Source organism: Pagrus major, chromosome 7 (genome assembly GCF_040436345.1).
Source record: "Pagrus major chromosome 7, Pma_NU_1.0".
NCBI lineage: Eukaryota > Metazoa > Chordata > Actinopteri > Spariformes > Sparidae > Pagrus > Pagrus major.
This window is the reverse complement of record NC_133221.1, coordinates 20,564,281-20,686,782: the sequence shown is the minus strand read 5'-3', so window position 1 is coordinate 20,686,782 and position 122,502 is coordinate 20,564,281. Positions and strand designations below refer to the sequence as shown.

Sequence of the window (122,502 nt, the reverse complement as noted above, 5' to 3'; positions counted from 1 at the left end):
AAGTGTAGAATTAACTGATGTTATAACGAGCCAAGAGCTGCACTGAGGTGTAGCGAGACATTAGCGGACAATTAACCAAATAATTCTGCAGTTTGCGTGTACTGTTAACCTACAAATACAACTCAAAAGCCATTGTTTTACATTTGTAGTGTGTAATCAGAAGACTTTGACAGTACAGCACACACAAATAGAATTTTATATTTTGAGTACAGAAATTAAGCAGAACCTGTTCAGTGTAATGCCGGTAGAAAAAAAGTCTATTAAGATTGTGTACAGTAGTTAATGAAAGCTGTAAGATGTAAGTAATTGTTGTAGATCATTGGTAAATGTACAGTATATTGAGCTTTGGTTGCTCTGAGGAGGAATGAATGTGTTCACTCTTTCTTTGAAGATTTATGGAGAATATACAGTTGTTATGTGGATGCTATGTTTGTTTTCTGGCATGAAATAAAGTTCATGACTTGTTGATGACACGAGATGGTGCATTATTTGTCCCCCTGCTTAAGAGGAGTACTGTGTTTATGAATTGTGATCTAGAAAAAAATCCTTTTGCTAAAGGTGCAATAAGTGAAATGTGTCGATGTATTGTGTTGTAGAGATATTTATAGAAATTAACATGCTAACCAACAAGCTCCAGTCTGACTTTTCATAATACCACTTCGAGCTCCCAGTCCGGACCGCTAGCTGCATGGCTAACTGAGCTAACTCACTAGCAGCCGCTACAGGTGATATGCTGCCCCCTATTGGAATAAGTGAGTATAAGAGTATAAATTTAAGAAGAGGCCAATTCTTACATATTGCACCCCTCTACATAACATCTGACATTGTCTTAAATCACTCAGTTAATGAGGCTTAAACAATAAAAACAGTTATTTGCTTTTGAAACAAGATGGAACTTTTTCCTGAAACCTCTGACTGAATGTTTTTCTATTTTTATTTTTATGTGTACTCCTGTTTATCCTGTTATCCTGTTTATATAAAAAGAATATATAAGAATATATATATATTATATATAGAATATAAGTCCAAAGCTTCACTCTACAAGGTAAAGTGAAGTGCTGTCCCATTCCTATTGTCCCATTTTGGGCCCTTGAAAACTCATTCCAACACTTATCAAATGACATCAGCAAAGTCCCTCAGGGCTCAGGGCTTTAGCCTAAGGGGCTAAATTGGGATTGGGCCTTAGTCACACTTGACAGATTTTTGGGTAGATGTGCGACGAAAATAGTCACCCCCTGGAGCCCTGCACTGTTCAGCCGCCTACTCATGTTGTATTTATGTTTATTTATGTTTTAAATTGGCCTGTCCTGCGTGTCAAGTAATTATAGTGGGAATATACTGCCAATGTTGATATTATCAACACAAGTAAATAATGGGTTTCATACTATATTTCATCTTTAAATTGCAACAGAATATAATATTTTCCTTCTCCTTGGCTGAATAAGACTGACATAATATAATATATTTGAAAATATATACTTGTGGGTCTCATCAGCTGGAACCTTTGAGAAACTCTAAACAAACAATGGAACAATTTCAAGCCCACCTTGTGCCGAATGTAGAGCAGCTGGCTGGTTTCCATTCTTCAAAGCCAATTTGCTTTTTTTCTTCAAACACGAGCTGAAACAGCTCTAACTTGGAAAGTCTATATTTTCAGTCTTAATAATAAATACACATCAGGTTATATTTGTCTTGATCGTATTCATTCCTAACTACCAAAAATAAGCAGTTTGAGCTGTGGAAATTTGGCTCTTTGTGCCTCTTAATACTTAATCTAAGTACATTATGACTCACAAATGAGGATTTAATTTAAGTACAAACATGTACTTACTCCTATTATCCATAACTGGATATTCAGTCACTTAAAATAGGCCAATGTATAATGTATTACCTCATATTCTTACAGCCTTACATATGTCACATGGTTCTCACAGTAAATGGGAAGATTTCAATATGATGGGAGCTGTAGGAAGTGAAGATGTTGAAATGCAGGAGGCCTTTTACAGCTCGCAGCCTCTCTCAGAGATAAATTCTTCTGCTGCTTCAGATCTCATATACTAATCCTTCCCTGCTGCTATTTTCTCCTCTGTGACAGCGGAGCTTCGGCAGAGATGTTGGGGCCAAAACACCAAGCCAGCTGTGTGGGCTGAAGAACATCTCATACTGTATATGTTTCACGTGAACGTATAAGCATCGTGTCAGGCCTCTCAGAATCAAAGAGGGTATATTTTCAATCCTCTTAGGAACATATTCAATACATTGATGCCATTATGTCTTTTGTGCAATTTCCTTGTGCAAATTGGTCAGAGAATAGCCTATTTCCACAGCCGAGTGAGCAGACACTAATGAATGTAAGGTCGACACAAGAGAAGGAGAGTCGGTCAATATATTTATATAAATTTGCTCTGGATAATTTGCCTGTAAATGGATGCTATTTGTGATGTTTGGCACCCATTAGCTGACAAGAGGCTTCTGTCCAGGATGTTAGTGCACTTGAGTGTCACCACACAGCTATTTGATCAATAAGGAGCTTAGGTGCATGTGTTTTTGCTTGTGTATAATTAACAATAAGTGGTTGGAGACAGGATGGTAGGGAATGAACCAGTCTAGAGAGCAGAAAGGGAAGAGAGGGAGGAGTAAATGGTGTGTGAAGAGACATTGGCAGAGCAAAATCAGGGTCAGCTGTCAGGTCACATTGATGCCAACGGGAAGCAAACTCAAGCAGAGAGCCTGAGCTCTCATTTCCCCAAGTGCAACACACAAACACACACACACAAACACAAGCACACACCCGCGGCCAGATTTGTGATACGCTATAAGGTAACAGGAGGATGGATGGAGGAGGAGGAGGAAGTGGGAGTAGAAAGATTCAGAAAATGCAGCGATGGGTACAGTTGCATGTTTTCGAGCATTTTTCCAGGCCGGATTAGTGACAGTCGATCAAGGAGGGATTACTGACGGCCCGAGGCGCAAAATATATTTCTGGAATTAGAGGGCGTTTGATCTGTCTTATCAGATGGGCTCCGCTGCCTACTTTCATTGGCCGCATATTCGCTGCGGATGACACAAACATAAGTGGAGGAGTGCGTCAGCTCAGAAGCAGAGTGACAGTGGAGCTTCTCGAGTTTAATGGTGTAGATCTGAATAAAACACAAGGGATGACATTCAGCATTAGGTTTGGTTGGTGTTCCTGCTCCTGCCAGTAAACAAGGAGAGGGATGGATGATGTGGTTTCAGTGTAAAGATTGACTTCACATCATTGTGTCAGTGCACAAGTTTCAGAGCACCTAAAAACAACCCCTGTATTGTACGTTTGTGATAATTTACTACAAAGAGGACTGGATCACAGTTTGGTAATTATACAGTATATCACTATCTGGATAGTCTGGCCGACATAAAAAAGATAACACTTGACCAACCACAGAGCGGTAGAGAGGTTCAAGAGGATGTGGAGCTAAAAGCACCAGAGTGACGAGCACACAGGAGGATCACAGGAAGAGAGACAAAGAGAGGACAATTACATGGGAAAAGGAGGTGAAAAAACACTGGAGAGGGATGTGGAAACAATGAAGAGAAGAACAGGAGGGAGGTAAAATAAACCTAATTTGGACCATCATCATCTTTTATAGGCAGAGTTGGGTTATCAGGGGGAAATGCAGGAGGTTCAGTTGGAGGAGGCCTGATGAAAAAAAAAATGAAATGGAGAGGAACATCAGTGGGTGATGAAAAGAAGGGGGAGGATGTTCTTTGAAGAGAGACGGTAAATTGGCAACATGAAATAGAAGACAAAAAGTGGGGGAGAGGAGGGGAAATTAAGGGAAATAATGAGGAGACTGAAACCGAAAGAATCAAAGGATATAGGACATTATGGACTACAGTGGCATGTGATATATATATATATATATATATATACACTACTGGCCTAAAGTGTTGTTAGTCATCTTCAGGCAGAATAGGAGCAAATCCCTGCAAGGTTTCAAATTGCTGTGGAAATTTATACAGCAGCACATTAATCTATTGATCTATTGTCAGAAATGGCATAAAATATTCATAATTATGTTTCCATTCGTGAACAATCACCTGCAACTAAGAATCCTTGTGTTTTTGTTTCCTTTTTCAAGGGAGAAGAATACTCCTTTTCTAACATGCAGAGTACACCATGTTGCATCGCCATGTTTCTACAGTAGCCTAGATGGGAAAAAACCAAACACTGACACTAGAGAGAGTTTTTGTGGTTTCAGAAGGCACCATAAGGGACCTTTAAATCCATGGTTCAAGTCACATATGGGTGTCCATATAGATATTTCTGCCATGTAGCATCAACGTGCCATCTGAATTACATACTGTGTTGAAGGAACAGTAAACCTACAGGTTTATTACATTATAGCAAACTATTTTAGGACCCAACAGCTCTGACGTTCTGCTTCACTTCAGGTCTTTGAAAACTGATCTTCAGTGATAAAACATTCATCATGAAGTTATCTGTGCCTCTCCTTTACGGACAGATACCAACAATAAAAAGAGAAATCTATAGTCAAAAAGTATGGGATAGATGAGCGCAGGCAAAAAACAAGAAAAAAAGAAAAATGGGTGGAGAGATTGGAATGAGAGTGAAATAAACTAGTAAAAAGCTGATTGAGAAAAGAAGATGATAGGATTAAGAGGTGAAAACAGAGGAGATTGAGGCAGCCTGTGAAAAGAGATTACAGATTTGAGAAGAAAGCCGGAGGGAGGAGGGGAGCAACAAGAGAACAATAGGGAGCAGTGAAAATATAAATGAAAAGCAAGAAAAACATGGAAACAACATATATGACAATAGAAACCAGATGCATACAAAGACAGGTAAAACAAAGCCTATAAGAAAAAGGAAGATGTCATAGTGAAAGATTAAGTTCAGGGCCTCTGATACATTCCAATGCACAGTATGTGGAAAGTGACCAAAACTGTCGAAATGCATGCCCATCAAACATTTTGTAGTGCTCTGGTGGCCTTGTCTTTGCTGATTTTACTAAACTTGCAACTTCTTCTTTAGTTTCTTTTGCTCAAGAACTGTAACCACTCACAGGTTAGTAAAACTTTGAGGTACTAGTACTTAATTTGTTGCAGATTAAGATGCTGCATTCAACTTGACTCATGAGGTAAGCTTTTTAAAATATTGCCGTTGTAGAAAAAAAACTTTGACCTTCAAAATGTTACATTTTTACCACCCAGAGTATTAAAAACAGTGTTGCTTTAGCTGCATGCATTTTTTCATCAATACTCTGACATGTGATTTGAAAGCACACACGCACACACACACACACACACACACACACACAGACTCGAAAGGCTCCCTGTAAGATGCTGACTGTCACAGTGCTGCTTGAAAAACATCCCCAGTGCTTACTGCTCACTTCTGTGTGGGCTGCAACACATCCTGTCTGTCGATCATCATCCGCCATCACAGTCGGCTCCAACATGTCTTATTCATACCAATGACTTCACATTCATTATCATGTCACCTCACAGAAGTGCTGGATTTAAAAATAGCTTCTCTTTGGGTTATGAAGCAACAAGAGAAATGTATTATTATGGAAAATATTAACCAGGAGGTTTTAGGTGCACTCTGGTGTGCAAGGATAAAGTTGCTGACAGTGTACTCAAGTGCAATTTTAAGGTAATATAGTGATAGTAATAGTATAGTACATTTTCCGGTGTTGTAAAAAGTACCCAAAAGTCCTACTTGAGTAAAAGTAAAGATATTTTGTTAAAATATTACCCTGGTAAAAGTGAAAGTCACCCATACAAATAGTACTGGAGTAAAAGTTTTATAGTATCTGATATTAAATTTACTTAAGTATCAAAAGTAATTTTATGGAAAATAACATACTTCAGTATAAAAAGTACAAGTAAAAATGAATTATACATATATTTACGTGTTTGTTTATGCTGTATACTATGGGTCGACTGATTATCAGCCTGGCCGATTATCAGATCTGATATTCAGCATTTTTCTGATTATCAGATCAGTGTAACTGATTTGATAAAATAAATAAAATTAAAAAAAACAGCACTTTGGTTCTGATGCAGCATGTAATCTGCAAAATAACTAGTAACTACAGTTAGCAAATAAATGTAATGGAGTAAAAGTACAATATTTGCTTCCAAAAAGTAGTCGAGTGGAAGTATAAAGTAGCAGTAAGTTGAAATACTCAGTGCTCAGAGTAAGACTTAAGTAAATGTACTTAGTTATATTCCATCACTGCCATTTTATTTTATTTTCTACGACTTCACTGTTCACCTAACTATTTGTATGTAATAACTGCAGTTATCTGTCAGTGCAAATTAAGATTCTGAACTTCCCGTTATTTCAGCCTATAAATTGGCTCCACTTGAACCAACTACAGCATTAAAATGCAGCTTACACACTGATAAATCAATAATAAAAATAATAAAATGTTGATTGTAAAACACTATCATTTTGTCGATATGCCTCTGTGATTTTACTTTGAACACAGAACATTTACTTATAATGCAGTATTTTTTATTATGATATGTTAAATTAAGTAAAAGATTTGAATTCCTCCTCCGCCTGGATACAGGTCAGTTCAAATAACAAGAAAAGAATACAAGCTGCAGGTTCAAAGTTTTATGTTTTATGAATGCTTTCTCCCACTTTAATTTTGAGCCACTATTGACAGTTTGAACCTCATACTGTTGTTGAATTTGCGCTCATCTTTTTTGTTTGGATAGGTTATTTATTGCAAGTTAAATTAAATATAGAAATTGTTTCAGTTGGGTCCTGGAGCTGTTTCTAGCTCATACATCACATTAAGTACGACATTTATCATAAATGATGAGATTTTGCACCACCTGGCTGCCTCTGCGAGAACTATTCACATTACAGTAACTCGTGATTTCTGTTTGCTCTCTCACCATCTACCTCACCATCTACCTCACCATCAGGTGCTACACTGCAATGAAAGCTATCGACAAGTGACTCAGCGCTTCTCCATTGCAAAACATGTTTATTGTACAGCTGAGAGTGTGATTTTACTGTGTTTTCTAAATTTAAATCATTACTTATAAAACAGTGGAATGGACGCTATAATGACATGCTGGGTGAGAGAGACGTTTTCATTAATCTAAATGAAACAAATGCTTTTAGCTTTTGAAGACAACTTGTTTTGTTATCTTATAAACAAACAGCTATATATGGAGACACTCTTAATGCATCACATTAAACATAATTCAGCTACTGGATAAGATTTTAAGGAGGAGAGAAAATACAGTTACTTCCTCTCAATAAAAATGAATAAAATGGAATAGTTTCTCGCATTAAAACTCTCAAAGCTTGTGTGCAGCATTACATTTTTCCTTTGTTTGCAGTTTCATTTCCTTTTTCTAGTGTTTTCACTGAAATCACATAGGCAATAACTTGCAAGAAATCCCAGGGACAGACAGTGATCGAAATAAAATCTGTACTCAAGTACAAGTATAGTTACTTTACTGAAGTAAAACTACTGGCATTAAAAATAATACTTCAGTACAAGTAAAAAGTATTCTTCTCAAATGATTCTCAGAGTATTAGTTACCTATTAACCATTGATGGTTAGCCAGAAGGTTGGATATTAATTCAAATTGTACTCAGCACTCACTTATAATTGTAAAATAAACTAAATGGATTACATGGTGTCATGCATATAAGTATGTGAAAAATTACAGACTTAAAATACTACTACTACAAAAAAAGACTTAGTTACAAAAATTTGAGTAGATGTAGTTAGTTACTCCCCCCCTCTGGTGAAAGACTAATCAATCTTCATTCAGTTATTTTTCCTTCCATATCATTTATTTTAGATAATAATACATAGGCCTAATTGACAACAATGATAAGTCTAACATGAAAATGCATGATTGGTAATGAGTGGTTTCCTTACTAATGTGTTACAAACATTATCCCGGTAGCCTAGCAGAAGGCTGAATAGATGTATAAATCCATTTCGAAGTGACAGCAGCCAGGTTCCTGTCTCCAGTTTTATGATTTGTTGCTATTTAACGCTTTTGTAATCTGCATTTTTTTTAAACTATGCCTTTAAAATTTCCCATGACGCCTTGCGGTTGTGAAAGTGTTAATTCAAGTTCTATCTACCTACAGATAACAGAGACGATCTTTGTGAGGCCAGTCTGCCTACCGTGCTTTATGAGGTTAACATTACACTGCTGAATTATATCCGATAATTGCGACACCGTGAGGGAGAATAACTTCCAAATGCCCCCGTACTTATACGTCGCTTCCTCTTTTCACATCCGGGCATTCGGAAGTCTTGCACTCTGGGCTACTCGCAGAGAATCTGATTTCTCCCCGCTGCCCAGGGGAAAGTCCCCGGACTCGAGGCAGAAAGTGCCGCTGGGTTGATCCAGTGTCCGCTAGCGCCGCACCGCCAACAAGCTAAGACGCTCGTATGAGCAGAGCTTGGTGTTCGCTGGTAGACTTTGTCAGCGTTACTAGTAATGCAAGTGAGCAGTACTCACGCTAAAACAGAACGGGGCTCATTCTCAGAATGCACTTTTATTTATCTACTTTTTTTTTTACATCTAACAAACCATTTTCATTCAGCTAGTGCTCCTACGGTAGCTTGCTTAGCTTTAAGCTAGCTCTTCCGTGTTGAGCACAGTGGTAACTTAGCAACACACGAAGTGCCGGTTTAGTTCGGACGGACTCGGCGTCCAAGGGAAGACCAGTTTGTTAGAGCTTAAACTTATAAATGCTTCTTAATTACACCATCTCCTTCTTGTGCAATTACCTTTATACTCAACCGGAATAGTTGACAGTGAAGTGCCGGAGAGAAGTTCCCCAATTTAAACGAGTTGAGGCCGCCATCTTGTGGTCGAAAACGTGACGTGCAGCGTCAAACTAGCTGTAAGTGCCTGGGATGAATTAAAATAAATTAACCTGACATCACAGGCTGTAATTTGCTAATAAAACCTGAAAACCCTCGGTAAGTAATGTCACAGCCTCATTAACATTTTCCTTATGAAGTCTTGTTAACGTTTTTCTCAATTTTGTGATGAAAATAGACTGCAATGTTTGATATTTCAACAATTTAGTATTTTTTCCAAATAGTTAAATGGCTTAGATTCCCTGTAAGCTCACATATAAATCTATATATTTTAAATAACCAAATCAGTAAAATGTTTTAACAGTCAAGAATATCAATCAACATAACTGCTACTACTAGCTAATTTTACTCTTAAGGAGAAAAAATGGTCCTGTTTGAACAATTCAAGATGATGGAAAAACCATCAGTCAATACAGGAATAATATTAGACCATTATTATTATTATTATTATTGTTATTATTATTCTGCATGGTCCCTGCTGAATATGGCCCGTGCTTCTCCATTTTCTCTATGGTGTCACCTTTCTGCATGACATGGGAAGGACAAAGGCACTTGTTTTTCCATGTTGGCACCACTGGAGGGAGCTCTAGATTCACAGCATACCTGCTAATACACTCTGACATGAGGCTCACAAAGACACACACTGACATAGTGTATGCTACAGGATTAGGTAGCACACAAAAAGATTACAGCGTCACATGGTGGCCCCTCCAAATGGTGCCTGCCTGTAACCTACTTCCCTTCCTCTGAGCTATCCCATCATTCATTTGGAGTGGGTGTAGGCTCAGGCAGCAGCAGCAGCAGCAGCATCACAAAGGTCCAGCTCCTCCCTGCCGTAGCCTGGAGAGACAAGAGGGAGGGAGGGAGAGACAGAGAGAGGATCAGGGTCAGATGAATTCAAGTCTGAGTAACGAACGCAGTGTGTGCAGGAGAGTGTGTGTATAAGAGAGGACGAATCAGGGAGGGAGATTAGAGAGAGAGAGAGTTTAGGTGGGGGGGGTGGGTTGTGTGTGTATGTGTAAGAGAGAGAGACAGAGAGGAAATCCAGGCAGAGGGAGGAAGGGAACATAAAGGGAGGAAGGAAAAGGGGGGCAGGAGGAAAAAGACAAGACAAGGGGACCCAGATTAAGAAGGAAGATGGCTGAGCCGGAGCTGAAATCACGGAGCAGCCGGGAGAGCGTTGCCAAGGCGGCGAGCCAGGAGAAGATGGAGGGTAGGTACAGTGCATGCTCACACTCCTGTAGATAACCACATGGTGCAAAGCTGCGTTATGCCGCCATGTGCCCTGATGCAACATTGCCTAATGCAAAAGTACATGTGGTTATGGAGATGCCTTGTGATGTTATGGGTACATGTATGTGTGTGGGTGTGAAAGTGAAAGGTGACCTAGGTGACAGGTGAGGAAATGTTACACAAAATTAGACCTTGTGAGCCTTTTAAACACTACCTGATGCAACGTGTGTCACGCTTACAAAAGGGGCGGTAAATTAGGGAGATAACAGCTGTTCTTCGGAAACAGGAATTAAAATTATCCTGATGAACCTGTTTAACCTGTTTGACAGTTGATACCTGCTGAACTCAGAGCCAACATTAGAAGAGATTTGTCTGTTCTGTAAATGAACTACTGCCTAAAATGTCTCGGCACAGAAAACTTCAAACAAAACTTTGCCAATTTGATGATTCTCTCTTTTTGTATGAACACTAAATGCCTCAAATGTGAAATTCTCTTGTCTGCTCTCCTTTCTCCTCCAGCAGCCGAAGCACACCCAGACCAAGATGGTCTGATTGTAGATCAGCCAGCATCTCCATCCAGCCCCATGGTCCCTGAATCCGCCGCCACAAGCCCTACAGATGGCCCGCCCGCCCAAGGGGAGAAGGTCGTACTCAAACGTAGCATCACCCTCTTCAACGGTGTGGGGATGATCATAGGCACCATCATCGGCTCGGGCATTTTTGTCACTCCGACAGGTGTGGTCAAAGAGACCGGTTCAGCTGGGCTCTCCCTGATCGTGTGGTCTGCCTGCGGAGTCATCTCAACCATGGGTGCCCTGTGCTACGCCGAGCTGGGCACTACCATCACCAAGTCTGGGGGAGACTATACTTACATCCTGGAGGTGTACGGCGAGCTGGCGGCTTTTTTAAAGCTGTGGGTTGAGATGCTCATCATCCGGCCGTCATCACAGTATGTTGTGTCTCTGGTGTTCGCCACCTACCTGCTGAAACCTCTCTACCCAAACTGCTCTGTGCCCGACAGCGCTGCCAAGCTCATCGCCTGCCTGTGTCTTAGTGAGTGGGGGTTGTTGGCCGTCTTGCAAAGACTTACTGTAGAAATATGTTGTCTTTTTACAGATGACAAAGAATTAAAATTCACAAGCAATTATCCCCCTCATTCCTGATTCTACTCTCTTGTGTGTCTCCTGTAGCCTCCCTGACGTTTGTAAACTGCATCAGCGTGAGAGCGGCCACCAAGGTCCAGGACTTGTTCACGGCCTCCAAATTGCTGGCCCTGATCATCATCATCCTCTTCGGCTTCATCCAGATTGGCACAGGTAAGTCCCACCTACTCACTGACTGACAGACAGAATGTCAAGAAAAACCCAGGTTGGTTTTATTTTTCTTCTGTTCATGGTTTGTCACAGTCAGGCTTTTTCAGGGATCTGTAGAGAGAAAAAGCAGCAATAATAACACATGAATTAAACAAACAAAGGTTATTACTCAATTTGCTTTTCAGTCTATTACACTATTGGGTGTCATTTCCAATCTTTATACTAACATCCTGATCACATCTTGGTGCTCAGAGGACAAACTGTTGTGAAATGTTGTCGCTAGATTGTCCAAATATATGGAAAACAAGCTGGTTCATCATCACTTTAATAAGAAAGGAAGACGGTTCTTTTTTGATGTGTGTGTAATGAGACATGTGCCATTATGTATATTCATAGTAAAATGATCTTAGCCTAATCCTGTTAATGTTAGTTAGATATTGAACAGTAATAAAACCGACTTAAATAGTAAATCAGTAAAACTCTACAGTGTGGCAATGGGTTTTTTGTATTACTGCCTTTGCTGCCCATGATACGTGTACAATATATTTCCCAGCATGCACCTGTGTACAGTGTTAAACCACCTCCTGCTTGTTTTCATTGTTGTGTATCACATTCATGATGCATTAAGTGTAATAAAACAAATCCCATTACCGTTTGTAGGTTTTTTACAAAGTAATGTCCTCTTCATTATTGTCCCATCCTTATGTGTGTCAGTAGTTCTGACAAGGCAGGACTATTTCTTTTGTCTCTAATGATCAACAAATTGTTGACTAACACTAACACTAATGAGCCCAACCAAGCAAACTGCCCTCCTTTCAGTTTGTTAGCACAGTTGCTGAGTCTGAACACAAGGCTTGTCTGTCTGCAGCCATGTGATTGAGTCTGAGCAAGAGTGCAACCATGTGCATCTGTGCCTGCGTGGGTGTATGAAGCTGAACGGCATAATTGGTTTCATACATGACTCGTCCACACAGTATAGGACATTAAAGAATCCGTATGTAAGGGAATTGTTCGACAATTTTAGAAACATTGATGATTGCTGCAAAAAAGAAATCTTTGCCTTATGGTCCTTACAATGAAGCCCTGGACATGGATTTAAATGTGCAATATCAACTCCATCTTTAATAACAGGCGATATTAAAAGCTGAATCGGCTCCTTCATTCAAATTAAAACAGCGCGGGAAGACATTGTGGCCCTCCTTTGCTCCATGCTACATCTGCTCCTCTTCCCCCCACTTTTTTTTTCTTTTTGCAAGGCCACGCCCACCGCCATTGTGCTCTACACTGCGTTACCATGGCAACTAGGCGGCGAAGCCTGCCGGCTGTTGTCACACTGTGGTCAGCACAGAGTGAGAAAATAATGCGTGTGTAATAGGGCCTCAAAGAAAGCAGAGTCATTACCATCTGAAAGAGACAGGTACTGTAGAGGAGAGAGTCAAACAGAACAGATACTTTAAGCACACACCCTTTTTTTGTTTACTCACACATACCTTCCTTGACAGCTAGCGTTACTAATTAAAAACTGGATTTTCTAGCTGCTGTGTGTATAAATGTGCAGATGGAGGTTTATCTATCAAAAGATGTTTCTGCTCATTTTTAAATGTCAGCAGCACAGAATCTGATTGTGTTTCAGTACATCAAAGCAGATGCTCAAACCTGGAGGCAACAAGCTCAGATGGATTCCCGACTGGCTCGAAAATGTCAAGCCTGTCAAAGGGCAGGCAGCAGCAGACTGGGCTTCATACAAGAATTAAGAAATGGCAATAGCCCTTAAATGAGAATCAATGAAATGTCTATGAAGCCACACTATTACTTCAGAGAGAGAGGAACGTTTCTCTTTCATTTTAAGATTTCATTAACTTCTTCTTGTTCTTTCTGTGTGTGCAGGCGATGTGCCGTACCTGACGCTAGAGAAGTCGTTTGAAGGCAGCAAATTCGGGGTGGACAATATCGTCTTGGCTCTGTACAGTGGTCTCTTTGCCTTTGGAGGCTGGTGAGGCATTTGTGACCTATTTTGATGTAATTACATACCAGAAATAGAAATGATTCATTCATAGCTGCTAACTATTTTCTTTTGTTTTAGAATACATAATAATTACAGTCTCTAGCCAATCCCTAAAATAGTGCTGTGCTTTATATTTTCTTCTAGGAATTACCTGAACTACGTAACCGAGGAGATGATCAATCCAGAGAGGTGACTTAAATGTCATAATGGTTGTTTTGAGGATTGTACAGACAGATGAAACCATTGCCAACCCATCCATGACTGAGCTGATTGCTTGGAGATACAGTATTAGGGCTGCAACTAGCGATTATTTTCATAATTGATTAATCTGCTAATTAGTCTATAAAATAAAAAAATGCTCATCACAGTTTTCCAGAGCTCAAAGTGACGTTTTCAAATTGCTTCTTTTGTCCATGAGACAGTCCAAAACCAAAGACTCTGCATTTATTATCATAAATGTCATAGAAAAGCAGTAGATCCAGACATATAAAAAGCTGGATTCTAAAAAATGTTCGACATTTCAGCTTAAAAAATATATGAAAAGATTAATTGATTATCAAAATAGATGCTAATCCATTTTCTTTTGATTGTTTGATCAATTAACTGACTAATCACAATATACAATGTGACATGAACCTCTTACAATGTAATGCAATCTAACACAATAGCAGCCTCAAAAACAGCTATAAAGTTGAATCAACATCTCTCTGATGACAAAAGCAAATTATTAACTTGAGTTTTGTTGCATTGGTTTTAGCTGTTACCATTGTTTTGTCCACCTTTTGTTTGATGCTTGAAATATTAACATGCTCATAAATGCATGTAATGCATATATGTTTTTAATTAATATACAATCTAGCATGACTGATGATTGGATTGTGTAAAATTGGACACAAATATAATCCCTGATCTCATAAAAGCAGTTAAAACAATCATACATAAGTAGAAAATATGTTGGATGTTCTTTCCTCAAATGACCTCTGACCTCTCCCCATCACAGGAACCTGCCGTTGTCCATCATCATATCCATGCCTATAGTGACAGTGGTGTACGTCCTCACCAACCTGGCCTACTTCACCACCATCTCTCCTGAAGTCATGGTTGAGTCCGAGGCTGTTGCCGTGGTGAGTGTCATGGGTCTGTCATAAAGTTACCACAGCTACGACTTGCAATTCAGTTGCACCTTTGGCCTGTTGTTTTTGTTTTCTGAGCAGCCTTCATACATGTTGTGCTGTTTGGCAGAGTTTTGGCGAGTACCATCTTGGTGTGATGGCCTGGCTGATTCCTGTCTTTGTGGGACTGTCCTGCTTTGGAGCCGTCAATGGATCCCTGTTCACCTCGGCACGGTATGTGTTTGCACAATAAAATGTTTTGTTGATTGCATTTTGCAGCTGAAATACAACGTTTTTTTGCAGTTCATACTATTGGAAATTAGCTAAGGGAATGCTTCAAAAGTTTTCAAAACCGCTTTGAGCATAATATTCCTTTGAAGATTAAATTGCTGTCAGAAACTGGATGTGGTAAAAACTCCCAAATGGCCAAGTATTTCATCAGTAAATACCAACTACTGAGCTTCCTCTCTTCTAGGTTGTTCTACGCCGGAGCTCGTGAAGGTCAGCTCCCTGCTGCTCTAGGATTGGTCCACACAGACCTCTTCACACCAGTGCCATCCCTCATCTTCACAGTAAGACTCAACTGTGACTAATAGCAATGATCATCATTGGACATTCTAGGATGTCAAATTAGACTCACAACCAACAAGGTGGGATCTAATCACTCTTAAAACATGTTTATGAAAACATTTGATGAGTACAACATGTGTGTTTATATGCTATTTTACTGATACAATGTTGTCTTCCTTTCCCTTGTTTCAGTGTTTGCTGTCCATGCTGTACGCCATCTCTCAGGACATCTTCTCTGTCATCAACCTCTTCAGCTTCTTCACCTGGCTGTGTGTCGGGATGGCCATCGCTGGCTTGATCTGGATGCGCATAACCAAGCCTGACCTCAGAAGGCCAATTAAGGTAGAGTACCTACATCTGAAAGGTTGTTTTACAGATTTATCTGTGAAGAGAGTGATTGAGAGTCTTAAAGAGAGTGATGCAAGACCTTTGTTTTATCTGAACCTCAGCCAGGTTCTTGGTGTGCCCAAGACATCAACACATCCTCTGATTTCATCGAGAATCCACTATTTTTTATTTTCTTTATTTATTTTTTTAATGAAAGCGCCATTGTATCACTGCTCTTGTTGTTAGCTGGAAGTGGAACCATGCTGCGTTTCCAGGACAGGAGGGAGTGGCTCTTTGTTTCTGTTTCATCATGGGAATATTACTTTGGTTGACCAGAGTCTTTCATCTTTCCTTTGAGCCTGAGTGCTCTCAGCCCAGTTGTTTTATAAAATGAACCTCTAACAAGTAAACCTTTCATCAAACGAGACAGCTCGACTATTTCTTAGATCTAAATTCAGATCCTCCGACAGGGCAACACTGTAATTCGCTTAGCTTGTGATGCAGCTGGCTGAGAGACTAAATTACTAAAACACTGTATGTACTTGTAACAATCAATAATGTTTCTCAGGATGTTTTAACAGTCAGTGTATTAAAATATAATACTACCTGTTAAAATGTTATAAATGCCCATGTAACAATATAATCACATTATTGCGATAACTGGTGATTATTACTTGGATGTAACTGTACTGTAAATATTGTTACAAAAATATGCTATTTTCTTAAGTAAAAGCACTACAAAAGTATTGGAATCAAAATACAGCCTACTCAAAATACTAAAAGCAATACAAATTATGCTGGAATAGCTAATTTTAATTACTTAATTAATTAATAAGTCTTATCTTAAAGTATAATAATACTGCGTTATTTATCTGTTTATTATATTTTGTGTTATGAATCTGAATTTGCAAAGGAACCAGTAATTACAGTTATCAAATAAATGTTGTGGAGTAAAACATATTTGTTTCCACTCAATGCGATAATATACACAAGTAACCTGGCAAGGCAAATAACTTCAACTGCTTATTATGTCATTGTCAACATTATTATCATATCATCAGTTAAAGGTTAATTATTGTTGACATCATCATGCCATCATGTGATGTTTTTACATGATGCAGTATCTGACATTCATACTGTTTGTTACATTTTCCCACTTTCCCATTTTCAACACATTTCAGACGATCAGTTTCCTAATAATGCAGTGATTCTATCCTCTTTTCTAGGATCAAACACTTACATCTATTGTTTTTTTTATCCTGCAGTTTCCTCTGTTCATCCCCGTGACTTTTGTTTTGGGGTGCGTCTTCATGATCGTCGTGTCCTTCTGGGCAGCTCCGTTTGAGTGCCTGGTAGGCAGCAGCATCATTCTCACAGGCATCCCCGCGTACCTACTGGGCTACAAGTGGAAGAAACCCCATGTGGTCAAGAAGATGCTGGGTGAGTGAGACATCTCTGTTCTTTGATAGCGTCTTTCTCTATTTGCTCAGGCGCAGCAGGAGAAGCATTCATTACAGTTTGTTATGAGATTCATGTGAGAATACCTGCTGCTGTGTGTTTATATAGTCAGTGCGAGGGACTCAAACAAGGTGTTGATCAGATGTTTAATACAAATCTGACAGCATTTGACCCGTAGCAGCCTAGTAAAAGAAAACAAACACGGCTAATGCGATGAGTTGTTTCTCCGCAGAAATCTTCACCATGTTCTGTCAGAAGATCTTCATGTCCGTTCCTGAGGAGAGGGAGCAACAGGCAGCTGAATAAGGCCGGATACACTGACCAACATGAGGGACTGAGTCAATATTTTTGTCTGAACATTCTTGACATGTTTACATTCATTCACCTGTGATTTGTTTTTTTGTTAAACTTTAAATTACAACTGAAGCACTGATAGGCAAGTGAGAAAAAATAGATCTGCTGATCCATTTTCTGAGTCTGATTGAAATATTTTTTCTCCTTTGTTTATGACTTAAGAACGTCATAAAAATTTAAGTGTTTTTTTTCATCTCGGAAAAATCATTTCATCTGTGAAATCAGAAAAAAAAGTTATAACCGATGTCTCTGATTGGCTTACCCCAATCCCTAATGCTTACTTCTAACCATGCCAACCGACAAAACAAATCCAAAGCCAAAGTTTAGACGGTTTGGTTTATAATGCTCAGACCCACGCCACAGAGCAGTGTGTATGTTCTGATTATAAACCTTATAAAGTCCCTTCGTCATGATAAATCATATCGTTATCCCTTTGTTTTCCTGAGATAATTAAATGAAATTAAACCGTTATCACAACAAAAAGTAATGCAATTATTAACTGGTGATCTCAAGATAAAGGCATTGAAAAAATAATTGCACTTGGCCTTTATGCATATTTAAGTCATAAACACAGAAAACAATCAAGATCACACTTTTTTTTTCACTTGCCTTCTGGGCTTCCATACTAAACAGGCAGGTAACTGTGAAACAAACTGGTATTCACTAGGGCGGCCTGGCAATCTTGTTGAAGGAGGGTTTACATGAAGGATTGCTCTTGTTTGCTAAGTATGAAGGGATATTTTATTCTAGATCTTTTTGACAATTATATCTCCTTTAATGCTAGATCATGCTTATATGTTGCATGCTAGTTAGTTATTAAAGGAGAGTCATGCAGTATGATTAGTTGTAAGCACAAGATCAAAAGCTGCACACAGTGTAGTTGAGTGGCCTAGAACATGCAAGTGTATTGCTCGCCTGAAGTGTACAAATGAGTAGCTTAGCGAGACAAGAACCTTTTTTTTTTTTTTTACTTTCGTTACTTTTTGATAAACACTAACAACCAAACTACATATAGTTTATCATAGTTTACAGTTTTATGGAATATGAAAGCTGTATACAGTACCTACCTGTGAGTTAAACTCTCTGCTACAATTATGACCACACATCCTCAATAGACACTCACTGGCACTGCACAGTGTATAAATAAGGTCAGGGAAGGAAGAGAAGGAGGTTAACTATCATAACACTGGTTACATTATAGTCATTAGCTACTAATATTTATGTTAAGCAATTGATTTAAATATGTGTATTTTTTTGTATTCATTTGTAAAAATGAGAGCGCAGCACTATCTTAAAGCACAAACGTGAGATAAAACAGTGTATGTAATGTTTCCTTAAGATGTGTTGCTGTGAATCAGGTCTGTTTCTTGTATCATTTTATTCTCACATCAAATCATGTCGCAGTCAGTGCTCCATGTGTGATGATGAAATGACAGCGGATACCAGCACCTGTTTGTGAGGCATTGTTATAACAAACTGAAGACCTGTATAGATGTCATTCTTTTGTAGTTGTACTCAGTAAACTCATTGTAGTGATAGTGTTTTGTATTGCGTGCATCTACTGTATAATCTGTGCCAGACATGTCAGTGCTGATATTCCAGTTGTTTTGTTTTATTGCCACTATAAGACCAGAATGAATGTTACAAAGTTATTGACATCAACTTTGCTTTGATTTTTAAAAAAAACATTAAAAACTAATAATTGAAGTTTTCCCAAAGTTACTGCAAGCACTTTCCCAGTCTACTTGAGATGGAAGAGGAAAAAAGTCTCTGAGGAAAACAAAGCTGGATGGAGGTTGTGTGGTTTGGGAAAAGAGACAGTCCCCTTAAATATCAACAGTTGGTTAGTTGATTTTCAGCTTTTACTTGCTCTGCTGACAGTCCAGGACAAATCAACTGTAAATGCATATATTGATTGAAGACACCAAACAGAAACATGAGTGCCACTCTTCCAACATAAATGAAGCTAAAGTTTTCAGAATTTCTCACAATGGTAGACTGCAGAATGGAAAAAAAAGAAAAAATACTTCCGACATGATGAAAGGTGGCCTTTCTACTTTGAGAAACACATGCACTCTTTAACCATCATTTTATATCTTAATAGAAATTGGACCATCATCAAAACACAATAGACAATGATCAACCCAGATATAAAAATGCCACCATGGATTATAATTTACATGTAAAGGGAGAGAAGCACATCTTTAATGACCACCAATGGAAATGTCCTTCTAAAGAATCTGATGTTTAAAGCAGATTTTAAGAAAAAAGAACTTGATATGAAAGTGTCTTACAAATTTTGGAAAATAACGCACCTTTTACACTTGCGATTTGATAGTTTCCACTGACAGATCGTTGCAAGCACAGCAACAAACAGCACAATGCCTGCGACCCACTTAATAAATCTGAATTCAAAAAGTGAACATGTGTCTCAAAACCAGTATATTAATAATTCGTGAATTAAGATAAATGAATTCTGAAGACCCCACCATATATTTTATCTTTTGCAAAACATACTGTGTGGAATGTATTACTGTATGTATGAATAGGCAATACCTTTCATGGTATTTGTCTGATGAAATGTTATGGAGGAAATAAAAAACAATGATAGCATATTTTTAAGCATAAAAATGGAAAATAGCTATGTCAGATGTCAGTTATTGTAACTGTTAGATGTCAGTAACCATGGCAGGTACATGTAACAATAAATATATTTTTGTTCAAAGGTTGCTTGGTTGTTTGTGTTTTGTAAAGCCATAGCCAACACAAGAAGTCTTCCTCTGGGGGTTTAAATTTAAATTCTCAATCCTGCGTAAAAAAAAGCGTCCCAATATAAATTTTTAAAAAAAGAAAAAAATGGAAATATCCTGGCAGCAGGGGGCGCCAAGAATGCTGTAAAGTAACAAAAAATAGCTTTTTAAAAACACATTTGTAATTAAAATACAGTTTTTAGCTTTCATTTTACACGAGATCTTGTTTATTTTTTGCTTTTAATGTTTGATTAAGGATATTTTCACATATATAAACACTGAAAGTACCTTTCAATATGGTCAGACACTGTTCTGGCTTAAAAATTGCAGGAAAGTTGCTGTTTTCAGTTGAGTTTTACAACAAAACTCAATGTGAACAATCTTGTATGTTTAATTAATATTTAATATAATGCATTGATACAACACTGATAACATTACATTTGAAATATAGCTGAGTGTCCAATCAATATTTGCTGATCTCCACCACATCTATAGTAATGTCTGTTTCTTTCAAGTGAGAACATTTACCTAGAAGTAACATTTGCATTTTGGAACATTACACAGCTTAACAAAACTTCAACTGCTCAGCAGAATGCATGATGGGAAAAGCGGGCTGTCTTTGACTGCAATACTCTCAGCACTGTTTCACATCACTGTCAAGTGGTGTCTTCACAGTAAAGTTTCTGACTAGTTTGTGAAAAAGATTGCTATAAAGTTGATAACAAACACATTTATTCAAAGTTTATCTTGTGAAAAGTTCAATAATTGTACAGGGCACCTGTCCTTAAACAAACAAATCTATGTAACTTCACAAGTCTTGTAAATGTATGCAGAACCAATCCCTCTTTTATTGTTAATTGTCACTAATTTTATATAATTCAATACATTGAATTTTTTTTAATTAAATTTTATGGTTACATAATTATCGTGTTATTTTGGATTACACGTGTAAATTAAAAGTCTATTTTTGTAATTTAATGGATATTTTATGTGTATTTAAAAATTACAGGGAATCTGTAAAATAAACAAATATTTCATAAAATGACAGATTGTGTGACAAAAGGCCAGGCCCAGCCACTCTGCAGATAACACTTTCAAATAGAACAAGCAATCCCCAAAACACTAGATAGCTTGTATCCAAATGAGGATGTTTCACAGGCACAGTTTTTCTCAAAATGTCGTCCAACTGTGTTATCACCTCAGCCATCAAGTGTTTGGTTAGTGATCCGTATGAAATGCTCTGTCCTTTCTTGTTTGCCTCGTCTTGTTTGCTGGCTGTCAGACAATGATGCCGTTGATGCCTGCGCTGTCAGGAGAGTTCATATCCGTCTGAAGAGGAAATGAGAGGGTCTGATGGCGACTGATGAAACCAGTATCGGAGCTGCTGGAGACAATATTAGTGATGGGAGATTGGACAGGCAAGGAGCCAATATTGCACAAGTGACGTAAAGGGTGTTTCTGCTAAAAGGGAGGGCATCAACCAGGGGCTTCACCAGTCCACTTCATTTGTAATATGATAAATCAGCACATATGGTGTAGTGAGTAAACATAAAAAAACAGATCTGAAAGGTGATTTCAGAAAGCAGCAGTTGGTCAGATAACATTAAAACATTCTGAAGTTCTGTTTATTTTGAGCAATCCTGAACATACAACAGGCATGTCATTTAAACAGATTTAAACTTGTATTGCACATGTTATTTTTCAGAGCTGCCTTGCAATCTTTCAGCTTTGTGAAATAACCCGAGGGCAGCTTCAATCATATATAACTCACTGAGGTGAGATTGATTCAACTTCACAGCAAAACGCATCATTGACATCAATCTTTACACATAATTTAGCTCTTTTGTACTGAGCCTCTTGAGATCTATTTTTCATAAAACAAGAAACATTCTGCCAGTGGGGTGAAATAAATCCACTTGTCCCATAGTATTTTGATTTGTTTCAAGAATGGCCCTGAAATAAGATATATAACAGTGTATAAAAAGTCTTCAAGGATCATTTTAAAAGGCTTTGTGTCTTTGGTTTGACTCAACGATATTTGCATTATTGGGCAGCCTTTAAATGAGAATAAACACAATAAAGACCCTACAGATGATGATATTCTTGTGCTTTCTCTTTTTCATAACTAATGTTTAACATTTCTGAAACACATGATGCAGAGAGATGTTGGGATGAGGTTAAAATGTTCTCGATAGAACCTGAATTTACCACCAGCACTAGAATTCACCAGCAGATGGAGACAGAGGAAAATGAATGGGAGATGGTAAAACAGCAGAGGAATCCAGTCCAACCATTATTTCTGTCAGTAATCAGCCAGAACAGTGCTTGTATATAAACCAACCTCTGTCTTTAGAGATGTGTGCAGTGTGACGTCTTTTATCACATCCTCATTTTGGTGACATTTAAAGGATTTTCTGCTCACAAATGTAACATCCTGAGTTTGTCATTTTATTCAACTTTTAAATACATTTTGAGGCTACTTCTGCCGAGAGTGATGTCCTCTTTTATTCCTGTTACAGACATTTGGAAACTGCTCAGTAAAACACACAATTGTGGGATAACAGCCTTGCTCAAGGGCACCTCTGTGGTGGTAATGATGGCAGTGAGAGGAACTTTGATGTCCTTCATTTATGTCATTAAAACACATTATCGTTACACCTTCACCAACACTGAGTGAAGTCATTTAATCGTAATGAACCCATTCCTCTTTGGGTAGAGGCACTGAAAAAACAATGTGGTAAGTTTTATGAATGAGCTCTAGGGGGCACTGCGTCATCATCACCATGGAGAGCGAGAGAGCGAGCGAGAGAGGGAGAGAGAGAGAGAGAGAGAGAGAGAGGGAGAGAGAGAGAGAGAGAGAGAGAGCGAGGGGAGGGATGATAGATTCCATTTCTATTCTACCTTTAATCCAACTGTGAAATTCATAAGTAAAAGGCAGTATTTTTTTTTTCTTCTCAGGTACTTCTCTGAAAGACCATGCACTGCTGCATCAACTCTGAGTTTCATCATCACACCTTGACGAGAAAAAAAACCCCATGACCGGCGGGCAGAAATATGTTGCTAGATATACTATATTGATCATGTCTTGAAAAAGAGAGAAAAAAAATTGAGAAGGTTAAAGTTCTTTAAATGAAGGTACGCCGGGAAGTCTAAACTCCTCACCTAATGAGCCATGCGACGGCGGCCACGCTGACTTTTCTACAGCATCAAAGATAATTCTCCTAATTAACCTCAGACATGTGCAGGGGAATGCAAAGTTATGTTTATCGGCTATCAGGAGCTGCTTGTCTAATTACTAATGAATGTGTTGAGACTCAGTAATGTAAAGCACAGGCAAATAAGTCGAGACATGCACGTCCGTTTCTCCACTTTAAACATTTTATTACAGACAAAAGAAAACAAAGGAAGTATTGGTGACACAAAATGAATCTAATGCTGGTACAGCAGTATTGCACCAACAACAATTTCTGAAAAAATATTTATTATTCTAATAATCATGGTGTTTGATCAATAATAATAATAATAATAATAATAATAATAATAATAATAATGCACCCTGATGAAAATAAGCCAAAATGTTACTTCATATCATTCATAAATAGATGTGAAACCTGCAACCAAATTAAATAGAATGACCATATTGTAAAACATATGATATTCAACAAAACAAAATGGGTTCTCTCATCACTGGCTTTACAAATTAAAGAAGTACATTTGGCAGGTTTATACACAAAATTAAAATATCTACCCCCATGACTGTTCCTCTGAAACGCAAATCCTGCTACAGTGAAAAAAACAAAACAAAAACAAAATATCCTCAAGAATTTTTTTTTCTTCACAAAAAATGATAAAGATGAGTTCAACACAATTCTAAAACACCTAATAAAACTAGTCAAAAACTTTAAAACCCACTGTTATGTTTTTTTTTCTTTAGTAACATTTCACATTTAGCAACTTTTTTTTTTATTCACCTGTACAAGTGGTGTCGGGACTAAAGGGGAGGTGGGCGGGGTTACAGGTGGGGTGGGGGGGCGGTCCTTACTGACCGAGAGGAGGAGGAGCTAAAAGGAGAGGTATCGACCTTTGACCTCTACAGTTCTGTAACGTCCTGAGGCCGTGTGAAGAGAGTGACACTCTCTATCAGAGCTCCGCCAGTTAAGGAGGAACTGGAGCGCTTTTCGGTCTTTTCTCTCTCTCGTTCGGAGAGAGACACGACCAGTGAACACAGTTTCAACACAACTTTTAGTGTGTGTATTCCCTCACTGAATCCGCCTGCACGAAAATCACATAACCAAACGAAAAGAATGTTTTTAAAAAAAAGGAAAGCAAGGGACTGCAGCTAAATACACACATAAGAGGGATCCATTTTGGTGATATTTACAATCACTCTGTGAGAAAGAAAGGAAATGAGGGAGTCCTTTAATATGGGCAAGGATGATTTACAAATGTCTTATGTGTTTGTGACTATCTTCATTAAAATTTTCTGCTTTGCTTTCACTCAGTCGGTCATGGAGTACATTCACCCCTGCTGAGGTGACTATAATCTAGTTTCCTGCATTAGCTTTTCTACCCAAAACCCCTTCGCTTTGAGTATGCTTAGAGCATTTCATCTCCCCGATGAGGGCAGTCCATGGCAAACACAGAGTAATGGAGTGAAGGGGAGAGAGAGCATCTTTAAAAAATTCAAAACAAAATGAGAAGACATTTTTTTTTTTTGGTCTTCATTTCCAGTATGTTGGCATGAGCTTAAAGCTCAATGCCCCCGCAAAAAAAAGGGAAAGTTCACTGATAAGAAAAAAAAAAGAAAGCAAGAGAAGTGCCTCAGGCTTCTGGCCGATTTAAGTGCTTGGCAAATAGGTGAAGTTACTGTAGCAGTCTTTGGGATTTTCGAAATCCGTCACAAAAAAAAAGAAAGAAAAACAAAATGGTGTAGAAGCTGATACATCGATGACGTTATGTTGGAAAGCTCCCTGGAGTCTGACATTTGGAGGTCTTTCAACTTCAAGTGAGGTAGAGAGGCTTGTCCCGAGCTCCCATGCCACTGCTGAGGAAGAAGAAACAGTATTAGTGTATGTCTGGATACAAGTAAATACAATGATGTTCTGACCGGGGATGCATGGTATTGGATTTTGGCAAATGTCCTAAATGCAGCTATTTTCTTTCGATACTAATATATGCACATATTTTGTCCACCTTATTACAGAAAACATCAGGACTCAATCCCATTTTCAATTTCTGTCCCTACCCCTGCTTTTCAAGTTTCCCCTTGCCCCTCAGAACAAAGTTACAAGAGTTAGTGGCTGATATCTCCTCCTTTGAAATGGGACAACCCTTCAAGACCCTCATATGTCATCACTAGTTGTCAATGGCGTGTATGTAAACAGACATGAGCACATTTCCAGTATGCTGTCATCAGCTGTGGTGATTTCTCTTGTGTTATCACAATGCAGTTTGCCGTTTATCTGATGGACAGATACAAAAGCATGGATGCTCGCCATTTGTTTGCAACTTTACGCCATCAGTCAAGTCATCAAACAAAAAAGAACACTGCTTCATTACCTCGCTAGCTGACTAGCTACCAGCTTTAGCTTTGGCTTTATATGCAAACATTAGCAACCCGTGCATCTTCGCTGCTGGACTTTCAGGTGAAGTTCAGGTGTCACATGCCATCAAAGTGGGGAATGCTGCATTGAGATATGTCAAAACATGGTACTGTCATGTTATGGACATCAGCTCCAACAATGTAGCATTAGCTAGCTAGCTAGTTAGCTACGGAGTCATCAGCAAACTAGATTGTTTTATGCTTGTTATAAAGAAAATTATCAAAAGAGAATGAAACAGCAGAGAGATCCCATCACTCCTGGTTTATTGATTGACACACCTTCATTGTTAGCCACATCATCATCATCATCATCATCATCATCATCTTGCCGTTGTCTTTTTAAATCTGTTTCTCTCTCTGCCTTGAGCTTATTCGTGCTGCTGTCATGCTCGGCCTTCACCTCTCCATCACTGCCAAGTCTTCACATATTCATTAGCTTCATTATTCCATCAGCCCATCAGTCTCAGCAGAGTCATCATCAGCCATCACCACCACCAGTTTCTGGACTCCATGAGGGGATTTATCTCGCTGCTGCTTGGGGCAGACGGCCCTCGATTACAAAATCTCCCCGTAGAGTCTAAGCTCAAGAGACTTTTCTGACAAGGCCTAATTATCACATATCATCTGTCATAATAAACAATTATCTTTACCTCATTCACTTGTCTCTCCTGATTGAAATATTACTATGATTACTCTTATCGGAATGGCAGATGCTTTTTGAAAATGTACACAATCACATTTAAATAAGAAAACTATTTAGTAAACGGTTTGCGTGGCATTAAAGCGTCATTACATCGGCCTGTCTTGTCGGCAGAAATCAATATTATCATGCATCCCTAGCTCTGACTATTCCCTCTTTATCCTACATTTTCACCAGGAAATCCTGGTGAGATTATGAAATCTTTTCAAGGAAGGCCTAGCTACAAAAAAAAAGCTTCAAAACAAACAGACATCAGTCAGTATAAAGAAAAAAAACAAAAGTCAGAATTTGTAGATCACTTGGTGCTTGAAATGTCAAATACAAAGCCAGTTCTGCAGTTATCGTTCCTGACACACTGAGAAGAATTCAGTACCCTCCAGAACTACAATGATCTGACACTGAGTGAGAAGGTTTTAAGCACACACTCAATCGACTTCAAAGAACATCAAACATGATTTGACCCAGGCGTGATCCCATTTGACATAGAGATGAATCAGCTCTAAATACAGGAGATACTGACTTCCAGCTCTGCCGCCTCTCGGAATAGCAACACCAAGTTTCAGGTGTGAGACAAAACAACGTTCCTCTTGTACCTGCTCGAATGGCTTGATTCAATAAGGCAATGTGTGCTGAGCGAAACACAGGGAAACTTAATTGGATGTCACACTTTTTGCGAGCTGGGTAATAGCATTGTTCTACTGCTGCAATGCTCATTTCAATTTCAAGGAGATGCTTTGCTTTAGCAGGGAAATCGCAGTTTATGATTAATACTGTCTGAGTCTCTGAGTGTGAAAGTGAAGTGCTTTAGTGCAGCTCATTTGGAAAAATGAGTAACTGTCAGACAACTACTTGCTATTCTCAACAACTGAATGTCCCAGAATGGATTTACAGAGGCAGACACATTTTTATTTTGGTCTTCTTGCGGTTAACTCGATGTGATTTCTTCTTGTTTATCATGTCCTTGACACAACATCCACTGCTACCATAACACAATATCAGGGTCTCATGTGATGAGCTCACCCGCAGTGGTTGGGTCCACAGTCCCTGTTGCAGTACTCGCTGTCCCAGTCAGGGTTCTGGCCGTGTACTGGGTTCGGGGCCCCTGGAGACTGCGAGCCCCCGACACTGTTCTGGTAATCAGCCTGGATATGGGAGAATCCCTGTAGATCAGAGAAGAGGAGAAAAAGCGTTGAGATGACAGTTTACAGAGCCATGAGGCCAATTGTTGTCAGTGCCTTTTATTAGTTGCTCCTGAGCTTAGGGCATGGGGAACGTGAACATCAGTTTACTCTCATGGCTTGGTTAAAAAGGAGTTTCAAAATCATAATTCCTACACAGACATGACGCCCTGCTGGACTGGAGACATTATAGACTTTGACATCTATGTCAAACTGGAACGGCCATCTTTGAACAGAGGAGGTGGCCTACGACATTACTTATCACCCACTTACAATGCAGTACTGAGTTCCCTCCCCAGACAGCTCAACAACTATTCACACCAGGGCGAACGAACCAGCGACCCACAAGTGGCCCTAACGACTCTGAAACTCAGAGCTCACACGTAATGACTCTGTAAGGACACTCCCACACAGAGTTTAAAAGGCTGCAACTCCGCTCCAGTAAGTTAGAGCTGAAGAAGCCTCTTGGATGAAAGGTGAAACGTCTTCAAGAAACTGAAACAAGTCCAGTTGCCTACGATACAGCACTTAGTATATTGACTCAGAGGGAGAGGAGAAAAATGCTTAGGTTTTCAGTAATTGGGTGCCAATAAAAAGTTGCAAAAAATGTTTTTGCCTTGTTTTTTCTTCATTTATATGCTAAACGTGTGACTGAGGCCCGTTTTATAATATAATGAGAGCAACTGACGAAAACATCCGAAGGTTTTAATTTCAATCATAGTCAGAAAAGCATTACAACAATGCATTGACGTGTAATAAATATACATCAACAATTATCAGTGATTAAATATAATATTCAATGTGATTACAGTGATTTTATGCGTCATCATATTCACATTTCACAGATTTTTAATAACGGCCACACCGACCTGTTGGCTGAGAGGAGGGGAATGCAGAGGCGCCTGGAGCCCCATTTGGTGCGAGATGATTGGCTGCGACTGCTGCATGCGGATTGGCTGGTTGAGCAGGGAGCTCTGATGCAGGGAGAGCTGGGCGTGGGGGTGCAGAGGTGGGCTGATCTGGAAGGGAGCTGGGGGAGAGGCACTCATGCTGGGCGGCAGCATCTGGGATTGGCTGAGGGTCTGGGCCAGGGTGTGGCGGGGCGGCCCGGCATAGCTCTGGAGGTCCGACAGGGGGAAGGAGCCCGGCGGGCCCAGGTAGGGTGAGGAGGGCTGGGGGGGCACGCTGTACAGGGGCTGCTTCGGGGGCAGCATGTGGGAGGGCTGGCTGGTCTGCTGGGCACTTTTTGGTTCAGGGTCGTTGTAAGTCTGTGGAGGAATAAAGCAATTTTAATAAGATCACTTTAATTAATGACCTTGAACCTGAACACATCACAATAACACATTGATCATCACTCATCAACACAGCCCCCCTCTTGTTTTTTTTTAATAGCAGCATCCATTACACTCAAAACTTCAGCCCTGACCTGCATCTTGAAGGGAAATTCTGTTAGTAGTTAACTGAATAGCAGCTGGATTGCTATGCTATCCTGTTTACTACAACAGCTGTGGGGATTTCCAGAGGACTTCCTGTCTTTACTTTTTTTTTGGACTTGCAGACAAGGTTTTAAAGGAACAGTTGTTTATTCCCCTTTTTGCAAAAGAGATAGATGAGAAGACTGAAAGAGCAAGCTGCCAGTTCCAGTTTTTTATGCTAACTAAGCTTCATTTTTAATGGACAGGCCAGTGAAGTCTTTTTAGGTTAATTTTGCTTTCGATAGCCCCATTAACAGGTTCATTTTTAACAAAAAAATGAAAAATCAAGTGAAATACAGGAGATGCTTTCCTTTTAGTCCCGTGCTCAACTGACTCAATGAGCTTTAGCGCACCACATTAGTCAGCTAGCTTTTTCTGCTAGGTTTTCTGACATGTGCTGAACCGAGAGGCTCTCCCAGATTGATGAAGTGACAGGTAGTTGGGATGTAGCTTTCGTTTGTGTGAGCTGTCCAGCAGTCAGTCCTCAAAGCTAGCTTTTTTTCAATGCGTTTAGTTACAATAGCTGTCGATGGCATGACGCACTGGCTTGCATCACATTTTCTTCCCCTGGCAAGCTATGATGGGATCTTTAGCTGTCAGCCATCTTTGAACATGGCAGCTGGGTGCTTGTTCTTAATGTGGTACAGCATGGTGCTAGTACTACTACTAAACTGTAGAGTAGCATCACACAATTTACATTTGACTTCATTGCCTTTCTAGAGGAAACCCCGAGCCTACAGACTGACACATGTAACTGGGCAGAAATATTCTCAGTGGTTCACTGTTTAGTGATAGGGATCTCATGTCTATCCGGGGGATGAATGTTACATTTAAATTTATGTTGAATTTGCTGTATTTTTTGGAAACCTGCTTGCCAAATCTCTACCCCAGACGATATGAGTAAAATCTTAACATGACTTACGGACACAATTGACAAATATTTGATAATAACGCCCAGGCTGACAAATTCTGGAGTTTCCCTTTAAACATTTCCCCACTGCCTCCTCAGAACTGGTTAATTATGTTCTGATCCTCGTCAGCTGCCTCACTGCAGAGCTGCTTGTTTCTCGTCTGCCCGGTGCAGCAGTCCAATACAGTTTTAACAGGACAGTTGACACTTAAAGCTCCTAACAGCAAATCCTTTTCAGCATATTGATGCTGACTGTGTAACGAGACTGTATATTTTAAATTTTCCGTCCACCCTTTCCTCACTTAACACACACATGTACACACACAGGCTGGGAGAAGAGTAAACAGGGTCGAGGTTAAAAATGGACACAGTGCTTTAAAGTAAAACCACCAAACTCTGTCAAGATCACCAAAACTTCACTTCACCTTTTCTCATTTTGGACAGTATCACTCCGAGCAGGTGCAGCACCCCACAAAATACACCACCTCCACCTCCACTCCCGCCCCACCCTCCCCAGGCCCCTATGATGACCTGTCAGATTGCTCATCTCCAGCCATCAGTGTTGATTAGAAGGTAATGGAGCCCATTTGTATGAATAGAGCTGGGGCCGAGGTAATGATCAATAGACACCTTGACAGATAGATGGGAAAAGGAGAGGGACACACACACGCACACATTCACACAGACACACACATATATATGCAGGAGCCCATGCAGAGAAATGAGGCTGTTTGCCTGCAGAACAAATGGAATGACAAAAGGAATCTTCCCCACACTACATTGTGTGTTGTTAATACAAGACGGCACTAAACAATGCAATCCACAGCCCTCCTCCTTGCCTTTCTTTATTCCTCGTGCTACTATGCAGGTGTGTACAAGACGCCATCATTCACTGGGCAAAAGGGATGTCATAGATCTGAATTAGCAGGAAGGTGTCAGAGGTGCAAACAGCAAGAAATCCTATGATTGCTTGCGTCGATTTGGATGTACTTCCTGTTGTAGATGATAAGATGGAGGAAATCGATGATCTAATGCATGACACAGGTGTCTGCTTGTGTAGGATAAATGTGAGGCTTCCTACAGATGCATATAAAACAGACTCAAACCTGAGATCATATGCAGCACACACGAGAGAGCAATCATTTTCTATCCTCCATCTCTAATAGATGTGTCCATATGCTCGTGCGCTCCGATTGGCTGACCCCTCCCCCAACTATATCACCACACCAACTACGATCCCCAACCCCCAACATCTGCACCCTATGGAAATCAGGTATTGTTCCAAATACGGCCTGCTCTTTTTGCATCAGATGCCCCCACCCACCACCACCACCACCACCTCATCCCAAGGAAGCCCCGCCCAGCCCATTAGCAGGGATTTTCCATCCAATCCATCATCAGTCTTAGCCAGGGCCTGTGTGTCATATGCGTTACCTTGGAAACCAGACTGGCTCGGTACGCGGCCAAAGCTTTCAGGTACTCCTTCTTAGCCGCCTCGGTTTTCCTCTTGTACGCCTGTGAAGAAGAAAAATATCAAAACAAGAGGCTTCGGGTGAGAGGAGAGGTTGACATGCTCATAAATGGGCACACACACACGTTTGTCTCTCAACACACACACACCTTTTTTATCTAACACTTTCTTAAACACACCATGCGCACACACGCACACAGACACACACACACATGTCCTTAATGTTCCCTTTTCCATCAGAGCCAATGGTACAGAACACCTCTATTTCCTCATCACAGCACTAAAACTCCCTCATCTCAATGTGTCTCCCTCTATTGTAGCAACACATCATTTCCATTCCAATCCACCTAGAGAAATGAACTGGAACTTCTCTCTCTCTCTCTCCTTTTAGCTCCGCAATAACACTCCTATCAGCATACTGACATTAGTGATACACCAGAATGGTTGTAGTCATTTGGCACATTAGGATACGATCCCTGCCTGAGTATGAGTTTTGTTTGAAACTGCCTTCCATATTGTTGCCGTGATGTACAAACTTCTGCTGTCATACAACTAACTGCTGCCGCTGCCTTGTTTGAGTAAAGTATAAAGAATGTGGCTTTATGAGTGCATATGGATGTGTGTTTCTGCAGGCAGGTATTGTCTGTGGAGGATTTAGAGTGTTTGAAAATAGGGTTATTAGCTATAGGAGCTACAGGCAAAACCATGTCTATTATGCAAAACAGAAGGAGAGAGTAGTATGTTGTATGTTGTCACAAGAAAACCAAAGTATATTTGCATTGTGCTTTTTCTGTAGGGCTGGGTATTAAATCTTTTTTTATACAAGTAACAACTGGTACTGAAAATGAATTATTTTATCAACACCTAACTCTGAGAAATATAAACTTTTCATATAGCAAAGAAGGTCAAACGTGTGCGTAAAAGCAGCCATACAGGAAGTTTTCCTAATTTATAAATCTGATCAACTATGGTTGTCAGCTGGTGTCCTGCAGGGCTCTATACTGGGCCCACTCCTGTTCAGCATGTACATTAATGATTGGCCTTCTGTGTGTGGAAAATGTGACATCTTAATGTATGCCGATGATACAGCTATTTTTGGTCATGGTAAAACTACAGAGGAAGTTGCAATCAAGCAAATAGATGCTATGTTGAGGGTCGCCAATGCTGTTTGGGGTTCAGTGTGTCAAAAGCAGATTGTATGTTGTTCTCCAAAAGCCACAGCATAGATGTATAACCTGATATCCTCATCTCTCAAGAGAGGCTACAAGTTGTAAATATAATTCTAGGATGCCCATTAACATCAGGTGAAGGGACTGCCGATGAAAACTAGCCTTTCAGCTAACTCAATTTTTGTATTTAAATCTGCAATTGTCAAAGAATAATTTATTACCTATTATACATCAAGTAGTTGCATCCATGCAATCTGATTGGTCAACTAGACATTTAGAATGTGAACAAATCAGCATGACAGCACACCGAGCTCATAGCTTAAAATATTCGGCTACTCCGCCATTTTCATGATACGGTGCTACTAGCTTAAAAATACATGTGAATTTCCCAGACGTAGAAGCTAAATCTGTTCATGGAAAAATATTTTTTCAGCAGATGTCTTAGTTCCAACAGCACTAAGCTAGCAATTGCAAGGCAGTGTTGAGTGTGTATTTATGTAGTTTGGGCAATCCAACAATCTCCATGAATCGTTAACATCAGCTCAAGTTATAGGGGAGTCTACTGACATGACTACTGTGATTACTTTGAAAGGTACAGTGATTGCAATATAATTCAAAATATATCAATGCTGTTTCCTTGTATCCAAAAATTGCAGCTTCCACTTAGCAATATTTGGATTTTGATAATCTTTCAATAACTGTGCAGCCCTACGGGAGACCCAATGTATTTCCAGGGAAGTGGAGATTACAAAATGGTTCAACAATAGGAATACATTTTGATTATATCTCTTTTGATTTTGTTTGGTAACTGTTGTATAATTCTAATATTACACTCAAAGGTGAGCTTTACCATCATTATTGGCACTTGAGGGATGCTTTTGGATCACTATTGTGTCAATAATGACACTAAAGCTCACCCTCGAGTGGAATATTGCTTAATTTGATGATGCCGGCGTTGGTTACTTGACAGTTTTCAATACTCTATGCTACAGATACATTTGGTAAGTCATATTTTTGTGTATCACAGAGTTGATGCTCCACACCAAGAAGAAACAGTTTGGAAAATGTAATGTTTTTAAATACACATTATATACTAAAATGCTGTCTCAACAGAATCTTTTCTTTGAAGCAAACCCTCCTCATCCCAGGAGAATCGCTACAGGCAAAAGAAACTAACGACTGCTCTTTCTCTTGGAGTTGAATACCCAAAACATCATGACCTCCTATAACTCCGTCATCATTAGCATTTCCTACCTATTACTGCTGAGCTGGAAATGACGTTAAAGAGCAACAAAAACAATAGACTTCCTGGATAGCTGAGATGCCCTTCAGCTAAATCCAAGGACGAGACGATCGTGAGGAGGGGGTTCACTAATTCTGTATTCTAGGCAGGATCAAAATAGCAGGCGAGAGATATAAATAAAGAGAGTGGAAATGAGAACTTCACACATCCCTGCTTGTCAGAGGGCCAATGAAGATGCATGGTGTGGAGGCATCAGCTATGGAGGCTGGAGGGAAACAGGAAGTGTGGACCATACCACAGCCTGGAGCTTTGTGGGAGCTCTATTTGGCAAAGAGGATGATTTTAACTTTTTTGAACCATATTTTTTGGGAAATTCTTTTTAGGTTTGATGGAAGTGGTGCCGCTACGAAAAGACGCTTTTGCATTGTTTCATTTTGTGTTTGTGCGCCTGCATGTGTTTATTCATATCTGACTGTTTGCTTTTGCAGGGCTGCATGAGCACAAGAGTATTTACACACTGCATAACATATATCAGTCCTTGACTCCTGAAATCTCCCCAGGTGCATTTATATTTTTCCCACATTGACCATTTCTTGCCCGTAAAATGTCCAACTTTGTTAGTTTCAGACTGTTTTACGGGCTGCTGTTGCACAGAATACTCCCCCTCTCCTCTTTCCCTTTGCTCGAATTAAATTTAGAAAGAAAATCATTTTTATGAGAGTCAGGGGAGTGGGGATAAACGGATGGATTATCTTTAGAAAGAGAAGAAGAAGCTCATTAAGGTGAGCTGTATCTCACAGCGATGTTCTGGTAATTACACAGCACATAACGCCAGGGAGAGGCTGCTCGCCTGCTGCAGCACACATGCCATCTACTGGCTGGACCAGAACGTGTGCATGCGACTGTGTGTGTGTGTGTGTGTGTGGTTGAATGTACATGTATGGGTACACTTGTTCTTTTATGTGTTAAAGTTTACATACAGTACTATGTTTGTGTCAGGAATGAACAAGGTGCTCATATCTTGTACTTAAGAGAAGTAGCAGTCTTTACATTTTTGTGTTGTTGCTGCTTTTGACAAAAGAAAACTTTTTTTTTTGTGTCATGCCGTAACACCAGACTATATAGTAGCTACTTTGTTCAGACTGTGAGACTGAAAAGCCAGATATTCCAGACAACCATATTCTGTACCTGCTTCTGTTCCTCTCCTAGGCTGTCCCACATGGAGGCCACAATCTTGGAGACGTCCCCGAAGGTGGCGTTGGGGTTCTGACCCTTGATGGCCGCCTGGGTGTCTCTGAAGAACAGCGCGTAAGCTGACACGGGTTTCTGTGGCTCATTAGGGTCCTTCTTCTTCTTCTTCTTTTGAGGTTTGGGTTTGGGCTTCATCATTTCTGCAGAGGCCCGCTTCTCGCTGCTTATCTGGAGGCAGAAAGAGGGATGGAGGGACGAGAGAAAAAGAGAGACATCTCTGGTCATAAATCAGTGGTTGAAAATAACTCTTTTGCTGCAGCTACTACAGAAAAGAAGCTTGAGAAGACTTTCAGTATGTATTTATAGGTATGAAGCATCCACTGGATAAAGGATAAGTAATCAACATTAACCACTGTGCACATGGCGCTCAGCATAAATGAAACAGAACATTGAATAAACGCTGAACAGAGGGTGAAAGCAGTGGAGTTCTGCGAAGAGCAGCAACGGCTTGTTCTGAGAAGAGAAAACAGATCAATTTATGGGCATGGCTGAATGAAGAGTAACAGGACGTCAGAGAGACAGGTTAGCCTCTGGGGTGTAAGAGGCGTGGTTCAGGAAGAATCTGGCCAAACATGGGATAGGATGGAGAGAGTCCAGCGCTAATTAAAATCTCATTGGCAGCAGTTCCACTTGGTTTCAAGTAGGTACGACATTATCAGTTGTTAAATCACTGGATTTAAATCTGGGTTTCTTTCATGTAGATCACAAAGAATTCCACTTCCAGAGGAAAACCATAAAAAAAAAGGATTGAATCTATATTTTTTTTATAGCATGCACCCAGTTGGTTTGTCAACAATAACACACTGCAATCTCGCCACATTTTCAGGAAGGCGAAAACGGCTCGCATCTGTGTGATGCACTCGATCCAACACACATGAATACATTTTCATTTTCCGTGCAGGGGCTTTGACGGGGGAGTCAAATCCAGGTCACCTGATCCTGGTTGTGATTCTATATGGAAATTGCCTTCTTTGCCGAGGAGAGAACACATCAAGCACGGGAGAGAGAGAGAGAGAGAGTGAGTGAGAGAGAGTGAGAGAGAGAGAGAGAGAGAGAGAGAGAGAGAGAGAGAGAGAGAGAGAGATTGCGAGAAGAAGTGACAGCTTGATGTTGCCATTAGTATCGCTGGAACATCAGTTAACCTGATTTCTTGGTAGGAAAAAACAATCCAATTTCCATCCATATAATAGAAGATATAATGACATACTGAATATGTAATAATATACATTGATATTACGTCAAATGAAGGTTGTTTATGTGCACCGTTTATGGTTGAGGGGTTATGGGGAGTTACTCAAATGTTGTTAGGGGCTTTGAGCAAGTGAAATGAGAGATTTTTGGCAAAAAAAGCCCATCTTCAATGCCAAGTTCCTATTTCATCAGGTTGCAGTTTAGAAATTTTCAACAGCTTTGAATGTTCTCTTTCATGATCCACTGATCCTGGGTTTCAGTGTTAAAACTCGGCAGGGGGGGAGAACAAACCATGAAAAAGATTTGTCCCCGCGCGAGTATCAAACAGCAACTTGAGGACATTTAAAGGCGTTCACATCCATCTAATGCATACTTATCACTGGATTAAGCAACAGCCACGTTTCCCCCCTTTAACTGTCAATTGGAAAACAGGAAATGACTGCCTTTGAAAAATCGCATTGTTTCAGCAAAGCATTTTGCAGCCAAACAACACGTTGTATTCCACCCAGCATGAAATTAACTAATCAAAATTCAAGGTCCAGGAGCACATTTGGCAGCTAAAGAAAAAACTTCAAAATGGCTTTACTGTTGAGCGGAAATGAATTGATGTTCTCATTCAGGGCGATGTGAAAGTATTGCTTGTCTATTTCACAGCTTACAGGTAATTTTTTTTGTGTGTGTGAGAGCAAGCCTGGTTTCATTAAAAAATAATCATCCCTCACTTTTAGGCAATGAGGCAGAAGACAGGCATTTGAAACGACATCTGTTCCAGCCGAGCCTTTGAAGTGAAAATAGAATAAACTGAAGGTAGAGCTAATGGAATGACAAAATAGGGAAAAAAGGAGGCTAAATAATCTCCAGGAAAATTCACATGTATTCACACAGTGGAGAGAGTGATGACACTCAACAGCTTGCAGCTACAAACAATCAGCCAGGAGGACAAGGGGCATATTCTTTCATTTCTTCCTTTATTTTCTTCTCTTATTGTACGAGACGCATGTTTGTGAACTTAAAGAAGGCCAACATGAAATATCAAGGTAATACTGAAAAGAATAGAGATGAAAAATTAATGAGTGCGGCTCAAAAAAAGACTACAACAAACCCAATCTCCACTCACAACAGTGTAACAGTGTTAATAATGTTTCTACAGTAACAGCGTAAGAGGACAAAACCCCCCTCCCAGAATCAATCTGGGATTTTTCATTTGCTTTCATTTCCCCTCAACCTGTCTAATCAACATCTTCCTACATTTCCCAGAATACCTTCAGAAAAAACCCAGAAGAGTGGGTGAGAACTTTACTGCTAAAAGGTCAGTTTAAAAAAATAGTCATAATAGTGTGTATTAGGATGATTATATCTGACCAGAAAACATAAAAAACAAGAGTGACAAGTAAATTGCCCGGCTGCAACACTCATTTCCCAAACATGTATTGAGAGAAATGCAAATGCGTGAAGAAGCAGACAGGCACAGCCTCCACTGTAAATACTGTAAATGTATATATCTACATTAAGAAAGCATAATAATTTTAACATTCATCACACTAAAAACACAATCTTGTTTCAAAACCTTGAATAAATAAGTTAAGGAATAATAAGTATAAAAATAATAAAATATTTTTTGACTAGCTTTTAGTCAATTTCTTCAGCTAGTTTAAATAACTCTCATCAAGTCTTTTCTGCTAACCGTATTTGCAGATTTTTGGATTGATGATACTGAATGTCTCATGATTAAAGGTGCCATATCTAAGAATTTGCTACATGCATATTCATACTCCAAATAGGGGGCAGCATATCACCAGAGTAACCACTAACTGCTGATAATTGTAGTTTCACCAGCTAGTTAGCTTAGTTAGGAGTGTTGGTGTTATTCACTATCAGGCTCTTGAGGCTAGGAGCTTGCAGGTCAGCGTGCTAAATTCATTAGACATCTCTGCAACACAAAGAAATACAGTAAAAATGTAAAATCCTTACATATTGCAACTTTAATATTTTGTTTGGTTTTGGATAAATGTGGATAAAATGATATGTTACGTTTGTTTCTTCATTTTCCCATAAACACATTCATCTGAGTGGCTTTACTCTCCGCCTTTACAAATTATCGATGGCGATAAGCAGATATCCACCACATATCCACTGTACATTATCATGCTTATTTTCCTCGGTTTTTCTCATTCAGGCGCAGAGAACAGTAATGATTATGACAGCTGTTGTTGCCAGTTGAGAAAAAGCGAGAGTCACATCCCTTATTCATAACACAACATCTTGTGGCTGCACTGCATTCTGGTCTATTTTCTGATACTGTCAGTGGAGAGATTGGTATCTGGTCCTCTTCTCCGATGGATTTCTCCCTGTGTGACTGTTGATGCAAAATGGTGAATCTGTAAAGTAGCTCTCTGATTCTGATGTGCTGACACTGGATCCTGACGTTTGCCATTCGTTTTTTTTAGACTGTTGGACATTTATCTTCTGTCCTACAACACTGTAGCTGTGCTGGAAATATTATGATGTGACATGATTTAAAATCTAAGTTTGGACAGATATCCACAGCAATAGGAATAATACATTATTCCCAAACCTATAACCCTTAAAAAGATTGATTTATTCAGCCAAAATGTTCTCAGAAATTATAATCTGAAATTCCCTTTAGCTTCCAAGAGGACTCAATCTCCTAATAAATATTCACTATTTCAATTATGATACTGAGTGCCAGATGAGTCAGCAGGGTGAGGGAGATGCTGTAAGGTCACAACGGTAACATAAACTGCAGTGAACATGTGCAGAGGTCTGCCGTCCGTCACCGTCTTCTTTGACTAGAGCCTTAGCTTTAACTTGCAGGCCAAACCACAGACATATTTTGGTGAAAAAGTGGCAATGAAGGTGCATTAACAGGCTAACATTTCCATCACATAGAAAAATTGGCTGCACAGTGGCAAGAAGAATCCATTTTTATGTGCAAGAGATGACAAAACAGGGAAAAAGTGACAAAAAGTGAATGCGTCAGTCAGAGGATCATTTATAGACCATGTACTTGCACAATTTTGATAGCTGATTAATTGGTTTGAGTAATTAAAGGAAATACAGTGACATTTCTCAGATTTCAGCTTCTTAAATGTGAATATTTTCTTGTTTCTTCCTCTATGACAGTAAACTAAATATCTCGGGGGTTGTGAACAAAACAAGACATTTGAAGATGTCATCTTGAGCTTTGCAAAACACTGATCGACATTTTAAAGAAAATAATCAACAGAACAATTTAGAATGAAAAAAAAAAATCGTTACTTGCAGCCCTAGTCAATACAATCTCTTTTTTAAGCACGGACACCAAATTAAATTCTTTTCAACTCCTTCCTTTGAAAACTATACATCATATATAGGCGATTAAATCACGAAAGAAGTCAAACTTCTCAAATGTTTAATGTTGTCCTAACACAAGCAGAACTGTGAGGAAATACAATATTGTCTAAAACTGGCAACATTTTGATTCAAACTGGCAACTTTGTGATCACAGAACAAGTAAAGAAGATTGTGATCTGAGCAAATACTGCATGCCAGCTTTCCGCACATGACAGTTTTCAATGATTTGTACATATTTTGGTCTGTACAGAGAAAGTACTGTGGTTCAATACTCTGCTTTACCATGAGAATATTTTGTTTTTGGAGTCTGCTTTTATCCTGCACAAAAGGACAAACTGCCTTTACACAAACACTGATGTTTGAAAAAAAAGAAAGAAGCACTTTTTTCACTTTAGTTATATCTTAAAGACAAGGGGGTAAAAATGGCCAAAAACAGTACATGGCTGTTGCTAGGTGAGACCACCATGTCCTGTACAGATTGGCAGGGTCTAAATACATTTTGTACACAGCTTTACAGTTTACAAGCAAAAGATTGAACCATAGTGTCGGCCTTAGCTTGCTCATCCCATCAGCGTTTCTGTTGTCTGAGAGAGAGAGATGGAAGGGGTGTTGGATGTGGGGAGGGAGATAGGGAGGAGGGGGTAGCTGTAATTCTGAATGGACAGCGCTGCACTGGCAAGACAAGATTAGAATTGACAGCCTGATAACTGCGTCACTATCAAAACAGCAGAGACAGAGAGAGAGAGAGAGATAGAAATGAAGGAGGAAGTGAGAGAGAGTGAGAGAAGAGTGTGAGATGCAAAGGAAAAGAGAGAGAGAGAGTTGATGTAGAGAGAGCAGATAAAAGGAGGAGGAGGAGTGATGTAGAAGAGGGTTGATAACAGAAAGAAGGACGGGTGCAGACACGGAGACCGACAGAGCTTAAGAGACATGAAAATTAGACAATAAAACCAGGTGATAGTATGGCAGAGTATTAAAGTGTCCAATCACAGCCTCCTGAATATATGCATCATCATCATACACACTGAGCAGCAAAGTGCAGAGTGCTGCACGCTGTATCGATTTCAGAAGGCCATAAAAACAAACAGGAACTACTCAGAGGTGATGCACAGATACCTTTTCTCTTTGGTCATTACACCAAAGCATGATGCAGATACTGAGCGCGGCACTAAATCAAATCTGGATGCGATCCACTTCCAAAGTGTAGAACGCTTCTGTGGATTTCAAGCCAAACAACAGTAAAATGGGAAAATACACACAGCAGTGGCTTTTCAGTGTGTTGTACAGTTTGTGGGACAGTTAGTGTGCGAGCACCAACAGAGAATACACAATAAAAAACATTTTAAATGGTATTTTTTTTTGCAGGAAAATATTGTCTGAATGTGCACTTGCCTGAAGAAAGAGACAAAGTACACATAGTACTACTCAGAAGGCAATGGTGATACAGAAGAGGCTCTTTAAAACCACATTTCACCAAAGACTCCGAGTGTAAAAGTCTCTGATCAAGGACCAGGTCTTGCAGGTTGGAGATCTCAGTAAATCAATGTTTAGAAAAATTATGTAGAAACTGGGTCTACAAATGACAAACAGGAAGTGACACAAGGTAAGGGAGTAGCCAAGCTTAACAATAAATGAATGGATCTAAATGCTTGTTTTAACACCAGGAACAGACAGGGATTAGAAAGTATATCATAACTCCAATACTACTACTACTACTACTACTACTACTACTACTACTACTACTAAAATATTCATAAATAAAAATATTCATGGATTGGCCCACTACTTGTTAGCTCTGGACATATCCATCTGTCAAACAACAATAGCCTATCAATCAAAACTATTAGCTTACATTAGCGACTTGATCCAACCAGACCAAGTAGAGCTGTAGCAACAAAACCCTTAACTGTCTTAAACTGAACAAACATCCATTTAGATATTTTATGACCGTTGCTTAATTCCACCTGATGAATGTAAGTGGAACATTAACTCTTTTTTTTTTTTTTAGCTCTGTTTTGGTCTCTACCAACTACTGAGGGAAATAACTGTCTCTTTAGCTGCTAAATGCTCCACTACGTTCACCAGCCAGTCTCTTTCTATGCCTCTGCTGCCGTTCGGTGCTGATTTTAGGAGCTCTTTAACTGAAGCTGCTTTCCACGGCTAAAAATGATGTTGATGAGAGCGGTGTAAGTGAACTAGACAGTAAAGTCGCTGATCGGAAAACCAGAGGAATGACTGACAGATGCTGTCAAGCTCCTTAGAAGTTAAGGGGAACTAGAGTCTGGTGATAACACTTGATGGGCTTGTCACTGCGAGAGACCACTTTGAAATAGAAGTGATCTATTGTAAATATAAGAGTATTGATTGTAGTTGCTTAAAGCGTCAACACTGCATTAACATTAGTCTCAACGTAAATGGATCTGATACAACAACTTTAAAAGAAGAGGCTTGTGAAAGGATCAATAGCTCAAACTAACCATGACACATTATGTATAAGTGGTTCAGGATATATAATACTTACTGTGTATATACCAATATTTATTTTTCTTTTTTAAAAAATATATTTTGAATAATGTGACCAAAGAAATGCGTAACAATATGTATAAACATATATGTTATTTTGTGGTACAGTGGAATAGATCTCTTCAACAGTACAGGCACGGACCTCTCTGCACCAGCATACTGAAGAGAAGCGCAGCTTAGTGCAGCTGTTACAGACTCTAAGCCTTTGTGGGTTTATAAATAGATAAATGGCCATGGTTAGAGAAGCAGCAGTGAGAATAATGTAATTCCAAGATGCCATATATAATTTTTCTGCAATTTTCACCACCAGCTGTAACTCGCAGCCTTAAGGAAAAAAGTGGGTTTCCTGATGGCTGTGTAAGTGCAACGAAAGCGCCAGAACAAAAAAGTTATTGTGCCTCACATCTTTCATGAGCGGCTACAAAGTCAGCTGGTTTTAAAATGTAAAAGCATGTTTGTCAACTGAATCATCCATCCATTTATACACCGCAGCTTGTAAGGACTCAGGCAGAGAAGAGACGTATGATAAATGATGAATGCTATCCAAAGTTTTTCCAGACAACATTATGTTTTTAAAATCAATAACGGTTATGATGTCAGTCTGCTCTACCTGACTGCATGATCAGATGATCTTTGAGCAGAGGAGAAAGAATGCTGGAGTGGCTTTTGAGAGAGAGTAAGCAAGTCTTTGTTAAGTTTCCATAATTAGGGTAGGGGGATCATGCAGGCTTACATTTTGGTTTTTATTACATGCATTTAGTTGTTATTTAGATATCGGTTTCACCCAACATTTTCAAAGTGCCCCTGTGTGTAATGCTGTCAAGATTGTGGCCTTAAGAAATGTTGGCAAGGCAAGATGAGAATGTAAACAAAGCTGTTTGAGATCTGAATGATTCAACCTCGTCTAAACTAAGACTGCCTGTAGACGGAATCCAAAATACAAGATGCTTGTTAAAATAGTTTCTTACATCCTGTTAGTCAACTACAAGTTTCTATAAATTCTTCAAATCGTACACTGTCAGTTGTTCTAAAACTCCTGTGTTGGCCTCGTCTTTGTGTATTCCCATCATCTAGTTCAGCCTTGATGGATTAAAATATGCCTTAAAATATATACTGTGCCCTCCTCATCTGGAAGCGATTACAGCTCCATGTCAGACAGCCCATCTGTAAGCAATGAACGGGACTGCATGTCAAAGCCGCCGCACAGATCTCTGAGTAGAACCAGGCACTTGTCCAGAGAGCAGCACTCATCAAATAAAAAATACAGCCCGGCCCAAACAGTAATGAACCGGAAGTGCAGAATCATGGCGGTGATCTGAGAGACATGAAAGGACATCAGTGGGAATCGCAAGAACCTGATCCATAAAAGAGCCCATTATGGAATTTGTAACCAGTTCTGATACCATGCCATTACAAATATACAAGGTCTCTGTGATGTGGAGGATTTCATTAATGTCTTCAGACATGCAGGCTTGTGCTACAGAGCTCGCAATGTGGATTTCATTTCAACCAACATTCCCATTGCATATATTTTAATTCAAACTCGAGCCCAAAGCCGTTGCTGAGCTAAGCTGCATGATTTATCTGACTCTGGAAAATGACTGACAGCTCTGAGGAGCTCCTCCCTGCGTGCTCTGCCTAACAGCGCTGGACCTACTTAATCAGCCTAAATTGCAAAGTCGAGGCCCTTGTATTTGGTAATGTGGTGAAAACAGTGGCAAGTGAGAGCTAATTAGATTAACGGTAGTTTAACGAGCTGTTGGAGGGGCCCCCGCAGATTGGATTTTAATAAATAGTGGCAAAAGCATCTGCTATGCACTTCCTGGCTCTGCTGGCATCCTAATTGGCCCCAGTGGGTTGCTGTAGCTCAGCGCAGCACAGTGCAATTTAGGAGGAGGGGGAAAAAAAGGCAAAATGCTTATCTTCAGTCCAGGTAAGTCTGGGAACCGAAATAAAAACAGTCTTTATGATTGTAAAGCTTCACAGGCGAGGCTTTATCAACATTAATACTTCACTAATACAATTTCTAAGACTTTTATCACCACAGAACATCCACAAAATGTCCACAAAGCAGGAAGAGAGAATAAAACAGCTTTGGACATATTAATCTTTTCCTATTGTTTGTTTTCAAGATGAAATGTTCCCATGATGAGGTCTTTGTAGAGGCAACAGCATAGAGAGGAAAAAACAATTAATCAAACATGAATGAGCGACCATAGCAGGGTTATTTCCATAGCAACAGCCCGAGGGGACAACTTGAACCCTTTAATGTGAGCTGGTGATGTCTCTTTGTAAACATCTGCGCAGCAGGGGGGGGGAGAAAGCCAATGAGAGAGCCTGGCAACAGAGGCATCACAGGGCAGCAACCTCTTGGTAACAATCGAAGTTTCCATTATCTGGTGCTGAAAGGACCTAAAAGTGCTCTGAAATATTGTATTCGGGAGCATTTGAAGTTGATAAGCGTCTTTGTGCCACTGCCGTTTTGTGTCCAAAAACGTTGAGGGGGTTTACAGCTGCTCAAAACAACACGCGAATGATCAGGAAAAAGTCATCAAAGACATTTGCACAAACAGTTCCTCTTACATCGACACATCAGAGTCGTAATCTCTCTCACACTCATGCCTTACGCAACCTGCAACCAGTGGGCTCGTTCAGCCTCCAGCTGTGACCAACAGAAGGTAGAATGCAAGTGTACACAAACAATAAAAACTGCTATTATCAGGGGTCGCTCGTCTGTGGCCATGAAGGCACTAGACTAATTGTCATTTCACAAGTCTCAGATAAGGGAGGGGGGATTTGATGTGAAAGCAATCTGTTGTCTGCTAATGTGATGAAAATACATAAGAGTACAAGAGTGATGCATGAGCAGAAGAGAGAAGAGCGCCTCCGGCACAAAGCTCAGAAACTAACCTGATTGCAGTCTAAAAATGACAAGAGCAGTGTAAGTATACAGTGGTAGAATGGTAAATCAGTCAACCACAATGCTCTCAGCAAGGGGAAAGAACATATAGTTTCCAGTGGTCCGCACTCGAGTCAACAATCCAGTGTACTAAACCTCGATCAGTTCTCAGTGAAGTGCACAAAAAAAAACTGAAACAACAAAGCCAGTAACAGTCTTTGAAAGTTAAAGAAATGATGTAAATAAGGATTTATTCATCCTCCCTCAGTGACTGGGCAGTACGTGGAGCCTGGCAGCACCGCCGCTGGCACAAGCAGGTATCCATATAAACCTCTTACAAACACTCTCGTCCCCCAAACCTCAGCGGTTCCTTGGGCGAGAGTAATGGCTTCTTTGCACTGGGCTGCGCTGTGCTATTGTAGAATCACAGAGCGGTTAATTGAAACAAATGACTCTAATAATGGGACATTATCCCCACAGGCTGGCTTTGTGGTGGGCCTAATTAGCGTTGCGGTGGTGGCGAAGAGGACGAGTCACCACGCTGATCCCTCAAAGGAAGCAGCCGAGGCCCCCTTTTAAGTGGGCAGTACAGGATTCTCCTGCTCGCAGCGTGTAAAGGGTACCGGGCTTTTTTCAAAAGCAGCGTGGTAAATGTAAACATGTCTAGTCACCCAGCGGGTCCCTCTGAGGGTGAGTGCCGCTCTGTCGGCCGCTGTGCTGAGGCTGCTTTTCTTTCTTGGATGAGGAAGCTCATGACTACCCTGCATCCACACTTTATACCGGACCATCAGCAGCACTGTGCCTCCTATTGATACTATGTTTAGTTACCACAGAAGTCACTAGTTAGTACTATCTATATTATTTATATTCCCTTCATTTTTTCAGAAAACACTGATATATCTTTAAAGGTGCACTGTGTAACTGAGAAAAACTTTCATTGATTGATTTTCATGACTTAATAAACTGAATAAATAAACTGTCTTCATAGGACAGCACAATTTCATCCGCTTTGCTTTGCTCATATTTGCAGGACCCTTCTTAGTAGCCCCCTTCTAGTTTCAAACAGATTTCTGGGGACTGAGGATGGCTTTTTAAGGAAATACTGTATATTTAATAAATGAATACATTTCTGAGTTTGATTGATATTATCCTCTTAATAGTGTAAATATTAAAAAAGCAGCAAAGCAGCAAAAAGCAGCAAGATCTTTCTTGAACCCAAGAATATATTTTCTGTTCATTGACTAATTGATTAATCAACTAATTGTTGTGATTATTGCCAACTCTTCACCTCGCTGTCCTCTCGCATGTCATCACGTTCTCCCTTCCAGCGTCAATGGCCCGTAGCTAATGTGACAACATGAGATATTGTTTTCCAGATGTATTTTGATCACCGCTAAAATCTGTTTTCGCCATTCCTAATTGTTTACCCTTGTACACGATGATCCCAGAAAGTCAGCTGTAATGCAGTGTTCAAATCTCTGTGACCAAGCTGTTTTAAATATTCATTAGTCGTAACAGTCGCCTAAGGTTATTTGAATTAGCGGCATGCATATTCATGAACAGCAATGAATGAGCATTTGTTTTTAATGCTCAATCCGTTAATACTCCTCTTCATTACTCCACTGCGAACCCTGCGTGATAACCTGCACAAAACAAAGCTTTACTTTTTAAAAGCAGTCTCTTTGGAAGCCTATTTGTTTCAGTTTAAATGAAACGGGAGTGCCCTCCCAATTATCTCGCTGTCATTTCTCTTGACAACTACAAGACACATTGTTCACCCCTGTTGTGGAGTGCAGCACTGAAGGGCATCTGTCTTTTTGTGAAATGAAAAGCCACAACAGAAAACATTTCTGCTCTTACAAAAAGTGATTTATCTGGGAACGTCACCGAGATGTCATATCTATCCCAGTGAAAGGCAGCAGAGCAGGCAGGTCATATGAGATATGTCTAAAACCTACACTGGAAAAAAAGAAAAAGAAAAAAAGATTGCTGTTTCAATTTAAAAAACACTAGTAATCCAGCCGCACTGAGCATGTGAAGTCAAGTCAAACTGAAATTTGCAGCAGCTTTCTTTTTAGATAAAGTTTATTTTAAGGCAGTTCTTCTCATTAGATTGTGGACGGGGCTTGGAAAATGGAAAAGGTGATCTTCAAACATGCTGTGCACCTGAGGTCACTGTGTGGATTTCACCATGTGTGCAGTATACAACAGATTATACTTCCCATTTATTCATTTGCTTTCTGTGCATTTCCTTATTTGTCTGAATACGACTTGTCTAAGATGTTTCAGTCCAGTGTCGATGGGCTTGCTCTGATCTTTTTAATGGTTTGATTGTGCCTATATCTAACTATCCCTGTGCTGTCAATAACCGCAGCTGTCAATACAGTTTTATGTTGCTGCATTAAAATAGTTGTGGCCTTTCCACCCCGCTGTCTGTGTCCTAAATGCCAAGTGATGCAAAAAAAAATTCCTTTCACCGATTAAATGAAGTCAAATTAAGTCAAGCTCACATAACCTGATAGCAATCTGCGACTCTGACAAAGACTGATCCTGGAAGTGAAGGCACACGCATACATGCAGTAAACACACTATCTGTATACTGTAGTTGAGCATGCTACTTATGCACTGTTACCTACTGCACAGATGTACTAATGCACTCAGTCACTCTGTGCTTTATACTTGGGAAAATAAAACTCATCTCATCCTTACCTTTCTTACAAAGTTAAAGCGCCACTAATCATCTACCAATTAACCAAATGACCATGGTTAATGTGAAGTGATTGCTCTCAGTGAATTATCATCTTAACTCTTTTAGCAAATTGTTTTGGTTTTACATCCTGATAATGTACCGTTTGTTACAATCTAAACCTGTTGTAAAATCATTTTTCAGCAGCAGTAGTTAAAAAAAACAAAACAACCAACTCTGTCTGTCTAAATGTATCAACTGCGCAAGTAAGCAACTAGCTGGGGAAGTCAAACATCTAGCAGCTAAAGACCGAGATAATTTCCTAAGGGGCTGTTTAAAATTGAACTAGAGCTGAAAGGAGTTAATATTACACATATTTCCATCAGCTGGCCACTAACGTGACTCTAAATGAATGCTTAAAGGGCAAATCCACTAACTTTAGGTCTTGAAGATTACTACTGCATATGTGAAAAATGTAGTATAAAGCCTTTTGTGGATCCAGAGGAAGCTGCATGTTTTCTGATTAATTGTCTCCAGTGATGTCATTCAGTGGTTAAGTTGCATTGTGGGTAATGTAACACAATGTGACACAGCAGAACCAGAAATATCCCAAATTTTATTCTGCACACTATTCTTCCTTTGCAAAAACCTGGTGCCTATATTACCCACAATACAATTTAGCCGCTGGATGACATCACTGGAGGCAGTTTATCAGATTACACGCAGCTTCCTCTTGAGCTACAAATGTAGCTTTATACTACTCTTTTACAAATGCAGTGATACTCTCCAAGACTTGTAAACACAAATTAATGTGTTAATTGGTGGAGCTACCCTTTACCTTGCCCCGATGCTGCTGGGTGTGAATGTGGACATCTATTTGCAAACACGTCAGCAATAGTGATAATATGTCAGGGCAGCGTGTCTGCCAGCCTGCTGTGGAGTTCCTCTGCTCTCGAGTGGGCGGAAAAAAACAAAAAACAAACAACCCCTGACAACAATCAATCAATCAAACGACTGTTAATGCGGCCTGAAAAATAAATAACCAAAGCGGAATCTTCAACTGACAAATTATTTATGATATCAACAATAACTTGTCAAAATAACTTGTTACTGTCTCAACACAGCACAATGTTAAACATTGACTGCTGCTGGCCTGTCACACGTCACACGTCTTGCCAAAAATATTAATCTGGCACCACATGTTTGACAAAACTGAACAAAGTTCCCATCCGGAGTCATCTGACTCAATGTGTGACATAAACTCGTAAAACTGGCAGCTGCTTTTTTGGCAGTAGGGGCTTTCCTCCTCCCTAACCAGCCTCATTACGCCGGTAATGAGACAGGGGCTGGTGCTCTGTTTCAATATTTAAACGCGCCGGCGCCCCTCAAGGCTCCGTGTTGGGGCCGTTCTGCAAACTCCATCGCGACCCCTCATTACTGTCTGCTGGTGAGTGTCCCTCCTCCTTTATTTTTTCAAAGGGCTACATCTTGCTTGCAGCTCCACCCGGCGTAGCCTCAGCCAGACCTGAACGATCAGGGGGCTTGTTGAACACGAGACCCCTGGGTGCCACCTCTTCCCCCAGCGTCGGGGTGGCAGAAACGCTGACAGCTAAGGGTGAGACAGGGATTCTCCCTCAGCAATGTGCATTCACACGAAGGCATGTTACGTCTCACAGCATCCAGTCATCCAAGACTTTCTGCCTCGATTTAAAGGCGCTGACAGAGTAGGTCAGCGTTGCAGGGAGGAGTTAAGAGAATGTAAGAGCATTTCTGATTGACAGCTCTGTCTTTTATAAAGCCGATGTTGATCCTTCTGCTTGTTGGAGTCCTTGTAAATGGTGCAATTTAAAGTGAGAAAAGGTTCAAAACTGGCAGTTAAGACTATTATGAACAACATGCGACTGCAGCAGAGAAGATCAAACCCTACACCTGAACAAAGTGCTAAATCTTCCAGTTGAAAATAAGCAGAAAAAACAAACCTCAATGTACATCAATGTTGAAGCTCCAAAGAGGACTCATTGCATGTATTTGACACCAGTTTTATCCATTTACTACACTTTTCTATGGTGCCTGTGGAGTCATAATTAGAAAGAAAGGAGAAGGTTGTCAGACATTAAAATTAAGCTTGAAAAAAAAGGGCTCTTGCAGAGACATATGGCTATTCTGCAGGCCAGAAATCTTAAGATTATTATATAGTGAAGCCTAAATGAACAGAAATCATGCTCTTTAAAGCTTCCAGGACGAGCTGATGCAAAACTGTGTGCCTATGCAGCACGATGATGACGGCCAATCCACTGCTCTCAATCCTGTAATGATTTAACTGTGTTTGCTGTAGGATCGATGTGCGCTGAAAAAGAGAATCCCAAAGCAGGGAGAAGTTTACAGAGCTTTAGCCTTAGGCTAAATGTTGTACAAAAACCAGCAACAACATCCCTCGAGATGAAGCGTATCTGTTGCTCCAGCTGAGCTTGTACTTGTAGGAGGTTTATATGTGCACTGAAGGATAGCTTTTATTGAAGAGAAGTGTATCCTCAAGGTAACGCTGTTGACTTTTTATTTGCTTCTTCAGCGATGGTGAAAGAAGACTGTTGAACGATTAGCGCTTTGGTTTTCCAGCCATCTCCTCCAATTTCTGTCTGTGAGGCTTTTGTTAATACAGCACAACAAAGGTAAAGGCTTGTCTCTTCATTTCAGACCCCGGCTACACCGACAGCCCATTTCCATCCACCCTTATTATTCTTTAAGCATTCGGCAGACATAAATTCAATCTTCCTTATTATACCTTTATCAGTATGAAATTAAGGTTAATTGACTTTGTTGGGGAAGCATCAAATGAAACATCCCTAATGGAACCGAAATGAAAATAACGTCATCTCCAATTGCTTTAAAATATTTCTCAATATACAGCCTACTTTCCTATTCCACAGCCTCAGAAATAAGCTCCTCTTGTCCCAGGAGATAATAAATGAATTGAATCCCCCCCCCACTCCAACCCCACCAAACCCCCCACCCTCCTCCTCCTCCTTCTTCCTTATCGGTCATCTATTTTTCCAGAGTAAGCTATTACTTGCTGGGGTTGCTAGGCAACAAGAAATATTAATAGCGGCTATTATTAGCCGGGCTCTGCTAGAGTAGTACTAAAATGTGGAAGTGGGAAACATGAATGTGTTACATAAATCTCTGGACCTTTCACAGTGTGTGCAAGTCTCTGTTTGTGCGGTGATTTATTGCAATGACGGTTCATTTATGAGAAAAGGGGGTGTGAAATAAGAAAATGGAACATTACCCTGAAGGGCTATTTGAGAATAAATAATTGCAAAGGTGAAACAAAAGCTCTGTAAGAAGCAGGCACTCCCTCTCTGTTTCCTACTAAAACACTACTGGCCTGAAGGGGCTGCTTTGTTACATATACTTGTGCATGGACATCACATTAAAGAATAAAGTTAACACTGCATTCGTGCACCCTGAGCCGCAGCTTACATGATGTCTTCTACTGAAATCAACCCACCCAAATCATTATATGGGTTTTCCAGCCAGATTGACTGTAAATGCTCCAGTCAACTGCATCTTTCTCCTGCACCAAGCATATTCAGCAATCGCCAATGGATTGTGACCTAATCCTGAAGACTGGCTCTAATGGAGGCCTTACAGTAGCTACCACCCACAGAAAAAAAAAAAAATGGAGCTTGCAACTTATGCAGTTTGATTCTGAAAATCACATAAGACCTGATTAACGGAGGATAAATGCCACGGATGCTCACATTAAAGCATAAATATTCATGATGGAGGGCAGAGAGAAAAAAAGTAATATTTATGTCAGATGAAAGTATATAACGTTGAATAATTCACCACATAGGCCATCTATAATTCATCTGGTTCGATCCTATGATTAAAGCATTTGAATGTGTTCGCCAGGGGTGTTTACATGTTCGGTCTGAAGCATGTTTAACACAAGAAAAAGTCCCTTTACTGTGAGAGGGAGAGCGGGGGTCCTCGGCATCCTTTTGAAAATAAAAAGTAGCTGACAAGGAATACCCCCCCCAACCCCCTCCGTGTCAAGATTTTCTGTTCGAACCCCCCACACTCCAATCCCTCCCCGTTCCCTTTTTTGCTTTGCCGATCATAACGAATGAAAATGTGCAGCGCCGAGTTTCTTGCTCCCTTTCTTAGCTCACTTTGAGGCAATGAAATCTTTGAGTTGCGCAGCTGAATAGATATTAAAGGAGCTCTGCTGCAAAGGTCTGGGTGTTAAGGAGGCAGCAGCTCTCTGTATTTATTAATGTTGCACGTATAGACCCCGGCCCCCCTCAGACTTCTCTGTCTCAGCTTCCTTGGCCTCTAACCGGGCTAATTATTGCGCTAATAGAAAAACGCTTTGCAGTAATAAAAAAATGATCTGAGACTATTGAGAGCTGCACACAGAAGAATTAGTCATTTTGCTGTTCCATTGCTCTATATACGAGTTTGTAGCTTAAACTGAGTATCTTGAGATCAATAGTTTTTGGAGACATTTTGAAAAGACTGAACTTTCCGTGACACGCACATGTGAAACCTCCAGAGAAATTTTTCTCTGTGCTGACTTCCAGCCTCCTGACCACGAAGACTAACAGCCTACCACAGCGCTTGACTCGTACGATCATAAAGGGCTGCAGCTAAAAAGGGACGGACAAAAAGAAAGAAAGAAAAAAAAAAGCTTTACTCACCGAGTGCATAGGCCCCGAGAGGAGGTGGGTGTCCTGACCCAGCATGTTGGACATCATGAGGGCGGGCAGCTCGGGGTAGGAGTAGGTGTTGAGCAGGCCGTTGTGAGGCAGAGAGTGGAAGGGGTAACCCGACTCGTGCTCCATGAGGTGCAGCAGAGAAGGGTCGGCGTGGTTGGGGGGTGTGATGGGGGGGATCTCGTAGTCTTCATCCCCTGCTCCTCCTCCACCGCTGCTGCCTCTTCCCTGACTGGAGTAGCTCTGGAAAGGTGGAGAAAAGAACGGAATCATTGCGGAGGAACACAGCAATCGCAGCAACCTTTACACTAATTTTTACTACAATTTCAGGGTTGCAAATGGCTATTTTTCCCCAATGTTTCTAAAAAAAAGAAAGGAAATGCCAGATAGACACTTTAAAGGGACAGTTCAATCCAAAATCAAAAATACATATTTTTTCCTCTTACCTTTGGTGCTATTTATCCTTCTAAATTGTTTTGGTTTCAGTTGCAGGATTTTAGAGATATAGGCCGTAGAGATGTCTTTGGAATATAATGGAACTAAATGGCGTTTGGTATGTGGTGCTTAAAGCACAAAAAAAAATGCAATGTCTCCTCTTTCCAGTATAATCATACAGGAAGACGAACATCTACTCATGGATGGGAGGCTTGTCCTCGTGACAGCACAAGATGTAAACATTAATGGCGTCTTCGGCTGAGCTGTAAAATTAGCTAGCTCAGTTAGCTTAGTTAGCTAGCCTCTCATCCAGACCTTGTTGTGAGCAGGAACTTCATTCTACCAAACTACACCTGCCAACTTCATTACCATGAAGAAGGAAGTGTGCATCTACTCATGGACGAGAGGCTAGCTAACTAAACTTGCTAACATTACAGCTCAGCCGACGAGGACGCCATTAATGTTTACATCCCTTGCTGTCATGAGCATTAGCTCCTTGTCCATGAGTAGAGACTCGCTTTCCTCTGTGTAGTGATACGGTTGGCGGGTGTAGTTCGGTGGAAAGAAAATAGTGAAAGTGCTCACAACAAGGTCTGTGGATAATCTTGAGAAACCGGGTCATGATTTCTGGAAAGAGACTTGCTGCTGAGTCTTCAAAATGTCTTTTTTGGTGCATTCTTTGAGCAACACAAGCCGAGTGGCATCTGGTTCCCTTATATTCAAGAAAAGACATCTCCACAGCCGATTTCTCCAAAACTCGACAACTCACACCAAAATAATCTGGATGGATAAGTAGCACTACAAGTAAGAGGAAAAATATGTATTTTTCATTTTGAGGTGTACTATCCCTTTAATATGTGCGGGTAACTTAGAGTCTACAACCCACCGACAGCTATTTTTCTTTGGTATGTGGGAGGAAGCACACGGGGAAAATCCACATGAAAACAACATAGCAACATAAAAAAAGTGTGTACCTGCGTCTCAAAACAGTGCCACATTTAGTAACAGCACAAATAAAATCAGGCTCTGGTTTCAACACTTGAATCTCTAAGAAAATGTGCCCACGAGACAACATTTTAATGGCAAACAGAAGTTCAGTAACAATCTCTGAGAGAAAAGTTGACAAACATTGATACAGAGTAATTAAAAAGCTTCATAATTGGCTTTTAAAGGCACCTGTTGGTTTTTGTTGTTCAGATTTGTTTTGTGCAGCAGACACTGTACCGCAGCAGTCGATTCGGGCTGTTTTTGTGCCGAAAACAAAAATAATTAGAAATGCAAATTGTTGTGCTTAGAAAAGTGTAAAGAATTAATTCAACACAAACATACACAGCAAATTAATTAGAGTTCGACAACAACAACAGCTGCTGTACAGAGTAATTTGCTTCAGAAATCTTGACAGCTTTAAAGCAACATCCTGTCAGCCTGCACGCCTTTAAAATACAGTTAATCAAATTCATTAAGTGGGAAAACACCAGCGACACTCACTTAGAGGCTTTTTCATAATCTCATAATTATAGTGCCAATCATGCTTTTTAGAAATAGAAAAGCTGGACTAAACAAACCTCATATTCCTCACTGTGAAATGTATCCAGTGTGTCCAAATGACCCCCAGCAGGTAAAAAAGCACTGGTTTTATGGCACTAATAAGGTGATACATGAGCAGAGCCTGTGGTTGTCTTTTCCAGGGCCTATCTTGACATAATATTGCGCCGAGAAATATGGTTTTGTGCTCTCAAAAAGCATACTGAGGGTATTCACCAGGGAATGAAAAGCAATTTTGTCAGAGGCAATCTGATGCCAACTCCCCTTTATAATGACTGAAGAAAATTAATCATCACAAATAATATTCCAGTGTCAGCCATTCAAGAGCTTTTTAATAGAATTTTTATTATTCATGTCTCGTGGTACACATCAACTAGTCCGTTCTGCAACATTTCAGAAATCAATTCAATATCATCTTCGTGTAGGCTGTCATCTCGCCTGCCAGTGCAGCAATTCATCTTGCAAACAAATACTTTTAGCAAACAAATGGCAAGAAACGACGAGGAGCAGCTACAATGTCCCCACCAGCAGAACTGGTGCTTGAAGATAGGATAAAAGTCTCATAATGTGCAGTATCATTAGGGAGAGAATAATAATAATAAAAGGGAGTATGTTTACTATCAGGGGGTGATGTGCTATTTTTCTCTTCCCATAACACTCGCTCCCCTCGTTTGGTGCTTGCTCAGAAATATTATCACTGACAGTTCCTTTTCCCACGATAAAGGTTTAACAAATGTCTGTCTCTTCGTTGTCTAACATTTATTATTGTTGTCATTTGTTATTATTGTTAACAAGCATATGCGTTAGGTTTAATTCTATAAAAGATAAATACAAATCTGGCTGGTTCGTGCATTTATTTCTGACTGTATAAAGTATGATTTGTGTCCAGGTACTCTACATTAAACATATATATATATATATATATATATATATATATATATATATATATATATATATATATATATATATATATATATATATATATATATATATGTACAGCCATAGATAGAAAGAAAATCTAGGTAAGGCCAGAACACGAGGCGATACCACTGTCTCTATAATGCTGTGCAGGGAGGTGCAGGATTAGAGATGAAATGGTTAGCCGACTAGAGCTGCAATGATTAGTCGATTGAAAGAAAATTAATCTGCAAATATTTTGACAATTGTTTAATCATCATCATCAATTGTCATTTTCCTAGCAAAAATGTATTGGTTCTGGCTTCTTAACTATGAAGATTTGCTATTTTTCTTCGTCATTTATGATAGTAAATGAATGTCTTTGGCTTTGGACTGTTGGTTGGTCAAAAGAAGCATTTTGAAGACGTCATTTTGAGCTCTGGGAAATTGTGGTGAGCATCTTTTCACAATTCTCTGACAATTTATAGCCCACAAGATTAATTGATTAATTGTGAAAATAATCGTCAGATTGATCTATAATGTAAAAAAAACATTACTTGCAGTGAAAAGTTTAATAAAACTGCAATTATTATGGCAATCAAGCTGGTGCCACAAATTTGCTGGTTCTAGCTATTCAAGAGCAAATATTTACACCTCATCTTGGACTGATGATGACTTTGTGTATCAAGACATTAATTATATATATATATATATATATATAAAATAATTATAGAAAATAACAACAATAAAAACGTATTGTTAGTTGCAGCCCTGTGTGAGAAAAAGCAGAAGAAAAAACCTATAAACTACATAACATTGTATTTATTTTGTCTAAATATTTCTTGTGAAATACAGATAAATTCAAACGAAATGAGAACTTGTTTTTCAAAACAACACATGTAGTTTGAGCATCTTCTGATCTGACAAAACGTTTGATATGACTGTGTCGTCACTTTCCTCCACTGTGGCTCAAGTTCGGTTGGGTTCAGGCAAGATATATAATGTTGACTACATAAGGTTAAGGTTAGGGGACCATCGTGGTCATAGATAGAAGAAACCAATGTAGTAATTCATATGAACACTGTGGGTCCCTGTGAGGAAAACATTAACATAGGTTGATTTTAAGCATTGGAACAAAAGACTGAATTTTTCTTGTGAAGATCGTCTTGGCATTATTTACCTTTGCAGGACTTTGTAAAATTCAACAATCTGAGAGAAGAACTTCACTCTAGATAGACTATATGCATGTATACAGTGTGAATTGACACTGCTGGACTGTAAATGGTCACAAACCCAAACAGGCAGGACTTCTAGGAATCTGGTGTACAACCCTCTCTATAAGGGAAAAGGAGAGGCTCGTTTGGTGAGAGTGAGTAATTGAACATGTTGAGGTATGTATGTACCAAGATTTAAATGCTGTCAGAGGCTACTTTATGACCGTGCCTTCCATCGCTTTGGTGATTTTTTTTTCTTTACTGCTTCTTATGATGCCCTTGGAGATAAGATGCGGGACAAGGACATCACAAGTTTAATATTTTCAAACATAGATAAATAATTCATAAATATACTGTCTTTCAGGACATGGAGCAGAGTGGATAAAAGAGAGAGGGGTCAGAAAGAAACGCCAAATGTTGATTCAGCCTTCTCTCGCTAACCTTCACCCTCCTCCCTGCAGAGGTGAAATTTAAGCAAATCTGTCATTTTCTGAGACAGGGACTGTGCTGTTGAGCTTTGAAGAATCTCCACATCAGTTCTTTACTTGTTTTCATTCTCTAACTTAGAGACAATAGCACCGGGCTTCTTTTGTACATCAGTTGTGATTTGACATCAAAACACCATATTGCTTTAACATAGTTTATAGATGTGAGATATCGCTCCGAGGCATATTGACTATCATCATACATAAAGAAGGCCCTGGTTCTTTGAAAGAAAAACATGGAGATGATTCACCCCATGGGAGAAGTGTTGATTTTTTCCATGGATCTATGGAAGATTCAGACTTACAAAATGATGTTCTAGTCGAAGACCACTTCTTAAAATCATACATTAAAAACTGGTCTCAAGAAGAATCTGAGGGATACTTTTAACTATACTTACTGTTTGCTTTACATCTGCACTTTGAAATGAATAAACCATCAAGGTGTCAAAAGCTCAGTGGAGGTAATGACATTCAGTCCTCCATAACTTACTCCAGAGCTTAATTTATGCTACATAGGAGATGACAGAGGAAGTGTTTGTTCTTGCTTTCAAAGGTACAGTAGCTAGTACTGCAGCAGGAAACTGTTTTTATAATGTTTCATGAGATGGATACCACGCAAACCATGAAAAAACTTTCTTTAAAACTGTCCGCACAATGAAAACATGTTTTACTTTTTGGGTACTAACCACATTGAGTTTGTCTTGTTTTTGTAGTCAGGTATTTTAAGATGCCATGAATGTTTACTGATCTGAAATTGTCCGACGGACGACTGTTTATTAAACTTGCTTTCACGTTTTTTTGGTGCAATTTTAAATCTTATGTTGTGAAAAATGCTGTGCTCATGATCTGGTCAACTTTGGGCACAAAAACACTTTGGGTTTGGAAAAGATCATGTTTTTGTCACCACAAACATGGCTAGCAATTGTCCTGAGGTCTCCTTAAAAATATCAAGTGGTTTTCACAATTACAAATGTCTTGAACTGTGGTCACTGGCTTGGCAGCATACTTAAAAAACAAGTTAAGTTGATTCTGTGTTTGAAAGCTTTTTACTGAAATGTGTTATTCTCAGCAAAATTAGGGGGTGAAAAAAGTATATATAATTTATATACAGAAAGTCAGGTATCACACAAAGACACCCAGTCACATAGTTTCTAGTCCTCTTCCTAGCACGTAAACATTTTCCTGGATCCAAACTGTCTTAGTTTGTGGACACAACATAGACATGTTTAGATGCTCAGAGGAAATAAAATTAACAAAAGATTGGAGTAATTGCTAGTTGTTAGCCACAGTTCAGCTGAAATTTCACCTTGACATGTAGGCGTGCTGGTTGAAAAGTCTCTGCAACCAAACAGCTCCACCTTGTCATAATTAAGTTATCCTAAGTGGAAACAAATGAATCAGCTGCGCTTAAAGTTTCTTTGACACAAATGGCTGGGAAGATGAGATGAAGTCATTAGCTTGGTGATGGAGTCATTCGTGGCCTATGAGGTGTTTAGTGGAAGACAGCTCATCTGGGAACAATGATGTGTTCGTCAAAGGGAGGAGAATGAATATGTTGCGCAGTGCCACAGAGAGGGGCAAATTGTCCAAAGACAAGAGCTGTCTGTCTTTGATGGACTTTGTTATTACAGCTTCAGTGACTGACACACTCAAAGTGTTTTCTGTAATATGAAACACTTACAAGGTTTTAGAAATAACTAATCAGTCAAAAAACAACTCTTTTGTGTCATAAAAGCACATAACTTTGACTGAGTATACAGTGTCCTATGGAAAGTCATCCAGCCATATGCTACGTTGTGAAAAAAAATGACAGAGCAGCATGGTTTTGGCGACAAACAACAGCTGGCCATGCATACATAAAGGTCTTCACGTCCACACTGTGTATTCCAGATAGACGGATGGCAACGGTAAATCTTTAAAACATCTTCAAAATTCACCTTCACAGATCAACCTTGCAGAGCAGAGAAAAGGGCAGAAATCAAACTCATCATTGGCGGTGTTGAAGATGGCCGAGGTGTGCTGCACAAGCGACTATTACAGCGATGGTCTGCCGGGTCCGCAAAGGCTATCTGACCTGACGTGGAGACGACAAGGAACTCCATTTGGGTGATGTATCAAGAGAAGCAGACAGAGCGGTACAATGGAAGGAGAATGGAATAGCAGACCCACCGGGCTGACTGACAGCAAGACAGAACTGGGATAAGTGAAGTGTGCGAGGAGGGGTGTGGGGGTGGGTGTGGGGTTGGGGGTGGGCCTTTCACCATGACCGATAGTAGCTCAGGGTCATCCGTTCCGTCCGTCACTAAAGGTGGGCTGTGGTGCGCTTCAACCAATGGCGAAGCAGTGAGCTAACCTCTTCCCTGCTCCCCCATGCACTGGTAATTCTCTCAAATGTCACATCAAAATGGATCTCATTTAGGTGGGTAAAAAAGGACCTGACTCTCCATTGCAGATGGAGGCCTGTGCTGGATTGTACCTGAACTCGGCTGCAAAGGAAGTGTTTTCAAAAGATGTGAAAAGGGGCCACGTGCTGCACATTAGAGTCAGTTCTATTTATTTATTTATTTATTTTAAAACACACTCAGTTATAGATCAAAGATGATGGGTGAAAAAACATCTCTGATCTTTGTGCCGGAACAGAGAGAAATAGAAAATTCTTTAATGTTTGGACCAAGGGCTGTGTTTTTATTTTTTTTGACAAGAAGCGCAACACTGTGGTCTCAGCCACATTTCCTATTCTTATTCATTAGAGAGAATCGTATAAATAAATAAAATATGTTGTCTCGTAGTCACTCATCCCCCCCAAGGGAACATGGAAGCCCCAGTAATCACGTATGGCACAATAGCTCGCCCATAATCCCCTTTATTTTTATTTTCATGATGTCACTCTCTTTAAGCCCCTTGCTTTATGAGTCGCAAACGGACTGGAGAGGGGAGGAGAGGAGGAGCGCAGGGAGAGAGGAGAGGAGAGGAAAAAGCAAGGGAGGGGTGAAAACAAATGATGTGGATCCCTCATTGTTCTTTCTCTATGCCCTCATTCCAGTCAGGGTAATAAGAGAACATTGTGATTTACTGTCAGTGAAGCGCAAGAGTGCATCAGAGAGAATCCACTGCGGCAGGGGCCATTAAAATAGATTTAACTTCCCACAGTATTAGGCCAGATGTCTACACTTCTATTATATTTCAATCAGCCATGACCTTGGTCTCCATATGATGAGAAAGATCACTGAGAGAGAGAGGGAAAGAGAGAGTGAAAATACACACAGAAAAACCAATAGAAATATCAAACTACTTAGTCCCACTAAATCCCTCTGCTCCGCCGTGCAGCGTACACAGAGAGAGGCCGGGACCGAAATAGAGCCAAGGTTTCAAGTTCTCTTAAAAGAGTGTATGAATCATTGAGTGCACTCTCGCTGTTGATAAGTTGCATTTTTTTTTTTTTTTTTTTTTGGTCGGGGGGTGCTGCTTTTCTGCAGGCGATGTATTTGTGGAGGGACCAAGGGGAGCAGGCCAAAAATGAGTGGGACAGTGGGTCGTTTTGATGTTCTTTAAAGCCTCTGATATCAACAGACATCATGAAAGATAAGTCTTTCCACATTGACTTCTCACATCACCATACAACCCTGTCTTTGACCTCTCCGTCTTTATTTTTTCATGCCGCTGTTTTCCTCCAAACTCGCTAATATCACTCTATCGTCCATAAATAAAATCCTAACTCTGCTACAAAGCGAGAATCTCCATCCATTCCGTCCATTTTAGCTGCATGAAAACAGAGCAGAGGTCAGAGCTTGTTCTCTTTCAGAGGCTGATGGTAATTGGACTTATTGGCTGACATGGACTGACCTACATAAGGAACTACCGATCCCTGGTTACAACTGTAACTTACAATCCCCCCCTAGCATGGGCGTGGATGTTGTGCTGACGCTCCTCTGATGTTCCTCCAGCATTGTTTGCAGATATTGACGCCCTGGTGCTGGTTTAGAGCTGAGAACTGTTTTCAGCCTGAATTCATGCTACCGCGATCTCTCTTGAAATTTAAATAAAGTACAATATGTATCTCTACTTCTTTCTCGCGACCTTGCCAGCGGCTCCGTACGGCCTCAAAGAGGGAGCGAGATGTGTGTTGGCGTTTTCAGACCCTCAATTTTCATTTCTTCATCCTTTGTCTCAAATGTCCCCCTAACTTTTCTTGCAGGGATGCAAGGAGAGAGGATGGGGAGAGAAACACGCTCACTGAAGTGAAGTGTAAGGCGGGGGGGAGGAGGGGGAGTGTTGTGAAGTGAGGAGAGTGTTGCAGTTGTGGTGGTGGGGGTATAATGGTGCACTGTGTGAGTCACTGTTAAGTAACGGTGCCTATTCACATCAGCATCGCCCACATTGGGTGTGCGGTGCCAGGGTGTACTGAGGTGTCTCTGCCTCGGAGAGAGAGGGGGGGAGAAAGAGAAAGAGAGGGAGGGAGAGAGAGAGAGAGAGAGAAAAGGGGTGAGGTGTATCATCAGGCCAAGCAACATCTGGATTTCTATTAATGGTTGACACCATCATGGCAGCTGCTTGTAACAGAATTATCCTTCTTTCTTTGTCTGATTTTAAACAGACACATTTTGGGATGTTTTCACAGATCAACACTTTCATATATGTATGCTAACTATGACGCTATACAGCCAGCAGCCAATGACATGAGAGTGGTATCCACCTTTACAGCCAACTCTCAGAAAGAAAGCTAGTTGGCCTTGACATAAATCTCAAAATCTCAAACTAAATTTCCTAATGAGCCCAAATTAATAATATTAGCTCATGCATACATTAAATACATACAATTAAATATTTTCTAAACATAAATTATGAGTTGACTAAATGTTCAACTGATCATTCGCATCATATCAAAGAATGGTTTAGCATTTTGGTAAATATACTGAGATTAGAAGATTGACACCGTTTTAAAGTCTGCACATGAATATGTAGTTACAACCTGAGGAGGATTTCTGCCTCTAGTCTTTATGCTAAGCTAAACTAGATGGCTGCAGGCTTTAGCGTCATATTTACTATGCAGACATAAGAGTGGTATCGATTTAATCTTCTCATCTTACTCTTGGCAGGAAAGTGAATAATTTCAAAGTGAAACATTTCCCAAAATGTCAAACTAGCCCTGTTCTTCTATGATGTGAAATTAGCATACTTCTTCTGTATTTGGGCTCAAATTCCAGAGAGTCTTAGATTATTTGTTCATGTTACGTGTGTCAGATAAGTCACATGCCCCTCTCTCTGACCAAAATGTCTACTTTGACTGCTTCTCGTACTGTCGTTAGGTACTTCAAAAACAGACGATACATTCACTGATCTGCACTGATCCTGCCGTGGTCTCAGCAAAAGCTGAATGAACAGACAATGTATATAAGGGTCAGACTATGAACTGCTTTACTCGAACAAAAATTAACATGAGTGAAAAATGAAAACTATATAACTTACAGGTTGTTAGTTGAACTTAATTAAAGTTCAGTGGGTTGTCTCAGTGAGTTTTGCATTAAAACAACTAATTTACCGTGTGTGTAATAACCTTGTGTTACCTTGGCTTTATTGCAATGATCTGAAGTGAACTGAGAGAGGGAAGGGATGTCTGAGTTGTCTGAATTGAGGTTTAGTTGATGTATGTGAGAGCCATACATTTTCAGGAGGAAGGAGTTGGCTGGATGAGCGTGGGTGAAAAACCAGAGAGAGAAGGGAGAAACACAGAGAATGAGAGAGAGTGAGGGAGTGTCAGAGTTAAGAAATACACCAAAATAAACAGACAGACACAGAAAGACGAGGAGAAAAAGAGAGAGAGAGAGAGAGTCTGCGTCCAACAAGTGAGGTTTCTATTCTAATCTCGACCATCAGCCACTGTTCTCTTGCAGCCGGCCAAATCGATAGAGACACATGGCTCAGCAAGACACCTGGAAACAGAAAAAACACAGACGCGCAAACAGGCTGAAACTTGCTGCTGCTCCTCTGAAGACCAGTGGCCCCTGAGCTTCCTCTCCTGCTCAGGAAAACAATACAACGAGTACAACACGAGAGAGGAAGAGACCCACAAAAATTACTCTCCCTCTTCCTGCCACTGGCTTGTTTTCTCTTTCAAGCTTCCTCCCTAACCAGCTATTTTTTTTGGGATTTGTTTTTTTTTTTCTTGGTCTCTAATTTTCCCTAATCCATCGTATGTGCGTATATACACATGGACATGCATGCAGAGACTGATTACAGGGTGAGGAGAAGGCAGCCAAAACACTTGAAAATACACATGGAGGTACAAGTCTGGACAATCACTCAAACAGATCAGGCCTGATGTGAATCCAAATGAAGAACACTAATTGTGTTTTGTACAAAATTAGAATATGTGTGGGTGTGGTTGGAGGCAGCCATTTTGGTTTGGCTGTGATCATGCAGTGGTGCAAATACATACACTGCAGTCGGCATTATTTGGCTTGCATGTGCACGGTAGCCTGATAACCAGACTGTATTTTCTCTTTATTATTCAGTTCAATTTCAATTTGACACAGACGCTGCAGTGGCGAGAGCTCTTTTTTATGTTTTGTGGAAGAAGTATGTCAGTGAGCACACACCAGACCGACATGTTTATGAATCGCTGACAAAATCTGAGACGTGGGCAGCGTTTCAGGCTTCTGGAACAAAGCTACATGAGTCAATCAGGATAATTGAGATGTTTAATAATCTTTAATTCGACAAACTATCCCCTTAGTAGCTCTGTGTGTGGGCAGATATAAACAATGATGGTCAACAAAACAACACACCCACACTCGTGCATATAGGCCGAAACCTCGACAGATCAGCTAAATGGAAAACATCAATATCATCAAAACGCCTGGGTGCTCCATATGTGCAGAAACCATACAGTATTCAAAGCCTTGAAAACATCTTGTTTGAATGGACAGATTGTGTCCAAGCATACAGTAAACGGCCCCCTTTAAAGCTGTTTCTGATTAGCGGTTTTCTCTTTTTAAAAGCTCAGAGATGTTATGTGTAATGCAATCTCCCGGCTATGTCAAACTGCTACCTCAGTGCATACGCTGTGGAAGACCCCGAGACATGCAAACAAAGGAGCCTCTGTTCTGGCTACGTGCACCTTTTTTACAGGCACACATCATGTAAAGGCTGGGGTGGGCATCTCCATACAGTGTTAGCGCTTGCATTAAAGCATACAGGGTCCTCCTTTCAAAATATGTTTGACCATTGGGAAGACACTGTGAGCTCTGTGCATTTTCCTCAGAACCGAAGAATAAAAGTCTTACTGCAGAGCTGCTCACAAGGAATAAACAGAGGAGACATAGTAGAAATGCGTCCCATCTTGTTCTTCTACAAACACAGCTGGGGAGTACTTAAATCTTAATAAAAATGAGGAACACATTCAAAAAAATAATATATACACACACATACCAGCATGTAGGCATGTATTCAGCATATTCATCAGACGGTAATCACCATTTCAAATTGATGCAGAAAATGATTCCATACTTGAACCTCCAATTTGTCTGATTTAACTTCAAAAGCAAGCTGTATGTGACAAAACACTGCACAGCTAATGCACACAATTAAGCATTAATTAGGGAATGATTGGCTCACATGCACAGCAAGCAGCCGGAGTGATGAACTTTGTTTGATGTACAAAAAAAAATGCAAATATCTTCGGATGTGGTGGCTTTGAAGATATTTGTGGGTTAACCTCTCAGATGGCCTGCACCCAAGTGCTGCTTAAATACATGGAAATGCAGAAAATATGTGTAAACGTATGCACAAGACAACTAATATGCAATGGCTTTGGTATGCTCCGACACATCTGAACTGACACTTTAAGGGAAAGTTTTTGTTGTAATGAGAGTAAAATGCCATCTACTTTTTGGTAAAACTGCTCCATGACTACACCATCTCTCTTAATATATATATCACCAACGCCAACATGGTTGTCGACTCGGCACAGAAAAAGATAAAAAAAAGGTAAAAATCACAATAAATCTGGCCACGTTGATAACTGCAGTAATGTGAAAGGAGAGTTAGTCAGTTCTGCGAGCTGCTAATCTACGGGACCGGCTCTACAAGGTTGCAGATATGGGTTTTTGTTAGCGTTAATCGACAGCATCACTTTCCAATTGCGTATTTTCACAGTCTTCCATTCCTTTCGTTTTGAGTCAAACTATGACTTTCTCAAGCTGAAAAATTATATATTCAATTGACAAACATCATACGTGTACTTAACGGCACAATTCAAACGGTATCAAAAAATTATTTGTCTCTCTTCATTCACTACAATACATATTTTTTTCTGAAATAATGTCCCATGGTGGTGCACTGAAAGGGGCTGGACTTCGCCCCTCTATAGCCAGGAAATGACCCAAACACAGCAAAATAATACATGTACAGACAGAGAGCAGGGTCTCTGCCAATACAGACACCTACACGCATAAGTGATCTCTCACTCTATAAGTGAGAGATCACTTTTAGTCTATAAGTCTGCACAGTATACCTTTAAAAGCGATGGTGTCCATCCTCCCTCTTCTACATTTCAAATTAAATCCGCTGTATTAAAAAAATCAGAAGCCAAACTGAACTTTGTGTTCATTGGGCTCCTCAGAACTGGTGTTTAAGCTTCTGTATGACAGCGCTGACAGAGCATCAACTGCAACTGACATGTTTTGAAAAGCCCAAATTGCCTTATCCACTAAGAAGGTATTTGTTGACACAACACTGCAGAACCTGGTGAGGGTGTCGATGATTGACACATGACCGCTGCAGCAAAGAAACTACAAAGCTGGACATTTATCCCAATTAGCTCAAACCCATGTATGCAAGCAAAGTGACATAATTAGGGCAGATCAGGAAATGTGGCTAACAACGACGGACCTCGTACCCTGTGATGTGTGTTATAAGTAGACAATAAGCTGCTAAAGCCCCCCTCGACCTCTCGTTATAGTCACTCAATCTCAACATCAAAGGAAAGACAACCTTATGGATATATAGGATGACGGTGTGCCGCTATATGTGTGTGTGTGTGTCAGGGTTTATGAGAGAATGTGTGTGTGCATGGGTTTATGAGCATATATGTGTGTGTTTATGTGCACACACTGTACATATGTTCCTGTTTGTCAGTCTCTGCAAGGACCAATTTAAGTTTTATACTCTGAGTGTAAGCACATTTTTGGAACGTGAGGACATTTTGGCTGGTCTTCACTTCTTCAAAGGGCTGTTTGAGGGTTAAGACATGGTTTTACTGTCGGGTTAATGTTATAAGTAGGTTTAGTTTAAAGGGTCAGTACACACAAATTACTAAAAAGACGTCTTTGGAAGAAAGTAGCTCCACTAACAGCAGTCTAAAGCATGGTTTGTGGGTAATCCAGAGTCACTGGAAAATTGTTTCATGAAATGGATGTGACTGTTGAGTTCCCCAAACAAAAGTCTTAAAGGAGACATATTATCCTCATTTTCAGGTTCATCAGGAATCATTTTTTTTCTTTAAAAAAGATCTAATTTCCAATTAAACAAATGAATTTAACAAAGTTCTACTTTGCCTCTGATGCAGCATGCAAATCTGAAAAGTAATGAGTAACTTAAGTTATCAAATAAATGTAGTGGAGTAAAGGTACAATATTTTTTCCTCCACGCAGATGGGCCAAGAACAAGCACCACAAAATTGTGCTGAAGTGCAATACTTGAGTAAATGTATTTAGTTACATTCCATTACTGAAAACCAAAACTATATGCAGTGCCATGTTGTGCCAGACACCACTAGTAAGTGAGAAAATATCTCTTTTTGTAATTGCCTGAGCTGAGTCTCTAATGATACGATTGGGGTTAGGTAGCTGTGATGGTCACGTTCAGGAATACGGACAAGTGAATGCATCATGTCAACGTGGGTCCTCACAAGTATAGAGGTATGAACTTATGTTTGTGTGTGTGTTTGTAAAGTACAGCGAGTGGAAGAAACTGAAATTGAGGACGTTTACTTGCACATGTGCTTATGACTTATGAATAACTTTGTGTCAAAGAATGTGTCACTTCCTATTACAGTATGTGTGTGATTGTGTGCGAGAGTGAATGTGTGATTGTGTGTGAGAGTGAGTGTGTGATTGTGTATGTGTGCCCCGACGTCCTCAGCCTTCTGGCCTTGTCCCGTGACTCCCTGACAGTATTTGGCGAAGCACTAATTGACGAGGAGCCTCCACCTCGTCGTGTTTTGTCAGAACATGAAGGCCTCGCCGCTGGATCAACAAATCCTGGAGCTCCAAATTCTGCCATATGTCCGGCCATGTGTTCCCACGTACCAGCTGGGAGCACTCAGCGCTGCGCCTGTCTAACTCATTGACAGCGCGACTAGGACTGTGCCACTCCAGACTGGGCCCGGTGCAACAATGAGCCCGAAATGGTGAAATGTTGCCGCTGGTTTATTTGTGAGTGACCTGTTTAGCTCAATGGGTTGACATTGCTTTAACACTGTCAGGGTTGATGCTTTAATCCCTCTAATGTTAAAGATATATGTTGAGTTAATGTACTTTGGATAAAATCATCTATCAAATGGCACATGTTGGAGAGATACTCTGGCTTATGAGGAATTAAATGTTTTTTTTTCCTACTTAGCAAGAGAGGCTCAAGGTCATGGATGATGTTTTTAGAGTAATGCTCCGATTAGGGCGTCAAGGCTACCATCACCGATTTAATATTTCAATCAGCTGATCTGACACAGCAAATCATCAATTGTGGTTATAAATGATTTTCAGAGAGCTCTTTCATAAGACATCACTTTGCCTCAATTCCCATTTTCCACATTATGACTTTGAAGCTTGAGAGATCAAATGATCTGAAAAATATTTTAATGTCCATTTTAGACACCTGGTAAACTGCTAACCAAGAGATCACATTACAGTTGTTGCTGTTACTGAGTTTGCCTGGCTACAAAACAGTAATGCACCAGTGATCCACCTTGGATTAGCCTCAAAGCTGTGTGGCAAAAAGCAACACTTTAAAACTAAACACACTGATTTAATCTGTGGGTTGTGGAAGTGATCTGTACATTAAAATACACGATTTTGGCTTCACAGTATGACCGTACTTGTACATAGCTAAATGCTAACATCAACAAGCTAGCATGCCATCAATAACAATGCTAACAGGCTGATGTTTAGCAGATAGCATATAATGTGTAACATGTTCATTATTTCAGTGTTAGCCGGGTGTAAACCCACCATGACATCGGTTTGTGGACTACCATCATGAAGCCTCGAGTTTGGCATTACGGCTGTCACCATCTTGGTTTTATGAAGCTAGAGGTGACCATAATTGGACACGACGGTGGAGCTGGGAAGGATACTGATTGGATCAGGCTGAGAACATGAGGACATGCAGTTGTCAAGCGATTTGTCAATCACAAGACAGCCATGCCAACTATTTTTTTCTAAATGGGACCGTAATTTACTAAATGAACACCATACTGTTTTGAAGAAGACTTGAGAGTAGTGCTTGAGACCATAAACTCATTGGGAAACTGTTTCCTGAGGTAATAAATCAAGTTAGAAGTAGGGTCATTTTCTCATGAGCTAACAAACAATCAAACTTCTTCTTGAAACCAGTAGTCGCCCCCAGCTGGGAAACCCTTTGCCAATTCAAAAGTGCAGGTTTAAGGCACTTGAGAATGTCTTCAGTTCAATGATCATAAACCCAAGTATTGAATATATTTAAATGTTGATCTGAGTGTGGCATTAAAAATCAAAATGTCAACCTCAGCCTCAAAAGCGTGATTGTCGGACTCTGGTGGATCAGGTTGTGAAAAAAACATCCTGAACAATGTACATTTTTTGCCTCACAGTTGTTTGTTCTGGAAGGAAACCTTTGACTGAGTCATTTGTAGCGATTATACGATCAATAAAGTTGTAAAGCCCAAGGTGTATTTAAGGGAGAGATTAGTCGAACTCAATTTCCTGGTTAGAAATAGGATAATTTCTCATGTCCTTATATATGTTCCAACGTGGGGAAATACAATTTTACACTCATACTGATGGATGGTCTGATAAAATATGATAACTTCAAAAATATTCAAATTCATATTCAATTGTCTTTTAGAATACTCTTTTGGGAAACTTAACATTAGGATAATGAGAACAAAATGAGTGGAATTAAAGTGAGGTAGGTTTTCACATTTACACTGACACGTCTTACCCACGTCTTAATAACGACAGGGTGACCACACACCACTGTGACTTATGTTTTCCACGATTTTCCAGTTTTACATGCCACACTGTCTATCTACAACCAACCTTTAGTTAATGAGCACCTTTACTGGCAAAAATGTAATACTTTCCAACATTTACCAAAACATATAATTTAAAAAACTCTCCCTGTTAAATGCTGACACCTGCAATACCAAGCTAATAACACCACAGCTCCCCAGACATTTATTTATACAAGCCTGTGGGCTTCATCGGAAAAAGACGTGGGCTGTCTTACCTGGTTTGGAGACCGAAACTCTTGGTTATTGTCATTCATGTACATGTTGTCACCATCAAACTGTGGACAGAAACAGAGAGGAGAAATAAAATAAACAGTGTGCAAGAGGAGGTGTGAAAAAAAAAATTGGGGGCCGAGGAGGAGGTGCGAAGAGGAAAAACTCTTTACGGGTGGCCTGAAGTGTGAGACTAATGACTTTGTCACTTTGGTTAAACCTCGTGGTGGCATGGCAGCGTGGGTAATTACTGTTCGTCAGCGGGCCGGTAATTAGGCTACATGAGCACAGTGACGAGAGATGGGCTTTTCCCTGTGGGCTCTGCTGTGTGTATGAGGGAGAGAATGAGTGTGAATGAATCTGTGAGTGCGTACAGTAGTAAAGGTTGTGTGTGTGTGTGCCTGTCGTTGAGCCTGTGGATCCAGCGTGTGTGCCGCTGAGTGAGGGCATGCTGTGTCTTCAGGATCGAGTTAATCAGGCATTGAAAGATCACTTGCTGCAGGTGCCAAAACACTGCTTGACACGGGGTTAGAACTCCCGTAACAACAAATGACCCTTGACCCCCGAGGGTGCTGAGAAACAACACCGGGTCACCAGCTGAGCACTATGTGCAACATGCTCGCGCTGATGTATAGTGTGTTGGTGAGCTAAATCCCTGAAGAATTCCCCACTGAGATCGGCCTCGAGTGGGGCGCAAATGAAGACAAAACAACACAGATTCTGTTTTTAGCTCCAGAGAAAATGAGATTCTGCCCCACAAACGGCTCAGTAACTGAAACTGCGCGGTGTCAAGGTGACTGAGAGACTGCTACCCTGTTCAGAAGAAGGGCCGTATTGTGAAATGCCCTTGGCTTCCAAAGACATGAAGCTTTGTCATACCACAATTGCAGCATATAGAAGACTGGACTGGATAATAACACGCATACACACAGAAACCCAACGTGTCAAATTGAGCCTCCTTTTTGTTTGTTGATGGAGGTCATCCTTTGTGAAATCAATGTACGGAATGAAGACTCGGGAACAGACAGCAGAGACAACATGATCAAACTAGACAGCATTCCATGTCAAATTCCTCAGATGTAAAGATACCGGGGGGCCCTTTTCATTTGGGGTGGTCTGCTTTGTGCCTATGTGCGAATGCCTGCAAGAAAAACACACGCTGGATATGAGAGAACGCAAATGGATCAAAAGGGGTACCTGCTCAAAAACAATGCCCGACGACTAATGGATGGAAATGGGAAGAATTCCTGGGGGTGAAATCTAATATCCACACTGGAAGAGAGGGAAAAGTCGAAGCAGCTACGTAGAGCATGTGAGCGCTGAGAAAGAGAAATTACTGTACATTATTGCAGGAGAAAGGCCTGGGGAATGAGCGGCTGCCTCGGGGCAATGGTTGGTTAACGATGCATATCATGGAAGCCCTTGTGAGGATTCACTTGGTTATTCTAATGATTGCATTTACATTCAACCGCAGACGCAAAAATGAAACTGAGACAAGCACTTGCATTTAAGCCTCATTCATACCTCACATGATTAATCCGAGAACCCTACCAGCACCAGCGCTAAAAACTGCTTCAGGTGAAACTGAATGCTGACTAATTGTTCGACGCTACATGCTGGAGATACAGACATTCATTTGCTTAATGAAGCGTGGTGCCGTCTATCACCTGACAGTGAGAAGTGACTGTAGCTCAGAGAGGGCCAAAGTGATGTTGACCTTGGTGACATATCTGCAATAAACTCTCTGCTCCTCACATGAAAGCCTCTTGTCCTCGCCTAACTGAGCAATTTCATTCCATTGAAATCCACTTTGATATCGCTGGTGACGTAAAGCCATTTCGAGAGCGTCTTTTGGATAAGATTCTCTCGGGTGAAAGGAGAGTACACTCACTGAATAATGCCGTTTTTTAACCACAGAATGCCAGATCTCGTATTTTAGCTTCTATTGCAAACTGAGCTGCTGTTTCTTTCAGCTTTAAATGAAGCAATTAAGGACAGTGCTCATTTTCACCAATTACATCTGTAATATAATGTTCACCAAAAAGGCCAAATCCAGCCTGGAAAGGTCAGCCATTTTGTGCTTCAACATGGCTGCCCATATATTGCAATGTAAAGCTGTTTTCCCCCTGCTCTTCTCTCGATAGCTCTCCTTTGCAGTGCCTCGCTCTCCCACTTAAAATGCCAATTTATCCTCGGCTCAATGCTATCAGCTCTGCCATTACTCCACATTTACTGCAGAAATCATCTTCTCTTTCTCTGTTGTTCCCTTCTCCCTCTCTCACTCTCTCAGTCTTTCCACTCCCCCTTATGTTTCACTGTCTCTTCCTCTTTTCTATTTCTCCTCCTTGCTGCTTTCTCTCTCCTCTGTTCCCCTCTCTCTCCGTGCTACAACCTCCCTCTACTTCTCCATCTCCCTCCCCACCCCTCCTTCTCCCCTCTTCCCTCTCTTTCTTCAGTGGGCCTTGGCATCGCTTTCTCATCGGCAGTCTAATTGGGCATTCTGCCTGAGACAAGGGCCTCATTAAGCAGTAATTACACACATGTTGTTTTCGGCAAACATCTCTATTTGGATTGCTTTGCATGGTAATTGTTCAGCAGGGACCACTGCTCGCGATGTTTCCCTCCGTGACACACGTGGTGCTGAGAGAGAGGAATAAAAACATGGAGAAGAGGGATAGAGAGGCAGGGAGGGGTACAGAGAGAGAGAGAGAGAGAGAGAGAAGGGGGGATGTGAGAATAGAGAAAATAATAATAGGTTGTGGAAGGGAGACAAATTGAGAAATAAAGAATGCATACATGAGAGGAGAGGAGGATGAGAATAACAGAGAGACGCACTAAAAAGGATGAAGGTGATGCTGAGGCAGTAAATGGAGAAAGACAATGAATAAATGACAAAGAAAGAGGTAGACAGATTCAGTGTGAGAAGAAAATGAGGTGGAGAGGTAGAGATGGAACGAGCAAAGACGTAGAGGATGAGTAAATGAGGAAGAAAAGTGAGAAAGTAAAGACAGAGAAACACAGAGAGAGAGATAGAGATAGAGATAGAGAGTCCCAGAACTAGGTCATGCCTCGCAATCATCGACAAAGCTGAGCGTTTCGAAAATAATGAAGCCACAAGGTGGAAGTAATGCTAACTAGCATATCCAGGGAAAACATGTAATATTTACACAGTGCTAATGGTACAATGCAATGCTGGGGTCTTTTCATCTTGGAGTGCGCCGGTGAGACAGTTGATGGCAGGATTGGAGGCAAAATTACAGACTCCACTGAAGATTGTTTTTGATTGACGGACAATTCATATAAGCTCCTCATAAAGCCTTCTCGGCAACATCTGTTTGTGAGGGGGGGGAGATGAACTGCTTGTGTGCATGAGTAATGCCACGACTGTCCAATCATTAGAGAGAAAAATGAACTCGTAATGATGGGAAAATAAAACTAGGAAACCAATTACCTAAGAAGCAAAGTATAATAATAACTTACATAACTGGAGCTAATGCTTTGAAACACATGAATACCACAGCAAGAAACCTGTTTTATGTATCAGCTAATATCAATAACTGAACTTCAATTCCGGTCTATTTATGTAACATTCTTTTATATAACGTTATCACAGCTTGTCTCAAAGGGCTTTAGAGTGGTGCAAAGTACATAAGTACATTTGCTCAAGTACTGTGATTATGTAAAAGTTTGGAGCACTTTCAGTATTTCCATTTTATGCAACTGCATTTCAGAGGTAAATATTGCACTTTTCACTACATTAAAGCAACATTATGTAGAAATTGGAGTTTTGCGCGATTTGGCGCCCCCCCACAGTTTCTGAGTGCAACACCACTGTCGTAAATACAAATCCCAGGTCTGTAACAATTTGTCAGATGTAATGTAGGTGCTAACTACCATCAAAACTCCTCATGTCATAACAATGTTGTGTTGAAACTTGTATGTTGAAGTAAACATGTGTAACACTGTGATCCTACCCTCTCACTGAAGTTACATAGTGCAGAAACAAGTGAGTGGCTGAGACAGAGACACCAGTTACTATTACTTTACTACAGATGAAGATTTTGCGAACAAAACACATGATCAGCTTGTAAAATATGACGCTTTGTTATAGACAAAACTAGAGCCTGACTGATGTGTCACTTGGCCGATACCATCAGCCGATCAAAGACATATTGGTCTCAGTGTATATGTTGTAATTTTTTAAGTCTACTGTTTCAGTGCACTGATGTAATTTTAGACAATTAAAGTTTATTGTTAATCTGTAAAATATCCTGCCTCTGTTACATATCGTTTTTACACCCCCCAAAACAGAGTATTGGTCGGGCTCTAGGTGAAACTACTCAAAAGTTTATAAAGTAGTTCAAAAATCTGCCTTGACCAGCTGCAGCAGCTGCATTAATATTAATCATCCAGTTACATAAATAATATACAGCCTGAAAGGGGTCATTCTCTTACTTACCTCTCTTTTTTTACAGTATTTCTTCATTCTGGTTGTACTGCTTCAGTACATAACAACATAACATACACCATATTACAGTTGATGTAGTATGGTGTATGATATGAGGTGAGTTGAAAAAGGGAACTTGAACTCAAAAAACATTCACACGGACCATTGCGACATCTGAGTACAACAAAAAACACACAGGATCCCACTGAAGAACTACCACAACAAACTTTCAGAACTTTTCTATTTACAAAAGGGAATCTATAAGCAGAATGTGTAATACTTGTGACTTTAAAAGCCTTTGCCAGTACACCAAGTCTCTAAAAATAATTCTCTCACCGAGCGGAATTAATAAGCCCAGAACAGTACACAGCCATTCTGTGAAGAAAGGGGTGTGGTGGTGGAGGAGGTGGTGGTGGTGGAGGTGGTGGTGGTGGTGGGGGGGACTCATGCAATATGTATGCCTGTTTGAGCACCCCTCTTCCTCATCTTCCCCCTCTCCTCTTTATTTCTCTTTTTACATCTCTCTCTCCCTCGTCCTCTGTTCAATTAAGCCGTAGGAGAGACCTAACAAACCTCAACCTGAGACAATGTGCCACTGAATTTTGATGTTGCCCAACTTGTCACTGCTGGTTCAAAGCCAGACGAGAGGAGGAGACGGAAAGACAGACAGAGAGAAACACCGACACACAATCATGCACACACACATGCACACACTTAAAACAGAGGAAGAGTGAGAGACAAAGAGTTTGAGAGGCAGAAACAGAAAGAAAGAAAGAAAGAAAGAAAGAAAGAAAGAAAGGAAGAAAGAAAGAAAGAAAGAAAGAAAGAAAGAAAGAAAGAAAGAAAGAAAGAAAGAAAGAAAGAAAGAAAGAAAAAGCTATAGTAGGTCGAATCCAGAGTTGCATGGGAGGAGGAGAGAGAAAAAGGGAAGAGAGGAGAGACTATAGTAACAATTCTGGTGTTGCACCACGCCCCAAGCAAACAATGAACATGGGCAAACAATGAACATGGCACACACACACACACACGCACATATATACACAAACACACACACACAAAGCCCATAAAAAGCGCAGCCTGTGGCCATGGCGACACATGCTCTGTTGTCGTTAGATAAGGGAAACAGGGCCTCTTCCTGGGTGTGAGAGTTTGATCCTACACACACACACACACACACACACACACACGCACACACACACACAGACTTATGTACACACTGCAGCACTAGGGTCACATCCACCAACGCCCAACATCATGTGCATCCTCACCTTTATCAGCTGCGTGGTTCATTTTCATATGCAAAACCCGGGCTATGTTTACCTGGACACACTGTGCTCCGGTCAGCGGACCACATGGACGACATGATCAGATACCGGCGAGATACACGCAGCAGCTCGTCGTATCTCTCGGAGGGATTTTGATGGAATTCTGTTTGGAATTTGCTGGCTTCATGCCAACCTAGAAAGTATTCAGTTGGAGGAATTGGAAACATGCATTTGTGCAGTGCTGTTTTTCCTGAAAGGACTGTTTCAAAAGTGTTTTAAAAGACTATTTGCATTACCTCTCCAGCTGATTCTGGTAAAGAAATATTTAGTTTTACTGTCAGTGATCAGCTCACATCTAATGAGCATCAGCGCTGTTTGTTATGATTAGGTTCCACAGTGGAACAACACACACAAACACACAGTGCGCTTCCTATCAGAAACAGCTTGGAAGAAAAAAAAAAAAGCCCTTTTCACAAAAGACACGACGCAGGTTCCAACCGCTTCCGGCTCCACCTATACTTTGTGATGTGTAAAAATAAAAAAGCAGGCTGAAGCTCTCATTCATCCACTTTCTGTTGCACTGGAGCGACCGCAAAACAGAACCAACAGTCAACAGCAGAGATGGGAGGGGAGATTGAGGAGAAAGGCAGCGTGCGTGTGTGTATGTATGTGTGTGTGTGTGTGTGTGTGTGTGTGTGTGTGTGTGTGTGTGCGTGTGTGCGTGTGAGAAGGGAGGCCAGGTGGTGTGGTGCTAAATAAGGTTTTGTTTCCACTGTGAACCCGAGTTCACTGTGACTTAGTGAGTTCACAACAAGATAAAAATCTTAACGGTGATGGTGAGATGTGTTAACTCAGACTGTTTTAACAGCAATCACAGTCTTACAGTTTAACAGTTTAAAGAATATATATATATATATATATATATATATATATATATATATATATATATATATATATATATATATATATATATATATATAGAAATTATAAGGCGACCATTTCTAATAATGATATGATTTCTGTTCAAAATGCAGTCAAAGGATGATACTGCGGAAACTTGAAACTTACAAGAAACTCCATATATGTGGTTGCAATGGAAGTGACAAAAAACTCTTTTGCAGAAGTCAGTAAACAGCACACAGCTGTCTCATGTTTAATACCAAAAGAAAATGTTACCAGACACCACACTGTGTAGCTGCTTCTGAGGGTCTCATGGATTTCACTTTTAATTTTTACCAATTACTTCTGTGGATTGAGACATTTTCTGGGAAGGTATTTACAATTCAGTGAAGTGGCTGTAATCAACATTTTTGTATCACTACTTCTATCTGAGAGGGGTCACTTGTAACGAGAATAAGCACCGACTCTAGGGGTGTATGGGTACATGTATGTGTCCCAAACAGTCACTGTAGTTCAGTGCATGCAGTCATACAAAGAATACAAATATAGTAACTACAGCTGCATGATTTATCTTTAGAGCATGAACATTGTAATGTGCTCATACGCAACAGTCATATTGCAGGACATGCGAGGCAAACAATCTCAAACATGTCCTGCTTTGGCTTTTCTGTTGCTTGATACATAAAGAAAATCTACATGGTTCTCATTCTCCATGACTGGTCTACAAGGGAAGTCTGTCTGATAAGTCTGCTCACTTTTGGGTGTTTGCCCAAAGTGAGCAACAAGCTGGTGACCATAGTGTAGCATTTAGATATTTCGTGGTTTTCGATAGTTGGTGGAAACCAAAACAGAGCTAAAAGGAGATCTCTATGATCTCTATGTTTAAATAAACAAATACGTTTTCCAAATTAAATAAAAGTTTATCATAAATTATATTTTTAGCTTATTTCTGTTGCCCACAGCTGGCCAAAAAAAATGGTATTGCAGGTTTATGAGTAAAATGTACTTTTGTGTAAACTCTATCCAGGTCGCTGAATGAAACATGGCTGCACTGTCTGTCAGAGAGGAACAGTAGGTTAGCATATAGTTTGACTGCGTATCATCAAGTACAATCTCTGTCTGTGGAGTAACTAAAGCAGAGTGCAAAAGAGGTCACGAACATGGAATGCGCCACGTGTGAGTGCATGTGCAAAGATACGACAGAAAAAAAATGATGTCAGACCAAAGTGCCACCCACATGGCCTCCCTCTTCCTGCCATGGTGGCCTTCAACAGCCTGCTTGCTAACCAGTGCTGGGAAACACCTTCTTAGCATCAGGCACAGTAGCACCACATGCAATTAGCAGCTAGGCCCAGCAGGTGCAGCAGTCCTACACTTGACAATATGGCTGCCACTAGGAGGAAAGTGGTCCACCTGACACTTACACAGTCTGGTTTGAAGTGAGAGCGCGCATGTGTGTTCGCACGTTTGTACAATGTACAATGTGTGTGTCCGTACAGTAAGTGCATGTCTCTGTGTGAGTCTTTGTCAGTGAGGTTTCTCTGGCAGCAGGAGAGGATGCAGAGCACAAGCCACTTTTAACTGACTGGGGTAAACAGCGATGAGAGAAGATAAAGGGCAGAGTGAATGTCACATTACCCCAGCCCTTTGCCTCTGCTCACCGCAGCATCAGATAACTGCAGCAGGAAAAAAAAAGTCTGGTTTCCTCTAGCATATAATTGGTTATCTTATTGCAATCTACTGCTCTCTTGCCTCTGCACAGAATAAAGTACGAGAGAGCAAAGGGAGAAGAAGAAGAACAAATTCTCAAGTCTGACTGTTCTGGCAGTGACTAAAATAAATCATTACGAACATAGGAAACACATCAGTCTATTTCTATAGGTGTCTTCTTTGTTGGGAGACACACAAAAGGTTGCAGCTGTGTGTTGTGTTCAGTCTCCTATATGCATGGACTTTGACATGCAGCACGAAACTTACAGTTGTAGAAGGTGGGAGGAAGTGTTGTAATTGTTGAATTACTGTTACTGATAATCAGGTTGCGGTGCGTTCACTTTAAGTAAGTAATTATAGCACTATGCACAGATATTAACTAAACAGGGAAGTATGCTTCATTATTAATAATAACAGACAGTCCAGTAGATCAGGGTAGTTTTAACAAAAGATAAATTTACAAGAAGTTACATAGCAACATCTTATTCTTACAGCAGGCTGCCTGAGGAAATATCAATGTGTTATATTTATTCTCTCTAAGGAGAAGTTTTTTATTCATTTTGAAATAAAAAAAAAGTGGTTAAAGATTAATCCTAAAAATGTCAAAGGTGCCCAATTTCAGTGCTCAATTTCAGAATTAATTTGTCTCTATGGATGCCCACACAGTGTGACCCAACTACTACTACAGAGGCGTATTTTGCACCTTGGCATGTTTTCACACATATGTTGCTGCAATTAAGAAACAACTCCTGACGTCATCTGTGGATTCCTGTAAATGTTTTTTTTTTATGCAAATACATGAAATATATGCATTGTGTAGCGGAGAACATAACATAATGAGTTTTTCTAATGTATTCAGACATGGTGTATGTATAAGGCATGGCGAGTCTGTGCATGTGTATGTTCTTGTAGGGAAATTCAAGAGTTTAAAAAAATATGTCTCTCCATGATGAGCAATTTTATCACAACTCTAGATATTCTCAATTTGGAGCCTCCAAAATATAACTGGGCCCAGGTCAGTACCTTGAGGTACACCTTTCTAAATCAATTGGCACAAACTCTCCACTTGCACAATGTAGTATGGCATATAGCTGCTTTACGAGCTGATAACTCTACAGTATACCTCTATAGTTATCTCAGTGCTTTTTTTTAATCAGTAACCTACTTAAAATACTTCACATTTCGCTTTGTATATATTGTTAATAGTTTACCGATTGTTTTTGTTTATAGTGTTTGTAGCATTTTTGATCATTTAGGTAATCACAGCTTCCTACAAAGAACCAGTCACCCTTCTCTCCAATTTTAAATCTCTTATCCAGCAATAAGGCTTTACTGCTCACTTTCACAAGATGGTGTATGTCAGTCACTTTCATTTTTGGCAGCTCTTTCAAGCACCAAGTTTACAAAAAGAGACATTGCGACCTAATGTTAACGTGTGGCCAGCTAATGCCGCTAATGATTATCTATCTATCTAAAGGATCAAAAATGTTAAAACCACTATACAAAAATGAACGGTGAACTGGTAACCATATATAAAAAGGGGACTGTGAAAAGTGTATTTTAATTAAGTTACGGATGACAAAGCACAGAGACATCTCTAGACATATACTATAGAGTTGGCGTCGGAGGCAAAAGGACGTGCAGTTTGTCACGTGTCATACACGTCACACCACATTGTACAAGTGGAGAACAGATGAAGTTTCAGAAATTGGAGGCTTGGCTATCTCACCACAGCAGTGGGCAGTCTTTTCCTAGCTGGATTGATGCCTGGGGTGGGGGCAGTGTGGAGCCTAACCCCTCGTTCACCCACACTGTACCGGGCCTGTGGTTAGAGAGAGAGACAGCGGGGAGAGAAAGAGAAGAGACAGAGAAGACAAAAGTGGGGAAGGAAACGAGATGGCGGGGCTTTAGTTTTTGCGAGATACAAGCAGGGCATTTGTAAAGGAACATGTCAAGGGCCCCCCCTCCCTCGTGAACCTTTCCCTTCTTTCTCCCTTTTCTCTGGTCGCTCTGCTCTTCCCCTCATGCCCGGCACACGCGTGCAGGGGGAGGAGTAATGACATGAGACTTACACAGTGACTCTACGCAGCGCCATGCTAGGGGAAGAATGGAGGTTAATGAGCTGACATCCCCTCCACCCCGAACACGCCTCCTCCCTGTGCCCACCTCCCTGCTCTCTTACACACACTGACAAGCATATACACAAACCCCCGACAAGACAGTGGGGCTGAACGCTGGCACTGAGCCAAGGATCTGGAGACTAAAGGAGTATCATGGAGCAACGAGTGGATTTACACTGTCTCCGTGCACATTAAACACAGCTCACAGCAATGGTTGGGTTATGAACAACTGTGAGAGTAATCTAATATTACAAATATGACCTGCAAACATCAGCTCACATAATCAAAACCACATAACATAGTACTTTTCTACCACACTGGTTGCCCAGTGAGGCTGAAATGCTCATTACTCAACGGAAAATAAGGTTTTTGGATCTTTTTTGAACGTGTGAGGCAGACAGTACAGTTTAGCTTGAGGGTTGCATCATGTTATGAAAGGGTTTATCCTCTGTAAACTATTAGTTTTAGGATATTTTATACTACCTGTTTAGGTTTTTTAGGTTTCTAGGTGGCACTGATGAGAAGTGAGGGAAAGACCAAAGTCATTAGGATGCATTCCCTGAGGATCATGAATGTTTGTACCGAATGTCAATCCTAAAGCCCAACCCATGTATCACTCAGCCGATATTATTGGCCACTTACAGAAATACTGGAGATTTATTGGTATTGGTGGTCCAATATTTTTGTATTAAAGAATTTCTGTTGCAGAACACAATGAGGAAAATGATGCTTAAGGTATATCTAAGTGTGATACAAAGGCAACTGTTGCCAGTTGCCTGCCAATATCCTGCCTTCTTTACTGCTTTCTTTCCTGTCTTTGTCAAGTGTTTGATAATCACATTTCAGGGATCTTTGCAAATCAGCTGATATATAAATATCTGAATTTTACTCCACAATATTCGTATCAGGACTTGCAGCTGGACTTGTTTGAGTTTCTTGACGAAACTCAAGCAAGCCCAGCTGCCTGCTAATATCCTGCCGCCTTCACATGTCTTTGTCAACAGTGTTTTGTTCATCACATCTAAGGGGTCATTGCAAATCGCCCTCTATATTGACATCAGATTTGTTTTACTCCCTCATATCAGTATCAGCATTGCCCCAAAAATCATGTATCTATTCGGCTCTTTTCAATCCATTTCGCTTTGAAGTTTTCTCAAAAGACAAACGGACTGACTGTCAGATGGCCCAGCTAACAATCTCACCCCTAGAATCAAGTTGCGAGGATTGCTAAGAAGACTGTCCAACCCATGTGTGAGCATCTTACCAAACACTACACAACCGTTGACTTGTTGGGGATAAGCAGCTCTTGCACCCAGACCACAGACCACGGCTTGAACACATCAAGCTATTATAGTGCAAACAATGCTGTGAATAACTGATCAGACCTTCACATGCTCCCCCATTTCTTGGTTGTCACATGGTGGTGAGTGGGTGTAAAAGATGTTAAATAAACCTCAGTGGCCTTTAGGTTGCATCACCGGAAAACCGACATGTAAAGGTGGCAATTTTTAACAGATAAGAGTTGAAACACGCACACACATAAATAAAAGACACATAGAGGTAAGAATACAGTGGGGTTTCAGGGAAAGTTTTAGAAAACATTTCAGCAGATAAAAACTTAGTTGAATGCAAATTAATGTAAAAATGAGCCTATCTGAGGTTAGATAAAAAGATACAGGTGCACTCAACACTGACATGAGGCAGATTTATTAGTTTGACTGCTGATGTTTGATCTATGTATAACATAAGCCCCTGCTATTCATATAGCTCCATAATGGCCTGCTGCACGCCTGGCTGACAGCTCCATTACACCCTTCACTCCCCTTCTTGAGAGGCCAGACGCTACCATTTAAGCTACAAGCTTTCAAAACTGGAGTTAGATTTTTTTTTTTTTTTTTAGAAAATGTCAAATGAGGGTATCCCACTGTTAAAGCTGATGTGCCTTAATCACCTCAAATAAAACGAGTAAAAAATGTATAAAGCATGAGTGTAAAATAACAATCCTACATGAAATAAAAGAACATTACCAAAAGCAGAAATAGAATTGATAATGGCGTTGCGAAACACTTTTACAGAGCTCGAAAACAATGGAAGATGGATGGTTAGTCATTAGCGGCCATTGTGAATCTTTCTAGTGAGTAATTTGTGGAAAGGCTTGTGCATTTTTAATATTCTTAAACTGAAGAGCCCTAAGAACACAAACTCCATAAAATAATAAGAGGCATTTCACCTTAGCACTATCCGAACTTCTCAATTATTTACCACTAATGAATTGCCTCGGGCAATATTCTTCTTAAGTACAATATCAACCATCCCATAGAGGCTGAATCAGCTCGCTCTAATACTTAATACATTTACTCAATTATGCTCACTGTCCCTAATATGAAAGAGACAAGGATGTACAAGCTTTCTTCTCCCTGCTGTTTCATATGCTCTGATTCAGCCTTCCTATTTCAAGAAATTCCTCGCATGCACAACAACTCCCATAATGATTAATTGATGATAAAACATTTTTCTAAAAAAAATAGTAATGACAAGGTTCTTGACTTGTCCTCTATTTTCTGTGGTGTGGGAGGATACAATAAAAGGATGTTTGCTGTTGTTGTGTTGTCTGGCCTCAGTACTGCAGGCCAGTTGCCAGGCATCCACCAGACTTTGCACTTTGCAGCCTAACATGCCACCTAGAAATATGTCGTTGATGAGCCTGAGGGAGCCTGAGGGAGCCTCAGAGCGGAGTGTGGGGCATCACTACCACCAGGTAACCAACAGGCAGAAAAAGGATGGAAATGTGCAGGAGGAATATCGTATGGTACCAAGTAAGGAAGGGACACAATAAGTTGATCGTGGTGAATTTTTATTATTGGGATAATCGTGAATATCATTACATGAATGAAATAAAAAAAGGCTGTCTAGATCGCTGTTGTATAGTCCTCAATTGGTTTCCTGATTTCCTGATTAATCCTTTATGTCCATCCATTTGTGCAGAAAGATCTTAGGATTTATGATAACCTCTCTAAGATTCTCTGTTTGTTTTACACACAAAACAATGTGTCCCATCTGTTAGGCAATAAAAATATGTAAGGTATGTAAGGTTAAAGTGATTCCAGGATGTTTTAGTGCCAAGAGTTTTAAGAATATTTTGATGATTATCTGGATCAAGAATCGCAATTATGTTGGACAGGGTACTCATGACATTAAATTTGTATTATGTCCCGTGCCTGGTACCAGTTCAAAAAGTAATGGAAGTAGTGACAAAGACTAATGAAGCCATCAAAAACGGATGTTATGAGTGCAACCCCACAGTTGGTTATATATTTTTGAAACAAAGTCTCAGTTGAGTGCAGAAAACTGTAGAATAACCTTCAGCATATAAGTCATCATTCACTAAATTGAATGCAAATAGATTCGACCATCTGTTAGCTTCATCTATAGGGGACAACTTCCTATGGGGGGAAGTGTATCTATGAGTGTTTGTGTGCTTTAGTGAGCGTAGACACTGCTCATATTTACTGTACAACATCTGAAAGTGAAAAGAACAATCCAGACAGGTATATAGGTATATATGCTTTACAGATATTTCACATGAGAAACACAAGATATCACATTTGACAACAATCTCACAATTAGGCAAATGTGGTTATTTGAAATATCATCTTTCACACATGAAAACACAACAAACAAAAGCTGTTTTTTTGTGTGTTTTTTTTTAAGAGTTGATTAGTCAATGTTGAGAGATCTTGGTTGATTATGCTCGTGTTTTCTGGTCTTGACCACCTATTCAGACCTTCTGGAAGGAAGTGGCATCAATCATTTAAAACATCAAGGGTTTTAGTAACAGTACCACATTCACAACCCTCCAAGTAAAGACTGCTGGCTTCTTTGTCAATATTGTTAAACACTTGTGTCTTTTAGAGCAGATGACTTACTCTGTACTACTCAAAACAGGCTTGGATGAAAAGCGACTGGAAAATTGGTGCATTTATTTACCCAATCAGGCAAATCCCTCATAAATTTTGAACTGTGTGTTACTTGTATTTAAAATAGGCAAATTTACCTTGATTTTCTGAATGTTCCATGAATAAAGAGTTTTTAAAAAGAGAGAGTTGGTTAATTAAGATGATGATTTTCACATACTGGATTGTTTAGACATATAAACGTTAGTAACCACAGCTGATCCTGCAATTCTGTCTCTCTCTCCGTTTTTTTTTTTTTTACATCCACCGTGCTTGAGCATGTGCAGCTGTTTATAAATGCGCATATTTTATATCCGCAGTCCACTCCAAGTAACAAACTGAGCATTGGGCTCTATTTATATGATCTAAATTGTTATCACCATTCGATCAGAAAGATGTCACAACCATGATCCCTCCACTGTGTAACAGAGCAGTTCAGGCCTGACAAGCTTTAGTCGATTCCACGCTATCCGGATATAATCATCAGTCTTTCGCTGTAACTACACCAGAGAGAAATTTAAGTGCAAAGGATCCTGTTCCTAGACAGCTGGTAGTTGTAAATTCCTATCAGGGAATAAAAAAACGGAGAGGGAGGGAGAGAGTTTGAAAGAAAACATATACTATTTTCATTTCAACTGCTTTAGGGATTAAGGCTCGGGGCTCTAGAAAAAAATGCATTAAAATAATCCACCATTTGCATGTTTTATCTCACAAAGGAGGCTCACATACACACACATACACACCAACCCCCACTCTCCCTCCCTCCCCCTCCTCCCTTCTTCTCCTCCGTCCCCTCCCCCATTCAGACACACACTCGTACGCACGTCACACATATACACACTGTCATCATTAAACACACACACACACACACACATATCGAGATCAACCTGCTGCCATCTGCTCTACGCGCTCTGTACAATCCTCGCAGAATACATTATTCACTACAATACATCACATCACATTCCCTCAATGTCATAGCCTTGTGCTGGAGAAGAGTGAGAGAGAGAATGGAGGAGAGCGGAGAGCAAAACAGCTATTGTACTCTGAGGAGAGAGGGAAACAGAGAGAGAGAGAGAGAGGGGAGAGATTTGGCCTGTTACATGGTACAGTGGGAGAGAAAATTAAAGACGGTTTGATTTGGCTTTTAGGTGAGACAAGGTTGTCAGCGAAAACTTGTTCCAGTTACAGCTACCAGGCTAGATTAAAAATCCCGACAAGGAGGTGAGTGTATGAAAGTGAAGGATAAGAGAGGCTGAGAAAGTGAGAGGAAGAAAGGGAGAGACACCTGGCATAACTGGCAGGAGAATATACAGTAGAACTTCTTGTCATACACCACGGCATTTTTTTGTGTGGGCTCTTTTGGTCTCTTCTTTATTTCTGTAAGTGTTTTCAAGTGTTAAAGAAGGAGGCAGGTGTGATTTGATATTTTTGTAACGGTCAATGCAATGAACAGACCAAAACCAACAATGTGGAAGTCCATCGCTCAATGTTTTCCAACTTCCCTAACCATTCCAGAGGTTGTTTTTTTAAAAAAAGGTGCTCTAATCTATTAATATTTTATATGAACAATGGATCAAAAGACTTTGAAAGGGTTCACTCATAGAGACAGACCCACAGAGCTTTAGACCGTACACAGTGGCCATTTTCCTCTGACCTTACATGGGGTGGGAAGCTCAAATGCTGGGATTATGATATGTTGCTGGTTGCAAAACGTATAAAAGTAAGGAATCTGAAATATTGTTATCATTTGAGCCCTTACTGATTGATCAGTAACTGAAAAGATGATGGAAAGTGAAATACTGGAGGGACATCAGGCATGTTTAAGTTAAAACAACACATTTGATAATGTAAACAAGACAAATAAATGTGTCCAAGTTGTGCGTTGATATTTTAGAATTAATTTCACTTTTCCTACCTTATCATGTAATGCTATCAAATGGTAATGTTAGCTAGGGAGTGGTTGAATGCTAACGTTGGTGCCCTACCTTGAAATATGGTCCAGTGTCCCTCCAGAGTTTCACTGTCCTTCAACTTTTCAGCTGATGATAAATGGGGAAGTGGTGAATTGATAATTTGTCAGATTTTTCTACTTTTATACGAGTTGCAACCTGGAATACATCAGTCCGACGTTTGAGCTTCCCACCCTGACAGGAAAATGGCCACTGCATGAATATGGTCAATGGAGCATTTTATCACCTTTCGGCTCCTTGTTTTGCAACTTAATTGTTTTGGTTCACTCTCACCGCACTCATCAGCATTATTTTCAGCCGCAGCATACAGTTGATTTTACCAGTAAATGCTACCTAACACGGAGCTTAAAGGGGAGTGCATATTGGATTTACATGTGTCAGGTAGATAGAATGATGACTCCCAATGGATGTTAACGATGCTCCATGGAGATGTGAACGGGCAGCTGTTTGCCAGAAAGTTCACCAAGCGGTCAAAAGATTTAATTATTCAGGTTTACCATTTCTCAAACAGGAGTTAAAATGCATAAATGTACATTAGAGTGAGTAATAACACATCTAGACAGTGTGTTTTAATTATTTTAGACATCAGTGGAGGTCTGTGGCACATAGGAATTATCATATCAGGATTTGGCTCGGGGCAGTACTTGTTAGTCAGATAAATTCATAAATTTTTGTTTCTTTCATGGGAATTGTAGAAAATAAGAAAAATATACAACAACTGCAGCCTCATCTTTTAAGTGTTATCGGTCGTTAATGTACGGTTTATCACTACGTTTTAATGTATTATTCACTTTGCTCTACTTACTGAATGAATTTAAATGAGAGAAATGCATTAAAAAAACAGATTCTGCTTGCTTTGAACATGTCACACTCCCTGTCCCTGTTATTTCTCGTGTGCAAAGCATGATCGTGTGTGTGTGTATGTGTGTGTGTGTGTGTGTGTGTCACCATTGTGCGGTGGTGGCAGAGCAGAGGGAGTGAACAGCTGGCAGGCCCACACTTGACTACGTATTGACCTGCTTTGCATTCACCTGTTATTCAGCCGAACCTAATGTTTCCACTTGGCTCTGCTGCAGCTGAGCTTCAATTAACCTCGCTGTGAGAGCAAGGCAAGCAAGACTTAAGTAATCTGTCAAAGTAGTTTGTCGAACTTTGCTAAGTGTCATTCCACCTAATCCTGGAAAAAAATTAATGGGTTTTTTACTTACATTTTCACACTTTTTTGAAAAAAGAGCAGAGAGTTTTGCCCAAAGAAGACTTCTTACAGCACCTGTAAATACATCCTACATTCAAAACATCATTAACATACTATTTTTTACACTCTCAAGGTTCTCGACAGGGTGCAGGTGATCTCCTGACTGCAGATAATTAGCCTTTGAAAGTGCCATTTGCCTGTCTAAACACACCATTTGAATGGGAGAAAGCGTTGCTGCATCAGATGCTTCCCTTCTCTCCACTCCACTCCTCCTCTTCGCCTCCTCTCCTCCCATTTTTTTCCCACCCTCCACCACTCCCCCCTCCACTTTTTCGCAGATGCTCTCTCGGTTCTTGTCTGTGTTTGGGCTGCGACTGTGAGGGGTCACCGCCTGCCTTGTTCTCACACGAGGAGCACTGAGCCTGTGTGTGTTTGTATGTGTGTGTGTGTGAGAGAGACACGGCGCACACTTGTCCATGGATGATTATATGAATGAGTGTGTGCGCGCGCAAAAACGTAAAAAAAAAAAAGAGGTGTTTAAGTGTGTGAATTTATCCAAATGTCTGTGCAGTTGAGCCTGAGTGCCTTTCCCACTGTGTGTGTTTCAAAGTGTTCGAGTGTGTATCTTTCTGTGTGTGTGTGTGTGTCTTGCTAGCTCAGTGCCAGGTCTCTCTAATGAGTCTGTCAGGCGCTGTTAGCGACGGCGTGCTCCCCTGGCTCAGCGCACTCCTACAGACACACTGTGATTAGCCGGGCCAACGGCACGCCACCGGGCCAGATTAAACACTCACCACGCCGCCAGGGAACACACACACACATTCACACACACACACACTCTGCACAGCACACATTACAGCAAGCGTTACACTGGCGAGCACAGGCACCACGCGCACACACAGACGTACTTAGACACACACAGCTTCATCATCATCGTGCCCATTAGTCTGCTCTGATACAGTAACACGTACTTGCCCTCCAGAGCCAGGTGTTGACGCCACTGGAATCGTAAATGGATGTGAAATAAAAACACAATACAGGCCACCTATGGCACCAGCAAAAAAATATTAATATTTCATCAATATGTCCGCCTTTATTGAATTCCTGACTGCCGCTAATTTTGAACATCACTCAGAATTAAGGCCAGCCCTTCTGGCTCCAGCAGCTTTCAACATCTTCATTAAAGCGACATGATTCACTAATTACAGGTAATTACCCTTTAATGAGCGGCCCAGATGAATGAGCAGATATGCAGAGGAGGGGCAGGCCCGAGGACACGTCGTTTTTCAGTTCCTCATGGGCCAAGAGTGAGCGGACTCTGTGTGGGTGTTAGAGCTGGACCGTTAGCTGAGACATGGTGGGTTTAGTTAGAATAGGCTGGCTTAACTGTCACTTACACTTCTTTGAGACATACACCTGGTGTATGATACAGAATACAGAACATGGGTCCAACTTTTTGGGTTGTCAGCCCTAAATATAAAGCAGTGTCCGACTGTCACAGGCAGCATGAATGCTGGTCATTAAAAGCTCCCTTTCAAAAGTTTATCTGAGGCTCCAGCAGTCTGAGTTAGTCAAATCAAGTGGTTATCTTCCAGGTGCAGCCAAAATTCCCTCTTTGTGTTTCCTTGGAAAGTTACCTTTTTGGATGGATAGTAACATAAAGAGTCACTTCAGGTAAACTTCTGAATATATTTAAGGATTGTGGACCCCTTTCACTTAAACCCCTTTAACACTGAAACAGTAACACCCACTAACATCTGCCTTTTGTCTTCAAGAGGAAGGGTATAATCTGCATTTACTCCCTGGTCAAATGACTCTGCAGTAGTCACAGGTATTTATCGGCTTCAGCTCCGATAAATAGCTTCAGTTCAGTGATGAAAACATTAAACCCCGGTGCACTCATTTTCGCCCCTTTTCTGGGCCACACAATGATGCAGATTGATGCTCTGGATGTTGGTGCGTAAATGCTTGTCCAACCATCTCCTTCCGAGCAGCGGTCGAACATCATTCATTTCAGAGTTCGAAAGAGAAACTAAGGTAAAGAAACATGCTGTTTTCTGTTGTCTGGCAGCAGGTTTACCTGCATTTAAAAAACCTGAATAAACGCACTAATTTTGGTGTAAAAAATGTATTACAGTTAATTAAAGAGGGATCTCTTAATGGCAAGTATGAAAAGAAGGAAAAATTACAAAAAAATAATAATTTAAATGTTTATATGGGCATTTAAAAATGTGAATCTATCCTTTAATTGATGAGAAAAAGCAAAAATTAGAGCAAAGTCATAAAAGAAGTCCTCATTTCTGGGTCTGAACAATGTCTCATTTTTCTTTTCCCAAATCATTCATCATTTTATGACCCATTAGGGTTTATCTTAAAAACCCATTGGATGCATCTCAAACCGCAGTTTCAGATCCTCTGTTTCAGATCCTCTGTTGAATTTAAATATGAAATAAAGAGGAATGTTATAGTTACCGTTAATGTTTTTATAGATTCAACATATCCAAAACTGCAGTTTATGAGAATTTCATGTGATAACTGAACACCTTACAGTCATGTTAAAGCATCTCTGGGTTCAAGACACATTACAAGTCATGTCCAGTATCCAACCATATAGATGACTTCTATAGGTAGCCTACAGTGATCTTCACCATAGTTGAGTAACCTATAATGGACCTAGGTAAGAAAAGCTGTGATGACCCTTGACACCAACGACAAATGTGTGTTTTTCCTCCGTCACATTTACAAGAATCTTCACTGACACTGATAAGAGGTGAGATTTGTAACACACTTAAGGTGGTGCTGTGTTAAAGCAGGCAGCTCCCCTAACTGTGAAGGTGTAGGAGGCGCAGACTGTAAACTCAAAAGAGAGAGGCGTTTATTGTTGTCCCTCTCTCAGAAAACCAACACGTGAAAATGAGACTGATCTAACAACTTGCCACATTTTACATTGAAGTTTCTTATCTCGGGCATGCAGAAGAAAGTCCCTACATGAAAACACATGAAGTGCACCAATTTTCCCCTCTTTCATATTCTTCTCCTCCCCCTCTCTTGCTGACTCTCGTGCCATATGGCCTATTTTTACCCCTCGGTGTGGCATCTCAGGGTTTTCCTTGTCACCACCACGTTTCCTGTCATCAGGTACGGTTGAACGGTGCACTTACTGAAAGGGCCCTGACACTGTCTGTCTAACTGTCTCTCTCTCAGATGTGGTCACAGATCTTTGTCTTCCTATCCAGGTTTGTTTAGCCTTTTACAGTTCATGAATTAAGAGATAGCATCCCTCTATATATAGTATGTTAGTAGGGTGGAGTGTTATAGCCGTAAAATAATATCGCAATATCTTTAGCCCTTTATGCACAGATTATTTAATCACAAAGTAATATTCTTTAAATGTAATTCTTTACTGATAAACAAGGTGAAAATCATGGCAATAACTTTTTGTCAATATACGTCATTTTGAAGGAGTTACACAGATGTCCATTGCAGTGGACCTTGACAGGTAAACAGTTACAACATTTTTCAACTAAGTAACATGTCAAAAATACTTTCAACCAGATTTTAGTAATACTTTTTTTGTACATCTGTTCTGTAACTTAAAGTCATCTGAAGTGTATACATTTACAATGCTGTATCTCATGACGACAAAGAGATGCAAAGATAATAATCAACTGGAATTGTGGACAAGGCATTTGGGGGACGCCACCTGGTAATTGCGACATGGTACTCCAGCTTAAATGGTTAAAAATGGCTTCCAAATATCAACCCACTGTATTGGGGACCATGCATAAAAGGGTGAAGCCAGGGGTCGTCAATCGGGCGCCCAATAAGCATATGTTGCCTGTAGGGCACCTTAAACCTAAACTCTCTCCTTATACGTGTAATCCATTAAATGTAAAGCAGTGTTTCCCACACATATACTTTACTTGGGAGGGCCCAATTTTAGTATTTTGACCCACGGGGTCAGGCTATATGACGATATCTCTCAACATTTTGAAATCTCTTTATAAATAATAATCAAACTATGAGTATAATGAAAAATTACATCAGTATATTGTAAAACAGACTTTAAAACCAGGAAAAAACAATATATATTCAGTGTCACGATGTAACAATATCTCAAATCCAAGTCGATATATAGTCTCATATAATGATATTATATGTGAAGTACATTAACATGCTAAAGCGGAAATCATAAACCAAAGTATTAGAAAAACATTTCTTGGTTCACTGTCTCCTGTTTGTCTGCCTTTAATCCAGGCCCATGGGATTAGGATATTTACAGAAATAACCCTTTGTTTACAATTCACTAATCCAATCACCACGCTAAAGTTCATTCAATTTGTGCCCTGGCAGTGAACCCTCCTCCCCGCCCTGCTCCTCCACCCCTTACCCTCCTCCTCTAAAGCATATTTATCATGATGCTATATGCCCCGACACAACACTGCGTCTTTTCTCTCGCTGAAATGTGCAGAATGTGATATACAGTAGTGTGTGGCACAATGGAGTAATTGTGTTTTGTCCCTAGAGGGAAAGTATGTGAAGAGGAGAAATATCAGTGCAGGATGTGTGCTTTACCAGCCTCATAAGACAATGCAGTTGTGAGTGAGGCGAGCTATCAATGAGCAACTTGATTTCTAGGATGTAACTGTGTTGCCTGACCTCTATTACAGCATGCTTTGGTAGCTTTTCTAAGCTTTTTAATGTCAAGCCGTATCATATTTTCTTACTACAATATACTTTAATAACCTTTCTCTCTGCAGGGCAAAACAGTATATTAGGCCTATATATATTTCAAACTATCCCAAAATCAGTTCCAGATGTGTGTGAGAGGCTAAAATTCTTTTATGAAAGACAAATATACGTTTGGACTTGAGATGATAAACAATGAAATGCCAATAGACTGCATGAAGTTAGCTGTCCTCTTTGTGCTGCACCTCTCCTCTAGCGTGACGCACAGTGCCTCTTTTGTTCTGCCAGTCATTGCTTATGTTACTGTAGAGCACTAATGCACACAGATCGATAGCATACTTTCCATTTCAACACATTGAGCTGATGTACGGACACGCAGTTGGAATTGATCCCGTCCTGTCAACACAAAGTTTTAGCTCTGTATGTCTTTTTTCCCTGCTGCAAAATAAATGGTGTTTTTTATAAAAAAAAAGCTGTTTTCACAGCGTGTCCACAGTCTCGAAACCCCTTTGTAACTTGACATCTCTGTTTTACACGTTGAATAACTGCATTGCTGATGATGATGTAAGGCGAGGTGGGTGGGAGACGGTGCAAAGGAGGCAACACATCAATATCAAAACAGAACATCTGGCCCATTCACATGAATCAAATCTTGAAAACGATCCGTCACTTCCAAATGCCTTCTCGTGCACATTGTAGACCATTTATGATGAGGGTGGGAAGAGAAACTGGCTCAACTAAAACTATTGTGAATAAGCTGTAAAGTCACAACTGCCATAAAACATGTTAATACACCAATAAAACGACCGGTCTGAAATGTAAAGAAATCAAAAAAACAAAACAAACGCATGTCGTGTGTTGGTCTAGAACAAACAAACCCAGCAAAATCAATTTCCTCCCCCACAGGATGTCCACCGCATGCAAGTGGGTTTTTACGACCATGGCTGAAAGGTGCAAAAACACCAAGCATGTTTCAAGTAAGCAAAAGTATCAATCTGTAGTTTTAACAAGCTCGCAGTACAAGGTGCACACAGTCTGAATATGGTCTGAAACCTTTAACAGCATCAGGGCTGAAAACAGGAACTGGCTGGTCTCACTCAAATAGGTCATTGTGTGCAATATACTGTATGACTGATGACTGATTTAAGGGACTGTTTAAAATCTTAATCTTGAGCTTTTTTTTTTGTTTTGTTTCTGCAAACATTTTCATTTGCCGAACACAAAAAACACAAATGTTTGCCTTTCTCTTTCTGTTTCTCCTGGAGTTAGAGTTAAAAATGTCAAAGCATGTCATAAACAATTAAATCTGTCTCTTAACACCTCTGATCCTTCCTCTAAACGCCTCTTTGAGCCTGAAAAACAACAGCAGGAAGAATCAGAATATGAATTTCCCCCCCAGCTATAAATCATATAGTGGTCTTCTAAAATGATACATTGTAGGAGGAAACTCTTTAAATTTTTTGAAGCTCTCAGCCCACACAATACAGTAGGTGCTTCTGAGACCAAGATAAAATGTTTTTTAGTGATAACAATAAAACAGCTCTTCTTGGTTCGATGAACCAAACCATCAGCTTCTGAAAGGCAGCGATGGAAAGAGAGAAACAGAGAGAGGAAGAGCACTAATCTCATTACCTTCTCTTCCTGGCATGAGAGAATATTCATCTCTCTGTGGCAACTGGCAGGAGGGTAAAAAAAAAAAAAAAAAAAAAAAATTCAATCGCACATCCCACCATTTCATTTTGCCCACCATGTAATTAAATCAGTTAAATGTTATAAAAACATGTAAACTCCGTCAATGACTTTGAGCCATTTGCATTTTTAATCAGGCCAGATTAATTCTAATAAGCGAGCTGGGCTAAGGCGATGACAGAGCAGGCCTATTGTGTGTCTGTCACACTCATTTAATTCTGTCATTATGTCCCATATCCTATTATGGTAATTGGCTTTTTATTCTCAATCAACAACCAGCCAAGGCTATTAAGTAATAATCTCTGACTACTGCACTTTTAACCTGAAACGTGTTCGAAGTTTGCCACCTTAACAACAACAATCGTCTGATAAAAGATGGGAAAATGCACAAACAGTGCAATGCATTGGCTTATTCCACCCAGCCACTTGCTCCAAATGAAAAATGACTGTCAAGAAGCTGCATGTTGACACTTGGCATAGGGCGTAAAAGCAAACACATTAGATGGAGGAAATGGGAATCACCATCTTCCCCCTGCAAGGTAACTAAGCAGAGAAGACAAATGTGTCTGATGTGTTCAGCCATTTCCTCTGCTCCCTCTCGGGGGAGTCACTCGAAAACGAAATCTGTGAAGAAACCGGCCCTGCTGTTTAATTGAAAGACGCTGCAGCAAACAAATAGGAGAAGGGCGAACGGTTTACCTCCAGGGAGACATGCAGCAAGTCTCTGACAAAGGGATAATGATAGTGTAAGGGAAACTATGTAATCGTAACCATGCACAGAGCTGCACAAATAACTACAACACCACAGTTTATCAGAAAGATTCAATAATTAGAGATTGTTTTAGGTTATACTGACATTTTGAGGAGGAGCAGCCATCAAGGTAGTATGTTGTCTCCTTAGTTAAACCTCAATGGATGGCTGCAGTTGAGTAACTTTATCAGTTTTTCAAAACAAGAATATGATCAATAAACTGGTAACTTGTAACTGGATCTGCACCTCACAACACTTAACAGCAAAGTAGTACATCTAAATAAAGTTTAAAGGTCCACTATGTAGTTTTGAGGAAGAAACTTTCATCAAAAGAGAAAAATCTTCATTGACTGATTGATTCACTTTGGAGGATGGCTTTTTTTTATTCAGTTAAAAAAAATCATATTTTTGTTTGTATTATTACCTCATTAATATTGAAAATATTACATTTCTGAGTTTTACTTTTTTGAAAACTACATAGTGCACCTTTAGGTTTTGTGCAGTAAGCCAACAGCTAACTTTAATATAGGTTGATGTCACTGTTTTCAGTTACCATCTTTAGTCATCTCTTTCATCATTGAAGGTGAGTGGTTCTTTCGCTCCACCCAGTGAGGTTTAAATGAACCACACATCATCTCTGCTGCCGACAATAATAATGTCTGCACAAATAAAACTACATTCTGCACATCTATTCCTGGACTGTGTATCTATTGTCATGATATAATTTGTTCTATTATCACGTAAGGTCACAACTAGCCAAAAAAGGCAGAAACATTTTCTACATGCTAATGCCTCCTCGCACTTCAGCACACACCAGTTGTGCTCCCAGATTGCTGCCTCAGCAGCATCAGCAGAAAGGGGCAGTCACATGCAATGTATGTGTGTGTGTGTGTGTGTGTGTGTGTATGTGTTTCTATGCAAAGATGTAGGACAGAAAACGCCAACAAGTCACAACACTAGTCACTATGCACGAACTGTGGTGTCAAACATGTGGTCAGGGACATTTTCAGCTCAGTCACAGAGGAATTTCTTTGAAATACTCAAACAGAAAAATATACTTGAGCTTTTACAGCAATTGTTACATTTTTCTCAAAAGAGAAGAGGAAGTGGACGGTTAATACTGGTAGAAATAGATTAATCCCACTCGTTTTTAAAGATTTTTCAGTTTGAAAATGATTCATAATCTTATTCAACATGATCTAAGACTTGAATTAGTTTTGTGGAATGGTTACCACCCACTTCAAGAGCATGATTGCCAGTCTTTCACTGATTCATTATCAAAGTTAGTCTAGCTTTACTTTATAACACACTCAATTAAAAAAAATAATAGAAGACATCTTTTCATTTGTGTCTTTATAGGTTTAAGAACGTAAATATAATCAGACACAAGATAATACTGTTAAACTACCATTTTTATCTCTCTTTTACTGTAAATCCCTTTTGTTCGAGTTTGCTTTGGTTTTTAAATACCATACTCCTTCCTCTCAATTATAAACAGCAGTATTTGTCATTCATTTTTCATTTTATACCCAAGGAGATATTTCTCTGTTATTGTCTGCGGTCTGTTGATTTTATATGTAATTAAAATGAACTGAGAGGCTTGTAGGACTAAAAAAAAGGAATTACACAACATACTCATCCATACAATATAAAACATAGTCAGTCCTTTTGTCAGAAGCCAGTACAATAATGGAAAAAAAATGTCATCCATTCAATAGCTCAAACTGTACTGTAAACAATGTCAGGAAAGCGGTGGGGGCTGGGAGGGCTTTGTTTCAACAGAAGCCACCCTGATGCAATTGACGGTTGGACCTTTAATGTTTGCAGTTTCTTACTGGCTGCTGCTCTCCTCTCAACAAAACGCTCCAGCAGTCATTTCACTCATATTCTCAACTCTAAAATTAGCCGTTGAGTGCGGCAAGCTGTCAGTGTCGATTCAGTTGGACAGGTACGGCTAGAATGTATTAATTTTTCTCATATAGGACAAAAGTGCTTTTCCAGGTTTCAGTACCCCCCACTTTGCCTATATCCCTGTGCATTAGTGCCCTTTTAAGAAGCAGCTAGAAGAGATTTTCTCCAGCCACAAAAGACAGATGCAGGAAAAGCAAACTGAGCACGGCTTCTCTAACAGTTCAATAACATGTGTTGAAAGCCGCAGTTTCTCAACTCTCACTCGCTAATGTTATGAGTAAGTCAGATGTCTATCCACAGCGCGCAGCCGTTTCACACTCTCACAAGCCAATTTCACTTTTAGCACTCTAAAGACAAGATTTAATAAACCTTTTCATTTCACAGTCAGACCTTATGAAAGCGCCCGTATGGCCTCACAATTTACATTTTACTCACTATTTATCTGTAAAGAGGACTTAATAAGTTCCCTCTTGAGTACACACAAGGTGAGCGTTACTATGGGGACGCAGAGTGCTCCGCTGTGCTCCGTGGCACCGGGGCCTGCTCCATTGTGGCGACAGACAACAGCTGTCTTTACCTTTGGCAGGCAAACAGGCTCATTAAGGGCGGCCATGTTTGTTTTTGTGCCCGATACCTAGCCCTAAGCAAACACAGCCATATCTCCACTCCACAGCCCTTGCAGCCTCAACATTTCCTTCCCTATTGTGGAGGGAGGCCCTGGCACATTGAGCCTGCTGTACATTTTTTTTTTTCCCTGCGAGTTCTGGCTGAGCTGCCAGTGGCTCTCAAAGAATGCGTGCTTAATTGAGAAATTTAGTCTTGGTTAGAAGCTGATGAAATGCTGAAATACAGCTAGCACGGCGCTGAGTTGCTATGAATATCGTGCATGTGTTATATACATAATGTATGTCATTATACTGGCCGATATCACGTCTTGTGGTATGTCACAAGAAAGCCCTCTTTGTTTGTTGTGCTGTGGACGTGATAAAGGCGTCATTATTTGGTCTGCTCACAGCTAACAGTAAAATCTGCAGTGAAAGGTTTCATTCGCATATTTTCTCCTCTCTCAGCACTGTCTGCGGCTTGAGTGACAAGGCAGGTTGAATTCATAACGCTTTGACAAAAATTCCATTTAAGAGGGAAAATGGCATTGAATGTCATTCCATTACTGCAGACGGCAAACATGGGAACACTTTAACCCAGAAGGCATTCACATTAACTTATACAAAACAGCAGAAACACAATTTTTTTGGCTTTCCTTTAATATATGGAGTATTTTCAGCCGTAGCATTTCAAGAGTAGTCTTCCAAAATGTACTCACTTATTTGATTTCATCTCTTTTCACCATTTGTCAAGCCCAAAGTCACAATGCATTTTGAAATGAGTTCTTAATGTGGAGTAATGAGGCTGTCATGGCGAAGCAGTCTCTGCTTGTTTGAATTTGACTCATGTCGTAGATTCAATTAAATCAGCTGAAGTCAAGCTGGCCCCAGGCCAGATCGGTAATGGGTGACCTCATTCAAACAATGCACTGACATATTGAAACAATAAGAGGAAGGGCCTTGAGTCAGTTGCAAAAGCAAACTCCGCTCGAAAGCGATAAGGTAGAAAAATTACAGTGAAGTCACCAAGGTGTCTGAAAGATTTGTGTAGTCATGTGTCTTCTCGGGTGCTCAAGTAGGTTTCTCTTTTTTAATCCGTTTGGTTTCAAAGTTGTTGCTTGTGTAACACCTCACAGACAGGCTGACTGCATGTGTGTGTGTCTGTTTATCATTAAAACCACAGATCAAATGTAATGCAATAGTACTCAAGATGTAACAAATGCAAACATGGAAAAACAATCTTTTACTGTTAAAAGGATAAACATCCCTATTGCCAATACACTAGACCACATATGCTCTGTGAACTCTGACTCCCACTTCCTTCGCCTGTAATAATTGAAAACAAAAACTGCTCGAGCTTTACAGATAAAGACTACCTTGCAGATTTTAAACACAGCTGGCCCGTTTCTTCTGTTGGAGGTTTATTTGTCCTCAGAAGTCTAAACTGATTTATTTGGATGTTGAAATGCCTGGAATCTAAATCATGACACAAACACTCCCAAGGCTATGTAAACAAGCTTTCTAGTTCCAGTCTACAGCCACGCTTTCTGAGCAATAACTTGAGTGCCAAGGGCAAAAGCACTTCTCACTTTTGGACGGGTCTCCACTGTCACACAGTTATTAAGAGAGGTCGCTCCACAGTTTAGAGAAAAGGGAGAAGGTATTGCTAAAAGGCGTATTCTGACTCCCCTGTCAATGTTCAATCAATTACACTACTTATTTCAAGGTACATCTATAATTTATTATGTGCGAGTTTACAGTTTGGAAAGTCAGAAACATCCTGAGTGCTTTGTAGAATAAACAGAAACACGGTAAGAGAGACAAAACGGAACATCTTGCTTTACTCACTCTTGTTTCTCTATTCACCAGGGCAATAGCAGTTACAGTAAACAGATAAGAGAGTGCACACACACACACACACACACACACACACACACACACACACACACACACATACATACACACACATGTGCGTACACACTAACTAGTAACTGCATCTCATTAGGCGGCATTCCCTCTGGCCCTTATTCCATTAGAAATTAAAACTCGGGACAATTAGTGGCAAATTGGTCTCAGCTCAAGGCTCCGAGATGACTTAATTACAGGCTCATCTGAAAACTGTGTGATGGTTCTGTGCTGTTGCACATAGCGAATACCTGGATTACGGGTCAGTCACAACGAAGTTCAACAGATGGAAAATTAACAGCTGGAAAAACTAGTACTGTATACCAGAAAAATACAAATGAAGTCATCACAACGACGGAAAGGGTTTAATGAAGAGAAGACTAGGAGGTGTTGCTTTTACTTTGTTTTAAAGGTCCCACATTGTAGAAAGTGACACTCCCATGTCTTTTTGATTATAAAGCAAGTCTAGATGCTATTTGAGTACTGTGAGAGTATCAAAACGCTCAATCCACGTAAAAATGAAAGCTTCAAATGAGCTGTCAGGACTTCTGTAAGCTTGTGAGGTCACAACTATACAGTCACCGCCCTCAGCCACGCCCCTAGCACGACCGTGGTTGCAAAAACACTGGCAGAGCTGACATGGAAACACAGTGGGCAATGCATGCTCAGGCCTGTGAGAGCTGATCAATCAGAGCAATATGGGCATTTTGGGAGGGGGTGCTTAAAGAGACAGGCACTAAAATGGAGTGTTTAGATAGAGGGTGAATAGAGGTGCTGCAGCAATGGACAGTATGAGAGAAATAATGTGTTTTTTGAACATTAAAGCATGTAAACATTTTTAGTGGACATCTAAAACAAAAATATGTACCTGAAAATAAGCATAATTGTGATCTTTCAATGTTGAGAAATTAAAAAGCTACATGCAAGATGTTAGGGCAACTCTGCCGGTCATCTCTACCACAGGACAAACAAACGGGATGAAAGAGGCAAAAGGTCAAATGTTGATGGGTTCAGATTGCTCTGAACAGAGCCCTCGTTTCCTTGTTTATAAGACTGCTTGTTACTTCACTCTTAAGTTTTAGTTTGTCACTTCCTACAGACGGAGGGGTGTTCACATCTGATAAGAGTTTTACTTGTGAGACATATTCCAAATCTATTTGAACTACACTATTTTATAGCGCAGACCCATGTACTCATTTAAGCTGACAATACAGGTGTATTTTCACATAAAACATTTAGTAGTGCAGCTTTGATTTAGCAGTCAAACCTGAATGAAGTATCTTAGCCTCCATGGACACACAGAGCACAGAATGGAAGGTAATTCATCAAAATCCTAAAGGAACACATATAACTAACTTATTTTTTATCTGCCTTATCACTCTGCTTATGACAAGGACACAAAGAACATTTTTCTGTAATTGAACCAACTCCAGTTTATGTAACGACTGACCGTTCTGCCCTTCAAGCCAGAGAGAGAGAGAGAAAGAGAGAGCGATTTGATCGCTCCATGTACTCGCCCATGTCACGTGACACCATGTCCCATTATATTGTGATGTTGTCATAGGAGGAAAGGAAATGAAATGCCTTTCGGCTGTATGGCAAGTGTGTGTGTGTGTGTGTGTGTGTGCATGTGTGGCTGGATGGTGGGGGAGTCAGAGGTGTAAAAGTGAGCCAGTGTGTTTGTGGTTCAAAATTAGTTTGAAAGTCGTGCAGTTGTAATTGGGAAACTTTGCATTCTTTGCATGATGTCTGGTCTTCAACATCAACAAAAATGATCAAATATTACATAAAATATTACAATTAATGACAAAACTGTGCAACTCCAAAGCATTAAACTCTATGCGTAAGGCCAACATTAAATTAGCATGCAGACCAGCACTTTTTTGTGGATTTAGTGAATTCTTTTAGTGGATTCATGTGGATTACTCAACATGTCCTAATCCCTAATGACTGAAGGGTTGAATGCTAATGACTCCCAAAATGACATACAGGATATCGTTGACCGTCGGACCTTTGTTGTCACTTTGTTTTGCTAACACTGCAAAACGGTCACAATTTGGTTAAGTTTAGGACCCAAAACTACTGGTTTAAGTTTAGTATGCTACTTAATGGTCCACTTTCATTCCGAATATGTCAAATACTCACTCTTTGGTAACGCTAACAAACCCAAAGCGTCAGTGTTTGAAGATTTCGGAATGAGACTCAAAAATCAACTTTCTTATGAAGTGGACCTTTAAGTAGGAGTTACATTACGTACATGACATAAGTTAAGTGCGTTACCTAAGTAACTCAATATTGTTTACTTTTAGTTTCAAACTGGACACGAAGTTGATTTTAGCTTCTCCTGTTTGTGTTTGTTTGCTCATAAAAAACAAAGCAATATTCCCCACATGCGAAATTCACCTCTGCAATGCTTTTTGATTATTTTATCAAGACATTTCTCATGGTACACACTGTATACACACGCACACACACACACACACACACACACACACACACACGACAGCTGAATGAAGATGAATTTTCATTTGTCTTTCTGGGTGGGTGGTTTTTTTACACAAACGTGGATAAGACCAATTTTCTCCGACATTCTGAGTTGTTATTCCGTCTTCAGAGGGCATTCGTGTGAATTTTCACAATCGGCAAACGTTCTTCCGATAATTCTGACAGCACACGTATGCACAGTTAGATTGTCTCATCTTGATTGTCTCTGGTCCTGGCCATGACTTTGTCTTGGTTTAAGTGGTCTTGACTACAGTACTGATAATGACTGACAACCACTGAACTACACAAGTGATTGACAACCAGTGGACCCAATCAAACCAGCAGCAGAAACAGGAAATAGACGTCTAACTAATATAAGCTAACGCCTGGTGTCACGAGTCTAGAGTCCGATTTATCTCCTGCTGCTGTTTTCCTGCTTTACTTTGTGTCTCTGCTTCCTGTACCCACAAAAAACACCTACATGCAGATTGAGATAAAGAGCCATTGGTAGCTATTAGCTACCTCAACTCTTAAAAGCCTTCTAGTTCTGCCAATAATCACCGTGCTACTTGAGCACTCTGAATGTAGCTCAGTTTTGCATTTTGATACATTTTTATGCAAATGTAATGCCTGATGGTATATGAGCCTTTTGAAAGCTTGTTTCCTACATGGCAGCAATATGAAGAGATATCCCTATGAAACGCAGTGCCTTTATCTCATCTGTGTCTGAGTAAATGATGGCTCATAAGACCTCCTGCGGTGGCTCTGGAGGTTAATGAGTTCAACCACACATTGCAGAAGTTGTTTATTACTTGTGGCTGGTGTCTATGACAGTACTGTTATCATGTGCACTCATAGTGATAAAATTCAAAACAGTTTACAGATACTCTTCCTTCGATGATTCAAATAGCGCATACTGTAAGATGTTTATGAGTTGGCAACGAGATAAAGAGGAGATAAATGCATACTGTTTCTATATGGTTGGTTTTATTATTGCTTTCATGGGTTCCTTTATGTAAAGGGGATTTTTTGTTGAAACCACAAGGCGTGCCAAAATTTTTTAGGGGAAACACTGCACGCATTCAAATCAGCGAGTAACACTTTAAACCTGCCTTTCACCTATACATTTTCTGGAGACGGCTGAATCTTTTGCTGTAAAAATGTACCACATTGCATCATCATTCTCCACCCGATATGTAGACAGTTTACTTGACTTGCTGTCATAATCCCAGTAAAGCCAGTAATTATATAACTGTGTCCTGTAAACATGGCTACTGTTTTACACGTGTTGATAACCACATCTAGATACCAAGAAAAGGAAACGTTTCTCAGTGTTTAACAATGGAAAAATTGCAGACAATGAGCGATGAAAGAAGCTGTTGTTTTTTTGCAGCAAGTCACCGTGTCAGTTGAGAATTTCCTTTGTGTCGACGATGTGTTCGGGGGATGTTGCATGAATGGGCAGTCAGCATTTAGGGTTCAAAAGAAAACAGCAGCCTGAGCTCCTGTCTGTGTGAAAACCAAGGCTACGGTGCTCTGTATCAAGTGCCATTGTTTTGGTAATAGTAAACCTGGGGCACTTGCCAGGAGGCATTAGTCATTCATCTAACAAGTTCCACAAAACAAACCACAAAGTGCTCCACTGTCGACTTCCTCTTATTGAATTCTGAGCACATAAGCACATTTCCAAGTGTCTTACAGCAATGTATAGACTTTCTGATGACTAGCTACCTGAAGTATGGCTGCCATGTTTGTTTATTTGTGTGTTTTCCTGACAGGAAGCCGGCTTGTTTGGTAGCACGCGGGAGAGAATGAGGAGAGAGAAGAAGGGAGGTGGCGGGTGAAAGGCGGATAGGAGGGGATTAGGGCGGAGTGCAATTTTTCAGCAGGCCAGGCATACGACATGATCTCTAATTACCCACAAAGCACTGTGTAACCCGAGCCACAGATTAGGCTGCATTATCAGGCTTAATAAAACATGACCATCTCTCAGTTTCACTCCCTTTCCCTGCCCTGCTGCCACAAACATTTGTTCCTGGTTATGACATTCACAATGCCTTTGCTAAGCAAGTACGCCAACTTTAACTGTTGCAGTTTTGACTGCAGAATCTCAAAATCTGAAGTGATTAAGATAAAGACGAAGATCACAAAAAGTTTTGATATACAAATTTGAATTCATATTTTAGACTTCTATCTAGTTTTTGTGTAAAATATTTGAGAGTTTTACCTCTTTGAGCCTCGAGCAACCTTTGGTCAAACTCATTTCAAGCTTCAAAACCACTGGTTTATTATATCAAAGTACTTTGAATTTTATAAACTTAGCATAAGTAAAGTGGAGTAAAAAGTACAAAAAAATAGAGTGGAGTTGAAGTATAAAATAGCCATAAAATGAAAAGACTCAAGTCCAAGTACTTCAAATTTGTACTTAAGTACAGCACTTGAAACCAATGTATATGATATGGCAATTTAACATGGACATGGGTACTTATACTCAAGAGCTGAAAGAAATACTAAGATCTTATATTTGTAAGAGTATCAATACCAAACTGTAGAAATACTTGTTACAAGTTCAAGTTACGCATTTAAATTTTGGAGTAAAAAGTACAATATTTGCCTCTGATTTATAGCAAAGTAGATGTGTAAAATAGCATAAAATTGACATAAAAATGTACTTAAGTAGAGTACTTAAGTAAATGCTGTATACTTGGTTACTTTCCACCACTGCTTGTTCTTTCCATACTACATTCTGTTGTACTTTATATGTAAAATTTTCAGACTTTGACCTGTTATAGAGCATTTCTACCGTGTGGTACTGTTACTTAGGTGCACTATGTAGTTTTGGGGATCAGAAGAGAAAGATCTTCATTGACTGATTTTTTTTATGCCTAAACAAACTCAATATACAAACTCTCTTTGTTTTCATGACTCAGTAAGCTAAATAAACAAACTTCAAACATTAAAGGACAACACAATGTCATACTGTTTTACTTTATCTATATTTGGCGGACCCCGCCACCTTTCTGGCTTCAAACAGTGTTCTGGGGACCTTATTATCTTCTGAGAACAGCTTGTTTACTCAGTTATGGAAAAAATAATTACTTCTGAGTTTGTATTGTTACCTCATTAATATTGTAAATATCAAAATTCTGAGTTTGAATTTCTTCTCCAAAACGACATAGTGCTCCTTTAAGTTAAGGATCTGAATACATCTTCCACCACTGCTAATTTGCCAGCTACACGCACAAAACCATGCATACACACACATATGCACACACATACACTTTACTTGCCTGGTTCACGTGGACTGTGCCAGTAAGTGCTGCTTTAGGCTATGGTTTTTCACTACTGTCTACTGTGTTATTAACAATTCTATAAAAAGATCTGCTCAAGTTTCCCTTTCCTGTGTGTTAACAACCCTACCGAGCTGCTGTGAGGTTGTCGAGGCCGAGTTAAGAGAAAGAGGCAGTCAAAGAAAGATGGAGTCCTCGACAGCATAACACCACTGGCCGTATATCAAAATTTCCAAAATCCTACTTTTCTTTCCTCTGTTTGTTTTTTCTTAGCGACATCAGTCATCGATGTGGCTCGTGGCCAGCTTGAGACTAAATAGGACGACAACACAAAGAGAGGGCCTCTTTCTCTCACTTTCCCTCCCTTTTCTCAACCCACAAGTCTCCTCTAACCTCTCTACCTCTGTTTTTTCTTTAACAAAATCCAGCTCTTTTCTTTTCTCTATCCATAACTCTACAGCAACTTCTTCCTGTTTTAGGCGATTCCCATGTCTTAAACCAAAGATAATAACTGTGCAAGAACTAAAACCATAGTATTACCACTGTACTTTCTGTCACACTTCTCTCTCTGCCCATTGTAAACGATCATGGAGCTCATCATTAGCTCTCAAAGAGGAAGAATGAGCCACAGTTTGATTACCTCGGTGGCTCTGTGGGCTCCCGCAGTCTCTGCTGACTGGATTGGACGCAGACGATTACAGCCTTGTGCTTGCAATTATATCTGCCTGCTAAATATGTCACACATAATAAACACATGCTCCTGACAGACGAGGGACAAGGCGAGACAGTCACAGCTGGGGAAAGAGGAAAAGAGAGCAAATTCAGGATCATATGGATTTATCAGCCCTGTCGTCCTCAAGTGGCAAACTCTCGCAGTCCAAATCAATGCATGTCAGTGAACTAATGGAAGACACCAGCGCTCAGGTTAGAATTTAAAGATCTGCTAGTGATTGGAAATCTAAAAAAAAAGTATCCTGATTGATCGCCCAAAAGAATAAGACTGATGAAAAATACTCACATTACTGTACTTTTTCTGAGCTTGGACCTATAATTCAACTTTCATATGGGTACTGTCCCTGCAGGCCGCAGCACAAACATGGCACTGACACCAGGCCGATAATATTTGTAAAGGATATTCAGTGAAAACAAGGGAGGGAAAGAGCCTTAAATCCCAGGCAAGGAGCTTATACCATGGCCCATGATGTTTGCACAGGACATACCTCAGGAAGCTGAGACAACTGGGAATGTTTGTCCAGCTTCCAGCCTCTTCCATGCATACATACATACAGTACATACAGCACAACCCATACAGCTCACTTCGTACATACATACATATACACTGATATATATACTGTAAACTGGATATACATACTTCATATCACACAGTACATAGGCCTATCACCATAATTAACTACTTATCGTACATACGTTTTATCTTATTAACTTATAGACGTGTGTACAAGACCTCATTAAGTTTTTGCTCTCAATATTGCCAGTTGTTTAAACATGTGCGATTAAGTGACTTATCCATGATTGTTTTACCCCGTTTCCTCAACATTGCGAGAGGGCGTTTTTCATCATTTTTGTTAATTTTGTTAATTTCTTACGGAATAACAGTTTCTGAGTAAGTTACAAAGTGCAGAAACAAGTGATTGGGGGCGGAGTGGCTGTGACAGAGACACCATTCACCCTAAAACAAGACACTGTAGTGTCAAATTGATTTTGAAGCTGATATTTTAAGGTTCAAAAGTTACACACTGTTGCTTTAAATACAGGCTTGATTGGATTAAATTGGACTGTTGGGCCTTGGCGGAGGTATGCACTCCACTGAGTGCCTTCTGCTTGATTTTTTTTTAACCTTCCAATTCCAATGTCTGATTATTAAGAATTAAACATTCATTGCTCTTTGAAAAGGGTGCACTTGCATTGTTATGCTATTATTTTGTCACATCAGTGGCATAAAGTGGTGTTAAAATGACAATAATACATTTAGCACAATTATTTCTGGGTCAATATAGTAAGCAGTAGTAGCACATACAGTACATAAGCCTTCCGTAGCTATGCTGTACATATATTTACAAGGGCTGTAACTGGTGATTATTTTAATCACTGATTCATCTGTTAACTCTTTTATCAGTGAATAACATTCCAGATCCCAAGGAGGCGACTTCAAATGGCTTTTTTAAAAACCCTGCTAAGATTCAAAAGTCAAAAGTTTTTTCATTTAAAAATGACGTAAATCAGAAAAACATTTCCTGTCAACTGGCTAATCTAACTGACTTATCAGATCAGCACATACAGTGTATACTGTACATATATACATGGCCTATATAAAGAAGCTCTCTTGGCACTCTTACGCTCCTTCCTGTTTGTCTACATTTGTTTGCCTTTAGCACAGAAACACTGGCTGGCTTCTGTAGGAGCTCATATGTACAATATCTGTGTTATGTTGTATATTGTAGCTTTCCCAATGCATATGGCAAAACAAAATAAAAATTGCAGTGAACTCATGTTAAAATCTCAAAATACTGTAGCACAGCTCAAAACTCCTAGAAAAACAACCATATTACATTATGAGAGATGACCAACATAGATAGATAGATAGATAGATAGATAGATAGATAGATAGATAGATAGATAGATAGATAGATAGATAGATAGATAGATTCACCATGCCATCACATGTCCTTCCCTCTGAGCATTTGCAGCCATTAACAAACATAATCAACATTTAACTAAACACCCATGGGCCTACTCTGCAGCAGGTGCTGCCTCTGTTTCTTTTCCTTTCTTCTTCTGCAGTAAGAATGAGAATGCCATCGCACTGCCCCATGGGAAGGCCCAGGCTGACTAATGTAAGCACACTACAGCGGGGCGGCTGGTCTTAATTACGGTAACAGACGCTGAGGGGGACGCGCTGCTACCCACCGACGAGCAAGTAGCTCAGCAGTGCCAGGGCCAATAATTAGCACATGGGTAAACCCCCCACCACCGCCACTACCACACACACATTCATACTGTCACTCTCATAACCTACATCAAACACAAACATTTAAAGGCCAAACAAAGAGGTATTTGAATGGGGAAAAAATCCATTCATGATCCAGAATCACGTGTCTCATTTCCTTTCATCAATATTTACGTCTGCCTACATCTATCAGAACTAATCTCAAAAGATCCCCAAAATGATGTAGACACCTTGTCAGGAGAAGGACTTTTCACAGAGTCACCTACAGTAAGTAAAAAGAAATATATATATACGAGGCAAGAAATCTCTGTGCCATATGCCGGCTGTGTGACTCAGCCAATGTCAGAGCCAATTCCAGTTTTATTGAAATGATTTCAAATGGTTGGAATCCCTATTAAAAATCTGCTCCGTGTGTCGGGGCGGGGAGAATATGATTTAGTGGCTGTTTTTTGCCCCCTGCTCGCTGTGTGTCACCGGCCCTTACTGTGGTATGCATGGCCTTCCTCTGCACGGGGGCTATGAAAGCAATTGTGATTGTGATTCCGTAGTCAGCAAAACGCTTGAATGGCCCCGAGTTAGCATGCGCACACACACACACACACACACACACACACACACATAGACACAGTCCCCATACTGGGCCACTGATTACTTCAACCCATTTGACTCTCGCTCATCCTTTGATTCTCCCTTTCTGCCTCTCTGTCACATACCACAGAGTTTGTCATTAGCTAATAGCGACAACACCACTCAACATGAACATAATACCGCAGCCTGCATCACAGCCGCTGGTTAATTCGTCAGCCATGTTTAAGTACTCAAGGTATTAAAAAAAAAAAAAACACCTTGTACATATAACTAAAACTAACAACAAACATGTTTATTCAAGAGCTTGTCTCGCTTGAGTATGATCATATGATGGGAACTGACTGAATATGTTAATGCAAAGCAATCAAACCCTTTGCTCAGTGTACACAAAGGCAGTCCTGTAATAAAAAAATAAAACTAAGATAAGGCATTCAAATGGAGCGCATCACTCCCCAGCTTATCTGAGGCAGAGGAGACCACCAAGTAACAAAGCCAGCTCTTCAGTCATGCCCTATCTAAGCAGATATCAGTTGTTGGGAGGATATATGAGCTGGGTGGGGCTTGGATGTATAAACACAGGGCCTACTCTAGTCTGTGCTCTATTGCTATACTGTAGGCAGCAGCTCAGCTCAGCTCACCTCAGCTGCAGCAGCAGCAGCAGCAGCAGTCTGCACTGTTTGATTAAGGTATTCAAATAAAGAAGCAGACACTGTGTTCCCATTTCACAGAGCAAACTGACAAACAAGTCACCACAGCACAATTACAGCTGCACATGTTGCATAAGACGCATCTTTACACTTTAAATGCTTTTTAAGAGACAGAAAGTACAAATTAGTGCAGTATTTACATACTTTATATGAGCATGTAAGGCAGCATGATAACATGGCACAGTTTCTTGTTACCATCAGAGCACAAAGCTGTTGGCATTGTTCTGTATAGTTCTCCTTGGCTGTCTGAGAGTGGCACAGTAATAAAAGCCACGCACACTCACAGCGAAATAAAGTGAGTATTGAAAGTATTGAAGTAGACATCTTCAGGGTTATTTATGGATCCCTCTGAATCATCTCAATCTGCACTTGAAGTACCTTCCCTGTTCATTTCATGCATCTCTTTCTTTGCGTTCTTCACCTTTTTTTTTTCCTGCTCTACAGCGCTGAAGTTCTCAGTGAATACAGTCGTAGCCAGCAGCACAACGATTCATGTCATTTAAGCAGCGCCAGTCGATGACAGACGTTGGTTCACATCTCCTCCTCGCAAGACGTTTCTGTTGATCGTGGACAACACCGCCTCGGTAAAGGAAGTGATTCACACAGCGACTGGTGATCACAGTAATTATCAGCACATTGAAGAAGGTGAAAGAAAAGAATGCAACCAGAAGCTCCAAATGAGCAGTGTGACAAAGGCTGAAAGCATGAAAAGCAGCACACGTGTTCCCTGGAAGTCACATAAACTCGCTAATTACTCAAACTAGGCTCGTGTCCGCGCACAGCAAAACAGGTTTGCAAATAAACAGACTATAAAGCGAAAATAACAGCACATGCTCATTTTATCCAATTAAGCTTGTGTGTGACTCAGATTAACACTGTAAATTTCACAGCGATAAAAGGAGAAATGTTTTCTCAGGCTGTAAATTGCTTTAATAAAAAAAAGAAAAACAGAAAAGTGGAGCAGCCAGAGAGAAATAATTGCTAAATCTCAATATGGTTGCCAAATTGTAACCATCCTACCAAAAGCCTCTTTTTATTCAAATTATTTTGACTCTTTTCCAATAATATCATCCCCAAAGAATACTCTCGAGTTCAACAAATTCACCAACAAATTCGCCTACAAACCAAAAAATCCACACAAATATGCACAACGAGCCCATAAAAAAAATTGACCTTAATGCTATGATTAGCCTTTTTGCCTCCACGCTGCTTCAGAGAGTGACCTGGGCAGAATTAGAAATTGGCCGAGCAGGCCTGTCAGAGATGATTAGCAGCAGGCAGATCTGATCCGTAGATACAGTACCTACATAACAAATCAGATGTCTCTTTAATGCCACAGCCGGTTTGACAAGCCTTTTGAGGAGAGGAACTTGACCTCGTGCGTCGTGTTAACAGGACACCAAATGATCCCCGCTGCTCCCCCCGGCCTTCATTTGCATTGCTAGTGTAGGTAGTTAGTGTTACACGTGCGGTGATGAGCAAATTGGAGAGAACCCCACTCCCTCCCTCAAGCAAAGGGAGATCTCAATAATTCAAAATGAACACTTGTCATCTTTTGAGGGGCGCCACACTTTTGGTATCAGTGACAGTTGTTTGGTGTCACTTTCTCCCTGGTGAAAGCACTTTATATCACTTCATATCTTGCGGCTTTGTTTCCAGGATTCATGCAGTGTGCGGATATCAGCATATTCTTGGGATTATCCGCATGGAGGATGGTCCTAATTCGTTTGACCTACAAAAAAGATAGCCCGTGTGCGGAGAAGACAGTTATATGAGCCCATTTGTGTGTCACAGGTGTAAACCGGCCTTATCGGTAAATGTTTTATGCACATCGACCTTATTTCATCTGCGAATCAGGCTCAATAAAACTGTCTCCTGCTTGTTTTTATTGTTTTTTTGTTGCACCAAACATGCAAAATGTGGCCGTAGCACCATTTTTTCAAACAGGGACATGATGTTTTCAGTTGATAACTGGAATTTTCCGTTCAGTTACAGAGATTTTCCATGTGCCCACACAGCGAAAGACAAACATCCCCAACTGTGTGTATTCCACGCATTGTCATACCTGAAAGCCATCTTTATCTGAGAAGAAGAACTCCATCTTTATCTCCTCGAGCTTCATCTGCAGCAGCAGCAGGTCAACAACGAGATGCCTGTTGAGCTGTAACGTTCCCACCACGGTAAGTGGCAACAACAGAGTCTAATTCTGCGATTACAGATGGCTGAGACCCTGGTAGCACGGGTGGAAGCTGCAACTTTGTTAATTAAACAGTTTAAAATAGTTTTCCTGGTGTTTCCACAGGGTATATCTTGCGTTTGTGCTGCTCATTAGTACTTTTCTGTGAGCTTATCTTACTTTGTGGGGTTTTTTATCTCCTGCAGTATGGCAGGCTTTCAATTCAATGCGCCTAAAGACCAATTCTTTGGTTCTTTACCACAGGATTATTAAAGATGGGATGATGACTTGATTTTTTCTTTGACAAAACATCAATAAGGTTGTTTTAAATGCCACCTGCGCACTTGCAGTGGAGTGAGTGCAGGTCACAAGCCCAACAGCGACGGGGTGTCAACCCTGACTTAAGAGTAAAAGAGTGATACTTGTAGCAGCCAGACTCTGTGGTTTCTCCTTACAAAGTAATTAACACAACATTACTGGCACACATCCATTTAATCGTTCAACTCCCAGCGGATAAAGAAAAAAAAAACATGTAAGCTATAAGAAATCATTGAGAGGGAAGATAATGCTGGAGCACAGAGCAGCAGAGTGAGGGCAGTATGGATTCTATACAGCCTCTGGTATTCCACATCGGGTGGGACACTTAATGCCAGCTTTGTGCAAAAACACAACTGCACGATCTCACCGGGGAAAATAACATAATCACCATGTTGGCGAGAGGAAAAAGAAAGTTGGACTACACGCTTTTCTTTTCAGCGACAAAATAGAATGATTGCAGGTTTCAAACACAAACCCCGCGTCTGGATTAAAAGGCAGTTCATCCCACAGCTCGGGTCACTTTTTACTTGCTGACACTTGACATTGTGTGTGTTTGTTTGTTTGTTTTTTAAGAGTGAGCGCCCCGTGGATAAAACGCATCCAAAAGCGTGCGTTTTTTGGGCACTGCGTGAATGTTGCAGGCTTGTGGCTATTGGGCTCATATGGAGAGACAGGTGAGACAAGAAGCGTTTCGATGCACGAGCAGCACACACACAGAGACACACACACACACAGAGAGAGACACACACACACTGAGAGAGAGCTTGTTATTTACCTTGTTCGAGTGGTAATAGTCCAACGAGCTCAGACAACTTGGATCAGTCGGTAGGGAGCATGAACCCACATTTGCCGGGGGCGCAGGATAAAATCTCACGTCCATCTCAGGTTGTGCGAGACTGAAGGCATGAAATCACTTTCGGCGTCTTTTGACTCACTATTGTCTCAGCAAACACAACGCCGGAGCAGGAGGACACACGCGCGCACGCACACGGAGCAGAAGAAGTGGGGGAGTGTGTGCTCGGTACTCTTCCCTCACATCCGTTCGCGGCCGAACTTCGGCACCAACTCTGGTGATGATGCGCAGTCCTCCTCCAGGATGCGAAGCGCTCACTCACTCAAAAGCGCAGAGGACACAATTTCATGGAGACACACGTGTTGGCAAAACTATCCCGTTGAGCAAATAAAAGCAAAAAAAAACCCCTCCAACTTAGATCCTCTCTTTTTTTTCTTTCTTTTTCTTTTTATAAAACCTGTGTTAAGTCAGCAGCTCGTGAATGCGCAGCCTCTTGTTTCCCCCCACTGCTCTCAGGACTCCACACGGGCTTTGTTATGGAGGTGCATATTCTTGCATTGGTTCCAGTACAGAAGTGGTTGGACTTCCCTCTGCCATGCGACCTCTGCCGATAATAAACGGGAAAGAGGAACGGAGGGAGAAGGGGGAGGGGAGATTGGTGGCTGCCTTGGCAACCGCTCTCCTTTCTGCAACTGCGCGCTTCTGATTAGCTGGAAATGTAGTGGTGTGCACGGCTGTGCATTATAAAGCGCACTCTGCCTCCATCAGGGCTTCATAAAGGGCTTCCATTTGGGTTATTGTGCCAAGGCGGATGGGAGGAGGTTGCACGGAGTCTCTCTCTTGTAGTTCTACCATGTTTTTATTATGTTTTTCTTTAATATTATTATTTTATTTGCGTGGCTACAAGCTGAACCTGTTGTGGCTAATGTCTCCTGTTTATACAAAACCCATTACAGTCTGTAGCCTGGAGCAGAGAGCACAATTCACTTGGATAGGCCTCTGCAAATAGGTTTAAGCAAAGAGATATCGCCATTCTTATAAAGTTTTTTAATAGAGTTTAATCTTCAAAAGGCTGATTTTTTCTTTTTTCATTTAATTTGAAGTCAGTTTTCAAAAAAGTAAAGTTGTTTTGTCTCTAGTTGTGCCTGCATTTTAAAATGTAGTCTTTTGTTGTTGTTTTTTTTATTAAAAGAACATGTTTAAAAAGATAATAAAAAGCACGCAACAGTGCAGAAAAGCACACTTCTAACTGTGAGCACTGTGAATATGTACAGGGAGGTTTAATCTTGTATTGCCATGCAGTTGCAAATGTGTGTGGAGAGAAGCCGGGGCTGTGAGAGCCGCCTCTGACAGCTCACTGAATGTGATGGATAGCACACCCTTGCCCTGTGATGTGCATGCACATTTGATGTTGAAATGGCCTATCCATGGGACCATTGTCTTTCAATCATGTCAAGGCAAAGTACAGAACAGAGCACATTTTCTGCTGCCTGGCGTTATTACTATGCCACAGTTTACAGCACAATCCATACACCCTGCCTCCTGCACAGAAATGTTTCTGATCCTCCCCATGCTGTTCTGTTTAAAGATACCTAATTTGATCTGTTTTAAAGATGCAGCGATGATAAATCCCTTTATCACTCCCTAACGGTGCTGCAGACAGGCTTTCATTAGTTGAACCTGCATGTGAATAAAGGGAAGAGAAGGGTACAATTGTTTTTACACAAACCGTGACAGCAGCATCTGCCCACTGCTGCAGCTTTTATCTTCCCAACCTTCAGAAATGCAAAAAAGCAGGTCATTATTTCAGCAGGTCTATTATGTTACAGTGCAACCTCTTTATTTTACAGTGTGGGCCTTCGCTGCTGGTAGGTAGGCACAGCCTGCCACTCTCCGGGCCCGGCACACAGAGGGTTAACAGCATGGCTCGGTGCCATGGCTTCATGGGAATGGAATGTGGAGTGCTGTGTGTGCAGGGCTCCTTTCCCAGCATCCCTCACTGCCCAGGCGCATGCTAATGATCAGTATTATTGAAGCACAATTGATGGGCTAGCAACCAAACAAGAGAAACTAATTACTACTAAGGCTTTATTGTCCTTTAATTACTGAAGCTCTATGGCAATTAGTGCTGCACAAAGACGCAGGCCTACTTTAATCTCAAATAAAAATGTGATGCAGATGAAAAAATTTGGAAGATGAAAGGTAGATAAGATAATTTGGCTGTCGGTTCGTCCTGCAGAAATGATGACTGATTTGAGTAAAAGCGTGGGAGAACAAAAGAAGTGCTGAGGGTTGCGCTAGTTTAAACCGAAAAATCATCTCAAACTGGATCGGCATCGGATATTTCTGTGACCTTGGATTGCTAAATTTAAAAGTGGATGCTGAACATCTCTTTCACAAAGTTTGAGCAGAAAAGAGCCAGTTTGTGATGTCATTAAATGAGGACTTGTAAAGCTGCTTTTACAACAAACAGAGAGAGCAACTTTGTAGATAGTTTCACTCTCATGAGGCTGATCACACTACAGAGCAAACTGTGCAGAGCTGGGAAGCATAAAAGTGGCTGTGTACGTTGTTAACGACAGTACGGCTCGTGTTACACTACATCAAATGTTTCTCAAGGTTTTCTAACCAAGTCTGAAAACCACGATCTTCTTCTGCATCTGTATCATGATTTAACTTTAATTTATTGTCAGTTCTGTTCATGTAGCAGTTTGATTTTTCATACTGAGAATTAAGCACTTTCACTTTGAGCGCTCAGGACAAACTTTTCACAGTTTTGAAATTATCGTTGAAATTAAAGGTGCACAAGAAAATTCAAACTCAGAATTTCAATATTTACAATATTTATTCAGGTTTAAACACAAACTCAGAATTTTTTTTTCTCCCATAACTGAATAAACAAGCTGCTCTCAGAGGAAAATAAGGTCCGCAGAACACTGTTTGTAGTTAGAAGGGTGGCAGGGTCCGCCACATATAAACAAAGTAAAACAGTATGAATTTATGTTGTCCTTTTAAGTCAGTTTGTTTGGTTATCCAGTAATGGAAACAAAGACAGTTTGTTTATTTAGTTTGTTTAGGCATAAAACAAATCACTCAATGAAGATCTTTCTCTTCTGATTTAAATTTCTTCCCCAAAACTACATATCGCACCTTTAAGTTATTACAGCACAACAAAGCTTAAAAGTCATATGTGTCCATCTACTGTGAGCCTCTACTGTAATATGTTTCTAATGCTGAGACCTCTTAGTCTACTGCCTCACATAGCACGACACAAAAGAATGAAATTGCATCATGTTTCATTCTAGCCGAGAGTTTCTTGGGTGAAAATGTAGGTGTGTGTGTATGTTCTAATATCTTCCTATGGTGAACTCATGATGAAGTTAAATGTGCCCTATGTAGTATTGGAAAAGAAATCCAAACGCAGAAAAGTAATAATTACAACATTGATAAAGTAATAATACAAACTTATAAATAGTTTTTTTTTTCAGACTGTATTTCCATAACTGAATAAACAAGCTGTCTTCAAAGGAAAGTGAGGTCCCCTCGAACAGTTTAAAGCTAGAAAGTAGAAGGGTCCTGCAAATAAAAACAAAGTAAATAACTGTGAAATGGTGCTGTCCTCTGAGGACATTTTGTTTTATTAAGTTTATTCAGTCATGAAAATCAATTAAATAAGACTTCCGTTCCAATTAAATATTCTTCCCATTAAAACTACATAGTACGTAACTTTAAGCCAAGTTTACTATTTAAATCAAAAGATTACAAGTTTCCAACTGCCAGCTTTGTTAGAGTTTAGGTATTATGAACTCAGAAGATAAAAATTGAAATTAAAATTTTAAAAATAAATGTTAGCACTCTCATCAGTAGAATTTTGCATACTTGTGAATGCAGATATGCCTTTTTTTATGTATATATGTATTTTTATGTAATCTGAATTACAAAAAAGAGTTTGAAAGTATCCAGTTTCAGGTAGCAAAGTAAATTATCCTACAAGATTTCTTTTTTCAGGATTATATTTTAAAAACAAAATTGTTTCATTTTATTTTATTTATTTTTTTTATACCAAGAACTCCCATTGAGATCTAGATCTACTTTACAAGAGAGACCTGGCCAAGGTAGCAGCCATACAGAATCACAACACAGAAAAATATATGTACTGTGAATAATGTTGTTGGATATGTTTGCAGTAGGTTGAAATAACAACACGTTGTCTTACTTTGTCCTCAAGCACCATTTTCATACATTCTGCCAAACCAGTTTTGTTCCTGATATACAACATATATGACACACCTGCAGAGGTGCAGTACATGTTGTACTTGTACTATCGAGCATTTAGCACAATCTGATCTGTTCATGCAAACTGTCGTGCCTCAGGGCAGCTATGGTGAAGTACATGCAAATGATACCATTAGGTTATCGTTGCTCCCACTCAAGAAGAACACATAATCTTTCCCCACATAAATCAATCATATAGTATATATTAGTTAAAATATTAAGCTTCAGCAGCTCTTGTATTTTCAGATTATTAGACAAAATCAAAAGATTTTTTCTGTATTATTTTGTTTCATATCTGAGTTGTATAAAAGATGCCTCGTGCAGTGTATCCCAGTGAATGCTGTTTATTATCACACTACCTGTTTGTTGTACCTGTAGCTGTCTTGCAGTAATGAGCTGTACAGTAAGCCTGCAGGGCATTTGGAGCTAAAAATCGTCTCAGGGACGAGAGATAAATGTTAAAGATTGTTAATTTAGTGAGAATCAGTAAATCTATCTCACTGCTCTTCCTTGAATACAATTAAGATGTAAGAATATTAAAATATGATTTGCTCCTCGTGCACTAAGTTAAATAATACCTCATTACTACTGAGACAGATCATGACTTCCAAAAACAAAGATTTAAAAGCTCACAATCACCTGAGGGAAACTTGAGGGCATTTTTCTGTCTCAGCTTGCTGATCTTTGACCCCTGTGCCAGGTCACACTGACCCTACTTGTTTCAGCAGGGCATGGGAACCAGCAGTGTGTCAACAATCAGCTCCGAGAGCACAAACAGCAGTTAAGATAATGATTCTGGAATCATTCATTTACTGGAGAACAAAAGAATGAGTTGTGATTTTCCATCTATGGTGTGCGTTGTTTTAGCTGAGTGAAACATCTCTTCTTCCTTTCAGATTCCTATTGGAATAGATGCAGCGATCCTATAATGTCCTCAATGCAGCTCTGCAGACAAGGAGGTCATGACCTAGTTTCCCCAGGGGTCAGCTCCCATACTATGTTGCAGGACTTTAAGCCTCTGACATGTGAACCACTAAAAGATTATGTCCATGTGTTGTTTTTATTCTAGATTTATTCCATACATGGAAAATGCTGACTCTCTAACCAAACTCAGTTACTGTACAATGCGCCTGTAAATCAGAGCTCGCACTGAAGAAAAATGCTGGGATATTATTTGACTGACATCATGTCCTCATTGTGTCATCCACCTTGCAAATCACCCTGAAGCATAATTAAGGAAAATCACCAGAGGGCTTACATGCATTGACTCTTGATTTGGTAAAAAGGGACGTGTATACCTTTCCCCTCTGCACGAAGAGCTGCAGGAAGACAGAGAAGCTCAGTGAAAAAGAGAGCAGACTTGTCAGTCTGACCACGTTTCATTTAGCACTTCATTTCAAGGAAATTCTAGAGACTCTTCTAATTGCCTATAGCATTTCAACTCTCATTTGGGGGGAAATGTATTGCAGTGTGCAGGAGCTAAGCTTTAGTGTTTTCATATCATTAAAAAGGCCAACATTTGCACATGGCGATAATGTCAAGTGAGTGAAAGTTTCGTACTTTTGTCTAAAAACCAGAGGGAGTGTGTGTTGTTTTGATTGCCAGTCGTCTGCATGATCAAAACAAGCCCGTGACATTTGCTCTTTTTTTTTCTCCTTTGCATCTTGGACACAATTTGTCTCATGCATATGACTGAGCGCATGTTTTGTGCACATGTCGGAAAACAGGACCTATTCTTATTTGTGCTCGATGAGACACATGGCATCATTTGCCAGAGAAAATTGTTTGTCATTCAAGCGGAGGAATTGTGAGTCATTCCTATATAAAGAAATTCAAGCATCCAATCATGGTCCCTTTCAGATGAGCAATTAGGATTCTTTTTGAGTAGCTGAAATTATAGATGTTTTTACCGAGAGGGGGGGTGGGGGAGAAAAGAAAAAATGAGGCTAATTTGAATTCAGGCATCTTTTTAATGTGACCTTACAGCATTAACAACCATTAAATACATTTTATTTTCCAGTGACTGCACAATTTGGAATTTATTTGGTCATAAGTCAACATTTTATTTTTGTATAATCCATTTTCAGGAGCTGTTAACCTTCACAACCCTGCACTAAACTGATGCTAAAATCCTCTGTTTATGCAGATGTGTAGATATGATACGAGCATCATTTTGTGTAAAAACCCTCTCCATTTTCACTTTCCGTTGATGTCAGGACATGCAGATCCTATGTAATCTCTATCATGCATGGTGGTGAAACAATGCTTTTGCTTCTCATGTTCCATCCACTTATTAAATGAAGCATACTTGATCTTTATCTGGGCTGAAGGATGATGCCTGCACTGGCCTCTATCCAGGTCCTGTAGGCTGGAAAATAAGAAGACAAACATGACAAATTCATCAGGGATATTAACCTTTTATTCACCTAAATATGTTTATTTATTTGTTGATTAAGGAGTATTTCAGTCAAAGATTATCAAATATCAAACATACTAGATGTTAATATCTATTAAATGTTATCAAGTGATCATTCGCTAAACCCCACCCCTGAACCGCAGTTGTCCAATCATAGCTTAGCAACTGTAACTAGGCACGGTGAGCGGCTCTGTCCTGCTCTTTATTAGATTTGGGGAAGTTTACACTTCAGCAAACCCCAGACAAACTTGTTATCCAAGATAGCATTATGTTCACCAAACACATTGGTTAGTCCTTAAAGCCTTCCCTCTTGTAACTTTAAAAATGAAACATACTGTTTTAAAATTTGAAAGCATAAATCTAACCTCTGGTATCCAAACAGGGTTATGTTCAAATGAAATAGGCGAATAAAAAAAAAGATCAGACTCTTATCTCAACACTGTAATACAAGAACATGTTGATTCTTTGTGTCCATGTCCTCTATGTTGATCACTAGCTGGTGAGACTGTTGAGGGCAGGACATTAGCTTTCGCCTTAGCGCTGTATCATGTAGCGATAAAGAGCACAGTTAAAGACGCATTTCACAGGGTTTTCATTGTAAAAGTCAGCTGGAGATATATCAAAAATATTTAACCAACTACTGGAGCTAATTTTAGCTTAACAAGCTAGCAAAAGATAATAAAATCTGCCAACAACAGTTGTCATGTGAGCCTTGTCATACTTTCAGTACTATAGCCAACTAGCTCTACATAGCAATACACGAACATGCTGTTTCTTTGTTTCCAAGTCTTCATTGTAGATCATTTGGCTAGCTCGTGAGATTGTTGACTTTGCTTGACCTTAGCTTCAGCCTGAGGCTTTTAGCACATTTTTGATGTAGTTAAAAACAGCGTATGTATGACACATTTTACAGGTTTCTCATCTTTGGCATCGTTGGCTTAACAAGCTAACTAGCTCAATATAAAATCTGCCAGCATCCGTTTTCATTTCAGCTGGCTAAATCTGCGCCGAAAAACAACAATCGACCTTCAATCCAAAAAATACTACAACATTTCCAGAGGGAAATCTGTCACCATAATCACTATAAACTATATGTTAACCCTGTCAGAACAGAAAGCAGACAGGGTCTGACAAACAGTATCAATCACACTGGATGTCAAAGGGATAATTCAACTAGAAATTATATTATTTTTGTTGACAAAAATATTTTTATCACAAATTTAATCAGTTATCAAACAAACATCTTGTGGTTTCTTTTCTGAATGTAATTGTCAAATGTCTTTGAGTATCATGAAAAGCACTATATAAATAAGATGGAATATTATTACTATTATAATACTGGATGTTAAAGGGATTTTTCACCCATAAAGACATTTTTACATTATTTGCTGGGCAATTAAGTTATCATCAATTATCAAAGATAGGCTAACTGGATGTTAGAGGTATATTTCACTCACAATATATATGTTTTTAATGACAAAGTGTTTGTTAAAGGGATACATTTCTCGAGAATAGGGAAAAATAGGGAAATATCTTAATTACTGCATGATAAAGGAATTTTTATTCAAATTTGTCACCATTTGAAGCCTGAAATACTAATACAAACGTGTTCTTGTATTACACTTTATTTAAATGTTGCAGCCATTTGAGAACCACTTCACCATCACAAAACTCATGCCAGAATGTGGAAAAACTTCTCAGACTGAGAAGAATCTTTTTATTTTTTAGAAGAGATTGATCAGAACAAGACTATGTTGAACAGATAGAGAAGATTTTTTTTTTAAATAATCTTTGCAGGTGTTCTAATGTGTTTTTATATGGTAAGCTTAAATGTTTCAAAAGTAACCACAAATGTTCTGCATGAATAAGCCTGACTACAAAGTTATTTGTGCGAGGAGTGCAGGTGGTGAGTGATATATTTTTTCAGTCTGAAAGATCAAACCTGCTAAGGAATGCTTTATTCTAGGAAAATATATTTTATCTGTCAAAACCCCTTGAAAAGCACAACTATCACAATCTACGTGAAAGAAACTGAAATGAATCTTTTCGTCCAACTGGCGGTTGAGTACAGACTGGATTTAGTTTTCTCACCATTCAAGGCTACGTTCATAATACCTTCTCACCTTGGCTTTATAAAAAGGACAAATCATATTATAATCTCTCTCTACAAGTGAATTCATGTGGCAAGAATGTGTCAGTGATTACAGGATATACTGCGAAATGTGTGTTCATGGTCAAATTTCTCCGAAAACCTAACTGCTCATTCTCATGCTTGTAATGTAATGGACAAATTATTGCAATTTTCCACTAAGTAAGCATCAGTGTCAATGACTTTAATCAAACATCCAAGGTTTGGTGCACTGCACACTCTCACAGTATTCTGTGTTTGATAGAGAGCCAATCAAGACTCTACTGTATATTTCCCCTCAGTGTTGATTTCTTGGTAATCTCCACCTTCCATCATTCCTGGCATTAAACAGCTGGAAGATGTGAAAGAGATGGTTATGCAATTTTGACCTACTGCAGAGAAGGTGCCTGTTGGGAGGCCTGAGTGCCTTATAATGTATAAGCACACTTAGTACTGACAGTTGGACCTCCATCAGGCTGGAAGGAGTGGCATTGTTGCACAATGGAAAGAAGGATGGAGAAAATAGTTTCTCATCGGATCCCTTGAGAGATTGGAGATTAGAGTTTTATCTATGTTACCTTGCAAGAGGATGAGGATTTTCTCCCAGAGACAGACATAGTTGAACTGAAGTCGATGTACTGTATGGGTCTTTGTGTTGGACATGACTGCCAGCATGAATAAAATATGGCCATTGAAAAATGCTGTTCAACACTCTTTGGGAACAACAATATCCTTTTAAGAGTAATTTCACTTAGGCTGTGTATTCTCGCCAGACTCACCCCTTTCTTTCTTCCTCTTTTACAGACACAAACAAACACACTCACATTTTCAAGGGTGAGAGAATGCTACATTGCCATTACCAGTGAACACAGAGGCTAGGGGAAGAGTGAAGAAAGAGGGAGGGAGGGGGAGGGAGGGGATGGGATAAAATCCATCAGATTTGATGGCATGGTGATGTAGATAATGTTTTCTCTTTTCAGCTCAGCTCAGAGAAAAGAAGGCAGAACACAACCACTTTCACTCTCTCACACCCTCTGTTTTGAATGAAAGGGAGCACAATGTACCGAGTTTGTGTGTCTAACGTGCCTCTTTGTGCACAAACACCGTGCCCTTTTACCTATCAGAATGATTGCCCCACCATTATGTGATTTAATGGTAAAACACACATACTCTTAATCTGGCTATCTGGCAGAGGAGCATGGGCTTACAGTCGACGGGAGGGGAGAAAAAAAAAGAACGTAATTATCCAGTTTCTCATCTGTTTGCACAAATACGACAGAAAACCCCCTCAGAAAACGTGCGATGCTACGGTAATTTGCCGCACAGAAACATTGGAAAACAAATGCGTTGAGGAAATGTAGATGGGTTTTTAAGGTCTGAAAGCCACAGCTGCTTGGCAAGCAGAAGCTGGCTCCTTTTGTCTTTTATCTTCTTCTGTAATGTGCACAGGTGCTGCTTAATTCAATTGGAGAACGTTGCCATGGTTTTACATTAATATATTTCCATGTTACCATTACGACTGTTGTCATGGAGATGATAGGACCTATTTGAACTGAAAGCAGAGATGGTTTTATGGGGGTATTGCTCTCTCTCTCTCTCTCTCTCTCTCTCTCTCTCTCTCTCCTCTCTCCCTCCTCTCTCTCTCTCTTTTTCATTCGGTTGCTCCATGTCGAGTCACATGGTATGCAGCCAGATTTAAGGCTTGACTTCACTGTTCATTTTTACCCTTTTTTTCTGGTTTAACTCAGAATTGCTGGAACCGAAGATGCATTTCAATTGTATCTGGCAAGCAGCACATTCAGGGATAAAACACAGTTCTTATTTGCT

General features: G+C 40.1%; 2 protein-coding genes across 3 annotated transcripts; one reads left to right on the top strand and one right to left on the bottom strand.

Annotated features, from left to right (window-relative positions):
- Window positions 1-10,019: 10,019 nt before the first annotated feature.
- LOC140999829 (large neutral amino acids transporter small subunit 1-like) lies at window positions 10,020-17,216 on the top strand. The gene is made up of 11 exons (XM_073470372.1): window positions 10,020-10,095; window positions 10,635-11,168; window positions 11,306-11,431; window positions 13,316-13,421; window positions 13,578-13,622; window positions 14,434-14,557; window positions 14,676-14,779; window positions 15,021-15,117; window positions 15,308-15,457; window positions 16,708-16,882; window positions 17,133-17,216. Exons 1-11 carry the CDS (start codon window positions 10,020-10,022, stop codon window positions 17,204-17,206), a joined length of 1,611 nt encoding a protein of 536 aa, XP_073326473.1. The 3' UTR covers window positions 17,207-17,216.
- A 6,148-nt stretch (window positions 17,217-23,364) lies between these two features.
- On the bottom strand, window positions 23,365-112,351 carry LOC140999153 (TOX high mobility group box family member 2-like). 2 transcript variants are annotated; one of them, XM_073469429.1, is made up of 9 exons: window positions 111,839-112,351; window positions 79,480-79,572; window positions 69,434-69,493; window positions 52,360-52,617; window positions 34,941-35,171; window positions 31,304-31,384; window positions 28,354-28,752; window positions 27,327-27,466; window positions 23,365-25,048 (listed from the first exon to the last, which is right to left on the bottom strand). In XM_073469429.1, the coding sequence occupies exons 1-9, from the start codon at window positions 111,941-111,943 to the stop codon at window positions 25,006-25,008; spliced, it is 1,410 nt and encodes a 469-aa protein (XP_073325530.1). In that variant the 5' UTR covers window positions 111,944-112,351; the 3' UTR covers window positions 23,365-25,005. The 2 variants fall into 2 exon arrangements, with proteins under 2 accessions (XP_073325530.1, XP_073325531.1); XM_073469430.1 differs by lacking the exon at window positions 79,480-79,572.
- Window positions 112,352-122,502: the final 10,151 nt, after the last annotated feature.

Bases quoted from the DNA above. Each gene is read 5' to 3' on its own strand.
- LOC140999829 (XM_073470372.1), top strand. From the start codon at position 10,020: ATGGCTGAGCCGGAGCTGAAATCACGGAGCAGCCGGGAGAGCGTTGCC. The intron at 10,096-10,634 runs GTAGGTACAGTG...TTTCTCCTCCAG, and splicing joins GAGCCAGGAGAAGATGGAGG to CAGCCGAAGCACACCCAGAC. The intron at 15,118-15,307 runs GTAAGACTCAAC...CCCTTGTTTCAG, and splicing joins TGCCATCCCTCATCTTCACA to TGTTTGCTGTCCATGCTGTA.
- LOC140999153 (XM_073469429.1), bottom strand. From the start codon at position 111,943: ATGGACGTGAGATTTTATCCTGCGCCCCCGGCAAATGTGGGTTCATGC. The intron at 79,573-111,838 runs GTAAATAACAAG...CTCTAACCACAG, and splicing joins ACTATTACCACTCGAACAAG to GCCCGGTACAGTGTGGGTGA. The intron at 25,049-27,326 runs GTGAGCTCATCA...CTTCTTCCTCAG, and splicing joins TGTGGACCCAACCACTGCGG to CAGTGGCATGGGAGCTCGGG.